Source organism: Symphalangus syndactylus, chromosome 15, assembly GCF_028878055.3.
Source record: "Symphalangus syndactylus isolate Jambi chromosome 15, NHGRI_mSymSyn1-v2.1_pri, whole genome shotgun sequence".
Taxonomy (NCBI): Eukaryota; Metazoa; Chordata; class Mammalia; order Primates; family Hylobatidae; genus Symphalangus; species Symphalangus syndactylus.
Window position 1 is genome coordinate 20,768,957 of NC_072437.2, and position 144,179 is coordinate 20,913,135.

At 42.2% G+C, this 144,179-nt stretch overlaps 1 protein-coding gene and 2 long non-coding RNA genes across 6 annotated transcripts in view; 1 reads left to right on the top strand and 2 right to left on the bottom strand.

The window, feature by feature from the left end:
• Positions 1–3,291: 3,291 nt before the first annotated feature.
• Positions 3,292–69,383, bottom strand: TM9SF2 (transmembrane 9 superfamily member 2). 4 transcript variants are annotated; one of them, XM_063618954.1, is made up of 19 exons: positions 69,250–69,383; positions 67,363–67,546; positions 66,379–67,051; positions 49,617–49,684; positions 46,837–46,930; positions 37,378–37,505; positions 30,282–30,411; positions 29,151–29,275; positions 27,442–27,553; positions 26,209–26,288; positions 25,329–25,437; positions 22,984–23,116; positions 19,866–19,985; positions 17,743–17,800; positions 14,629–14,788; positions 12,510–12,661; positions 11,310–11,421; positions 7,458–7,629; positions 3,292–3,992 (listed from the first exon to the last, which is right to left on the bottom strand). In XM_063618954.1, exons 3-19 carry the CDS (start codon positions 66,547–66,549, stop codon positions 3,925–3,927), a joined length of 1,992 nt encoding a protein of 663 aa, XP_063475024.1. In that variant the 5' UTR covers positions 66,550–67,051; positions 67,363–67,546; positions 69,250–69,383; the 3' UTR covers positions 3,292–3,924. The 4 variants fall into 4 exon arrangements, with proteins under 4 accessions (XP_063475024.1, XP_063475025.1, XP_055100166.1 ...); XM_063618955.1 differs by having other exon boundaries at positions 66,379–67,546; XM_055244191.2 differs by lacking the exon at positions 69,250–69,383 and having other exon boundaries at positions 66,379–68,207.
• A 48,938-nt stretch (positions 69,384–118,321) lies between these two features.
• On the bottom strand, positions 118,322–120,111 carry LOC134732638 (uncharacterized). The gene is made up of 3 exons (XR_010115981.1): positions 119,993–120,111; positions 118,514–118,692; positions 118,322–118,351 (listed from the first exon to the last, which is right to left on the bottom strand). It is a non-coding gene; the product is annotated as an uncharacterized lncRNA (long non-coding RNA).
• Positions 120,112–137,751: 17,640 nt separating this feature from the next.
• Positions 137,752–144,179, top strand: part of LOC134732634 (uncharacterized) — a 14,101-nt gene continuing 7,673 nt past the window's right edge. Inside the window, exon 1 of the long non-coding RNA XR_010115976.1 lies at positions 137,752–140,407. This is a non-coding gene — a long non-coding RNA (uncharacterized lncRNA). The remainder of the gene's footprint in view (positions 140,408–144,179) is intronic.

The following is a 144,179-nucleotide window of genomic DNA, read 5'->3' on the forward strand; positions in this document are numbered from 1 at the left end:
TGTGAGTGGAGATGGAGGCGCTGACTCTAAACACGAGAGTGAAACTGGACAGAGAACACCAAGTGAGAAGTAGGTCAAAGAGGGAAAGATGGAATAGGGCAGCAGCAACTGCCGCTGCAGGCAGAAGTGGAGCCCCCAGAGGAGACTGACAGAGGTGGAACTGCGGGGAAGAGAAGTGGGTAAGCAGCGTCTCCTGTTTTAACGCACTTCTCCAGAACACGTGCAGGGCAAGCCCATGTGTGTGACAGTCTCCTTGGGATTCCAGGCGGAAGGTTCAGACCCAGACTATGAGGAACACGGCTTTCAGGACAAGGTTTCCAAGAGAGACCGAGTGTCCCGTCAGTAAAGAGCTGGTAAAATTAGGGCTGGACCAGGTGATGGGGGCGCTGGAGAGCTCGGCAACAAGGTTCCCAGCAGAATCCTCGGAAAGCAAGAAGCCGATGGCAAAGCCAGGTGGGAGAGGCAAGGAGAAGAGGGAGAGATCGGTCAGATGTGTTTTCATTAAAAAAGAAGGAAAAAAAAAAAAACCAATTGGCAGAAAGTTGGACGTGTTTTAAAATGGAAAGCATGGAGAGGGAGGGTTTGAACACAGAAGGGAAAATAAAGAGGAAAGACTCTCGAACAGACAGGAAGAAGGCGGGGTGAGGCTGTAACTAGGTTCGAGGTGAAGGCACAGTTGCAGAAACTGTGGGAGACACCAAGGAGCTAGGGCGCTGCCTGAAAGCCTGGACGGCCTTCTTGATGTGCGGGGCAAGGAGGCAAATGCAGACAGAACGCCGCCCTTAGCCAGCGAGCAGGACAGCCCTGCAGCACGCCTGGCTCTCCAGAAATGACCTGGGCAGACAGAAGGCATGGGAATGGCAGAAGGCCATTTCTCCAGCAGGAAAACACTGCAGTTACCTAGTTTCCCGGTCTTGGCGACACGTCCCCCTCCTTCGCAGCTGCCTGCGGCTATCATGGCTCATGGAGAAGACTTCTCTCCGGGGTTCGTGGTCACTGGGGTCTCACAACATGCGCAACACAACTGTTTCTGTCCCAGGCTATACTCAAGCTTTAAGGAGATGGACCCCTGCTTCTAACCGCCTGCCATGCCAAGGGATGCTTTCCTGGAGAACTTTCTTGGAAAGCCGCAGCAGCGCACCCCTCAGGACGGCGGGATCCAAGCCCTGGAGAGGGGTCTTCTCTCCACCGCCCGCCTCACCTGGCTCGCCTTCCTTGTCACTGTCTCCTTCCTCGGCTTTCCGCCCTCTCTCCCTCCCAAGTCTTTTCCTTTATCACTCCAATTTCATTTTCCCAATTGCCTCTCCACTGTTTACGTGTGAAATACGGTTAAACATATGAAGAAAAAGGCCGGGCACGGTGGCTCACGCCTGTAATCCCAGCACTTTGGGAGGCCGAGGTTGGGGGGGTGGGGGGTGGAACACTTGAGGTCAGGAGTTCGAGACCAGCCTGGTCAACATGGTGAAACCCTGTCTCTACTAAAAATACAAAAAATTAGCTGGGCGCAGTGGCGGGTGTCTATACTCCCAGCTGCTCGGGAGGCTGAGGCAGGAGAATTGCTTGAACCCAGGAGGCAGAGGTTACAGTGAGCCGAGATAGTGCCACTGCACTCAAGCCTGGGCAACAAGAGTGAACCTCCGTCTCACAAACAAAACAAAACCAAATGAAGAAAAAGTTACACCAAATCTATCAGCTGACTTTTAAATCACTAAGCTAACTGTTCACTAAAGGAAAAATAAAATGGAAGAATCTTAACTTTGGCCAATAAAAACTAATCTGGTGTCTGAATCAGAATTTTTAAAAAGTAAAACCTTCTCTTTGTTGAGTCAACCAGCCTATCTCAACAGCTCCTTAAGAGAATTACAGTTGGCCTTCCTTATCTGGGGGTTCTGCATATGCAGATTTAAGCAACAACAGATCAAAAATGCTCGAAAATAAATTTTAAAAAACCAATACAATAAAAATACAAATGGAAAATAGAGTATAGCAAGTATTCACAGAGCACTTACATTGTATTAGGTATTGTGAGTGAACTGGAGATGTACATGGGAGGATGCACATAGATTATTTGCAAACACTTTGCCGTTTTTATATCAAGGACTTGAGCATCCATGGATTTTTGGTAACCACAAGGGTCCTGGAACCAATCTCCCATAAATACTAAGGGACAACCCTACCCATAAAAAATAAACACAAGAGATATATAAAACTGAAAGAAACTCTTCTATCTTAAATACTCCATGTGAAAAATGACCAGAGCTCCTCCTTTACTCTTCAAAACCAACAGGTCTGTTTTTTTAAAAAAGGACAGTGACATAAAATTATTCAGTAAGGCTGGGCGCAGTGGCTCACCTGTAATCCCAGCACTTTGGGAGGCTGAGGCGGGCAGATCACCTGAGGTCAGGAGTGTGAGACCAGTGTGACCAACATGGAGAAACGCCATCTCTACTAAAAATACAAAATTAGCCGGGCGTGGTGACGCATGCCTGTAATCCCAGCCACTCAGGAGGCTGAGGCAGGAGAATCGCTTGAACCCGGGAGGCAGAGGTTGTGGTGAGCCGAGATCTCGCCATTGCACTCCAGCCTGGGCAACAAGAACGAAACTCTGTCTCAAAAAAAAAAAAAAAAAAAAAAATTATTCAGTAAGAACCCAGCAATATCATATAAATGACAGCTAATAATTTTAGTTGTAAGTTTAACGACAGTATCTGATTTGCTCTCCTAAGCAGCAAGCAGAGAGACCCTAAAATACAAATGAATATGCTCACAGATACAAGCAGACTGATACTTCAGAATCACCCCCCATTCCTATATTCTACATAAATGGATTTCAATTAGTCAGACGAATGTGAAAGACAGTGCATTTCTTAACTTTTAGAAGTAAAACTGTTTGTGAAATCTAAACTAAAACAATGAAATCATAAAGATGAAGACGTGCTAGTCACTGCTAATGTACAGGTAATAAAACCTGACTTAAAATACTTTATTTTGAAAAATAAGTCAAAAATAGAAACTCCTTAACGACAATGTAGTAAGGCCCACCTTAAGTACTTGCAGGTAATTCGTCTGTCTAGATATGCATGACTCAACCTCCTCTACTGCCTCACAGTGAACATTTTAGACAATGCCTTACACAGTGAAATTCCATTCAGATCAAAACTCAGAAAGTGTTACATTAACAAAATCCAGTAAAATCTGATAAAATAGTATAAGTCATTTCAAAACACCTTGGTAAGTAGATCTGTATTTACAGAACCTCCTTGAATATATAATAGGTAATGATGCAATGAAGACATTTTTATAATATTTATTAAGATAACAAATTTATAAATTGAAAGACTCAGAGGCACATAGTTTAAAAGGCCAATACCATGGGAATAATGAAGTCAACACAGAAAAGTAAGAAGATATGAACAGTTACAACCAATACAAGATTTTCTTTAAAAGCCACATTCCCCTGGTGAACACATCATAGGAATCATCCTTCAAAATTACCATGATAAAAAGTTATTTCCTTCAAAGAAAAATAATTCTTTCCGCCTGCCGAGCCTAGAAAATCCTATTTACAATGCAGTGTCCTGCCTTTCATCAGTATTATTTAATATGGCCTCCTCTATTCTGCCATTAGAAGTATGGAAAATTTTATAGCTACTGTATTTACAAATGCACATAATATTTAAATTTGCTCTTCATTGAGAACAACCGAATATATACTTAATCAAATCACAATACAAATGCTTTATAGTGTTGAAGACACATCTTATGGGGGAAAGGTGTATGGGAAGAGGTTTATTTAGAATTATGGTGTTTCTGAAGGATTACTAGGCCAATAATTCTGATAAAACTCAAGGTAGTCACAAAAACAGGTCTTTGTTGATGAAGAGTTTAATTTATTTCTGTTTTAACTGGACACACTGGACTTCTTCAGTCAACCTTCACCACACTGTATATTTTGGTAACAAACCAAAAGCATGCAAAGAAGCCAATTGTTCCTATAAGAGAAAAAATAAAAATAAACCCCTTTTCAAAGGAAGTGTCATATTTTACACAAAAATACAGACTTACAATGATTGGTTCCTTAAAAAAGTTGCAAAACTATAAACTATTACCCACCAGGAATATACTACAGATCTATGAGCACGTCTGAAAAATATATGACCACCTCAAATCAAGTTTCTTACAAAAATTGGTAGAACTTTTTTCTACTATAAGATTACCTAAGCTTTCTATAATACACATTATTTTCCTTACTACATAGAAAAGACTGAAGGATGTCAACTGTCCTTTCCTATTTAAGAATATTTTATAACAAAATGGAAAACGCTACTAGAATTTTTTAAGGTATGAGATGAATACATTAACACAGGTTCAAATAATGATTAAATGGGGATATTTTCTAAGTACAGTTATTGGAAGTTATCAGTCTTCAAAGAATTATAATAACTCAGTAAGTTTTTACAAAATGTTAAAAGTGACATGATTAGGATAATAACAAAAATGCATCCTAGCTGAAAATGAGAGACAGCATGGTAGCAGAGAACAGAGCAGCTCTGTCACGAACTGTGTGTGTTATCCTTGGGCAAGTCCACTGACATCTCCAAGCCCATTTATCATATTAACTAGGGAGAAATTTATCTGCTCTCATTGCCTCCACAGACTGTTCTGTAGAGTAAATGAGGTAATTCATGAAAACAATGTATGGCTTGATTTTCAGGTATCAGTCTAGATCCCAAAGACTTTGAATGCTAGATGGGGACACTCTTTCAATGAGACAAAAATGAGGTTCGAAGGGGTTAAGTGACTGTCTCATGGTCACATGGATGGTACTTGTGGCCAGAATTCAAATGCGTTTTTTCTGACTTCAAGCATAGTACTCCTTGCACACGCACACATAAGGGGCTATAAATAATCCTTGTATAAATTTTACATTTAAAGTCCCAATGGTTTTCAGCATTGTTTTAAATGCAGTACTCTGAGAAAATATTAAAGGAGATTTTCTAAATCAAGAGACTATACATGGGACATTACTGTGGGAAATTACAAACATCATTATATCCATCCTTACACTGTACATGTATTGAGGCCCTACTATATGCAAAGCACTATGTGTGTTTTGGAGGACATACAAATACACTTTTTGCATAGTCAAAAGGATTATTATTCAGGCTGGGGCTGGGGTTAATTTCAGAAAAGCAATAATGAAAACTCAATATATTTATATAACTTTGTACTTACCTGCATAAATTTCAAGATGACAAACAATATTTTAAGATGAGAAGAACATTTAATCACTATCCAGGCAACTCTAAGAAACTTAAGTTTAGTTACTTAATTTTGTTCTTAATATGGAATATATGTACGTTCTAAAAGTGGCGTCTTTCCTTTTGTGACAGAATAATTGTTTTGTAAAATGGATTGACTTAAATACAATAAAATGGCATTGCTTTGGAGTACTGAAGCATCTACCATATTCTATTTTAGAGAAAGGTAAGGCATTTAAAGGACTCACTACTCCCTTATCCAGAACCGTTCCACCTGTTCACTAAAGGAAAAATAAAATTGCAGAAAGTGAAACACACTATAAGTCACTGGTTTAACTGGTTGGTTCAATTTGATATGGCTCCATAATTCAGATTACAAAATTCAACTCTGAATGAATGAAAATATAACACTTTAAAAACCAAAATCAGCTGGGCGCAGTGGCTCATGTCCAATCCGAGCACTTTGGGAGGCCGAGGCAGGCAGATCATCTGAGGTCAGGGGTTCGAGACCAGCCTGGCCAACATGGTGAAACCCCGTCTCTAATAAAAATACAAAAATTAGCCGGGCGCAGTGGCGGGCACCTGTAGTCCCATCTACTTGGGAGGCTGAGGCAGGAGAATCGCTCGAACCTGGGAGGCAGAGGTTGTAGTGAGCTAAGATTGTACCACTGCACTCCAGCCTGGGTGATAAGAGTGAGACTCCATTAAAAAAAAAAAAAAAAAATTGGCCGGGTGCGGTGGCTCACACCTATAATCCCAGCACTTTGGGAGGCCGAGGCAAGAGGATCATGAGGTCAGGAATCGAGACCATCCTGGCTAACACGGTGATACCCCATCTCTACTAAAAATACAAAAAATTAGCCGGGCGTGGTGGTGGGCGCCTGTAGTCCCAGCTACTCGGGAGGCTGAGGCAGGAGAATAGCATGAACCCGGGAGGCAGAGTTTGCAGTGAGCTGAGATTGTGCCACTGCACTCCAGCCTGGGCGATAGAGTGAGACTCTGTCTCAAAAAAAAATAAAATAAAGAAAAATAAAAATCAATAAAATTTAAGTGATGGTTAAGCTATCATTTTCTGTATCATATGTCTGGAAAAACAACAGATATTCACAATGATTGTTATTTTTTGTGTGTAGGCTAGGAATAAATTATTCTCTATATGCATTTACGGACACACAGTGCACAAAAACAGTCATTCCTTGTTTCACTGGCTACTGCTGTTTTATAGATGATTTATTAAAATTTACAGCTCTGCACCTAAATTTATCACGCAGCACTAAGACACGCACCCCACCATGTCTGATCAATGACCTGGAATACAGAATCGATGGAAGTGCCTTAAGCCTGAGAGAGCAGCAGAGGCCCTTCAAAACCCGATTCCAGGCTCTGAAATGCTAACAGATGAGTGAAAGGGAGAACAGTTTTAAGTGGGGGAAAAAAAAATTTTTTTTTTCTTTTTTCTTTTTGGCTCCTGCATTTTCTTCCATAACATGCATGATGAGCTAAAATTTTAGATGCACACTTCGTGCAGTATTACTTGTGACAAAGAAAGGTGCTATAATTCCTTTTTTAAGTTCAGTCACTCACGTGACAAATGTTTACCAAGCACCCTGGGCTGTGAGATACAGAAAACTTTTATCTAGTTGGATAGAGAAGATATATACATATATAAAATTAATACCAATAAAATACACACTATATCCTATTCAATGCTTGAATTTTAAAGTGGAGATAAAAGCTTCTAGATTAAGGAATGTCCCATTATCTTTCCTTGATATCCCCTACCTACTCTCAGTCTCATCTTGACTTCACCTCCTCAATCTCTACTTACTCGTAAACTTAAGTCACTATAGCTTCTACCCTATTTCTGAAGTGGCAAAAAAAAAAAAAAAAAAAAAAAAAAGACTGTGTGTACCTTTAAGAGGTTAACAGAGGAAAACCATGAGCTGTACTGGCCCACGCATCCCTGAACCTTTACCACAACTATGACCCTGTTTAGCCTTCTTCCCCTAGCTTCTGTTTCATCATCTTTATGCAACTCACAGGTGGGCAGACCCAACTATGCCTAGTTGTGCTGAGGACTAAATATGGGAGCACTAACAGAATAAGCCTTCATGGGTTTTTAAAAAGACAAACATTTATAAATTATTTGTCTAAAAACTTACAAAATAAAAATAATCACTTAAATTCTAATTTTACCTGTAAAAAGAAAGAAGATCAAAACCATTATCATGGTATAGCCAAAGTACAGAATTGTGCTTGCTGTTCCTGTGATCTGCAGTTTTGAAAAGAAGTAGTGTATTGCATATATTAAGAAATAAACTGCAGTAAAGCCGCTGGTAAGGAATGAACGCCATTGCCAATGATAATCCTAGGTAGTAAAGAAAAAAGAACAAGAATTACATTCCAATTAATAGATAAGATGTAGCTTACTAAGGTTCAAAGCAAGCATAATAAATGAGACAGTCCCCAATCTAATTTCTGCTATCAGTTCCAGGGTCTTTCTCCTATTGAACTTCACCCATTCCACTCTCCTCACTAAAGGTGCTAAGAAGCACCCACTGTCTTTGGTGGGGCTGCTTAAAAACTGGCTAAAAATGTGTGGAAGCAGCTTAAACTGTTTATGAATAATAAAGCATTAGGCTGTATTTCAAAATGTATTCTTCCCAAAGAAAAGCGATGCGCAAATAGCTTACAACTTACTCACAGGGCTTGACATTAATATTACTTGTATTAAAGTCTGGTCAACTCTGTGTTAGGAAGAAGATTATTCTATTAAGGCCTGGTTGGAATCCAATTTCAGTTATTACTAACATAATTTAAACAAGGCAGATGATTAAAATAGCTCTTCTGCTTTTAAGTGGCTTATAGCTTAACAGAAGATCTTTTAAAAGAGAACACTTCACTCTCTCTTGCCCTTTGGAATATGTGAAAAACAAATATATTCGAAAAGCAAACTAAGACTAGAAAATCCTAAATACACACACACACACACACACACACACACACACACACAAATGCAACAGCTAATCAACAAATGCAGCAAAATTGCAGGGTATAAGATCAACATACAAAAGTCGGTTTTGTTTTTACACACCAGCAATGAGCAATCTGAGAAGGAAATTTAAAAACCCAATTCCATTTAAAATAGCACCCAAAATAAAAAAATACCTAGGAATAAATTCAACCAAGGAAGTGGAAGACTTGCACAATGAAAACTCTAAAATTCTGCTGAAAGAAATGACAGAAGACCTAGGCAAATGAAAAGACGTCCTGTGTTTACGTACTGTTAGACTTAACACTGTGAAGACAGCAACACTCTTCAAAATGATCTACAGATCCAATGTAATCCCTATCATAATTCCAATAATCCAATGATTCCATTTTTGCAGACTGGAAAAGTTAATCCTCAAATTCAAATGGCATTGCAAGGGGCTCCAAATAGTCAAAACAATTATAAAAAAGAGCAAAGCTGGAGGACTCAGCCTTTTTGATTTCAAAACTTACTACAAAGCCACAGTAATCAAAATAGTGTGGTACAGGCCTAAGGGCAGCATATAGACCACTGGAATAGTATTGAGAGTCCAGAAATAAACCCATACATCTATGGTCAATTGATTTTTGACAAGATTGCCAAGACCATTAAATGAGGAAAGAACAGCCTCTTCAACAAATGGTGCTGGATAACTGGATATCCACATGTCAAATAATGTAGCTGGACACTACATCACATAAAATACAAAAGCTAACTCAAAGTAGATCAATGACTTAAATACACGAGGTAAAGCTATAAAACTTAGAAGAAAACGTGGGGGTAAATCTTCATAACCTTGATTTTGGCAATAATTCTTTTTTTGGTGGGGGGATGGGGTAGGGGAGAGGGTCTCACTGTGTTGCCCAGGTTCTGGAGTGCAGTGGTGCAATCATGGCTCACTGAAGTCTAGACCTCCTGGGCTCAAGTGATCCTTCCACCTCAGCTTCCCAAGTAAGCCACCATGCCCAGCTAATTTTGTTATTTTTTATAAAGACAAGATCTCACTATGCTGCCCAGACTGGTCTCAAAATCCTGGGCTCAAGCGATCCTCCTGCCTCAGCCTTCCAAAGTGTTGGGATTACAGATAGGTGTGAACTACCACACTCAGCCCTAATTTGACAATAATTCTTAGATATGACACCAAAAGCATAAGCAACAGAAGAAAAAAAACAGATAAATTTGACCTCATCAAAATTTAAAACTTTTGTGCAAAGACATTATCAAGAAAGTGAAAAGGATAACCTATAGAACCGGAACTGCAAATAACAATCTGATAAAGATCTACTATTCAGAATAAATAAATAAACTCTTACAACTCAACAGAAAGACAAATTTAAAAATAGGCAAAGGACTCGAATAGCTATTTCTCCAAAGAAGATATACAAATGGCTAACAAACACAAATACAAATGCTCATCATTAGTCATTGTGGAAATGCAAATCAAAACCAGAATGAGACACCGCTTCACACCCATGAGGACAGCTACAACTTTTTCAAAAATGGAAGGTAAATGTTGGCAAAGATGCGGAGAATTGGAACCTTTGTACACCACTGCCAGTGGGAACGTAAAACAGCACAACCACTGTGGAAAAGTCTGGCAGTTCCTCAAAAAATTGAACAGAACTACCATATGACCCAGTGATTCCACTCCTAGAGATATACCTCAAAACCAAAAACAGGTACTCAAACGAACACTTGTACATGAACGTTCACAGCAGCACTATTCACAACAGCCAAAAAGTAGAAACAATACAAATGCCCACCAATGGATAAATGGATAAACAAATTTATCGTTCTGCCATAAAAAGGAATGAAGTGGCCAGGTGCCGTGGGACCATCCTGGTTAAGACAGTGAAACCCCGTCTCTACTAAAAATACAAAAAGAAATTAGCTGGGCATGGTGGTGGGTGCCTGTAGTCCCAGCTACTCAGGAGGCTGACGCAGGAGAACAGCGTGAACCTGGGAGGCGGAGCTTGCAGTGAGCTGAGATCACGCCACTGCACTCCAGCCTGGGCAGCAGAGCGAGACTCCGTCTCAAAAAAAAAAAAAAAAAGGAAAAAAAAAAAAAGAAAAAAAAAAAAAAGGAATGAAGTACCACTATACATGCCACAATATGATGAACCCTGAAAACATGCTAAGTCAAAGAAGCCACACACAAAAGGTCACACATTATATGATTCAATTTGTAAGAAATGTCTGAACAGGCACAACAGACAGAAAGCAGACCGTTGGCTGCTAAGGCCTGGGGGAAGTGAGGAATGAGGAGCAACTGCTTACCAAGTATAGGGCTTTAATTAGGGGTGACAAAGATATTCTGGAACTGAACAGAGGTGGTGGTGGTGCAACATTGTAAATGCAGTTAAGTGCCATTAAACTGTCCACTTCAAAATGGTTCATTTTCTGTTATGTAAATTTAACCTCCATTTTTTGAATAACACACTAAGTTTAATAAAGTTAGATTTTCCTCCAATATAGACAATAAATATTAAATAATAGATTTAACACAACCTAAATCTTTAAAATTGAATTCTACCTATTACATAAGGATACTATCATTTTGGTGCTGCCATGAATAGAACTCATTACAATGTGATTATAGAAACTTTTTAATGAACTTTCTTACTAGTTTACTTTTATTAAATTTTCAGTCTAAAATTTTTTTGTATTTTTTAATGTATTATTTTATATTCTTTTATCTCAGGCATGATATAAATATTTGTATCACAAAAGTATTAATTTTTAAGTCAGTTAAAAAACAACAGTAAAAAGCACAACATACTATTCTCAGAAAATTAACAAGTTAAAGTCTCTAATAGTAATTTCTAACTAAATATACTGAACTGGGATATCTTAATCCTAAAGAAGGTTGCATTTGATTTAGGAATACAGGTCAACGTCTATCATAATAAACATACATCTACAGAAATTATTTTAATTAATAATATACAAATTGCAATATGCCAAAGTTATAAATACTGTCTACAAATTAACATTAAGTAAATACTGGTAATACATACCTCTGCACATAGGTGGAAATAGCAAAGAAGTATAGTTGCTTCAGAACAGGTAATAACCAAAATGATAAACACCAGAAATAGGAAGCCAAACATGTAATACATCTGGTGTGACCTATAATCAAACACGTCAAGAAGAAACTATAAATACTTTCAATCTGACGCAATACATAACACAATCTCTTCACTCTTCTTGAACTGAAAAGGTTTGCTTTTTCTCTCAACTAACCAAACAAGACGAATTATCATAGGTTGGGATGGTGATGGGGTGGGGAAGGGGAGGAGTAGGAAGGATAATGTCAGTATCACTGACTTTACCTTCCTGCTCAGGGAGGCCTGTAACTTCTACTTATTTACATATGGCTAGTCTACTCATCTCCTGGTGAGCCAGAGATATTTGATAAAAACTGACTGAAAAGGCAGAGCCAACTAAGAATAGGTAACCGTTTCTTATCACGTATAATAAAACCAGTTGAATTTGGAAAATTAGTATAACGATTGAGAAGCAAAGATATGTTCTAATCGCTAAAAAGCTCAAATTTAGTTCTAACTTTCTGTAACCTCCAACCTTGGTATTTTCTGTGACATACGTCAATGTGATCCAATAACAATCATGATATAACACTATATATAGATATACACACACACACAGAACGGCTCAAAATGACTATTATGAGTTTTTACATGTGAACAAGCAATCGGAGAATGAAGGCATCTGAGAATTGCAAAGGACTCTGCAGGTCATCTAGACCAATCCCTTCACCAATCCCCTCCAACAAGTGCTCAGAGGATCTTCTCTGAACAGTGCAGATTAGTTAGGGACATAGGTTTGGAGAAACTTCAGTGAATTTTCTGTCACAGGGTTGCTGTGTAACACAGGCAAATCACTCAACTTACAAAGCCTCATTTACAGCTCTGTAAAATAGGGATAACACTCACCTCACAGAGTTCTGAGAATGAAGTAATAAGAATTAAGGAAGAGTAAGAATTAACAAGCCTTGAATTCATATTATACTAGCTGTTATCAATATTGTTCTTCTTCCCACATAGAAAAGATAAAAATAAGCTTTTGGCTTTTAAGATCTCTGGTTACTGAAGAACTGCTTACATTTATAGGATACAAATAGTAACCCATATAAACAAACAAAAAGCAATATTACATATAATGGTAATGAGAATGAGAGGACTTTGTCCTTAGCTTACCAAATACTATTCAGAATGAAGAATAGCTGTATAAAGATGCAGCCAAAGGGCAAAATCCCTCCCATGATAATACCAGGCAAGGGCTTCGTGTAGAATGACTGTTCAGGAATCTGACGTGGAATCTGATTGGTTCGAACTGGGTGTTCAATGGCCTTCAGTAAAGAAAGGAAGGCAGAATTCATAATTATGTATCTGTCTTAAATATTCTTCTCCGCACAAGATTATTTACCTGCTTTTTTTCAGCTTCCATGCTGTCACTAATGGCAATAAAGTCTACTTAAGACATCAAACTGAAATTTGTCTTTAGAAGCCATCAACCAGGTACCATCAGGTACAATACTCAGTCTGTCTACTGGAACAAGTTAATACTGTCTCCAGCAGTGATCCACTGACTAATGGCTTTAGACACAGGAAAAAGTACACAGGAGATAAGAGAATACTTGGAAAATAATAGTTAATAAAAAGGTAGAGTAAGGCTTTTCATTTTCATTACATATGTAGTGTAAGAAATCAGCTGGTTCTGGAATTTTGGTCCATGTATTTTATTTGGAGGTGGGCAATGTCATCTTTATCAAAATTGCTCAATTTTACTAAGACTTAAGAACATGAAAACAAAAATGAATGGCTGTATGAAGCTTTACGACCATAAGGAGTTGGTGATGTTCTCGACTATTCTCCCTTTCATGACACACTACGTGGCGGTATAAAAATCAGTGGAACCTAAAGTACACAAGCAGCCACGAGGGGGGAAGACGGTACAGATGAAGAAAGTCATTTTCTTGTACGAAAGCTCAAAAATATCCTTCTATAGTTTTTGTGATGATAAACCAAAATTTAAAACTTGGTATTTTCATTAAGACCATACTTCCGCAGACTAGATTATTATTTTACATGTAGATACATGAGTATACAGGAAGAGAATCATGTATATCAACTTTTATTTATTTCCCAGGCTAATATTAAATAGAAATACTATAAACTTCAACCCAGCAAAGTTTTGGAATTTCAAGTAATTGTTTAATCAATGTAATTAAAAAATTCAAACCCTGTCAGTTCACTACTTCTGAGGTATAAAGTCATAAATTAAACAAAATGCCGAAGAAGTTTAAAAAAATCCTTCAGCAGCCAGGCATGAAAGTGCAGTGGAGGCTGTGGAACAGTGCCAGCTTCCGCCAGGGCCTTCCGGGTCCTGCTCACAAAGCGTACTAACCACACAGTCTTTCTTTTACCCTGCGGACTTGATATTTTCAGGAAAGGACAGGGATACTGAAGTGTGGTTAGAGAAGGATACCGATGAGACGGAAGAATAAGTTTTTTTTTTTCCTTTTAGCCTGAGGGCAGGAGTGGGCAGCAAAGTGAGAGAAGGCCGACTGGAGGGTGAGAGACAAACTGGAGGAAGGACTGAAACCTGATTATAATCTTCCTTAAAATCCAGTATTAGCAGGGAAGCAGATACAATTTATTTCCAGCAGTTACAATTTATTTCAAAGCTACATATCAACCACAAACATTTGCTACTCTTACTCTGCAGCTACTTTTCTTCTAGTGACTTCTTCTCTGCTTACTTAGTTAAGCTTTATGCACTTTGGGAGGCTGAGGCAGGTGGATCACCTGAGGTCAGGAGTTCAAGACCAGCCTGGACAACATGATGAAACCTTGTCTCCACTAAAAATACAAAAATTAGCTGGGTGTGGTGGCACATGCCTGTAATCCCAACTACTCGGGAGGCTGAGGCAGGAAAATCGCTTTAACCCCGAAGGCGGAGGTTGCAGTGAGCTGAGATGGCGCCACTGCACTCCAGCCTGGGTGACAGAATGAAACTCCATCTCTAAATGAATGAATGAATGAATGAATGAATGTTTTCATTAGTTTATATCAGCATTTCTTTCCCAATTAATCTACATTAGCTTCTCTTTACTTAAAAAACTTTGAAACCTAAGTTTAGATCTGTAACCTCCACCACGCCCCTAAATAATACTATTTTAAAAATATTCTATGAAATCCAGATCCTAAAGGACAAGTTGACATCTTTACACACTTTTATGATATCTTTTGAGATGGCATATGTTAATTTCTGCAGCTAAAATTCACCTGAATAAGTTAACAGCTATAAACTTACATTCTTCTTAAAACCAAAGTATGCACCAATAAACGTCAGAGGCACAGATATGCAGAACCAAAGGGCCAATATGGCAACCAATGTCCCAAAAGGAATAGCTGCTGAAGATCCTTCTCCCCAGAGGATCAGATTCATTATAAAGAAGTCAGCAAATACAATCCTGAAAGACACAACAGGCTTTTGGGTAAAACCAGAGATAACAAAATGCAACAGTAGTATGTAATTAATATTACAACTTCTATGTTTCTAATATATATATACAAAGAAAGTGGAATTGCTGCATCACAGGATGTGTGAATGTAAAACTTGACTAGAAACTACCCAATTGCTCTTCAGATTGGCTTTGCCTAACTTAAACTCCTCCCAGCAGCCTATGAAAGTCAGTTTTTTACATGTTTTCATTACACTTGGAATTGTCAATTCTGTTGTTTTAATTTGTATTTCCTATTGAAAACTGCAGCAGGCGTCTGGTGTTTGCCAGCTTTTTTGGTTTTACCTTCTGTGATGGGCTGCTGACATCCACTGCTCGGTTTTCATTTGACCTGCATGTCTTACCAAGTCATGTATATGAGTTATTTACATATTCTACTTACTAATTCCTTGCTAAATATCTTGTCACAGTCTGTGGCTTTTTTTGAACCCAGACATCTAAATGTGTGTAGTTAATTTCCATTCAGTCTTTCTTCTGAATACATTTTTAAAAATATGGTTGTAATCATACAATAATCACTGTACTTCCCCCACATAGTTTTTAAGTGCAACCACTTTCCCTTTTATCCTTTGTGCACTCTGCTTAAGAGAAGAAAGCCTTCTCTAACCTGGGATCATGAAGATGCTCTTCCATATTTTCACACAGTAGTTACGCCTGGTGCATTTAGGTTTGACTCCACCTAGGACTGACGACTTTCTCCCTTCATGAAGAGGATCAGCTGTCCCAGCATCACTTATCTAACAGTTCCTCTGGCTCATGGTGCCACATCTAGCACGCTGCCATGGATACAGGGCCTACTTCTGTATTCTCCATCCCAGCAGCCCCTGGACTCTCCAAACACTTTCACAATGCTTGATCTTTTCATTAAGAAACATGGCGAATTTCCATCTCTTTCGAGTTAATAATCTTGTAGGCTTGTCATATGGATTGTGCATACTTTGAGAGGTTACTTCAGGTACTGTATGGGTTTTCTGTGAATAGAGCCCTCTTCCAGCACAACTACCACTAGCATTAAAACATTTAACTGGTTAATGGTGCTGTTAAGGATCCTGGAATATTAGTTGATACCTAGCCATTCTGCCAAACTCTTTTTATTAATTCTACAAGTTTTACAGTTAAAATGTGTTGGTGTTCTTTGTATACAAATAATGTCATCTATAAATAATAAGATGAAATCCACCTTTTTGTTTCCTCCTTTAGTGTGAACAGAACTTAAATAACAAGCCATGAAAGAGATTTACTGAGAATGTCCCTAGTGTTTTATTATCAGTGATGTTGGTTCTGAATTAGAGATAAGATTCTTTTTAAAAGAAGGAAATATTTCTCTATAAATTTTTTTTAAAACCTGAAAACAATGCTCAATATTATCAAAGGCCACTCTACTGCATCTGTTGCAGTAATTATACGCAGGTGTTTATTTATGTAGAATTGTATGACTAGATTTCCTGTTATTAAATGATCCTTCTATTCCTAGGTGAACACCAAGTCCTCCTGCCCCTGAATACTTGAGTTCTTAGCACGCTCTATTCACCTGCTGGTTAACACCCACTGTTAAGAATAGGATGAAGAATATCAATCACAGAAGGGTTGATCAGAGACATAAAAGAAGAACCAGCACAGGATAATTTTTATGAAGCCAAAAAAGGAAGGAGTTTCAAGGAGAAGGTATTCCAATGTTAGACAATACAGAGAAGCAGAGAGAGGGAAAATGGTTTCTGGATTTGAAAATGGGAACATTATTGGTAAACTTAAAAGTTTCAGTAAAATGATGGAGAAAAATACGAATGACATGGCTTTACACTGTAAATGTTTACTGAGAAAATAAGAAAGGAGTATAGACTTTTTTTTAAGACACTTTGTTGGGAATAGAAAAGAAATGAGATGGAAATAAGAGGGGAAGATGCTTATGATCTCTTTTTAGGGGAGACATGAGCATATTTGGAGGAATAAAAGAACCACATAAGCAGAACATGTGAGAAGGGAGCAATGGAAGATGTGTGAGATTGGAGGGAGAGGTGCCTGAAAAGCAAGATTTGGAGATTCTGCAGGAAATCACAGTCTTGGTAAGAAAGGACACCTTCGTGAGTTGACAGAGGGAAAGAAAACAAAGGACATGGCTTGAGAAAAGCATTGAAATTTGAATAGAACCAATAACTGAAAAGAATGTGAATCTTCGGTGGAGGTGATAGAATATTTATCCCAAATGTGTATTAAAATGCTGCTGCCATCATGCTTGCATTTCTAGTCTGCAAATGGAACAGTTCTGGTTTCTAGACTTCATCATCTTTGGCTTTCTTTATTGCTGTAGCCTGTTCATGTGTCAGTTCTTGCCCACCAGAAATGTGCAGGTTTGGGAGGAAGTGGGTTCTGTTTCTAGGACCAGAACCACTTCAGATAATTGAGAGGAGAAGCAGTTCCAGAGAGTGAAGGATTTTTGTTTTGTTTTGGATTTGTGATGGCTGCTTATTTTTTATTTTTGGTGTATATTACTTTACTTAATGGAATAAACTCTAAAAAATGGCAATGCTTTAGATAAAAATGGGAAAACATATGCTTGCCTGAACTATCTTCAGGATTCCTTCCTGTGCCTGGGTCAAAAGCTTTAAATGCAGCCTACAGAACAACATGTCAGACTGACCACTAAAAACCAAGAAATAGAGAGACTTTGAAGAGAAAGAATTAAAACATTTCTCATGTCTAAAGGTATTTTCCCCAGATAAGACATGTGGTAATCATTTGGCAAATGTTTATAAAATACTTACTTTACCCCTTTTCAAAAATTAAATTTACTTAATTCTTAGGTACATGATTTAGAGACACAGAGGATTAAAGACTCAACAACTAAAAATTTGGGGACTAACATGTAACTATGTTAAAAAGCAATTCTTGAAAAATTCACTTACCCAGGACAAAGAAATGATGTTAATAAAACATTTGTTTTCCACTTCTCACCTCCAAAGGCTATAGAAGAAAACAAAAGTGGTATAAATACAGATTTTCTTTAAAGCAAACCAAATATCCACATTACAAGTCTGATACTTGCCAAACTGTCAGACAGCACTGAGTACTCATTCCTAGAAAATGGTACTAGCAAATATGATGTGATATTCCCTTATTAAATAATCCAAATCTGAGACATACAGCATGGGATTCCCTAGATAAGTCCTGCTCTAGAGAATCAGAGGCAAGTCATCAAGATCAGTTCTTCTTTTCCCCTCACAACCAAAAGAATCCTTAAATCCTGAGCCAGTATCAATCAATGGGCCTAGGCACAGGAAGGGCACACGGGATTCTCACTTATCTTGCAGTCAGTTTCAGAATTTGTTATACAACTAGGAACCGTCAAGCCTGATGTGCAACCCATTCACATTTCCACAGTAGGCCAACTCTTCCTCTAGCACTGTGGTTTCCAGGAGGAACTGTGGTTCCTAGGAGGTGCGTGTGTCAGATGAGGCAACTAAGAAGAGTAGAAGGGTTATGACCATTTGACAGAACATGTTTGCTAATATACGTTTTACTCTCCTTTGCCCCTCTCCAATTTGTTTTTTTTTTCCAGTTTAAAAAATTCAATCAAATACTGAAGTAGCTAGAGTAAAAAATGAAAGTATACCTCTGCTCCTAGTTTAAAAGTCAGAAATGAAACTGGCTGAGATCTCAGAACAGCTGTGATTTTTTAAAAAGTTCTAACATAGCGGATAGGCAAGTTTAAGTGCCACTTGCCCTAAAAGAAAATAATGAAATTATACATACACATAAAATCATATATATGTATCATGATTTGAATTCACAGTGTTTCTGATAAACAGACTGTTATGAAATGATTAATTCTGGGTTTATTACAATTCCAGTCAAAATTCAAGTAATACATGATCTGTAGCTGGGAGACCAGAAGGATGGGGAGGCATTAGTGAGAGGAGCGCAGATGGGAGCAGGGTGTGGGAAAGCGGGCAGCCTGGCCGAGGAACCGACAGAAAGCCAGTGTGGCTGAAATGGTGAGAAAGGGGGAGTGTGGCATGAAGTAAGGCTGGTGTGGCAGGCAAAGGGCTGACTGTATTTTGTATGCATTAAAATCCATATGATGACCCTAATCCTACCTCCTTTAGTAAAGGAGAACAAAGAACGTGACAAAATTCACAGAAATTAAAACACACTTAAAACACACATACATACAGGGCTTCACATACTCAACAGAGAACTGTGTCTGACAAGGTCTAAGTTAATCTTCTACCTGGGGCTGAGACTACCCAACCCCACGTTCAGGTCGTCCATGTAACTCTACTGTGTTTCACCTCAAAACTTTTTCATATTGCTAGACCATGGGGAATCACTGTATATCCCAGACAAGACTGTGGCATTCCCGAGGAGGCCAGCTCTGGTCCCTGCTGACCCTGCCAGCTGCTTTCTAAGCCATCCAGTCCCATCTCAGCCTTACTCTGTGGCCCTGACACTTTTTTTTCATTGAACGTTATTTTACTTCTAGAAAGCAAGAACACAAGAGATTGTGACTAATGATATTACAAAGGTAACTTTCCAGCTCTCCAAAATAGTGAGATCTTTGTTTACTTGAAACAGTTTATTTTTATAAATATTAAATTGATACAACGTAAGTATGACTTCTCATATGTAAGAAAAGGTACACCTAGATATACTACTTGTTTTAGTGAAAAAATCAGTGATACTCATTTGTACACTTTTCTCCTTTATTAGTCTATATGTGTGTCTATGAACACAGCAAATCTAAGTTGTTCAGCTCAACCTGTTCAGCCAAAGCTTAAAGAAAAAAGATGAGGGGATAGTGGGTAAATGGCACAATTTGCTTGTTTCACTAAACATTTTTGAACAAATAAATCTTGGGATAGTCACTCATGTCACAAAAGGAATCACCAAGCAGGCTCCTTTTAATTAAGAACAGACCCCTATGAGGCACACTATTTACAGAGCATCACTATCTGATACCCAGGTCAGACCCACAGCTGCGGCAGAGTCCCTTCCTGATCAGACACCAGTCACAGTGGCTTTGACTTACACTTATAGAATCTGGCAGCAACATAGCCTGCAGGAGTGCCCAGCAGCACCCACAGCACCACAGCACACGTCATCAGCGCTCCTCGGTTGGCAGGTGACAAAAATCCCAGGCAAGCGAAAACTAAAACACAAATCATGAAAGGTTGTACATGTTATTACTCTGTTTCCTTTGCTGTGAAATGATAGAGAAACCCTCTCATTTTTTAAACAAGAAAAAAGTACAACTTCATGAAAAATCATGTGCTCTCCTACCACGCAGCTCTACTCAATCTTAGTAATATTTAATGTACTGCACCAATCTGATCATACATGAGGCAAACTTGACTTTGGAAGTTTCTTGTCAGAGTCCAGAAGACCTCATCCTTCCTGTGATCAGGGGAGGCTGACTGGATGCTCAAGAGTGCATTTGGCTCTTCTGAGATTCAAGTACAGCCTTTAAAATTGACATAAATGAAAATGTTTCCACTATGAAATATTCCCACTTTTCTTTCATTAAAAAACATGGGGGACCTCTGGGGGTAAAAAAAAAAACCCAAAACCTTACAACATTCAAACATAAGAGACATACAGAATCTAATTAAAGAACAAAATGAAGGAGAAAGATTTCATAGGGCCATTAGCTTTTCGCAAATTACTGAAGGACCTGGTCAGCAATGCGGGGAAACCCTGGCCCTACCTCATTCATGTGGTTAGCTTTGTTTGTTCCTCCCTATATAAGCCTTCCTACTAATGAGAATTAAAACGCTATATTATATTCATAGAAATTCCCAGCTTTAAGCTGGGGCTCAGAAGTTATAAGGTGCTCAGAATCCCAAGGTGAGTAGGATACTGCCGAGAAGAGTTTCAGGAGGCTTTCTAAACCCAGCAGCAAGAAAATCCCCATTGTTTCCCCCAAAACGTGCATGACCAAGCACGTATGTGAGCAACCACGCACACACAGACCTCTCACAAGCACCAGAGTCATGATCAGCAGGAAACACATCAGGGCAGCTTTAGAAGATGTACCAGGATCTCAGCTAAAATGCAACCCCCTTCTCCTCCTCGACCTGAAAAATGGATTGCCCTTCAGCAGAAAGTTCCTATTTGAGGACTTCAGGAAAATGATTCCCATCGTATTCTATCCTAGACTCTCTGAAACTTTCCTTCCTTAAAAGTTCATTTTTCTAGCTGACCCCAATAAAGACCAGAGCGTCGCAGAAGACAGCTGCTAATAAGATTTGAAAGCAGGATTGGCTGGGTGCGGTGGCTCACATCTGTAACCCCGGCACTTTGGGAGGTTGAGGCGGGCAGATCACGAGGTTGAGATCGAGACCATCCTGGACAACACGGTGAAACCCTGTCTCTACTAAAAATAGAAAAATCAGCCGGGAATGGTGGCAGGCACCTGTAATCCCAGCTACTTAGGAGGCTGAGGCAGAAGAATCACTTGAACCCAGGAAATGGAGGTTGCAGTAAGCCAAGATCATGCCACTGCACTCCAGCCTGGTGACAGAGTGAGGCTCCGTCTCAAAAAAGAAAAAAGGAAAGAAAGCAGAAGTTTATCTTCAAGCATTCATTCTGCTCTAAGTCTTGTTTGGCTCTCTGTCATCCAGTGCCTTCACCCTACCTTCTGTCCAAACCTTTTTTATCACACCTTTTCCTGACCTATTCTCTTTAGTATGACTTACTTCTCTTTAGTATGACATAGTTACAAATTCTAGCTCTACCTATCAAAGTTGTATCTCCTTAAGTTGTTAGTAGATTAAAAAAAAAAGATATCCCAGTCAGTCTTCAAATCGAGCCTGAAGGTATGAGTCAGTGGTTCCCAAACTTATTCAGTGCCAGACATTTGGAAATGATACTGCTCTTTGCAAAGCATTTATATAATTAGTTTTATCATAAAAATTTGGAACAACTTTACTAACAAAAATAATTATAGTATTATGTATTTAATATGTAATCAAACATAAAAAATAAATGTTTACTAAAAAATTATTTAAGGTTAGTTTCTGAATTCTCCCAGTATATTCATTTGTTGCTATTTATCAGTAGGAGGCATCAATAAAGTAAAATACATTAAATAAAGGTAAAATTTAGAAAATTCTATTCATAAACATTTTTTATCTTCCAAATAAGGAAACTGGAAGACAGTGGAATTAACACATACCCAGAGGTAGTTTCAGAACAACCCCTGTGACTATCAATACCTCTAAGGAACATTTATTAAAAAAAAAAAAAAAAGATTGTCCTAGTTGGCAAAAATTTAAATACAATTTCTGAAGTTGCTGAGGTAGCTCAAAGAAGAGAATCTTTTTATGGAGGAAGGAAGGTCTTTCCTACACACTCACTTTCTCTAGAGGAGAGAGATCCTGCTTCCTAAATCCTCCTCAGATGAGAAGGGTCTACACAGTGCTTCCTGCCCCATCCCTTCTTTTCCCACCCTCCTCCCTCCGTGAAAGCCAAGAATATCCTGGAACCCTAACCAGACTGTGCCTGCCCACGATGGCTAGGTAAAAGAGACCCTAAATGGTCCCGGTTCTGGGCTGTTTAGACTCAGATGCTGATGGTCTTAAGGACCTGTTCATCTCCAGCCCGGTGCTTCCCTGACAAAGGCTTGGTCTAAGAAGAGCTGAAGGGAGAAACCAAGAGTCAGTCTTTGGGTGCAGCTAACCCTGCCTCAAGTCACTTAGATTTTGAGAACCTAAAGGACTCTCAGAAATAATCTGGCTTACCTACCCACTTAGAAAAACTGTGGGTTTTTTTTTTTTGGTTTTTTTTTTTTGAGATGGAGTCTTGCACTGTCACCCGGGCTGGAGTGCAGTGGCGCAATTTCAGTTCACTGCAACCTCCGCCTCCCAGGTTCAAGCGACTCTCCTGCCTCAGCCCCCCAAGTAGCTGGGATTACAGGCACCTGCTACCATGCCCAGCTAATGTTTTTGTATTTTCAGTAGAGAGACGGGGTTTCACTTTATTGGCCAGGCTGGTCTCGAACTCCTGATGTCATCATCCGCCTGCCTTGGCCTCCCAAAGTGCTGGGATTACAGGCATGAACCACCACGCCCAGCCAGAAAAACTGGTTTTTAAGCAATTACTGTACTTAGAAAGTATTTTCTACTTGAAAATTTTCAGTTAACACTTACATAGAGTCACAAAGGTCATAATTAAAATCTGTGTCCCAGATCCTAGAAAGACTGATAGCAGCATCCCTTTTCTTGGAGGACGGAATATATCACCATGAACAAGTTTCCAGCCAAATTCTTCCTGGGCATCTTCCTAAAAGGGGAACGAAATCAGTTCAATTGTCTTATGGTATCAACAAGACAACTATAGACAGTGTGTTCACTGTTGAATATGCTGTTACAGAAAAAAGTTTTTTTTAAACTTAAAAATGTTAGTATCTATTTCAATTTTGAAGAATAGAGCTTGACTCATCTCATGGAACTTAATATGGCTTTGTTGAGCTGTCTTATATGTCAGTTTCTTGAATTTATGACATTAAGGTCTGCAAATATACTTATTGAGAAACTTTACAAATACAATGTGATTGCTGCCTAGTTCTACTCTAAGTCAAGCTTTGTGATCTGACTTGATGACGATTTTTAGTCACATTCTATCCTATTCATCCTACTCTTAATTATCTCCACAATAAGCAAATGACATTAGCTCTCATATTCTAGCTACTTTGCTAATACAGTAAGCATGGATGTAAACATTCATGAGCACCAACTATAAGCTCGGCTCTGTTTAAAACACCAGATACCACAGTGAGTGTAACAGAAAAACTCCTACTCTCAGGAGTACATGATCTCATTGGGAAGGCAGACAATAAACAAAGTCAGTCAGGAAAGTATACTGTACATTAGATGGTAATAAGCGCTATACAGAAAAACAGGATGTATGGGTGTGTGCAGGACAGGATGTAACTTAAATGCGATGGCTGGGAGGGGCTCAATGGGAAGATCACATTTTGTAAAGATTGGAGGGAGGTAAGGGAACTAGCCATGTAAATGAGGGGCGGACCTTCTTAGCAGAACAGTGAGCTTTGTGAAGGCTCTGAGGTGGGAACCTGTGTCTGCCTGGTCCGAGGCACAGCAAGGTAGCCGGCACGGGTGCAGCTGAGTGCTGAGGTAACGTGGGGCCTTACAGGCCACTGTAAAGCCTCTGACTCTTGCTCTGAGTGAATAGAAGTCCCTGGAGGGCTGTACTCAGGAATGAAATGATCTGACTTCTGTTTGAGCAGTTTCACTCTGACTGCTGTGCTAAGAGATGGGAAGTAGGACAGGGGTGGAAGCAGGGTCGCCACTGCCCCGGTTCCACATGGCAACGCTGTGCAAATTAAGATAAAACTCCATTAACAGCAATTATGCGGAACAGCCAATTATGAGCAGAGTATTTTTAAATCACTTTAATATTTAATAAGACATAAAATCAATAAAAATCATAGGAAAGAGACTATAGAGTACAAATGTTAAAAGCTTATAAATATTCATATATATTTTTCCCAATCAGAACAGGTCAGAGAGGTTGGGGGAGAGGAGGCTGAAAAAGCTGGGGGAAGAGAATACAATAAAAACCTGAGTTTTGTGCATTCATTCCAAATTACTGTGATTCTTGTGAAAATTCTTTTATTATGCTGCTATGAAATGAAGAATAGAAAATGTGTAACATTGTGCATCTTAAAAAGTTTGAGACTAAAGAGGCTGGGACATGCAATTATTTTAAATATACCAAAAAGCTGAAATGATACAAATTTGTTAAAATTAATTTTAAAAAATTAAACAACCACACAAATAAAAATTGCTTAGGAGTTATTCCATTCAACTTTGTGGTTTCACAAACGGGTATGTGTCAGGGATGGAGAAATCTTACAGAGTTGTAACTGTGCACCTACACCCCATGCTGCACCAGTCCATTCCCACACAGAAGGCTGTGAACAGGTCAGCTCCCAAGGCTGTGCTGACTCCATTTCTAGAGAGTATCAATTCTTTTTTTTTTTTTTTTTTGAGACAGAGTCTTGCTCTGTTGCCTAGGCTGGAGTGCAGTGGCACGATCTTGGCTCACTGCAGCCTCCTCCTCCTGGGTTCAAGCAATTCTCCTGCCTCAGCCTCCTGAGGTAGCTGGGACTACAAGTACCCGCCACCACACCCAGCTAATTTTTGTGTTTTTAGGAGAAATGAGGTTTCGCCATGTTGGTCAGGCTGGTCTTGAACTCCTGACCTCAGGTGATCCGCCCACCCCGGCCTCCCAAAGTGCTGGGATTACAGGTATGAACCACCGTGCCCGGCCAAGAATATTAATTCTTAAGTATCACTTTCTTATTTGAAAATGTGAATTCAAGATAACTTTTGAGAAGAATTTCTTTCTTTTTTTGTTTTTTTAAGAAGAATGTTTTAAAAGCAGATTCTAAAGCTATTATTTTACCTTTTCACAAAATAACAATAAACAGTGTCCTTGGAAGACTAAAGACTAAAATGTTTCCACTTACTGTAGAGTCCATCTGATTATATCTGGCAATATCTTTGTGCAGTGTCCGTAACATAATCATAGCTACCATTCCAGATAAGAAAAGGACAATGACCAGGGAATTCATAATGCTGTAGAAATAAGCAAGCACATCATGAGTCATCTGCAGCTTAATCCTAAGAACAGTAAAACTCTTTTAAAAACTGTTTACTGAGTAACATTAAAACAGTCTAAATCAAAATCAAAATGAAAGCTACCTAAAATCCAACAAATTCAATGAACTGTGTTCTTTCATGTTTCCCTCCAGTAGATAAATAACATTACATACCTATGATAATACAGTTTCATAGTCTGTTTAGAACTAGAATTTTTTGGTACATGGTCAATATTATGAAATAACTACTGTGCCCAAATCACAGCCACAACAAAGGACTGGCTTGTGCCCTCAAGAAATTTACTGAAGAACAACTTTACTCAGTAAATTAGTGAGTGTCAGAAAGATCAGACAGCAATAGGAAAAGGAGGGTTATGGCAACATGAACAGCTTTCTAGATAAAAGTTTTGAATCATGTTTGAAGGGGATAATAATAAAGTCATAGCAACAACAGCGGCTTCTGTTTTTGAACACTCTTATGTGCCAGACAATGTCCTCAAATGCTCTGTCCCATTATGTCCTTTAATCCTCACAACAATCCCATGAGATGGGTATTTCTAGATAAAGAAACAGATGCTGAGAAATTAAGGGACCTGCTGTGACTCACAGACAGTGGCTGAAAGCCAGGATTTGAACCCAAGGCCAGATTTTTGAATAAAGTAGTGAGGATTTGAGAGTAAATGAGATGTTCAAAGGGACAGAGGGTAGAAAAGTAGAAAGCAAAAGCAGGCTAACTCTGTACTCTTACCTAAACCACTGAATGTGGGTATGAGGCATAGACTCCAGAATATAGTCCCATCTAGATGCCCATCTGATCTTTTTATCTTCCTAGAGGAGATTAAAAAATCTCTTTAAGTAAACATCTGCTGACAGCACATTAAGAACAAAAAAAATCCCACTCAAAGCTTGCCCTTCCATTGAGTCAACAATTGCAATTTCTAAATTATCTAACTTTGGTTAGTCCTGAGATTCAGAGAGTTTCAGATTTACTAAAGTCTAGGGGAAATCAGAGTAATATTATGCAGCCAAAAAAAAAAAAAATTCCTAGTAATACCTACTAAAAGTATTGCTTTAAATTATAACTAGATGTTTAGATGTCAACATTTAGAGCTATATGTAGGTTATTTATTTATTTATTTTTTTAAAGAAAATAATGGAATGGAATGGAATAATTATTCTTTTCTTTATGCCAGGGGCAGCTAAGCAGACCAGTCATCCCAGGCACATTGAGCTCTTAATATCTAGAAATACATACTGTTTACTGCACCAGGTTTGCAAAATGAAACATTATACAGGGATATTAAACATCACAACTATATTGGATTGCCAAAAGTTTTAAGAAATAGAGGTGGAACACTGCCTAAGATTCTTGCATTTTAACGATAAACTTGCATTTTAAGAAACTTCGTTAATAAAAATACTCTCTTCAATTTTCTAAGACAATCTCCCAAAAGGAAACTCTTCATTTAAAGTTCATACTTAAATATTGATTTTAAAAATGGTGACAAAATAGAGGTAGAATACTAAGATTCTCATAACAATGAATTTGCATTTTAAGAAACTTCATTAATGAAAACAGTCCTTTCGATTTTCTAAGACAATCTACCAATCGGAAGTTCTCCATTTAAAGTTCACACTTAAATCCTTTAAAGTATGGTGTTGATTTCCCAATGGTTTCTGAATATATCTCTGGCATTTCCATCCCGTCCCCATGCCTATTTTCTACTTTTGTTTTATATGTATCTCTTATGCTTAACACTAAATCAGGCTCAAGTCTCCAACTTCTTCTATACTCTCATTTAAACTAAGACTCAGTTACAAGAGTGATTATCTTGCTTGGTACACTGACAAACTATCCTAAAAATCAGCTCATTAATAGCTTCTTTATTTGACAAGCATAATCAGTAACATTTTAATTAGTTTAAGTAGTACAAATTTAAAATCAATTTCAGAGTTATACTAAAGATAACAACAGACTCACCTCGAAGCTAACAGAGTAAGTATAGGCAATTTTTATCTCCCCAGAAGCCTTGTTACTTATGTCCATGGGAGGCCCTGAGCAGTCTGGTTTATCTATATGGGTATGTTTGAAGCTGTGGGAAGAAACATTTTGGCAAGATGCTGATAAAGTACAATTTTTTTTAAATGAGGTAAAGTAAAGCTTACAGATTTTGTACGTATTTTAAAATGCTGTTGACAAAGGTGAAATTATTCACGTCATATTTAATAGCATAAATATTTACTTCATTTAAATATGTGTACAAAATTATAAACATACTTTTGAAAACACTATACTTGAAGAGCATTTAAATAATCTTTTTTTTTTTTTCTTTTTGGGACAGGGTCTTGCTCTCTTACCCAGGCCTGAGTGTGGTGGTGCCATCACAGTTCAATGCAGCTACAAACTCCTGGGCTCAAGTGATCCTCCCACCTCAGTCTCCCAAGTAGATGGGACTACAGGTGTGTGCCACTACACCCCACGCCCAGCTAATTTTTCATTTTTTGTAGAGACAAGGTCTTGCTATGTTGCCCAAGCTGGTCTTGAACTCCTGGGCTCAAGCAATCCTCCTGCCTCAGCCTCTCAAAGTGCTGGGATTACAGCATGAGCCACCATGCCTGGCCTTTTTTGTTTGTTTTGTTTTGTTTTTGAGACAAGGTCTTGCTCTGTCACCCAGGCTGGTGTGCAGTAGTGTGATCTCAGCTCATTGCAGCTTCAAACTCCTGGGTTCAAGTGATCCTCCCACTTCAGCCTCCTACAGGCACGGGCCACAGTGCCCAGCTAATTTTTAAATTTTCTGTAGAGACAGGGTCTCACTATGTTGCCCAGGCTGGTCTTGAACTCCTAGGTTCAAGTGATCCTCCCACTTCAGCCTCCTACAGGCACATGCCATCATGCCCAGCTAATTTATTTTCTGTAGAGACAGGGTCTCACTATGTTGCCTACGCTGGTCTTGAACTCCTGGCCTCAAGTGATCCTCCTGCCTTGGCCTCTCTAAAGTGTTCAGATTATAGGTGTGAGCCACTGTGCCTGGCTAAATAATCTTATTTAAAAAAAAAAAAATACTGATGGAGTTTAACCGCCATCTTATTATGTCATGTATTTCTTTACCACCAGTGCATGAGAAAAAGGCTAATACAATGGCAGAAAAAGTCATGAAAAAAATGAAATATTAAAAAAAAAAGATCTCATAAATAACCAATATGTACGTTCATGATAAAAAATAATAAACAAGTTGAAGAGATCTCTTTCAATGGCTAGTATTTCATACTGGCATCTAACACTGCATAGGGGCTTGAGAAATCACAGTACTTGTCCACTCATTTGGGCCTCTGACCAGAGGAAAGCCACAGATTATCTGAGGCAGTGTTCTTTCCACTACGAAGGAGACCACTGTCCCAACCACTCAACTTCTCCTTCCCCACTGACACGTGGAAAAGCTGTCAAAACCTCCTGACTGAAAAACAAAACACAGAGGCAGCTTGGCTTGACCGCTAATCATGACAGGAAAATAACTATTGGTATGGTTTTCTGGACAACCCATAACTCAATAACAAATCACGCCAAAGGGAGTTTTAGTAAAATCAATCCTGAAATGTCAGAATATTAAGGAGTAATTGAGCCCCAAATACTTATTCTTTGGGTCTAAATTTCACATATACTTGTTTACTTTTTATCATTAATATAATTACCTTTTTGGTTCAAGTTTAGCAGCCACTAATCTTGCTCCCATGGACCCAGTTTCAACAACATGATAGTATATTTTGATGTCAACATGGTTGAAGATGTAAAATGTATCTCTTTCATGGAATTCTGACTGCGGAACAGAACTTAAAAGTTAAAGGTAGAAAATTGACTACATAAGAGCCAAAACTTAAAACTTTAAAATGGGCTATAATAAGTAAGAAAATTTAAGTTTGAACGGAATTTTAAGCCTTTCACATTAACATGTTTCAATTTTATACTTAAAACTCTTTTTAAGCCAAAAATTAATTGGGGAAGGTATATGCTTCTTAAAGTTTTTTTTACATAAAACTTAATAAGTACCAATTCAAAAGAACACTAATCTAGTATTTTCCAGCCTTTCACTTAAAATGAAACAAAATAAAATTTAAAATATTATGATCACACTAACGCTTAAACATTTAAATACTTTTCCTGCCTGGAAGCTTGTAAGTTTGGACTAAACTCATAACCTAAATTATTCAAGTATCTCTGGTCAGCACTCACAAAAGCACTAACTGATATAATCAGTTTCATGATTAACTCATGCTAACTTCCACTGAATCAGATCCATTAACAGATTTAAATCAGGTTGATCTGATTACACAAAATTCATTTTAATATATATCCCCACCTAGTCCTAATTACCTTCTATAGTAATGTCTCTATTTGATTAATCTATTTTTAAATATAAAAGAATGGCCTCAAAGACAGATAGGTCTTAAAAAGGGTATAATATCTGACTTCTGCAATACAAATTTAGTTAACTTATAATGAAGCCTTTTTTGACACTCTACTATGTACATTTTGTAATATATAAGATTTATGAGAGTTAGGACAAAGTTCTAGACCTTACCATAGCATTTAACATACAACAGACAATCTCAGTGAATGTTGAACTGAATCTGAATTATTCCAATTCTAAAGCTCAATTTATACATTATTAATCTGCTGTAAGTTTAAGATTGAAGTAGTCGTACTTCAGAACATCTGAACTGTACACTCATTCAACGAATATAACAATTTTTTGTCCAGGTAAAGACTGAATTCTATCAAAAGCCATGTTTTAAAAAGCAGCAAAGAGTTTATCATGAACTTACATTAATAACACAGGCATCTTTTGCATGGCCTTTATCTGTAATGTAACAGCCAATAGGAAATCCAGGATTACAGAACCTCTGACCATCTTCAACATCATAACACCATGTTACAGGCATATTATCCACAATCCTACACACGGAAAGAAGAGTTAAGTTAGAAAAGAACCCACCAAACACGACAAAGAATTACTGCCTAAATCAGTGTCATCACTTTGTAAAATTTTAATATGTAAATGCTGTAAGATTCCAAAAACCACAAAGAATGTTAATGAAATGTGCTATTTCATAAGCAATAACAATATGCCAGTATCTGATACACTGCAGTGATGGAAAAAACTACAGGCTGGTCCGAGGGCAGTGGTGTTTACAACTAATTGATCACAACCAGGTACAGCACTGCTTCATTTGACTAGCCTTAAACAAAGAAAAAAAAACAAAACAAAAAACTTTCTACCTTTTTTGAAAGGATGAATGGTAGGTAGGAAAGAGTTTTATAAACTAATTTATTGTAATTGCTAACTTAACAATACTATTTAGACACTTCACTGTAATTTACCTTTAGCAGAACACTCACAGCTCTAAATAGGTACACAAAGCAATATATCTAGTTCCTCAGGAACAGTTTATTAAACAGTAGAGAAGGAAATGCCTCTTACTACTCAGGTTATTCAATAAAAAGGTAATACAACTGCAAGATATAGCAAAATATTAAACTAAAGGGCCAGGAGGAAAAGTGAAAGTTACACAAAAAAATTCTGTTAAAACTATAAATCCAAGTTATTTCTACAAGAAATACTGTTACAAAGCTAGCGAACCAAATCTTTCAAGTTCTATAGTGAAAAAGAACTTAAATAATAAAAGCAAAAAATAAAGTTCTGTAGCACCATATAACTACATTACAGTCCAAGCACGTGGCCCCCTGTGCCCAGAGTACACTGCGGGATACAAATAAAAAAACTACTCAAAATATAGCAGCTATATTAGAGTCATAAGATGACACTCCAGGGCATGTTTTATTTGTTAATTAATGTGTGCCTTAGGAAGTAAAATTATGATTCTATATTCACCCAAGGTGTACCTTAATGACTTAATAAAACATGTCTCGTCACCTTTAAATGCTATTTAATAGTACCCAGTGTACAAAATTTTAGAACCACCTATACTATTAAACTGCTTATTATTATAATCAGCAGGCTAGTGGTTCCAATGAAAAGACTATAAAATATTAGAGGCATAAACGCAGTTATATAAAATAAATAATTCAGATTTTCTGAAAGCTTAACGAATCCGTTAATTGCTTCAATTTTTTAGATAGAGATGAAGTTCAATTAATGAATATATACTAGCAATATATAGTATCTTCATGCTACCATACTGGAGGGAAAGTACTACATAAAAATTATAGTGCTAGTTACAAAATGAGAAATTAAGGGGCAATTTAGGTTTTATAAAAGCCAACATCCTAAACGTATCATTTATATAATACCTTGACATAATAGCTTTTTCTGGTAATAGGAAGCATTTAAAAAAAAAAAATCCCTTTGAAATAAATTTAAGAAAACTTAAAGGATATCTCTTTTTCCCTCGAGACAGGGTCTTGTGCTGTCACCCAGGCTGGACTGCAGTAGCGTGATCATGGCTTTCTGCAGCCTCAACCTCCCAGGCTCAAGTGATCCTCCCATCTGTGCCTCCCGAGTAGCTGGGACTACAGGTGCATGCCATCACACTTGGCTAATTTTTAAATTTTTTTTGTAGAGTTGGGGTCTCACTATGTTGCCGGGGCTGGTCTCAAACTCCTGGGCTCAAGTGGTCCTCCTACCCTGGCCTCCCAAAGTGCTGGGATTACAGGTGTGAGCCACCATGCCTGGCCAAAGAATATGATTTTCAATTACTGTCTTCCTAAATTAACAAGTAGTATTTATTTAAATTTCTAATATCAAAAAAATTAAAACTCTTATTTCCAATCTGACAGACTGAATAATGGGAAGACTTGCAAGGATAAAGGCTGAATGACTCCCAACTTTTTATCATGAAGAACTCCTTTCCTTTACTTCTGTCTGCTCTCCAAGGACTCCATTTGAAACAGTTCTACCAATCAAGCTTCATTTAGTAATAACTTGTTTTTCCAATAAATTAATTCCAAAAGTTTCTAATCAGAATAACCCATATTGTCACAATGCACTCAGAAAATTACAGCCCAAAGCAAAGAAACTTGGCATTAAACAAGTTGGCATTTTTTTCTTTTTTTTTTTTTGCAGTTGCAAGATTTAATAGAGAGAAAACAGAGCTCCCGTACAAAGGGAGGGGACCCAAAGAGGGTAGCCCACAGTTGGCATTTCTATGTAGTTTTAACAGGAGTACATTTGTACTATTCATTAGGATTTTGAATTTTTGAAAACAGCACATCATTCTCCTTTGCTAACTTAGTGGGATCTGGGATTGGAACTCACTAAAGTATCTTCAAGACCCCTTTATAATTCAATAAGCTATACTCCAGTGGTTCTATGATACTAAAAAATTGTAAGTACTCTGATAACTAATTATATTTTTATAAATAAAATGTCATCAAGATTTGGAAACTCAGGCAAGAAGTATAATCACAAACCACACAGAGCACAGCTGAAGAGAGTTGTAAGTGTCTGGTGCTGGTATCAAAGCAATAGTTTCAGGAATCACAAAATAGCTTAGCAGCTACTGACAGAGTAAGCCAAAAAGATCCTCAAATTATGTTCTAAAGCCCCAAATAAGAATAAAAAGTATGGCCGGGAGCAGTGGCTCACGCCTGTAATCCCAGCACTTTGGGAGGGCGAGGCAGGTGAATCACCTGAGGTCAGGGGTTCGAGAGCAGCCTGGCCAACATAGTGAAACCCTGTCTCTACTAGAAATACAAAAATTAGCCAGGCGTGGTGGCAAGCACCTGTAGTCCCAGCTACTCAGGAGGCGCAGGCAGGAGAATCACTTGAACCCGGGAGGCTGAGGTTGCAGTGAGTCGAGACTGTGCCACTGTACTCTGGCCTGGACGACAGAGCGAGACTCTGTCTCAACAACAACAAATAAAAAAAATAAAAAGTATTCGTCAATTTATATAAGAAACTATTATTAACTGTTCTTTATAGTGAGAATAATAAACTAGAGCACGGTTCCAATGTCATGGGGGAGAAATTATGATTGATTCATGCAGTGAATTATGAAATTATGAAAAAAACGGAGGAGATTATAGATTTACAAATGTCACCTAACCTGAAAAAAGTCCACAATATTTTCTTAAACAAAATGAGCAAGTTGCAGAATAATGTGTACAACATTTTAGTTGCATTATTTTAAAAAGGGACACACCCTTTTCTATACCTCCATATGCACAGTAAATATAGAAACATACATGAGAAATAATAGTGTTAGTTCTGTAGAATAGAAATGAGGCTGAGAGTGACAGAAGACTTGCTTTTACTTAATATTTTCTTGTACTGCTTGTGTTTTTTCATCAGCATGTATTGCTTTATGATTTAGAAAATGACTATGCTCTCCCCAGTGTGTCTTAGTGAAAAGCATAAAACAAAATGTGCTATATTCACAATCAAACTCCCTAACAGAATACTGTAAATTCCCATGGGTACATGGTATTTTACGTGTCAACTCTACTGTCTACGCTTAAAATCAAGTTATACAGTAAAATCTTTCTGAAATAGGTCATGGACAGAATATACTCAAATAATGGTTTCAATAAATTCATCAATGTGAATCAACATTTTCCAAATGTATACTGATTTAAGGGTTACACTTAAAATCATCAACTTTTCTGATTCAACTGCAAAATCATTATTTACCAGCACTTTCCCAGGTAATTTTTTTAAAGCAGAATACTTTAAGTTTGCAACTGACATACCGATTACAAATTATTCAGTAAACTTTACTGTCTGATGCTGTCTTAGTTTGTACACTATTTTATTTATTCTTTCTTGTTATTAAGCATCTTGGCATTATAATGAAATCTTTGTTAACTGCATCATAAATTAGTTAAAAACATCTCTAAGTACTTTCCTGTCAGGAGGCTACTGAAGAACTGCTTCTATTACCTTCGGGAGCAAGACTAAACAGTATTCTTTGGTTCAAGCAATTCTCCTGCCTCAGCCTCCCGAGTAGCTGGGATTACATGTGCCTGCCACCACACCCGGCTAATTTTTGTATTTTTAGTAGAGATGGGGTTTCGCCATGTTGGCCAGGCTGGTCTCGAAATCCTGGCTCAGGTGATCTGCCTGCCTTGGCCTCCCAAAATGCTGGGATTATAGGCATGAGCCACGGTGCCGGGCTGCCTAAACAGTATTCTAAGCACAGAGGGTAGAAGAACGAGCTAAAAAATCACCCACAGACCTTAAGAGTCATTCTTTCAGTCAGTCAACAAACTGACGGCTATTGCAGTAAACGCAGGTGGACAGGGCTAATATGAGAAGGTAAGAACTGAGGCTTAAATATTATTTTGAAGATTACAAAGAAAAACACCAAGGGAAATTTCAATTACTTAAGAACAAGTAAACATATCCCAAGTTGATATGCAATTGATATGCATTGATCTAGCAAATAAGCAGTATTCCTATGGTAGTTTAGGGGAAAAAAGCTCTTCATCTACCAGAAACCAAAGAAATGGGGAGACAAAGGAGTCTTTAAAGTTCCTATTTGCACTGAGGGTCAGATGAGAAAGAAGCTGACACAAGCATAACAGGCAGGTTTCTAACAGCACTATCTCCTTCCTTCCAACAGAGCCCCACTAGCCTACACGGAACCCATTCTTATGGGGTTCAGGTAGATGTTACCCAGGTCTGGCAGGTCAGAATGAATCCTTCCCATCAGAAACTAGTTCATGGCTGTGCACAGGACTCAGCAACCCAGGGTTCTATGCATATGGGGGTTGGGTGGGGTGGAGGAGGAGGAAAACTAAGGGGTAGGAGGGAATTCGAGGCCACAGGATCTGGTCAGGTCTCAGCTCAGATCCACGGTTCCTAACCTCACTGGTGTGAGCAAACAATGTGATCTAAAATACTGACAGGACAAATATCCAAAAGGAAGTGCATGAAGACAGTCCTCCTGTTTGCCACTGAAAGCATCTTACACTTTCTAGAAAAGGCAAAACATATGGAAACTATGATCCCCACAGAATACAGGCATTTCCAAGCAAAATTACTCAGAAGAATAGCAATGGTTATACTTCAAATGTTGGATTTTGAAAGTCTTTAAAAACATTCTGGCCGGGTGCGGTGGCTCACACTTGTAATCCCAGCACTTTGGGAGGCCGAGGCGGGCGGATCACGAGGTCACGAGATCGAGACCATGGTGAAACCCCGTCTCTACTAAAAATACAAAAAAATTAGTCGGGCGTGGTGGCGGGCGCCTGTAGTCCCAGCTACTCCGAGAGGCTGAGGCAGGAGAATGGCGTGAACCCGGGAGGCGGAGCTTGCAGTGAGCCGAGACTGTGCCACTGCACTCCGGCCTAGGCGACAGAGCGAGACTGTCTCAAAAAAAAAAAAAAAAAAAAAAAAAAAAAATTCTATGTTTGACAGGGCGCAGTGGCTCACATCTGTAATTCCAGCACTTTGGGAGGCTGAGGGGCGGATCCGGAGTTCGAGACAAGCCTGGCCAACATGGTAAAACCCCGTGTCTATTAAAAATACAAAAATTAGCCAGATGTGGTGGCGGGCACATGTAATCTCAGCTACTCAGGAGGCTAAAGTGCAAGAATCACTTGACCCCGGGAGACGGAGGTTGCAGTAAGCCGAGATCACGCCACAGCACTCCAGCCTAGGGAACAGTGCGAAACTCCGTCTCAGAAAAAAAAAAAAAAAAAAAAAATTCTATGTTTGAATATTGTATAATAAGTACATACTACTTTGGAAGGAAAAACAGGACAGTTTTAAATGCTTTTTGATTCTGATACAAATTGGTACAGAATTTGTTAAGGTTATGTCATGTTTACAAAATAAAAGGCTAAGCAAAATGTAAGCGTTTTATTTGAGGTTGATGCTATTATCAAACAAAAGTTAAGTTTTGTTTTCCTGTGATTTCTTTTCATAGCCCACAAGTATAAAACAATGTTTTCACTAGAAGACCGACCCAGGCCCTTTTCCCCAAAGCATAATATGCTACTGTTAACTATTCAGGCATACTTCATTTTATTGCACTTCACTTTATTTGCTTTGCAGATATGGTGTTTTTTAGAAATTGAAGGTTTGTGGCATCCATGCGTTAAGCAAACCTATCAGTGCCATTCTTTCTTTTTTTTTTTTATTTTTGAGACGGAGTCTCACTCTGTCGCCCAGGTGGGAGTGCAGTGGCACGATCTCGACTCACTGCAAGCTCCGCCTCCGGGGTTCACGCCATTCTCCTGCCTCAGCCTCCCAAGTAGTTGGGACTACAGGAGCCCACCACCATGCCTGGCTAATTTTTTGTATTTTTAGTAGAGATGGGGTTTCATCATGTTAGCCAGGATGGTCTCGATCTCCTGACCTCGTGATCCGTCCGCCTCAGCCTCCCAAGTGCTGGGATTACAGGCGTGAGCCACCATGCCTGTATCAGTGCCATTTTTTCAACAGCATGTGTTCACTTTATGTCTTTTTTTTTTTTTAAGCAATAATGTATTTTTTAATTAAGGTACTTACAGAGTTGTTTTAGACATAATGTTATTGCACACTTAATAGACTACATATAGTATAAACATAACTTTTATATGCACTGGGAAACCAAGAAAAATTTTATGTGACTCACTTTATTGTGATATTTGCTTTATTGCAGTGGCATGGAACTGAACCTCAGTATCCCCAAGGTATGCCTGTATGTGAATAAAAATAACTACTCTATGCACCAGATCTATGTATCAAAAGAAGTACCAGATATTACAGTAATCTAAACACAGTTAAAAGACGATACTTTAAATGATGTTGTCCTCTTTAACTAAGAGTCACTACTTCAAGCTACGACCACTAGTAACAAAAAAAGGAAATCAATTAATTTGCTCTATTTTACACAATCAAGTAATTTATATAGTCAATGCAACAGAGATTTCATATGGAAAGGATAAACCCCAAAATCAAAAATATTCATGCCTTACCAGTGATGTTGATAATTCAATAACATGCTTTTTTTCAAGAATTCTAACTTCTGTTTGTCTTCAGCTTTCTCTGTATGGTATGTTTTTGTACAAACAAGCTTACAGGTCTCCTCCTTATTAAACGTAAACTGTATTAAAAGGAAGTGGAAAGCAAATTCAGAAAAACTATCTAGGTTCTTCATAACAATATCACAAATAGAGTAAAAGTGTTAGTCCCATTAAATTACTTAAGTGCATTAATATTGGTAATAAATAAATTTTTAAATTCCTCATAGCTCAATCATTTAAATTTTAATCCTATTGTGTTTCTCTAAAGACTTGTCATCAAGTTTTCCTTTGATAACGTTCTTTTTGGTAATTTCAATTGACTTACCTTTTAAATGTAAGTAAGTTCTAGAAGAGAAAAAAAAAATCCCATGTAGAACAAAAATGGAACTTTAGCCTCTCCTAGTAATATCCCATGGTCATGCCTTAGGAATTCTGGAGTTGATGGCTTTCTAGTAACAAGCAGACAAATTTTTATGTTCAAATAATCAACAGATGTTAAGTGCCCTCCTTAAGTGTCAGGTGATAGACATTCAGCAGTGAACAAGAGAGCATGTGATAATATAAGAAAAAGTGACATTCAGATGTCTAAAATCAGGGCAAACATGACTCCAGAAGGCTGAAATTTACCAGCTATACAACCAGCCATAATCGTATCTTTTAATAAATTCAAACTTTATTACATAAGGTGGTAAAAAAAAAAATTGCATGGTTCACTTCTAAGCAGCCCACTCTTTTGTATGTATGTATTTATTAACATCCCTAAAGCAGGTGCAGTGAAGCAGCTAAGTGAATGTTTAAGGATAGTCCACTGCTGCCACCTGTCAGCCAATGCTTTCATTCTGTCTGCATTGCTATTTCCAATACGGCTGTATCTGTACCACTAGTTGATATTTTAAACCTTATATGAACCTTATTCATTCTTAAAAAGTGAAAAATGGAAAAACAGAAAAGTATACACACTAAGGAATCAGAAGCAGACACCAAACTTAAAGTAAGTTAAGCAGAGAGAGACAATATTACACCAAAATGGCAAATCTGACACCTCAATCCAGTGTTCACTTCAATAGGTGAGTCAACCTGTGTGTTCAATTGTGAAGGAAATAGCAAGACTAAGGTGACATTAATGTAGTAACAGGTAACATCTGTTTAGTGCTTCCTATGTTCCATATACTTTGTATATATCAAGCCTCAACGTAATCCTCCAAACAACCCTTGTCCATCTTTTACAGATGAGAAAACTGGAGCACCAAGTCACACAACTGAGCATCAGCATAGCCAGGATCTGAGCCAAGCGAGTTGAGCTCCGGAGAACATGCTCTTCAGCACAACACCCTACGGCCTCTCCCTGTCATGTGTTTAGTTGGGAATTTTATAATATTTTAAATCATGTTTGGTTATGGATGGAATTGTATTTTATTTATGTTTTGCTAAGGATTTTTAAATATTCTTAGCTCCCAAGGGAAACAAATCCTCCTTGTAACACGCAAGCACAGCACTGTTCTGTTTCTATTTGGGAAAACGTGGGATTATAATTTTTCCTGAATTATTTCAGTGAGGATTTAAACTTCTCCTTGGAATAATTCTGAAAATCAAAATATCAATCTAGAGTCAGACCTGGGTACAAGTCAACTCCATCTCGTTAGGAGACCAGGGAAAGCTGCATAACCCTGCCTCAGCTTCAGTTAACTTATGTGTAAAATGGGAGCAGTACCTGCCTTGCAGGGTTGTCGGATTAAATACAGAAATGTGTGTGCAAAACACCTAGCATGCTGACTGATGAAAATAGGTATTCGCTAAATAACAGTTATTGTTATGTATCTCACCACCAGCTTTTAGCAAATAACGGAAAAATTATATCAAAGTTCATATCTGAGGGAAATCATATAAAGGGGCACACTCCTGGCAAGACTTCTCCCCCATACAGCCTGAGACCATCAGGACTGATGTGGTTTGGCTTGGTGTCCCCACCCAAATCTCACCTCCAATTGTGATCTGAATTGTAACCCCCACGTGTTGCGGGAGGGACCTAGTGGGAGGTGATTAGATCATGGGGGCGGTACCCCATGCTGTTCTTGTGATAGTAAGCTCTCATAAGATCTGATGGTTTTATAAGGGGCTTTCCCCGCTTCACTCTGCACTTCTCTTTTCTGCCGCCATGTGAAGAAGGACATGGTTGCTTCTCCTTCTGCCATGATTGTTTTCCTGAGGCCTCCCCAGCCATATGGAACTGTGAGTCAATTAAATCGCTTTTCTTTATAAGTTACCCTGTCTCTGGTATTTCTTCATAGCAGCGTGAGAACAGACTACTACACATTAGGACTAATGGGCAGGACTAATCCCACTGTGCCCCCTACCCTCTGAATATTAGTCACCACCAGAAGTCCAGGATGTCCATGTCTTCCTTCCATTCCCACATTTGAATCCCAAAATGTATCCCCCTCAACTGCTTAATCCCTTCCGCTATGCCCTGAAACTCATGTGTCACCAGTAGAACACCCTCTAGTTCCTCAATCTCTTCTCAGAATGTTTTCTGGAGCCTGTTCTGATGGAAATCTGGCTGTCCCTGAGGGACGCTGCCTCACTGGAGTCTTGCTGGTGGTGCCTGTTTTCTCTCATAGGCCCCAGCACTGGGCCAGACCATTCTCCCTCCTCCAGAAACCTCTAGCTTTGACTCCCATGTGATCAGACCACACTGCCCCTACTCCTTCCTGTTCTTGTCATCTACCAACCCCAGGTCACTGGCCCTCAGCTCCTGGCTCACTGTCACTGCAACACTCCTCCTCGCTCCTGATTCTTGGTGATTATATTTATATAAATGATCCTTCCAAAACAATGATCTTTTGATCCTCTGCCCCCTTCTCCAGCAACTCTGGTCTTCATCCAACTTCAAAGCACTCCCTCCTCTGGTCACATTCCACCCTGCCTTTATCAATGACAGCAGTCCCAGCCGTTATCTTCATTTCAAGCTTCCCAGTGTCAAAGCACCTCCTCCCGTTGCTCCAACTCACTGGCTCAAATGTTCATCACCTCCAACAAGCCCTGGACTCCACTTGAATCGACAGATCCTACGGTCTTTTCATTGTCTCTTACTCCTTTTGTGGCCTCACATGCCCCCTGTGCAAGCTCAAACTCCAAGCTCAACAGTACCTCCATCTTTCATAACATCCAAGGATGTCCTCACATCCTGTGTTCTTCTCTCATTTTTTTGGTATTCACTTGTTAAAACCACAAACCTGGTTAAACCCAACTCAGCAGCACAGCTGGAAATAGCTGGAGATACACAATTAAGCACGCTGGCTGCTGTTACTTCAAACCATCAGCTAGCCAGAGGGTCCCTGATGCAGCCTAGAAGCCGCTCCACACTCCTGCTCTATTAGCTCTCCTGGATCCTACCTGGCTGCTGCCTCCCTCCTCACTCACAGGTGGGGTGGCCATGCTGCCTACTTCACTGAGGAATCAGGAGCAATTGCCACATTTACCTCCCAGCATCATGCCCCATGTCTCTGCCTTTCCTCCAGTTACCACGGATGAACGAGCCCATTGAGGCCAACCTCTCCAACAGTACACTGGGTCCCATCCCTTCTTGTCAGAGCAAGGACACCCACAGCAATCCTTCCCTCTCCTAAATCATCACTTTTCCCATATCTACTTATCACACTCATCCACATACACACCTTGCTTAAAGATCTATCACAAGTCCTCTTGGCCGGGCGCGGTGGCTCACGCCTGTAATCCCAGCACTTTGGGAGGCCGAGGCAGGCAGATCACAAGGTCAGGAGATTGAGACCATCTTGGCTAACACGGTGAAATCCCGTCTGTACTAAAAATACAAAAAATTAGCTGGGCATAGTGGCGGGCGCCTGTAGTCCCAGCTACACGGGAAGCTGAGGCAGGAGAATGGGGTGAACCCAGGAGGCAGAGCTTGCAGTGAGCCGAGATCACGCCACTGCACTCCAGCCTGGGCTACAGAGCAAGACTCTGTCTCAAAAAAAAAAAAGATCTATCACAAGTCCTCTTTGGGGTGGGTGCCTTGGCTTATTCCCAGCACTTTGGGAGGCCAAGGTGGGCAGATCACCTAAGGTCGGGAGTTTGAGACCAGCCTGGCCAACATGGCAAAGCCCTGTCCCTACTAAAAATACAGAAATTAACTAGGTGTAGTGGCAGGCACCTGTAATCCCAGCTGCTCGGGAGGCTAAGGCAAGAGAAGCACTGGAGCCTTGGAGGTGGAGGTTGCAGTGAGCTGAGATCACACCACTGCACTCGAGCCTGGACGACGGAGTAAGACTCTGTCTCTAAACAAACAAACAAACAAATAAACAGTCCTCTTTGAACCATGCCATCCTCCAGCTACCATTCTTTTTCTCACTGCCAGTAAAATAAAAGTCCTCAAGACAGTTGTAGATGTGTCCACCTGCAACTGGTCTTTCCAATCTCTCTCCACCTGGCTATTCTATCATGGCTGCTTTCTCATCAATGACCTCCACATTGAAGGCTAAACCCAAGGTCAATCCTCTGTCCTTATCTCACCTGACCCATCAGTGACAAATCAATCAATCCCTTCTAGAAACACTTTCTTGCCTTGGCCTCCAGGGACTACATTCTCCCTGTTACCCTTCTTTCTCATCAGTGGCTCCTTCTCAGTGTCCTTTGCTAGACTCTCCTCATCCTCCTGACCTATAAAACCAGGTGCCCCAAGGGTCTAAGCTTCACGCCTGTAATTCCAGCACTTTGGGAGGCTGAGAGGGGTGGATCTCTTAAGGTCAGGAGTTCAAGACCAGCCTGACCAACATGGTAAAACCCTGTTTCTACTAAAAATACAATACCAGGAGCACTTGAAGCACCTGGTATTATAGGTCAAGAGGATGGGGAGAGTCCTGTGCCTCTTTGAATCTTGTCTTCTTCACCTATACCCACTCCCTTGGGGATCTCTTCAATTCTGTGGCTGTAAATACCATCTATACACTGATGATTCTCAAATATATACTGTGTATATATCCAGGATGAAGCCCTCCTCCAAACTCCAGAAGCATATATTTGGCTGTTTATTCAGCATCTCTGCTTGGACACCTAATAAACACCTCTCACTTACCACATCCAAAACTAACTCTTCCCCATTCCCCAACCTGGCTCTTCCCACAGACTGTCCCATCTTAGAAAATAGAAACTCCACACTCCACATCCCATCCCTTGGCAAATTCTGTCAGCCACCTTCAAAACACAGCCAGATTCACAGATTCTGACCTCTTCACCACCCCCTCACCCCTCCCGAGACAGATCATACTTAGATGAGGGAGAAGGCCTCCTACTGGTCTCCTGGCTTCTTCCCTCGCACCCCCACGGTCCATTCTCAGTACAGCAGCCAGGGTGACCCTGGTAAAATCGAAGCCTACTCAAAACCCTCCAGTGTTAACTAACTATCTTGCTCAGATGTAAAGGCCAATCCTCACAATGGCCTCTGAATCATTCTATAATGTGGTCCTGTTACTTCTCTGTGCTCATTGCCTACTATGCTCTATCTTGCTCACCTGCTCAAGTTGCACACCTTGGGGCCTCTCTTCAGCTAGAACACCTCCCCCACATATTCACATGGCTCACTCCCTTACTTGCTTCAGGTCTTCTGCTCAAATGTCACCTTCTCGGTAAGGCTTTTTAAATTTAAGATTTTAAATTCACCTTTGCAGTAAGCCTATTTAAAATTAGAAATTCCCCACACACCTTCCCAGATTTATTTTCAATAGTTGTTTCATCAGTAATTGAAAGATATATTCTGGTAATTTATTTTGTCTCCTTCTCCCCATCAGCATAAAAGATCCATGAGGACAGAGATTTTTGTTTTGCTCACTGCTGTATCCCATCACAGTGCCTGGCACATGAAAGGTACTGAGCAAATGTGTTAACTGAGTGAATGAATATGAGTGCTTAGATCTGAGATGAGATTTTATGGTCCTATGAAATGTGGTTCCAGCTTCACGTAATACACACAATGTCTTGCACTGTTGTTTTCCTGACCTAAACAGAAGTCAAATATAAAAGACGGCAAAGCAGACTGGGATTTTATTTTGTGGCTGGTTGTTACCTCAGTTTTTACAGCAGATCTAAAATAAGATAAAGCTGGGTATAGTGGTTCACACCTACAATCCCAGAACTTTGGGTGGCTAAGGCAGGAGGATTGCTTGAGCCCAGGAGTTCAAGACCAGCCTGGGCAACATAGTGAGACCCTGTCTCTCCAAAAAATAAAAAAATTACCTGGGCATGGTGGGCATACCTGTAGTCCCAGAAAATCAGGAGGCTGAGGTGAGAGGATTTATTGAGCCTGGGAGTTCAAGGCTGCAGTGAGCCGTGGCCCAGCCCAGGCCACAGAGTGAGACTCAAAAAAAAAAAATAATAATAATAAATACATACATAAAGATAAAAATCCTTGAAAATAAAGAATAAATAGTGAAATGAAAAATATTGGTCAATACATTTACAGCTGGCTTACACCTTGGCCTTAAAATGTGCCTGCTCTGTCCCTTTAAGTTTGGGGCTTACAGAATTTGTTTTAGTAAAGATATGGATCCTGAAACATTCCACAAGACTCAGGGAAAATGTTGGGTACACAATTTCTCCATTCTAAAGCTCTCCTTTTATTATATTTAACCTCAACTTCTACAACAAAGGATTAAATCTGAAAAGCACTAGGCCCCAAAAAGGGTCCTGTGTATGAGCAACGAACAGTCCTCGCACAGAAACAGAAATGTGCCCAATGACGTCCTACTAAGGGGAGTAACCTGCCTTCAAAGTCTGCCCCAAGGGGCAACACCTCTCCATGGGTTTGAGTATTTTGCTGGGTTTCCCTCTGTTTCCTGCTAGGGACTCCTGCTGTCTTCCCAGTTCACTAAGGGCATTACTGATGTTCTTCTCACCCATCATTTCTCAAGGGCAAGACATAAATAGAGAGATGGGGCTGAGAGGCTCTGGAATATTTAAGATTGTAAAATTTAATAAGCATGCCTGAAAACAGTCATCTGCTATAAGAAGAATGCAATATCATTCAAAGTAATCTTCCAAATATCCCAAGAGGGAAGAGGTGTTTCACAAATTACATGCCTGCCCTGCTCAATGGCACCCATGTCCATACACTTTGTGTTCCTTCCTCCTCAATGACTTCATCCCATTAGGCCTTTGAATCTACTGTGTTTAGGAAACTTTAAAAGTTACTGGCAATTTTAGGGTAGACAATTTCAGATTAGAATATTTGAAAGGGGGCCGGGCGTGGTGGCTCATACCCGTAATCTCAGCACTTTGTGAGGTCAAGACAGGCAGATCACCTGAGGTCGAGAGTTTGAGACCAGCTTGGCCAACATGGCAAAACCCTGTCTCTATGAAAAATACAAAAATTAGCTGGGCATGGTGGCACATGCCTGTAATTCCAGCTACTTGGGAGGCTGAGGCAGGAGAATCACTTGAATCCAGGAGGCGGAGGTTACAGTGAGCTGAGATCTTGCCACTGCACTCCAGCCTGAGCAATAGAGTGAGACTCTGTCCCGAAAAAGAAAAAAAAAAGTATTTGAAAGGCGTCAGACGGTGGCTCACGTCTATGCCTATAATCCCAACCCTTTGGGAGGTTGAGGCAGAAGAACTGCTTGAAGCCAGAAGTTCAGGACAAGCCTGAACTTGGCTGGATGTGGTGGTATGCATCTGTAGTCCTAGCCACTCAGGGGAGTGAGACAGGAGGATCACTTGAGCCTAGGAGTCTGAGGCTGCAGTGACCTATGATTGTGCCATGTCACTCCAGCCTGGGTGACAGAGCAAGGCTCCATCTCTTAAAAAAGAAAAGAAAAAAAGAATATTTGAAGAGGATATATTTAAGGTCAGAAACGATCAACATGTAGTAGATTAAATTTGCACAGTGGTTTCTTTTCCCCCAGGGCTTCACAGTGTAGGTGCAGGTGCTGGAGGGAGTAAGATGGTTGGTGAGACGAATCTAGGCTTCGGGATTTGCTAGACAGATAATAAATGTTGTGCTCCACGTCATAAAATGTTGAGGGAGATGGGGGTGCCTCGCGAGAAAGCAGGGAAGGTGGGTATGTATAAGGTCTAAGACATAGCAGAGACGCGAAGCCAGGAGAGGAAGCTGTCGGGCTGGGGAATAACGCCTGGAGTCAAGTTAGAGCCATCAGAACACACATTCTCATGTGGACAGATGCCCACGGTAGAGAGTTATAGGAAAAATGCAAAGTGTGGCATATAGTATGTTAAAACAAATAAGTAAATCTAATCTATTTAATATAAGCTTATAGGTGTATGAAAATTTTCAGGAAATTTTAGTAAAACTGAAGTGGAACTGCACATTTATTATTATTTATTCTTCTGCATCATTTAATTTTTTTATATGGTGATACATTACTACAATGAACTACTTTAATGTTTCTAAAAGCAAAAGACCATTGTTCTTTGTATAGTAGGAGAACAGATACAAAACAAACAGGGACTATGCAATGTGGAAGGATAACAGGCTTAAAAGATAATAGATTTAAAGGCAAAAGAATTCTGAGAGATGATGAAGTACAAATGTTGAAAAGAATACCTTATATTGTTCTTAGTTTGGTTTAACTGGTTTTCGAAAAATGTACCAAAGATGTTCCAAATACATCAAAATAGAAAGGTTAGGCTAGGCATACTGGCTCAAATCTGTAATCTCAACACTTTGGGAGGTTGAGGCGGGCAAATCACTTGAGTTCAGGAGTTTGAGACCAGCCTGACCAATATGGTAGAACCCCATCTCTACTAAAGATACAAAAAGTTAGCCGGGCATGGTGCCATGCACCTATAGTCCCAGCTACTCAGGAAGCTGAGGCACAAGAATTGCTTGAACCCGGGAGGCAGAGGTTGCAGTGAGCTGAGATCTCACCACTACACTGCAGCCTGGGCCACAGAGCAAGACTCTGTCTCCGAAAAAAAAAAAAAAAAAAAAAAAAAAAAAGAAAGATTAGCTTCCAAAAATCCCAATGCGGGAGCCCAGGCAGCATTATACGTGCTAACGGAGAGTGTCTCTAGATACTGCTGGAAAACAGGGGGAAAGAGACACACAGCAGCTGAGACAACCTCTCATGACTGGAAGCTGGGTTCCAGGACCCGGGTTTCAGGACCCTCTGTGAAGGAGGCAGAGCATCTGAGCCCTGCCCCTTAAGCCACCGTCTTAACATTCCTAACATTAGTTGCGTGAATGTTCATTAAGACAGACTTATCAATGACACACTGTGAGAAGGAGAAGGATCCTTCTAACTTTGATTTTAAGAAACTATTCCTAGATGAAAAAGAGAAATGAACTCTTCCTTCGCAATGATAGCTGAGTTATCTCAGGCTTTTCTTAAATAACAAAAACAAAAGCTGTAAGTAAATAATTATTATGTAACACTAAATACAAACCTTATATGGTGAAGGTTCAATTCTTTCCCCGAATAGTACCTGACCAAGATTTTCAGATGGGCGCTTTCCTTCTGATGCTTGGCAAAAATCAAACCTGGGAGAAGAATATTTAAATTTTTACACATAAAAGGGAACGATGAAATATCAAACACCTAGCCAATCTTGAGAGCAGATTAGGTACTGATCATTCTAGCAGCTCTAGTAGATGAGTAAGAAATCTATCCATACTCCAACTCCTATGTACCACATCTCCCCCCATAAAAAAACAAAACACCTAAAATTATGCCTTCGAATATTTTTTTCTAAATAACATTCTCTTATTAGAATGCATATTACAAGGTCTTTTAAATGGACTCACTATAATTTATTTTTGTTCACTCCAATAAAATTATTTAGATCCTTATTATTCAAGCAAATTTTGCATAACTTATCTCCTTTCTATATCTAATTCAAATCTTTAATTAAAAATGACAGTTCAGTAATGTACGTCAAGTCTACCTGCAGTTCTGTCTCATCTCAGTACACTTGCCAACGCATCCCAATATGTGAAGCACAGCTAAACAGACCCTCTGTGAAGAGTGCTGTGGAGAAGATGTAGTCAGTCACCTATCAGATTCTCTGTGTTGTAATTCCCTTGTGTCACTAACCAACTTTAATAAAGTTCTGTTTAAACATTACAGCTTAATTTCAGCTTTGCCACAGAAAATTAAAAGGGCAGTTCTGTGCTCACCCTGGAATGATATGGGGAATATCCGAGATCAGTACAGTAATAGTAACAGATTAGTGAGATTCCTAAAGAGGAAGGAGGGTCTGGTGATTAAAAAAAAAAAAAAAAAAAAAAAAAAAAAAAACTGGGGCTGGGAAGTTCCCAAATGAAGATTCTCCACAGATCCACTGACTTTTCCTAAGAATATCCACAGAGATTTAAAGATGTTTAACAAAACAAAAACTAGAAAAAAATTTAAGTATCCAATAATTAGATGAATTATAGTCTACCCATTCATGTATTTTGTATTCTTTTCTTAGACATACTTAAGTATATGAATTCTTTAGGATAGTCTTAACTTTTTTGTGTATGCTTTTCTCTACAGCAAACTATTTTCTTTTAAAACTCTTAAATAGCAGAGAAATTAAACTAAATTTTAGCAACAGTTTTAGACCCAATATGGTATACAATGGTCAAACGAATAAAGGATATTCATGGAGCGTTTTTTACAATATCAAAAAACTGGGCCAGGCGCAATGGCTCATGCCTGTGATCTCAGCACTTTGGGAGGCCAAAGTGTAAGGATCACTTGAACCCAAGAGTTTGAGACCAGCCTGGACAACATAGTGGTACTCCATCACCACAAAAAATTAAAAAAAAAAAAAAATTAGCTGGGCATGGTTGCATATGCCTGTGGTCCCAGCTATTCAGGAGGCTGAGATGAGAGGATCACCTAAGCCCAGGATGTTGTGGCTGCAGTGAGCCATGATCGTGCCACTGCACCCAGCCTGGGCAACAGAGCAAGACCTTGCCTCAAAAACAAACAAACAAAAAACCTGGAAATAATCAAATGTTGGTAAATAGGAAACTAGTGAAACTAACTGTACATGGGATCTATAAAATTTCTAAAATGGGAATAATAACAGATACTAAAAAGAGTGAGGTAGCTATGTATTGACATGGAAAGATGCCCACAATATACTCAATGAGAAAAACAAGGTGCCAATCAAAAATAGTAGTATGGGCCAGGTGCAGTGAGTGGCTCACGCCTATAATCCCAGCACTTTGGGAGGCCGAGGTGGGTGAATCATTTGAGCCCAGGAGTTTGAGACCAGCCTGGCTAACATGGTGAAACCTGTCTCTACTAAAAATACAAAACTTAGCCGGATGTGGTGGCATGCGCCTATAATCCCAACTACTTGGGAGGCTGAGGCAGAAGAATCGCCTGAAAGTGGGAGGCAGAGGTTGCAGCAAGCCAAGATCACGCCACTGCACTCGAGTCTGGGCAATACAGTGAGACTCTGTCTCAAAAAATAAAAATAAATACTATGAATCCACTTCTGTTTAAAACAAAAAATGTATAAATGTGATTATATAGATTAGACTATTCAGAGAAAAAATGTGGAGGTAGACATCAAAGTAGTTATTTCTGGGAACTGATTATGAGGGGCATAAAAATTTTGTTTAAAAATATGTGGAGCTGGCTGGGCGCGGTGGCTCACGCTTGTAATCCCAGCACTTTGGGAGGCCAAGGTGGGCGGATCACGAGGTCGGGAGATTGAGACCATGGTGAAACCCCGTCTCTACTAAAAAATACAAAAAAAAAATTAGCCGGGCATGGTGGCGGGCGCCTGTAGTCCCAGCTACCCGGACAGGCTGAGGCAGGAGAATGGCGTGAACCCGGGAGGCGGAGCTTGCAGTGAGCCGAGATTGCGCCACTGCACTCCAGCCTGGGCAACAGAGCGAGACTCCGTCTCAAAAAAAAAAAAAATATGTGGAGCTATTTATAATTTTAAAACGTTAAGAAAACAAAATAGCTTTTTGTTTAGTCAGATAAAAAAGGAAATCCATTGTTTAGTCAGTGCTTCTGTTGTAATACAAAGAAACATTAAAAAAAAGATCACATTTTTAACCACACCTTGGAAGAGTACACCTTAAAAAATATTTTCAGGCCTCGTACATTTTTAAAATGCCTATCAATTTGTCCATAACTGTGAGAAAACAAAGTTCTCAATGTACAAAATTCTGATGAGTCACACAAAATTTTATATAAAAGCCAAGCTGAAAAACTTACGCTGTGTATTCATAAGGAAGAACTGATTCCACTGAATCAAGTCTGTTCACAAATAGTTCTATTTCGGCCTGAAAATAAGGAAACACAAAATTAGAATATAAACAACAGGACACAAAGCCTTAAGTCATGCTTAGAACTGAAAAACAATTTGACATGTCTGAAATGTAAAATGTTATAATTCCAGTCAACTTTAAAAAATTCTCTTACAAATCCATTCACTGAGTGGATTTATATACATTTAAAATATACCAAAATAGGGCCAGGAATGGTGGCTCACACCTGTAATCCCAGCCCCTTAGGAGGCTGAGGTGGGAGATCACTTGAGGCCAGCAGTTTGTGACTAGCCTGGGCAACACAGCAAGACCCCATTCCTACAAAAAATTTTTTTTAATTTTTTAAAATTAGCGGGGCACAATGGCATGAGCCTGTATTCCTAGCTACTTGTGAGGCTGAGGCAGGAAGATCACTTGAGCCCAGGAGTTTGAAGTTACAGTGAGCTATGATGGCGCCACTGCACTCCAGCTTGGGTGACAGAGCAAGACTCTGTCTTAAAATTTTTTTTAATATTTAATTTTAAAAATACACTAAAATAATTTTCAGAGTTGCAAATGTCTCCAATAGTTTTTAAATGCTTTCTAAATTTTCTAAAAAATTAATAAGATATTTTAACTAAAAGCATTTATCATATTAATATAGATGCTGTTTTTAAAAATCTGGTTTCCAAATTTGGTATTACACTCTACAGCACAAAAATTTTTATTTTTAAACAATTTTTTTAGCATTTTCACAGCAAGCAACCAAGAAATGCTGCCAAGTTGGTTAGAAATTTCTAGATTAACTATACTGGAAATACAATTCCATGCACATGTGTACTCTCAAACACACGGGGATAGACAATGACCACATGGTCTAACTTTGAAGGACCTCTTCCATCAATTTAAGAACACTGAACCACAAGGTAGTAGCAGTGAAGATGGTGGCAATGACCAGATCAAGCTCAACAACAGGGTAGAGGGAGATAAGCTGTATCAACTTCCTGGGAAATATAGGCTAATTTTAAGCTACACTTTCCTACTGGAGCTTCCAAAATTTCTCCCAGGTATAGCTGAAGTTCTACAGGACCCATAACACTGACCTACCCTCTCAAAAAAGGAGCTCAGGCTACTCAGACAGAATTTACTAGCTGAAGAAGCCAGCAAGTCATGTGTGCCCTGAAGTACTTTTGGTGCTAATCAAAAAATGATTAAGAGCTGTTTAGCTGGGACAAGTATTTATTTTATAGAGTTAGAGCTGTACACTGCCTTTGGACTAGTCATGAGGCTTCTGGGAGTGCCACAGAGCCACATTTGTCATTTTGATCTCATTTACTAGTGCTGTCAACAGTCCTCTACACTTGCTAACATCCCCCAAAGCAAGATGAGATGGCTGGTGTACAATTAAAACAAATCAATAGTCCATTGCCACCAGAAAGACAGCAACACACAGCAAGCAATATTACAGGTTCTGTGGCCAGACTGCCTGGGTTCAAATCCCGGTGCTATCACTTGTCTAACTGTGTGACTGTGGTCAAATTATTAAACATTTGACCACATGGGTCAAATGTGCTTCATGGGTGCTTCAGTTTCCTTATCTGCAAAATGAGGATAACAGTATTTCTCGGCTGGCGTGGTGGCTCATGCCTGTAACCCCAGCACTTTGGGAGGCCAAGACGGGTGGATCACCTGAGGTCAGGAGATTGTGACCAGCCTGGTCAACATGGCAAAACCCCGTTTCTACTAAAAATACAAAATTAGCCAGGCGTATTGGCACATACCTGTAATCCCAGCTACTGGGGAGGCTGGGGCAGGAGAATTGCTTGAACCCTGGAGGCAGAGGTTGCAGTGAGCCAAGATCACACCACTACACTCCAGCCTGGGCGACAGAGTGAGACTCCGTTTCAAAAAAAAAAACAAAAAACAAAAAACAGTATTTCTCTCATAGGGATAGGGAGATTAAATAAGTTAACGTTTATAAAGTACTCCAAATAGTGCCTGACACATGAAATGCTATGCATTTGTTAAAATAAAATCAAACAAATTTAGTAATATTCAGAAGAGGGAAGCGTTCATCCACTAAAATGCTCACCCAATATTCATGCTCTACAACAGAGGGCATTAGCCTTTGCATGTAATACCAAAAACAGTATCGTATGTGGCCCCTACACCTGTACTCAAGTGAAATTATAACTCAACAGCAACACAGCCTTCAACACAGCTAAAAAGGTAATAGGACATGATATTGTAGCACTACAGCATGCTTGAATTAACACAAATACATACAACCGTTGTGAAGGCAAAATTCCCATTTAATGGCTTTCTTTGCCAAAATAATTTCCACTAATTAGAAAGGGTCAACACTGCTATGAAGATATGTCAGAATTCAAATGATCCATTTAACATAAAGAAGACTGAGGCCGGGCATGATGGCTCACGCTTGTAATCCCAGCACTTTGGGAGGCCAAGGCGGGTGGATCACGAGGTCAGGAGATCGAGACCATGGTGAAACCCCGTCTCTACTAAAAATACAAAAAATCAGCCAGGCGTGGTGGCGGGTGCCTGTAGTCCCAGCTACTCGGAGAGGCTGAGGCAGGAGAATGGCATGAACCCGGGCAGCGGAGCTTGCCGTGAGCCGAGATCACGCCACTGCACTCCAGCCTGGGTGACAGAGCGAGACTCTGTCTCCAAAAAAAAAAAAAAAAAAAAAAGACTGAAAGGTCTCCAAAACACTAGTCCAGTTCCTATCGCTCGATTTCCTTCTAGGAAGGAATGTAGCTTTTATACTCTACACAACTTTCCTATGTTTTGTGTTTCAAAATCTGTACAGCACTGTCAATACATAGGTCATGTCCCTCTTGCTACAATTAAGCGTATTCCTCACTCTCAACCTTTCTCAGCATGAAATGATTAAGAAGCAAGACTTTGAAGTTAGGCTGCCTGGGTTTAAATCCTGCCCCTGACACTAGCTGTGTGATTCTAGGCAAGTTTCTTCACTTCCCTGTTCCTCAACGTTCTGATCTGTAAAACAGAAGTGATAATAATCCCTACTTCAAGAAGTTTCTGAGAAGATTCAAGAGCAGCACCTGGCACAAAGTACCATATTTACTATTATATAGCCATGTCCAGCAGAGTTTTAAGCAATGATGGAAATGTTCTTCAAACATGGTGGCCACCAGCCACATGTGGCTACTGGGCACTTAGAATGCAGTCAATGTAGCTGAAGAACTGAATTTTAAGTTGTATTTAATTAAATGTAAATAGTCTCAGGAGGCTAACGGCCTCTGTGTTAGACCAGAAACAGAAAGAACAGCACGGGAAAGAACAGCATGATGCTCAGCACCATTTACAGCCATGTGTCACTTAACGACAGGGGTGTGTTTGGAGAAACGTGTCATTAGGGGATTTTTGTCATAGGACCATCACAGAGCATACCTGCACAAATCTAGATGATGCAACCTACTGCACACCTGGGGTATATATATGGTGTGGTCCATCACATACTTAACATGTGATTGTACTAAATACCATGGGCAACTGTTAACACAATGTTATTTGTGTAGCTAAACACATCTAAAGATAGAATAGGTACAATCAAAATGCTGTCTAAAAGGAGAAAATGTTACACCTGCATAGGGCACTTACCATGAATAGAACTTGCAAGGCTGGAAGCTGCTCTGGGTGAGTGAGCGGTGAATGAATGTGAAGGCCTAGGATATTACTGTACATAACTGTAGACTTACACACTGTAAACTCGGGCTATGCTAAATTTTTAAAAAATAAGGTAATCACACTACGATGTTACAATGGCTATGATGTCACTAGGCAATAGGAATTTTTAGCTCCATTATCATCTTATAAGGCCACTGGTCTGTCGTTATATGAAACGTTATGCGGTTCATGACTGTATACGGTGTTTCTTCATCTATTTAACATTTTTCCTCTAGTCACTACAATCTTTTCTTTTCCTGGAAAAACGACGCTAGTTTTATTAGTCTATCCAAGAGGCTGGCAAACTTTTCCTGTAAAGGGCCAGAGAGTAATCTTAGGCTTTACAGGACATTGGGTCTCTGCCACTGCCGTAGTGCAAAAGGAGCCGTAGACACTACATCCACAAGTGAGCATGGCTGTAGCCCAATGAAACTTTCACTTACGGCACTGATATTTTATTCTCATGTAATTTTCACTCATCACTAAATATTATCCTTCTTTTGATTATTTTTCTCCAACCACTTAAAAATGTAAAAACAATTCTTAGCCTGAAGGCCCTATAAAAACAAGCAGTAAGCTGGATTAGAATTCTAGTACATCCTTCAGCACTGTTTTCCAGGTATTTTTCAATATTATTTGAATTCAAATCTCAGAGGGTCGAACACAAGGCATAAAGTTTGAAAGCCTTAGGCCATGTGAAAAATTTTAGGACACTGTCTCAGGGCATACAAATTTAGGGTAAATGTTTCTCCCATTTCTACCCAATTGATGAAGTAATACAAATTTTTGCTTAGCTTATGATGTCCTCTCTGAAGTTTCATGGGACAACTTTTGGCTCTAAGAGTCTAAGATTGAGGGAAAACATTATTCTTATTTTCTGCACTCTCTCCTATCTCCTTTGAGTCTCAATCTTCTGAATCACCTATCTCCTTGATCATGCCAGCTGCTCTTCTCAGGACCTTGCCCTATTCTCATATCGTTCTTAAAAGGCATGTCATGGAGAATTATAGCAGAGTTTAAGATTTACATGTTACAGATCACGACGTCAGGAGATCGAGACCATGGTGAAACCCCGTCTCTACTAAAAATACAAAAAAATTAGCCGGGCATGGTGGCGGGCGCCTGTAGTCCCGGCTACTCGGAGAGGCTGAGGCAGGAGAATGGCGTGAACCCGGAAGGCAGAGCTTGCAGTGAGCCAAGATCGCGCCACTGCACTCCAGCCTGGGCGACAGAGTGAGACTCCGTCTCAAAAAAAAAAGATTTACATGTTAAAGTTTCATGTAAGTATAGAATAATACTGTTACTTTCATTAGCCTTTCTACCCAGAAGCTTACATTCTTCAAGGACAGTTCTTTATTTCCTTCCTATGTTCTACACTGATAGCTTGGAGCTCATCATCTCAAAAACATGGTAACTGTTTCTCTTCAGATACACTTTCTCAATTTGTCCTTGACCAAATTAATTTACTTTTTGCTGTCTCATATAACTTGAAGAGAGCTTCTGAAAATATATTTTCATTAGCTTTACATTATGCTACATACAGAGATTTGTACCACTGGCAAATTAAAACATTTCATGTGCATTCTCTTTTCTAAATTTAAAAACCAAATTAGCCTCAAGCACCAGTCCTGGAAATCTCCACTGTCAGCACTCCCCATGGATTTCTCTCACTCCACCTCACTCAGCCCTTAAGCCAACCCACGCCACACTTCCTTTAAATTCCATTTTAACCTTTAAAAAACAATGGTGTCAAAACTTTAGAAATCAAATTCATTGGCTCCTTCTAAAACTACAGCAAATCTTCCAGTAACTTTAGAAATCAGGAAAACTTCTTTTCCAGAAACCATGTTAATCTTCTGTTTATATAACTTGGTGTCATTAAACCAATTACTATCACTCTTATTCCATTTCAGTGCATAGCCCAAGGGGGGTTTTCACACCCTTTCCTCCCTCATTTTCTTATCTACATGTTACTAGTTTTTATCCATCTACATTTGGCATTTCATCTAATATCTAATACCCATTAAATTTACCTTATTTGTCAACCCTTCCTGATCTGATGAAGCAGCTTCCAATTCTCCTCCTTAGAAAGAATGTATCATCAGAATGCTGGGTTCACTTCAAATACTAGGTCTACTCTTACTAAGTGCTCTTGGGCAAGTAATAATTTTGAAAGTGGGAACTGAATGATACCATAATAAAAAACAGTACACACAGAAGCTGGTCCATAATTGGCACGCAATAACTATAACAAATAATAAACACAGCAGCTGTACTCTATTATCTTAAAGAAACTGGCCATTCCTGAGTCTGAATAAAGGTTTATCAGTATAAGGGTTTCTGTGAAAGGCTCTTCCTTCCTCTCGTCTCCCATCCATCCAAGCAGTGCAACTAGGCTATTCCAGTGTTTTTAAAGGACACTAAGACAGTCAGCCTTCTGAACCTTGTTAACGCCTATCCATTATAATCGTCTTGGCCACTAGTCTAGGGAAAAGGAAGATAATAACTATCATGCACAATTCTGATAGTAGCCTCATGAACTAGGGATTCTTTGCTTCTTTAACATGAGGAAACAAGTTAAAAAGCTGGAATGCAGAAACAAAGTAGGTAAACTCAACTGTTGCTACCGTAACTTTTTATTTCTGATGCTTTTATTCCTCTACTTTTCTCCCTTCTTGTCTCTTCTGACACCTTTCCACACTACTTTTGTAAGAAAGTCTATCATAGATATCAACACTAAATTATGGACCTATTTTTGATGTTCAGCAAAGTAATCAAACACAGCTTGAATATTCAGTTAATCTTAGCTTTCATGGCATTTCCATTCTTCCTTTTCTAAATTGTGAGAATCTGAAATTTTAAGAATTACCATCTCACACATGCTGAGGAATGTGAAGTCAATTAAAATTAAAGTCAACCTTAACACAGAATATAGAATAGAGCCATTTACAATATATTTGTAAATACGCTACATTTGCAATAACTCTAAATATCAACTCTTGCAGCAAGACAAAGAAATTTCAAAAGTGTCATACGAATGAGATCCTCCTAATATGGCAGTGGAACAATTGTTAAAAATTGGAAGAAAGGAAATGAGACTGCAGGGGAGTTTATATGGTTTAATAAAGGGCTTCAAGCTGAACCATGTGAAAGTATGCCACAGATGTCATGACATTCACCCCTATAAAACATAAGGACACACAAATAAGACAAGTATGAAAAAAATGTAAACAATTGTTGATTCTAGGTGGTCTAGGTGAGTGAAAGGTGATCATTACACTACTCTTTCAATTTTTTTGAATTTTGAAAACTGTCACAAAAGCTAGAAAAAGGGCTTTAAAGTTGAGAGTAGATCTTAGTCTCACTGTAAAGCAATAGAAGGCAAATGAAAACAGTAAGAAAGATTTAAAAAGGAAAATTTAGGGTGGAAAACTGTTCCAGGAGCAGGAACGATGATCTCAGGAGAAGCCAATTTATTAAACAGGAAAAAATAGTAGAATTTGCAATATATTTGAAAACCAAAGAACATTCACAACAACAGATCCTGAAGACCACAAGAAACTCAATCAGCCAACACATGTATTTAATGCCCACAAAGCCCTATACTAGACATTTTGGATGATAACACAAATTCATGGACACTTGCCTTCAAAGAATTTATAATCCAGATGGAAACACAAGGCATGTGTTTGAATATATGTCCTTGTCTAAATCTCATATCAAATTGTATTCTCCAGTGTTGGAGGTGGAGCTTGCTGGGAGGAGACTGGATCATGAGGGTGGATTTCTAATGAATGGTTTAGCACCATCTCTCTTGGTGCTGTCCTCCTGATAATGAGTTCTTGTGAGATCTGGTTGTTTGTAAAGTGTGGCACCTGCCCCCACACTCTCTCTTGCTCCTGCTGTAACCATATGACACGCCTGCTCCTGCTTCATCTCCTGCCATGAGTAAAAGCTCCCTGAGGCCTCCCCAGAAGCAGAGTGATGTTGGTGCATGCTTGTACAGCCTGCAGAATCGTGAGCCAATTAAACCTCTTTTCTTTATAAATTACCCAGTCTCAGGTATTTCTTTATAGCAATGTAAGAATAGCCTAATAAAGGAAATTGGTGCCGAGGACGGGGTGTTGTTATAAAGATACCTGAAAATGTGGAACTGGTTTTGGAACTGGGAAACAGGCAGAGTTTGGGGGGCTCAGAAGAAGATGGGAAGATGAGGCAAAGTTTGGAACTTCTTAGAGACTGTTTAAATGGTTGTGACCAAAACGTTGATAGTGATATGGACAGTAAAGTCAGGCTGCTGAGGTCTGAGATAGAAATGAGAAGGTTACTGGGAACCTGAGCAAAGGTCACACGTGTTATGTCTCAGCAAAAAGCTTGACTGCATTCTATTCATGCCCTAGGGATCTGTGGAACTCTGCACTAAAGAGTGACAACCTAGTATATCTGGTAGAAGAAATTTTTAAGCAGCAAAGTATTCAAGAGGTAACCTGGCTGCTTCTAACAGCCTACCTTAGCTGAAGGGTCAAATAAATGATTTAAAGCTGGAATTTATATTTAAACAGGAAGCAGAGCATAAACATTCAGAAAATTTACAGCCTAACCATGTGGCAAAGAAAAAAAAAAGTTTTTTCTGGAGAGAAATTCAAGCAGGCTGTGGGGCAACTACATGCTAGAGATATCTGTATAACTAAAAGGCAGCCAAGTGCTAATATCCAAGACTATGAGGAAAAGGCTTCAAAGGCATTTCAGAGACCTTTGCAGCAGCCCCTCCCACCACAGGCCCAGAGGCCCAGGAGGACTGAATGGGTTTATAGGTCAGACCCAGGGCCCCACTGCCCTGTGCAGCCTTGGGATCCCAGCATCCAGGCCACTCCAGCTCCAGCCATAGCTCAAAGAGGCTGAGACCTCGGGCTGCCACTTACAGAATGCAAGTTGTAAGTCTTGGTGGCTTCCATGTGGTGTTAAGCCTGCAGGCACACAGAGTTCAAGAGCGAAGAATGCTTGGCTGCCTCTGCCTAGATTTCAGAGGATGAGAAAACCTGGGTGCCCAGGGAGAAGCCTGCTGCAGGAATGGAGCCCCCACAAAGCATTTTTAGTAGGGCAGTGTGGAGGGGAAATGTGGTGTTGGAGCCCCATTCAGAGTCCCCGCCAGGGGACTGCCTAGTGGAGCTGTGAGAAGGGGGACATTGTCCTCCAGACTCCAGAATAGTAGATTCGCTGGCAGCTTACACCCTGTGCCTGGAAAAGCTACAGGCGCTGAACAACCTGTAAGAGCAGCTGTGGGGGTTGAACCTTGTAAAGCTACAATGGTGGAGCTGCCCAAGGCCTGGGAATATTTACCCAATGCCTATAGCCCCTTTGTGTCTTGGAAGTAAGTAACTTGTTTTTGCTTTTTTAATTTTACAGGCTCATAGGTAGAAGGGACTTTCCTTGTCTCAAATGAGACTTGGGCTTGAGACTTTTGAATTAATGCTGAAGTGAGTTAAGATTTTGGGAGACTATTAGGAAGGCATGATTGTATTTTGCAACATAAGAAGGACATGAGATTTGAGTATTTTTCCCCACTCAAATCTTATGTCAAACTGTAATCCCTAATGCTGGAGGTAGGGCCTGGTGGGAGGTGACTAGATCATGGGGGTAGACGTCTAATGAATGGGTTAGCACCATTCCCTTGGTGCTGTCCTTATGATGGTGAGTGAGTTCTTGTCAGATCTGCTTGTTGTAAAGTGTGGCATCTCGCCCAACAGAAAACTCTTTCCCTCCTGCTTTTACCATGTGACATGCCTGCTCCTGCTTCACCTTCTGCCGTGAGTAAAAATTTCCTGAGGTTCCCCCTACAAGTCGAGCGACGTCCGTGCCATGCTTGTACAGCCTGCAGAACTGTGGGCCAATTAAACAACTTTTCTTTATAAATTACCCAGTCTCAGGTATTTCTTTATAGCAACACAAGAAGAGCCTAATACAGCATATATTAAAAAAAAAAAAAAAAAAGTGACAGCACTTATTTATATGTTCTTGGAGTAGCTACTGAATCTCTGTGGGGTGTGTGTGTGTGTGTGTTTGTGTTTTGTTTGTTTGCCTTTTTTTTCCACTCTAAACATCTTTATTCACTATCCAAAAGAGTTAAGTCCACCTCCTCCCAGAAATTTGCCTTAAATAGAGATGGACAACTCTAGATTATCACTGATGTGACTAGAAAGAGCTTCAAGGGTTACTTGCTTCACATTCCCACTTTCCAACTGTCCCCACCTAGGTTATTTCAAGCATGCAAAGTTTTGACAACATGAAACATTTTAAGGAAGTTGCAAAATCCTATGTCACTTAGAGAAAGCAGGACTGATTACAATCCTGCACTACGAAATGTTTTATGGAAGTGGTTTTATTTACAACTCTACAGCCTTCCTTTTAAATTTCTCTCCCAAATGTACAATTTTATTTCTAGTCCTGATCTGCCGATTCCATACCTGATCCCAGCTATGGTCACAACTAGTCTATTTTTTTGTTTTAACAAGGCACATGGGCCATGCCACAGGACTATACTTTTTCCCGTTTCCTGGTTCCTTTGTTTCTGCTTTTATTCCCAACTTATTCTGCTATCATCACATCTGTCCCACCCCACACTTACAACTGGATTTTCAAGGGAGAAAGAAATTTCAGTGAAGAGATGTGACTGTACAAGGGTCATGGCAAATAACAAGTCACAAAAGGTTTTGAGATATGGAGGCCATAAAAAAGGAAATCTATGGAAGCTTCAACTCCTTAATATTAGAGCAGTCCACAGTGGCGCCTTCCTGAAGAAGGGAAGTCTTAACTCAGGCACAATAAAAGTCTCAAGAGCAATGCTGGGCCTCACAAATGCTTATTTATGAGCTCTGAGTTATCCAATCAGCAATGCCCAGAAATTTATCTCCTAGATAATTACCAGGGTTCTTTCCCCAAAGCCCTGACAAACACAATTTCAATTTTAGACTGTAGCAACAAAAGACGTAAATATAAAACCTGACTACTTAAAAATTACACAGACATGTCAAGGCTGCAATGAGCTATGACTGCACCACTGCACTCTAGCCTGGGTGACAGAGCAAGACTGTTTCTAAAAAATAAAATAAAATGAAAATTACATATAATAGATACAGAGTATTTTCTGGAACTGTCAAAGTCCAGGGTGATAAACGGTCAGGGGTCCCCAGGGGAAAGGCAAAGAAGAAGAAGAGTGCTCAAAGTAGAAGGCAGTGGCGAAGAGCCTAGGCTTTGGACTCAGTCTTGGGCTTGTTTGCATTCTGGCTTTACTACTTACTAGCTTTGTACACTTGAGACAGCTACTAAATCTTATTAAGCTTCTGTTTCCTCATCTAAATATCATAGGGATGTTATGAAATTTAGCTAAGGCATATACAACACACAAATCGTAGTCTTTACCATTATTATTAGCAAAGGGCAATAAACACATTTGAAAAGTGAGAAGAGGAGCAAAAAAAGAAAAAATTCACAAATTTCCTCCAAAGCCTTTCATAGATAGTTAATTTGAATGAGAATAGAATGAAATTGTTGGACACATGTAAAGCAGCTACAATTAACTACAAAACTTACTGAGAGACCATGGTGACAGGAAGCTACAGGAGAGAATAGGGAAGTAAGGGTTTGGGCAGCTGGGCTCTAAGGCTGACAGTGCACAGACCAATCTCTGTAGTGCCGATGCGTGTTTGTGTGTTTGTGTTGGCGGTGTGAGGTGTGGAACATATGTCTGTGATGTGTTTCAGATGTTCCAGTTTACACCTTTGGAAGTTCAAGTTTACACCCACCTTGGTGAGGGGCCACAGGCAGAAAGACACAATTTTATTCACAGACTTTTGTTGCTTTCTTCATTCTAACTCTCAGATTCACTATAATGAACAATCACAGTCTTAAAAATAATTTTACTTAAAAATTTAATTTCTGAAAGGCAAACTATCTCAGTTTCACACACCTTTTCAGAAGAAGAAGAAACAATTGTTGGAATGTATATTTACCATAGTCAAAGTAAGTCCTTCCACTGCCAGATTTCAGATTTGAAACAGCAACACCCAAATACTAATGAGTTCCCAGAAGCTAAGAATCAATGCTCTTATTCCAGAGAAAAGTATGAGAATGTGAAACTACATATCAATAAATATTTATCACTATACCAATAAATACACATACAAATTATTTTATTTTTCTTTAAATACTTCAAAATCTTCAAACTACTTCTATGGTCAAATTAAAACAGGTACATATATATTCATTCTGTGTCTGTTCGGATCAACATTCAGGACTATTTTCTTAAAGTTGACTTATTCCAATATTTATACACAACTGCTCCCAGAATAACAAACACAACTTATAAAATGCTTCTAAAAATAACTACCAAGAAAGGAAAGTATGACTGAGTAATTTTCCTTTTTATTAAAAAGTTGTTAAACTAATTCATTTAAACATTGTTTTTAACCACTAGGGGGTATAATTGGTCATTTTTCCTTACAGCAAGGGAAAAAAAATCTTAATTTTTCATCTAAGAACGTGATCTATCCATCAAACATTAAAAAAGTGGCAGACATTTTGGAGAATTAATACTATTTTTAGTTCTTAGTTCTGAATTCTGGTTGACAACCCAATAATTACTTGAAAGTTAAAAGCAGCAAAGGTGAACTGCTCACTAATCTTCACCTCTTAGCCATCAGAATGCCACTCGGCACACTAAGATTTGATCTAAAGCTAAAAAGAACAAAGCTAACTGAAATAGTCAAAACTTTTACAAACTAAATTAGAACTGTGTATTTTATCCTGGAATATCTATTCACTTATAATCAGGGCTTTATTCTACTTATTTCAGTCACACAGTGTCCCTTGATTTTAAGAAAGTAAAGTGAATTCTACAGGAAAGGAATACCATAGCTCAATCTTTTATTACTTTGGTTCAAAACCTAACAAAATAAGGCAAATAAAAGAAAAATATTGCCGGGCGCGGTGGCTCACGCTTGTAATCCCAGCACTTTGGGAGGCCGAGGCGGGCGGATCACGAGGTCAGGAGATCGAGACCACAGTGAAACCCCGTCTCTACTAAAAATACAAAAAAAAATTAGCCGGGCGTGGTGGCGGGCGCCTGTAGTCCCAGCTACTCGGAGAGGCTGAGGCAGGAGAATGGCGTGAACCCGGGAGGTGGAGCTTGCAGTGAGCCGAGACTGCGCCACTGCACTCCAGCCTGGGCGACAGAGCGAGACTCCGTCTCAAAAAAAAAAAAAAAAAAAAAGAAAAATATTAAAAGACACAGAAATTTCAATAGCAATGAAAGTAAAACATTTAAAAAGTGTACAGTCTGGGTGTGGTGGCTCACGCCTACAATCCCAACACTTTGGGAGGCTGAGGTGGGTGAATCACCTGAGAGCTCAGGAGTTCGAGACGAGCTTGGCCAATGTGGTGAAACTCCGTCTCTACTAAAAATACAAAAATTAGCTGGGCATGGTGGCAGGCGCCTGTAATCCCAGCTACTCAGGGGGCTAAGGCGGGGGAATTGCTTAAACTCAGGAGGTGGAGGTTGCAGTGAGCCAAGATCGCGCCACTACACTCCGGCCTGGGTGATAAGAGCAAAACTCTGTCTCAAAAAAAAAAAAAAAAAGTCTTAGGGATCATCACATCACTATTAAATTGATAAATAAAAATTAAAATAATGTGGCAACACAAGGTATTATTTAGTTAAAGGAAATCAAACCTATCATTGTTAAAAGAAATCTGGCAATACTAAACAGAACTAAAAACTTCTTCTTGTCTTTACCTAGAATTTTATATTTGAGGATATGCAAATAATTACTGCTAAATACACTGTAGCAAAGCTCTTCATAATAGAGAAAAATTGGGCCCAATCTAAATGCTGTACAAGTAAGAATGGTTAGGCAAACCACAGATCGTACAGGAACAGAATGAAATAGTATAGGCTATAAAAAGCAGTAAGAATGTGCACCTCCTCAATATCCAAATGCACACACATGTAAAATAAGTTAAAAAAAGGAAGCCATGAAAACATACTCACGGTATCTACGAAGGTTAAGAAAATTAATCAGATGTTACAGCAATATAAATAGAATTTTATGTTCACTGGACTCCTGTTTCTCTGCCAGTAAATTCAATGTAAGATAATTTTTAAAGAGAGAAAATTACTAAATCCTCAGCGTTCTTCTGATTCTCTCTCAATTTACATCCTGAGCTAAATGCATGAGACAAAGCTTTACAGTATATAAAAACACTCTACTACCTAAATTGTACATAAGTTGAAGATATATTTGTTTCATCTCTACACTATCACAACAATGACAAATATTGCACTTTTCCTCTAAGAAATGCAAAATATCTTTCAAGGGGAATATGTCATAATCAAATATGATTATCCCTACTTCACAGATGGAAAAACTGTTAGTAACACTACCAATGACCTGCCCAATTTCTCCAACTTCAGATTCACTCATTTAACAGCATCTTTTGGAAAGAATTATTTCCATTTCACAACTCTCATTTCTAATTTTTAAAAGAAGTTCCTTCCACTTTTCTGAATAATGTGTACAAGACTGTCCTCCTTAACAAATACGAAATAGATGAGAATAAATTATTAACATCCTGATTGAAGTAATACAAATTTCAACTGTTTACTGTTATTTATAGCATCTTCTTTGAAAGGCAAAGAAAATAAATATTAAAGTGTATTTCAAATTCTCTACACCAGTTAGTCATATCGTAGGAAAAAAGCTGAAAGTACACCCTCCTGCTCTTCTAAGAGTTGTTTCCATTAACCAGATGTGAGTGTAGCTGGCAATAAAGATAAAAATCCAAACATTCCAGAAAAATGATCTACTCTGTTTTATCCCTATACCTATGAAAATTAAACATCCAAACTGACACCCAAGATTAACTAAAAAATAACTAGAATACAACCTAGCCACTTACCAAAGGACCTGCTGAGAAAACAATCATCTAACTGGCAGACCACCTGTAAGTTTCACTTATTCATTTTCTAAGTCCATCTCAAATCAAATGTCACTTCTTCTTCTTTTTTTTTTTTTTTTTTTTTTTTTGAGACAAAGTCTCGCTCTGTTGCCCAGGCTGGAGTGCAATGGCGCGATCTCAGCTCACTGCAACCTCCGCCTCCAGAGTTCAAGTGATTCTTCCTGCTTCAGCCTCCCGAGTAGCTGGGATTACAGATGCCCGCCACCACGCCCGGCTAATTTTTGTATTTTTAGTAGAGACAGTGTTTCCCCATATTGGCCAGGCTGGTCTTAAACTCCTGACTTCAGGTGATCCACCCGCCTCGGCCTCCCAACGTGCTGGGATTACAGGCGTGAGCCACCACGCCTGGCCGTGTCACTTCCTCTATAGAGCTTTCCCTAAAGACTCTAGTCCACTGATGTTTCCTCATTTGTGTTTTAGCACACTTTGGACATCATCCTGTGTAATAGATCAGATTTCAGTAATCTGTTCATAAGCTTATGACCCTTACTTTGAGGTTCCTAGAGGGCAGGAAATATATTTTTCCACTTTGAGGCACTAGGAATAGAATATACAACTCCTGTTAAAATTAAACTAAGACCAAACACTAGGCCTTAAGGTTGGTTACTAAAATATTTAATGGAAAAACCAGTGTACTTGCAAGTCTAGATCTCCCTTCCACTTGGAAGCACAAGTCTTTCAGTCAGAATCCTCAAAAAGGAGTGACGGCTTCTTGCACTGCAGAGTATGAACTTAAGTACTGAAACGCTAACTGCAGACTTGAGTAAACCTTAAATATCCTAAGATATTTTTTCAGATACAAGGTTTTGCACAGATGTATAAACATGTCATTCAGGATAGCTGACAACCTAAAAAGAAACTGCAAAATGTTGCGAAAAATTTAAGCTTAATGCCCTAAAATAACCACAAAATTCACAGCTATAGTAAAGCTAACTGTAATAAAATAAACACCAGCTTAAAAAAATAAACTTAATAAATAAGCCTATTTATAGATTGTAAAAGTTTGTTGAACGATTATTTGAATTGTTAAAATCATTAAAGGTTTCAAGGAGATCCTCATCCCCCAAATGTTAAGTTCTAAATAAACTTAACAAAATAACTGTGTATGTATACTGTAAAGCCCTACACCGTATAACCTAAAAGCAGATTACTTTATTTACGCCTCTTTTACTAGCAATTAAACTGAAAACCTTGAGTGTGAATGTTGTAAGATACCAAAGTTTTCAAGACTTGCCCTAGGAAAATACCAGTTTCTCCCATCATTTGCCCCTTTTTTTAAGTGTTTAAAACCATCTCAGAGAAAATAGTGAGACCTCGTATCTTTTTTTGTGTATTAAAATCTTTTACACTTAAAAGTCAGAAATCTAGTGTCTCAACCATTACAGCAACTTTTTATTAATGCACTTTGTGCGGTTCTGGGTGTTATATTCCACAAACAAGGAACCAACTTCTAATCGTGAAGCGAGATATCAAAGTCCTAGAAAGAACAAGCTCTCCTAACCAACTAGGAGGTTCCAGGAAAATGCAATTAAACAGGAAGCAATGAAGTTAAAAGCTAATGGAAACTGTAACTAGGCTGAGTGTTGCTCACATGCAGGGAGTCGGTCACCTGCTTCCTCAGCGTACATGATACAGGGCTGTGAGCGAACACTCACGCGTGGACCTGCATACATCCAACTCCAAAGCTCTGAGGCGTGAAGCCCAACTCCAAGGGCGCTCCACGCGCTCTCTATTCCAGGAAAACTGAATACAGCTGCTCGTGCTACTTGGCCCGCAAGACGGGAAGCGAGTCTGAGGCCCACTGAGTCCTCCAGAAACTACCCTTGCAAGGGCTGTTCCAGAGCCCCCCACCCACAGCCCAGCAGACCCCAAAAGCTTCTGGGGAAACTCAGGCCCACCCACTGCTACGCCCCCTTCCCTCGCTCCCACCCGAGAATCAGCTCCCCCGGATAGGGACGACTTCCCCTTCCGACAGTGCATAAGAGGGCTCGTCAGGCCTCACCCACCTTGCACTCGTCGCTCTTTTTTTCTTCGTCGCAGAAGTTGACGGGCGCCAGGCCGGGCAGGTAGAAAGCGCCGCTCCGGCGCGGGCCAGGAACCGCCCCCAGCAGGAGCAGCGACAGCAGCAACAGCCGCGGCCACCGAGGTGGAGACAACACCGGCAGCCTCGCGCTCATGATAGCTGTTTCGGGGAAAGGGCAATCAAACCTAGGGGGTGAAGAGGGAGGGAGGGGTGGGGAGGCTCGGAGACGACTACAAGGCCGCCGGAGATAAAGGAAGCCGGCCCCCGGACGGCTAGTTCCGGTTGCGCTAGGAGACACCCTGGGTCCCGCAACAGAAAGGGAACCGGGCCGCGACAGAGCATGCGCACCGCCGTCTGCACATGCTCAGTGAGAACGGTCGCAGGCACCAGGAGTTGTTTCCGGGAGGGAGCGGGGGCCAAATCCACTTTCCGGGTTTTCCGAGCGCCAGCTGAGGTGGTTACTGCAAGAGGTGGTTACTGGGAGAGCTGTTCCGGCGCTCAGGTTCCAATTCCAAATTACAAATTCCGATCTAGAGCTCCCACGCTTGGGGGCTGTGGAGCGCTCGCCAGCCGCTCCCCGTTTGCTGCTGGGTCTTACGAATTTCTCATATCCATCATACAGTTTCTTTATCACACTGTCCGCGGCACGCCAGTCCCTATGACAGAAAGCACCTGCTGATGGAGGCGGAGTTAGTGGCGGAGAGAAAAAGTTCGGGAGACACCTGGTTGGGAGCAGGCTAAGGAAACAAATGGGGAGGAACTAGCCACAAATCCTCAAATAGCTACTCAAAGGCATTTTCACGGACAATTTCCAAGCATTGGATGCAGTGATGCATTCTTGTGTTGGGCAGTGATTGTGTGCACACATCTCTTTAAGGGAGAGTGGAAATGGGGTGAGGAGGAAAACGGGAGTAGAATAGAGGGTAGCGTTGACATTTATATTCTTCGAAGAAAGACCCAAGCATACCTGAGAGCTCAGTGAAGAAAGTAGTTCTGGCGAATCGGATTAATAGGGTATGATCAGCCTTTAGCAAGATTCTATCACTTTTCCCACTGATGATGTGATACGGTTTCCGCGTGTGTAAGTGCACACACGTGTGTGTGTGTGTTGCATCTTCTGAGTATTTTTCAAGGAGAAGCTTTTTAGTGACCTGAAAAAGTCAATTCAGTTAGCCACTAGAGTTCAATCAAAAACTTCGGAAGAATGCATCATCTTAAAGTACATAAGAGAGAATCATGACCTCCAGCTCAGAATTCAAGAATAAGCAAGTTTGTGAAATAGTAAGCTCAGAAAAGTTGAGGGCCAGTGAACTCCTATTTAAAGTTCTTGCGGGTGTTTGTACTTTTTTCCCAGGTAAGGTTTATAACTTTCATCAGATTTTCAAAGGGACCTAGGACGCTGCAAATTGATCCATATAGTGGGGTAGCCAAGTTAATCAAGAGAGAACTGGGAAGTAGAAAAGAACGTTCATCTTAAGGTTGTTGTGAAGACTAAATCAAAAATGGAGGGAAAGTGCTGAGCACATAGCTTGGCCCAAGGAATGGCACTTTTTTTTTTTTTTAATAACAAAAACTAATCTGGTGGGGCCTGAGCAGAAAATTGTGCCTAGGTGGCTTCCCTTTTATGTCCTCTCCCTCAAGTAGATCAACATATTCGCTGAACTTCGGGATAGGGAAAAATTGTAAAATATTCTGTATTTGGAAGTCATGGAGATTTCCAATATAACAAAAGGAAGCAGACATTTTCTCCAAATATTAAGAGGAGGAAACAAAAATTAATATTTTTGCTCACTATCTTCTTTTTCTAGCACCACTAAAACTTGACCTTCCGCCGGTGCGGTGGCTCACGCCTGTAATCCCAGCACTTTGGGAGGCCGAGATGGGCAGATCACGAGGTCAGGAGATCGAGACCATCCTGGCTAACACGGTGAAACCCCGTCTCTACTAAAAATACAAAAAAATTAGCCAGGCGTGGTGGCGGGCGCCTGTAGTCCCAGCTACTTGGGAGGCTGAGGCAGGAGAATGGCGTGAACCCGGGAGGCGGAGCTTGCGGTGAGCCGAGATCGTGCCACTGCACTCCAGCCTGGGCGACTGAGCGAGACTCCGTCTCAAAAAAAAAACAAAAAACTTGACCTTCATTATATCTCACTGCCCTAATCCCAAACATTTCCTCTCCCAGTTTTCCAGGAAACGGCATCGCTGCCCGTCTCTTCTCAGGCCCCAACCCTGGAGGAGAACCTAAATTTCTCATTTCCTCACTCGCTACCTCCAGTCCTTCAGCAAGTCCCGTTGGTTGGGCTGCTAAACTGTGGACTAAATCCTTTCAGTACTTTCCATGCCCACAGCTACCACCCTGGTCCAAGCCAAATTCTTAGTTCCCCTGGACTTCCTACTGCAGTAGCCTCTCAGCTTCCACTCTTGGCAAAATCAATTTTATAAAACCTTGAAATCCCTTAATACCACTCGTCTGCTTAAACCTCGGCATCCCACATTTACCACTATCAGGAAGGATCACGTTTGTTTGTTTGCTGTCTCATTCCCCCATTTATATGTGAATTCCAAGGGTAAGGGCCTGCTCCTACATCCCACACCTCTACATCCACAGAGCCTAGAGACCGCAGGCGCGGGGAAAGCACTCCGCGACCATCACTGGCCAGGCCACACGAGTGCTGGATCTAAATTTGGAACTGGACTTTCAGAGCTGAAATAAACCTGAGGTTTTCCAGAGGCTTTTAACCTCCTTTTACAGCCAAGGATGCGCCTAAGAAGGGAGAGGCTTCCGTGACTTCCTGCAGTAACGCAGCCACTATAGAGATTGAGACCACAACGACTTGGGAGTCTAAAAGTCTGCAACCTTTTCCACTCCAAAGCTCGATGTTTCCTCAATCCCCCGGGCTCGGCACCAGCAAAAACCCGGAGAAGCGGAGCCTTTCTCAAAGAAAATGACCTCCAGACTCATGCTTCCAACTCGACCGGTGCACGTATCTCGCATGCGCAAAGCCAGCCGGCCGCACCTTGCCAACTCCTATTCGGACACGTCATCTAGGTCGGCCGGGGTCCGGTGGGAGGGGGCCGGGGGCGGGGCTCGGATGCAGGGCGGAGTGGTCCCTCCACTTCCGGATCCGGCCTCTCCTGGGCAATGCCTCACTTGGGGTTCCTTGGTTACCTGGCTGCGGTGTCTACCCGGTGCCGGGGCGTGGCGGAGAGAGATCGCCCCGCCCTCCACGCAGGCCACAAAATGGAGGCCCTGCCCTGTGGGTGTTTGTGGCCTGGGTGCTGTCGTGCCGAAAGACGAAAGTTAGAGTGACGATTCCAGTTGCAAACTGGAAAGAAATGGAGTTTTTCCTTCATTCTCCCTATGATCATGACGGTCCTTTTCTCAAAGTACTAATACTTTTAATGGGACTGTAAAACTTGAGGGATATGACTCTCTCCTTCAGACTGCATTTGCCAACTCTGATTTACCGCCAATAATATGGTGCTGTCATATTCATAGAGACAGAAAGTAGAGCAGTGGTTGTAGAGACAGTCTACGGAAGGAGGGATAGGGATTTACTGTTTAATGGCATAGTTTCAGTATGGGTTGGTGAAAAAGTTGGGATGAATGGTGATGACTGCACAACAATGCAAATATGCTAATGTCACAGAAGTGTACACTTAAAAATGGTTAGATGGTAAGTTTTCTATTACGCATATTTTACCACAATTTTTTTTTTTTTAATGCAACTGAATCTCGCTGTTGCCTAGGCTGGAGTGCAGTGGCGTGATCTCAGCTCACTGCAACCTCTGCCTCCCTGGTTCAAGTGATTCTCGTGCCTCAGCCTCCCAAGTAATTGGGATTACAGGTGCCAGCCACCACACTCAGCTAATTTTTGTATTTTTAGTAGAGACGATTTCACCATGTTGGCCAGGCTAGGCTGTTCTAGAACTCCTGAACTCAGGTGATCCGCCTGCCTTGGTGTCCCACAATGCTGGGATTACACGCGTGAGCCACCACGCCCGGCCCCACAGTTTTTTGTGTTTTTTTTTAAATTATTTGTATAATGGCATTTGTGTCTTTTTTCTTTTTCTTTTGTTTTTGAAACAGAATCTCGCTCTGTCGCCAAGCTGGAGTGCAGTGGCGCCATCTTGGCTCACTGCAACCTCTGACTCCCTGGTTCAAGCAATTCTCCTGCCTCAGCCTCTCCAGTAGCTGGGGTTACAGGCACGCACCACCCCGCCCAGCTAATTTTTGTATTTTTAGTAGAGACGGGGTTTCACCATATTGGCCAGGATGGTCTCCATCTCCTGACCTCGTGATCCACCTTGGCTTCCCAACGTGCTGGGATTACAGGTATGAGCCACTGCACCCAACCTAAATGGCATTTGTTTCTTCTACTCCTCTCTGCCAAAATAATTTGGACAGCCTTTTCCATGACGACTTCTGTATAAGATTGTCGGATATAGCAAATAAAAGTACAGTATGCCCAGGTAAATTTTAATTTCAGATGATCAATGAATAATTTTCTAGTTTAAGTACATTCCAACTATTCCATGGGACATAAGAGTATTTTATCTGATCACCCTACTTTGGTGTCAAGTTAAAATTATTAGCAAAAGTTCTTCCGTTTTCAGGAAGTGCACACTGTACTCTAGTAGTGAGGCAGGAGAACAGGGTCTGGAAGCAGGGAACCTAAGGCCGTTTCACACTGACTTCCTAGAGCCATTTGGAAAGGAAAACCCTAACTTTCCACTCCTAAGTAACAAAAGGCCCAGAGGCCACTCCTTTTGCAAATCCCCACCTTTTCTGTGCCGCAGCTGGAAAATTGAAAGTACCTCTGATTGGTTGCTTTCTGCAACTAATCAGATGTTTGCATAGAGTGTAACTTTGTAACTTCACTTCAGCCTCTGATTGGTTGCTGTCCCCAACCAATCAGACTGATTGTGGGCCAAGGCTTCTTTTGCATAGAAGTGCTACTTTGTAACTTCACTTTAGCCTCTGACTGGGGGCCACCACTTCATTTACATGGGGTGAGCACCAAGTAAGTGGCCAATGGGAAACCTCTAGAGGGTATTTGGACTTGAGAAGATTCTGTATCTGGGGCCCTTGAGTTGCTGCTCGGCCTTCTTCCACACTGTGAAGTGTACTTTCACTTTCAAAAAATCTCTGCTTTCCTTACTTCATTCTTTCTTAGCTTTACTGTGCGTTTTGTCCAATTATTTGTTCAAAACGCCAAGAACCTGGACAACTTGCTGTCCGCAACCAATCAGACTGATTGTGGGCTGAGTCTTCATTTGCATGGAAGTGCAACTTTGTAACTTCACTTTAGCCTCTGATTGCGGGCCACCACTTCATTTACATGAGGCGAACACCAAGTAGGTGGCCAATGGGAAACCTCTAGAGGGTATTTGGACCTGAGAAGATTCTGTATCTGGGGTTCTTGAGCTGCTGCTTGGGCTCACTCCCACACTGTGAAGTGTACTTTCACTTTCAATAAATCTCTGCTTTCATTGCCTTGCCGTGCGTTTTGTTCAATTCTTTGTTCAAAACCCCAAGAATCTGGACGACTTGCAGTCAAGACCCTCTACCGGTTTGGTGAGCCAGGTAGGAGGGAAGCCCAAAGTATGGGATTTATTTTTCTCCTTTCTTCTTTTCCTTTCTGCTACATACAGGGGAATCTTTCTCTCTTTCTTTTCCTTTCCAACTCGGGACTCTCGGTGGACAGCGCCTAAGCATGGCGACAACTGCAAGTTTCTGGCCAGAACCTCTCTCTGGTGACACTGAAAGGCTTCCATGAGGAAGCGCCTGAGTAACACTGCTGGGTTCGGGTGAGGGACCTGAGTCCTTTTCCTTGTTTTTGTTTTTCTGAGTCCTATTCCTTTTTTCCAAGTTATTTCCCTTTTTTTCTTTTCCAGTCTTTCAGTGGCTGTTTTCTAATAGCTCCTTGGCAATTGAGGGGAACTGGCCAGGGCCACTCTCTGGTGTTGTCTGAAGGCCAAGGAGTGAACAGGGATGGCTGCCCTGCCTTGAAGAGGGAAGGACTCTTTTCTATCCTTTCCAGCTATAGTCCCTGATCCCTACATGTGATGCAGTTGGCAGCGGAAGCTCATCCTGGGCGAACTCACACACATTTTAGGCGACTTAAACATTTTCTTGTGCTAAATTCTTCCCTTCCTCTACTCATCTGGCTAAAGGACAGACTATGCAAACAAGGTTATACAAGTCAGAGGGTCTGGGCATGTAGGAGGTGGTCTGTGTGGGGCATGGAGTGGGGGGGGAAATTCATGAAAGGCAATTTATTGCCTAAATTTAAAGGGTTAAAGGGTTGCTTTAAGTGGGATAGAAAAACCTTAAGGAAAGTTCATAGTAGGTCTTCAGTGGTGGAGTGTTGCGGGAAGTCAGGGACCCCGAATGAAGGGATTGGCTGAAGCCATGGCAGAAGAACATAAATTGTGAAGATTTCATGGACATTTATTAGTTCCCCAAATTAATACTTTAATAATTTCTTACGCCTGTCTTTACTGCAGTCTCTGAACATAAATTGTGAAGATTTTATGGACATTTATCACTTCCCCATTCAATACTCTTGTGATTTCCTATGCCTGTCTTTACTTTAATCTCTTAATCCCTTCATCTTCATAAGCTGGGGAGGATGTATGTCGCCTCAGGACCCTGTGATGATTGCGTTAACTGCACAAATTGTTCGTAGAGTATGTGTGTTTGAACAATATCAAATCTGGGCACCTTAAGAACAGGATAACAGCAATGTTCAAGGAACAAGGGAGATAACTTTAAAGTCTGGCTGCCTATGGGCCAGGCAGAACAGAGCCATATTTCTCTTCTTTCAAAAGCAAATAGGAGAAATATCGCTGAATTCTTTTTCTCAGCAAGAAACAGCCCTGAGAAAGAGAATGCGTGCCTAGGGGTAGTCCTCTAAAATGGCCGCTCTGGGGACAGCTGTCTTTGACGGTTGTAGATAAGGGCTGAAATAAGCCCCGGACTCCCGTAGCGCTCCCAGGCTTATTAGGACGAGGAAATTCCCACCTAATAAATTTTGGTCAGACTGGTTGTCTGCTCTCCCTGTCTCCTGATAAGATGTTATCAATGACAATGCGTGCCCAAAACTTCATTAGCAATTTTAATTTCGCCCGGTCGTGTGGTCCTGTGATCTCACCCTGCCTCCATTTGCCTTGTGATATTTTATTACCTTGTGAAGCATATGATCTCTGTGACCCACACCCTATGCATACACTCCCTCCCCTTTTGGAAATCACTAATAAAAACTTGCTGGTTTTACGGCTCAGGGGGCATCACAGAACCTGCTGACATGTGATGTCTCCCCTGGACACCCAGCTTTAAAATTTCTCTTTGTACTCTTTCCCTTTATTTCTCAGACCAGCCGACGCTTAGGGAAAATAGAAAAGGACCCACATGAAATATCAGGGGCTGAATTTCCCTCGATAGTGGAGGGAACCATCCCAAAGCAGTGCCAGCCCCATCTAAGGTCAGAGACATCTGACAGACTAAATCAGGGCCCTAAAGTAGGGACGCCCCTGGGGACCCTAGTCTGGGTTCAGAATTTTTTCAGGGGGATGCCCTGGGTAAAGTTTGGGTCACCTAATGGGCCCTCTACTTTTCAAAGTCCTCTTCTCTATTCCAGGCCACTATGGGCAACTCTCTATCTATTCGACCTGATTCCACTATGGGCAATTCTACGCCTCTTCCCCTGGATTCCTCACTTGGCTACATCATCCACCATTGGAATAAATTTCACCCTGACACTCTAAAGGGAAAATGTATAATTTTTTTTCTGCAATACTGTTTGGCCCCATTATGAGCTGCCCAGCCCCCAACAATGGGCAGTCAGTGGTAGCCTTAATTATTACACCATCCTGCAATTAGACCTACTTTGCAAGAGGCTGGGAAAATGGTCAGAAGTCCCATATGTACAGGCTTTTATCATAATATCAAAAACCAATATCAAAAACCTAACAATCTGTGAAACTCCCAGAACCCACCCCCCCAAAGGAAAGTACTAAGGCAGAACTAGATATTACAGATGACCCTCTTTTACAAAGGCTAGCTGTCTCTCAGGGTGAACAGCAACCACCCCCATAAAGCCCCTTGCCAAGTGCTCCTGAGGCTAAAACCCAGGAGCAAACACCAGGGACCCTACTAAATCCCCCTCACACTTGGAGAGGAACACCATGTTCAATTCTCTCTCCAGCCCTGCTACCTCTTAGGGAAGTAGCACAAACCAAGGGGCCAGTCCTAGTGCAGGCCCTCTTCTCTATAATTTATATATACAATATAAGGAAAAGCTAGGAAACTATTCTGAGAATCCTAAGAAATTTGCAGATGGGTTCCAACCTTTGACCTTAGCCTCTGATCTATCATGGAGAGATGTTCAATTCATTCTAGCAACCTGTTGCACACCCTCAGAAAAGGAATGAATCTTTGAGGCTGCCCACCTGCAAGCAATGAATTATTTGCCCAAACTCTCAGGGCAGTCATGCCGGCCCAGACACAGTTCCCACTATTGATCCTAATTGGGACTATAACACTACTGAGGGAATGAACAACTGGGCTAAATTTCTTAAGGCTCTCCTTGGAGGAATGAGAAAGGGAATAACTAAAGGCAGTAAATTATGATAAAGTAAGGGAGGTTACACAAGGCAAGGAGGAAAATCCAGCCATGTTTTATGGCAGGCTGGAGGGAGCCTTTAAAAAATATACTAATCTGGACCCTTCCTCTCCCCAAGGCAAAATATTAATAGCACAGCATTTCATTAGCCAATCTGCCCCAGACATTAGAGATAAGCTCCAAAAGCTACAGATGGGGCCACAAACTAATCAAAATCAGCTTATTTATATCACCTTTATGATGTATAACAATCGTGACCTGAAGGAAGGAAAAAGGGAACAGAATAAACAAAATGGCAAGCCAAAAGTATGGCAGCCATCATTGGTGATGCCCTGAATGTCCAAAGAGTGTCTAAGGGAAACTCGAAGGGCCATAAAGATGATGCCAGCAAAGGCTCTTGCTTCAAATGCAAGAAAAGAAGACATTGGGCAAAGGATTGTACTAAGTCCCTGCCAGGCCCCTGCCATCAATGCAAGGGCACCAGTCATGACCCCTGGTACTGGAGAATTGACTGCCCATGTTCCCACTGAGGGGCTCAGTCAGTCAAAACTCTAGCAGTGCGAAACGAGGAATTAGATGAAGACTGAAGGGGCCTGGGGTCTTCCTCACTGCCCCTGTCCAGGAACATTGTAATTACTACTGAGGAGCCCCAGGTAACTCTGGACGTCATGGGCACCCAAATTCGGTTTCTTTTTGATGCAGGGGCAAATTACTCTGTTCTTACTGCTTATGCAGGAAAGCGTTCCTCCCAGTCCACAAGTGTTATGGGAACAGAACAGAAGCCACAAACAAGTTTTTATTTTATTTTATTTTATTTTATTTTACTTTAAGTTCTGGGATACCTATGCAGAATGTGCAGGTTTGTTACATAGGTATACATGTGCCATGGTGGTTTGCTGTACCTATCGACCCATCATCTAGGTTTTAAGTCCCACATGCATTAGGTATTTGTCCTAATGCTCTTCCTCCCCTTCCCCCCAACCCCCCAACAGGCCTTGGTGTGTGATGTTCCCCTCCCTGTGTCCATGTGTTCTCATTGTTCAACTCCCACTTATTAGTAAGAACATGCAGTGTTTGGTTTTCTGTTCCTGTGTTAGTTTGCTGAGAATGATGGTTTCCAGCTTCATCCATGTCCCTACAAAGGACATGAACTCATTCTTTTTTATGGTTGCATAGTATTCCATGGTGTATATGTGCCATATTTTCTTTATCCCGTCTATCACTGATGGGCATTTGGGTTGGTTCCAAGTCTTTGCCATGGTAAATAGTGCTGCAATAAACATACGTGTGCATATATCTTTATAGTAGAATGATTTATAATCCTTTGGATATATATCCAGTAATGGGATTGCTGGGTCAAATGGTATTTCTGGTTCTAGATCCTTGAGGAATCACCACACTGTCTTCCACAATGGTTGAACTAATTTACACTCCCACCAACAGTGTAAAAGTGTTCCTACTTCTCCACAGCCTCACCAGCCTGTTTCCTGACTTTTTAATGATTGCCATTCTAACTGGTGTGAGATGGTATCTCATTGTGATTTTGATTTGCATTTCTCTAACAACCAGTGATGAGCATTTTTTCATATATTTGTTGGCTGCATAAACGTCTTCTTTTGAGAAGTGTCTGTTCATATCTTTTGCCCACTTTTTGATGGGGTTGACAAACAAGATTCTTTACTCCTCCTTTGTTAATTTGAGAAACAACTCTTCCAACAGGATTTCCTAGTAGTACCAAGCTGCCCAATCCCCCTATTGGGAAGAGATATTATGGTTAAAATGGGGGCACTAGTACAATTTAAGCATCACCCATTGAAATTGCTGATAGTCAAAAATACAGTGTTCCAGACCACATTAATAAACAGGTTAACCTGCTGGCATTGGTATACTGGAAAACCAGGGAAGGCTAAAACAGCAGTGCCAGTCAAAACACATTTTAAAGACCTCAGCTAGTTTCCCAATTGAAAATAATATCCAATTAAGCAGGAAGCAAGAAAAGGCCTAGCACCCATAGTTGAGGTATTACATATTACATGGGCTCTTAAAACCCTGTAATTCCCCCTGCAATACCCATTCTAAAGCCTTTGGGGGAATACCAGTTAGTATAGGACCTGAGAATAATTAATGAGGCTGTTATCCCTGTCCACCCACTGGTGGCAGATCCATATACCCTCATGGCTCAGGTACCAGGGGATGCAAAATGGTTCTCAGTCCTAGACCTAAAAGATGCCTTCTTCTCCATCCCTGTGGCCCCAGAGTCCCAAAACCTTTTTGCCTTTGAATGGGAAAATCCTAATATGAGAGAAAAACAGTACTATACTTGGACAGTGCTCCCTTAGGGCATTCAGGATAGCCCCTATTGGATTGCCCGAGCCTTAGAGAGGGATCTGAAGGATCTGAAAATGAAAAATGGGAATATACTCCAGTATATGTATGACTTTCTTGTGTGTAGCCCAAACCCAGGAGGTTTCTGACCAAACTACTATAAAAACTTTGAATTTCCTGGCAGACAGGGGATACAGTGTCCAACAAGAAGGCACAGATTATCCTCCAATGGGTGCAATATTCAGGGTATGTCTTAACACCCAGAGCCTGACAAATATCCCCAGAATGAGGGCAAGCCATAGGTGGTGTGCCCCCTGCCCCCTCCTCAGCCCCCGCACCTGCCACACCAAGTAGCAGCTTTGTTCCTTTTTGGGAATGGCCAGGTTTTGCAGAATATGGGTACCAAATTTCAGACTCATAGCAAAGCCCCCATATGAAGCAACAAAGGGGCCTGAAAATGAGCTAATGGAATGAACCCCAGAGTTGAGAAAAGCCTTTGCCAAGTTAAAACAGGCTCTCGCTCTTGGCATCCCAGACCTACCTAAGCCCTTCTCTTTGTATGTAGCAGAGAAGAAGGGCATAGCTGTGGGCGTAGTAGCCCAGACATTAGGATCAGAACCCAGACTAACCACTGACTTTCCAAAGAAGTTGGATGGAGTGGCCTCAAGGTGACCAAGTTGCCTGTGGCCAGTAGCAGCCACTGCTATGTTAGTGGAGGAATCCACTAAAATCGCTCTGAGCCAACCACTGGAAGTTCTCACCTCCTCATCAGGTTAAGTCTGTCTTAGCAATAAAGGGACACACCTGGATGACAGGGAAAAGATTAACCAAATACCAGGCCATGCTCCTAGACAATCCAGATGTAACCCTTAAAACCTGCAACACTTTGAATCCAGCTTCAGTGCTGCCCACAGGCCCAATAACTGATCATTCCTGTGAGCAGGTCATTGCACATACATAATGTTAGCCAGCCTGCTTTAAAAGACCAGCCTCTCCCAGATTCTGAGGATGAGTGGTTCACAGATGGCAGTAGTTTTGTGTCTAATGGGGTTTGACACAGCACGGAGCTGGATATGCAGTAGTAATTATCGAAGCCCAGCCACTGCTCCTTGGCACATCAGCACAAAAGGCTGAAATCATTGCTCTTACTTGAGCATTAATGTTAGGACAAGGAAAAAAGCTTAACATCTATATCGATTCTAAATATGCATTCCTTGTGGTTCATGCTCATGCTACAGTCTGGAAAGAAAAGGGATTTCTAACTAGAAAACAGTCCTCTATAAAGCCTGGGCCTGAAATTCTTCAGCTATTGGAAGCAATACACTTGCCAAAGGCCTTAACTGTAATTAATTGTTAGGGCATCAAAGGGACTTAACCCCTATAGCACAAGGGAACAGAAAGGCTGATAGAGAACCAAAGCCGCATCCCTCAGGGTGCAATCCCAACAGACCCTAGCCCTACTTCCTTTCTATGATTCCCCAACAGCACCTGAGTACACAGTACAGAAAGAACAGTTAATAGAGGAACAAAGGGAACACAAAAAAAGGATCCTGGTGGTATATGGGGTCAAAAACGTATCTCCCTCAGACTCTGAGGGGAAAGATGACATACATTTTCCTTTATAAAGGTGTTCCCTTCTCCTCTACCAGGAAGACCTGAGATGGCACCAAAATGAATCTGCCTAACAAACCTTACTGCACAATTCTTATCTACCATACATTTCATAGTCACCTTCCCATAATTGACTGCCCTTAGGAACCCAAGTCCCTTTCCTTTGACTAGTCACCTCTCCACAATTTATTGCCCTTTGTTAAAATGGTATATAAGCTCCTATATTTAACTACATATTTGGGTTTTCACTTCTTATCTTTGAAGCTACCATGTATGTAAAAATATTAATAAAATTTGTGTGCTTTTTCTCCTGTTAATTTTATGTCTTTTATCAACTTAAATTACAGGCCCCAAGTACATAATTAAGAGAGTAAAAGTTTTTCTCTCCTACACCTCCCTTCCCTGTTAGTCTAAATACTGCAGCGTGGAAGTAAAACTTATCCTGAACGACAGGCTTATAAATGCAACTAGTGCCCGGGTACAGTGGCTCACACCTGTAATCCTAGCACTTTGGGAGGCCGAGGCAGGTGGATCACCTGAGGTCAGGAGTTCAAGACCAGCCTGGCCAACATGGAGAAACCCTGTCTCTACTAAAAATACAAAAATTAGCTGGCATGGTGGTGCACATGTGTAATCCCAGCTACTTAGGAGGCTGAGATTGGAGAATTGCTTAAACCCAGGAGGCAAAAGTTGCAGTAAGCCAAGATCACTCCACTGCACTCCAGACTCACACACAAGACTCCATCTCAAAAAATAATAAAATAAATGCAACTCATGGTAGATTGGAGCCGAGGTATGAAAAACGTTAAGCTTTAGGATAAATAATTGTTCTCAGGACATAACTTAGCTAACATAGAAGCTATTTATAAGCTAACATAGAAGTTGCAACCAGAAGGGGGATTCTTTTGGCCAGCAGAACCTGGAAAAATGAAAGCCACAGAGGCAAATACTAAAGTATCATTCAGGAAAGATGAGAGTGTAGCTCTGTGATGTAGACGGATATATTCTAATCATAAAACTAATTCTACTTCTTCCAAATTTATGCCCACAAACCAACTTTCTGCTTCTTTCTTGTCTCGTATGCATTTTTTAACTTAATAATCTTTAAACACTTTCATAAGAGTTTTTATATTCTGCATAGAAACACTTTGTTAGCTATATGAATTGCAAACATTGCTTCATTAAAAGATTCCTAGAGTCATGAAAGAAGGCAAACAAAGTACTAATATTGTGGTTCACTGCTTCACTTAGAAAACAAAATGCATACCATTTATAAATCTATAAACAATGTCACAATTTGAGGTTGAATGTTAGAATTTACCCAGTAAGCTAGTATTTCTGTAGAAATGTCAAAAAAAGAGCAAAATTATATAGTACAGAGGAGTGAGTGGCTGGAGGTTGTCTAGACGATGTACCCACTGGATGTCATTATCTTAGTGAAAAAGAGAAAGAGAAAAGCAGTCACTGACATGAGGAGTTGGCCTGGTTCTTACAGATAGGACTTGGCATTCTCCTGTCAAATATAAGCAATTTCACAGAACATGAACATTAGGCAAGGCCGTGCTGTGATGTTGATCTAGCAAGACAAAAACACTGTAACCCTCTGTAATCCTATCTCAACAATCCACTACAACCCGAATGTGGTCCAAACCACAAAATGACCAAACATCCCCTGTCTTGCCTAAGGGTAGTGACTGCTGCCTCTTTAGCAATCACAACTTAAGCCTCAGACTAGTCTGCCCTCCTTCTAGATAAGTTATTAGATATCTAATTTTAAGAATTACCCCCTGCTTCCTGACAGCATTTGATCCAGAGCAAAGCTCCACCTCTTTAAAACACTCCCCAAACCACAAAACACAAGCTCAATTCTTATAAATTTCTTTCCAATCCCCTCTTACTGAGATGTCCCGTGGTTCCTCATACTGTGCATTCTCTCTTGCTGCAACAAGGAAGTAAACCCAACTACAGTCGTGTTCCTGATGGTCTTCAGCTGAAGAGCATTGACACTGCAGAATCCAGGAGAATCCAGGACAATTCAAGAGCTGGAGACAGCTTACTTGTCAGGACACTAAAAATAGACCTATCTCTCAAGGGTGAATTTGTATTAGCCACAGACACAGAAACTGATGGATAAGTAACATTACTAATTTGTTAATTAATAAAAATGAAATAAAGCTCTAGAAGAGTCAGAAAAGGCAAATGTATAGAGTGAGAAAGTAGATGAATGGTTTCCTGAAGGTGGGTGTGAAAAGGGGGATTAAATGTTAAAGGGCATGGGTGGTCTTATTGGGGTGATAGAAATGTTCTAAAAACTATTATTGTGATGATCACACAGCTTGGTAAATTTACTAAAAATCATTGAACACTAAAAATGAGTGAATTGCATGGTATGTAAATTATAGCTCAGTGAAGTTGTTAAAACAACAATGATAATCCAGAGGAGAACAGCTACTTGAATCCAGCCAGCAAATATTCTTCTATAGATAGCCAATGGTCAACAAAAATGAAAACATGTTCAATCTTATTACTCATCAAGAAACTACTAATTGAAGCCTCAATGAGATGCAGCAATACAAGCATTAAAATAGCTAAAATTTGAAAGACTGACAATTCCAAGTGTTGATAAGGATGTAGAACAACTAGAATGCTTATACACTGCTGATGAGAGTGTAAATTTGTGGAAAATTGTTTGGCACACATATTCTGTAACCCAGAAATTCCACTCCTAGCTCTAAATGCTTACATATATTCACTAAAATATATGTTCACCAAAACAGAACTGAAATGTCCATCTATAGTAGAATGGATAAAGAATTTGTAGTGTAGTTTCATAAAATTACTATTAAGCACAACAGCATATATCCATCTCACAAATATGATGTTAAGCACAAGAAGTTAAACACTCGTATGATTCCTTTTATATAAAATTCAAAAACAGGCAGAACAAATCTGGAATGTTAGAAGTCAAGACAGTAGTTTCCTTGTGGGAATTACAAGGATGTAGTGAGTAGGAGAGCCTGGGGCTTCTGCAGTGCTGGTAAAGTTTATGTCTTCATCTGGGTAGTGGTTATCTGGATGTGGTCACTTTGTGATAATTCATCAGACTATACACTTATGATCTGTATATTCTTCTGTATGTATGTTACACTGCAAAAGAATTTACTAAAATAGATAAAATTATTGTGAAAAAGTTGACAATCACTGAAATTGAGTGTTGGGTACATGGAAGTTGATTTTACCATTCCCTCTACTTTTGTGCATTTGAATTTTTTCATGATAAATACAAACTTCAAATATGTATATATGTTTGCACATATCTATATGCATATGTGTGTACATATATAGGAACGTGTATTTATGTATATGTATATGTATTTGTGAATGTTTGAGTTTCTCCTTGTCCTGCCAATCTATTCAAAAGTGAACAAGATTTCCCAGAGACCATAGCAGTATGAATAGAACCAGGTGGTTGTTTTATACCAGACATACTAGGTCAGTGTGCTTAGATAACATTAACCAACAAAAGCAATATATCTAACATGTAAGATGAACATGTAAATGCATGTATTAATATAAATATATTGACTATGTATGTAACTGTAGATATAGATAAAAATATATTGAATGAAATGTAGATAATCTGACAGTGTCTTTTTTACAGTCCAAATCCTATTAAAATGAACTTTGGTGGCCGGGCGTGGTGGCTCACACCTGTAATCCCAGCACTTTGGAAGGCCGAGGCAGGCAGATCACAAGGTCAGGAGTTCCAGACCAGCCTGCCCAGCATGGTGAAACCCCGTCTCTACTAAAAATACAAGAAATTAGCCGGGCATGGTGGCATGTGCCTGTAGTCCCAGCTACTTCAGAGGGTGAGGCACTGACTCGTAAGGCAAAAACCAAGATTCTGGCTTTTTTTTTTTTTAGATGGAGTCTCACTCTGTCACCCAGGCTGCAGTGCAGTGGTGCAATCTCGGCTCACTGCAAGCTCCATCTACCAGGTTCACGCTATTCTCCTGCCTCAGCCTCCTGAGTAGCTGGGACTACAGGCGCCCACCACCACGTCTGGCTAATTTTTTTGTATTTTTAATAGAGACGGGGTTTCACTGTGTTAGCCAGGATGGTCTCGATCTCCTGATCTCAGCTGATCTGCCCACCTCGGCCTCCCAAAGTGCTGGGATTATAGGCATGAGCCACTGTGCCTGGCCACTGTTCACCATTTTTTTTTTTTTTTTTTTTTGAGATGGAGTCTTGCTCTGTCCCCCAGGCTAGAGTGTAGTGGCACGATCTCAGCTCACTGTGAGCTCCACCTCCCAGGTTCACGCCACTCTCCTGCCTCAGCCTCCCGAGTAGCTGGGACTACAGGCGCCCGCCACCACGCTTGGCTAATTTTTTGTATTTTTAGTAGAGACAGGGTTTCACTGTGTTAGCCAGGATGGTCTCGATCTCCTGACCTCGTGATCCACCTGCCTCAGCCTCCCAAAGTACTGGGATTACAGGCGTGAGCCACCGTGCCCAGCCAAGTTCACCTTCTTTAAAAGGACAGATTTTTTTTTTTTTGGAAATGTTTTCCTATAAATATATTTTTATTGGAAAATACTCAAATAATGAAATATTTATCATTTAGTTTAATATAACTTTAGATTCCAAATTATGAGTTTATCTACAAGTATTTGTCCTATTACATTTAACTAATTATTTCATTTTAATTCTTTACCTAGATTATTTATGAAAACTGTGATAGTCATCATGCTATGGAACTGCCATTGCAAAATTGTAACTGAGACAGTGAAAAGATTTGACCTAACTGACTCCATTTTGCTTTTAACCTCCAAGTTGTCCTTGTTCATTCCTGGGCATAGGCCAAACTAACTTTGGGAGGAACTTAGTTTATAGTTTAGTTTGAATCAAAGATGATAACAAACCTTACTGCCTGTGGACTAGACCACCTAAAGCCGTAAGATTAGAAGTTATGGTAATCTTACTAAATTCGAGATGTAGCTATTTTTATTAAACCAATATCAATGTCTTATTTATAAAGACTACACAAGTAAAGATCATTCTGTTCTGGGCTGGGTTTATAGTTTTGTAACCCCTATGCCAAATTTTGATGCTTTATAGTATCTGGTAGGGATAAGTATGGGTCTCCAAAAAGGGAGAATTATTATGAGGCTAGACCATGTGATGCTCTTACAGTGCACTTAAAGAAAAAAACATTGTTTTAACAAACATATTTCTAGGTGTCTAAACCACACTCTTCCTTAAAAACCCAAGGGTAACCTCTGTTGCAATAACTATTTTAGTTGAAAAACACACCAGGTAACACAATACGAAAGTAAGCAGTTTAAGAGCTGAGATGAACTTGTCTGTTTACATTCTTGGGGTTCCATAAGGAAAAACAGGTTTCTCCCTCAAAGGGAGTCTGGCGCCTTCTCAGTTTTCTTTAAGGAACCCCAGGCTATTATAAACTATTTTAGGTCACCCATGCTACAGAGAGTGCAAGAGAAAGGAGACACAGCAGAAGTAAATGAAGAAAACAGAGTTCAGTCAACTGAGAAGAAATAAACTTTTGCTGAAAAAGAAGACAAGGTCCTAGGAGAAAAACAAAAGCAAAAATATGAAGGCCTTTTAAATACAAACACACACACACGCATACATACACACACACACATACACGCACACATACACCCACATGCACACCCATATGCACACATACACACACATGCACACATACACACATGCACACATACACACATGCATACACACACATGCACACATACACACATGCACACATACACACACACTTCTTGAATGTTAGTTTTTAATTAAGCTGACTTTTCACCATTGAGGTCCTTTAAAAAAAATCTTTTAAAATCTTATTACCATATTTCAGCTAGGACAAATTGCTGCTATTTCAGAAGTACAGCCATTGCTCTCTCGGTTGGGCCTGGCTAGCAAAAAGCTGGTCTTGTTATGTAAATAAAGCCCCTTAGTAGTAAAAATGAAAAATCTTTCCTTTTTTTTTTTGTTTCCTTTTGCCGGCCGTTTTTCTCCCCCACCATACCGTAACCTTTTGTGTGTGTGTCGGGGGCGGGAATTTAGCCACTTCAGAGGCCTTGTTCCCCATAGTTTGGAACTTTCCTTTGGATTTGATCAAGCCAGATAGAGTTGATCAAACCCAATGGGAAAAAGACTGAAACAACAACAAGAACAGAAACAAACAACAACAACAAAAAACCCAGTTAAGCAAAACAAATGATCGCACAACTTACATAACTACTGAGTGCTCTAGTGGTAAGGAGAAATTAAGACAAGCTGGTTGTTAATCTTAACTTTAGCCAAGACAAACCCCGATTCAGTTACTTACCTAGGGATGGATCTCAGGCTGAAGACTGCTCTCTACCACCCTAAAAGCAGGAAAAAACCCTCATCCTTCTTGTTGGAAGTGAGCTCAAACTCCATAAAGGAGTTACCTGCCTTCCATTGTCATGGAAGCAGGAAAAACTTGCCTTCCTTGTTGGAAGCAAGTAAAACTCAAAAAAAGAAAAGGGAGTTGTACAGCAAAATAAACTTTAGATCTTGACCAAATTTTGGGAGATCAGGGATTCTCTGGAGCGGGTGCTCCCAGACCTCAGCAAATTGTCCTATTGGCTTGAGCCATAAAATTAGCTTATGCTGGTACCAAGCACCAATAGATTTGTCAAAGGTCAGGGGCACCTCCACTCAGAATCCTTTCGTAGTTACCAAAATTTGAACCCAGAAAATTTGAGACAGGTCTCAGTTAAATTAGAAAGTTTATTTTGCCAACTTTGAGGTCACACACTCGTGACACAGCCTCAGGAGGTCCTGATGACATGTGGCCAAAATGGTCAGAGCACAGTATGCTTTTATACATTTTAGGGAGACATGAGACATCAATCAACAGATGTAAGGTGAACATTGGTTCAGTCCAGAAAGATGGGACAACTCAAAGTGGGGAGGGGGTGTCCAGGTCATAGGTAGATAAGAGACAAATGGTTGCATTCTTTTGAGTTTCTGGTTAGCCTCTCCAAAGAAAATAATCAGATATGCATTTATCTCAGTGAGCAGAGGGGTGACTGAATAGAACGGGAGACAGGTTTGCCCTAAGCAGTTCCCAGCTTGACTTTTCCTTTTAACTTAGTGATTTTGGGGCCCCAAGATATTTTCCTTTTACACACTTTTAAACAACCAGATCTCATGAGGACAGTACCAAGAGAATGATATTTAACCATTCATGAGAAATCTGCACCCATGATCCAATCACCTCCCACCAAGCCCCATCTCCAACATGGGATTACATTTCAACCTGAGATTTGGATAGGGACAACATCCAAACTATATCAGACTGGGTCTTGCTATGTTGCTCAGGTGGGAAGTTTGGCAGTTTCTTACAAAGTTAAACATACACTTACCATATGATCCATTAATCCCACTCCTAGGTATTTAAACCCTAGAGAAATGAAAGCTTATGCTCACACGAAAATTTGTGTGTAACTATTTATAGCAGCTTTATTCACAATCACCAAAATTGGAAACAAAACAAATGCCTTTCAACCAGTAAATGAATAAACAAACCATGGGAACAGTTATACAATGGAATAGTACTTAGCAATAAAAAGGAATGAACTATTGATACATACAACACCATGGATTAATGTCATACGTACTGAGTCTTAGGAGGTTACATTCTCTATGACTCTATTTATATGACGTTTCAAAAACCCAACACTGTAGTGACTGAGAACAGATCAGTAGATGCAGAGATTCAAGGGACGGAGGTGTGACTATCAAGGTATATAAGAGGATAAGAGGGGATTTTGAGGGGGTGATAGAGCTGTTGGATAGTCTGATTTTGGTGGGGGCCACACAAATCCATACATATCTTAAAATTCACAGGAAGATTTTTAAAAAAATATATATATATAAACAAAAAAGAATGGAAAGACACACATGAAAATACTAACAGTGGGTTATTTCTTTGCAGTTGAATAAAGGTGATAGTTGAATAAAGGTGATACCCCCCGTTTGACTATGTAATATTTCTATTTTTAGAAATAATGAACACATGTTTTCTCTGTAAAGAGATGTCATCGGTCATGCGCGGTGGCCCATGCCTGCAATCCCAGCACTTTGGGAGGCCAAGGCAGGCAGATCACCTGAGGTTAGGAGTTCAATACCAGCCTGACAAACATGGAGAAACCCCATCTCTACTAAAAATACAAAATTAGCTGGGCATGGTGGTGCATGCCTGTAATCCCAGCTACTTGGGAGGCTGAGGCAAGAGAATCGCTTGAACCCAGGAGGCAGAGGTTGGGATGAGCCAAGATCATGCCATTGCACTCCAGCCTAGGCAACAAGAGCGAAACTCCATCTCAAAAAAAAAAAAAAAAAAAAAAAAAAAAAAAAAAAAAAAAGAGAGAGAGATAGATGTCATCGTATAGAAAGGTAATATACATATTTATTTACATATGTAAATATATTTTGCTATTGGACTAACTTGAGTGATGCCTGGCCTTGTTTCGTACTGGTTCAGCCTTCTGTGGGTAAAGGAGCTTCACCCCATTACTGGAGAAACATCTTTTGAATAAGATGTTTCTTTTACTTATAAAAGAACTGGCAGTGCTCTCATCTCTCCATCAATCTTCCACTTTGCCAAGGGCCATAGTGCGAAAAGTGCTGGCCTCTACTGCCTCATTAGGTTTCCCATTAGCATCCATTAACCAACAACTTTCATTTCTTGGTGTGCAGCCAGCGTTCCTTAGGAAATGAAAAAAAACATCAACGTGATGATGCCATCATCGACTAAATATCGGTTTCCCGTCCTCATCAAGCCTGGCTTGTCTTGCAGGACTTTCAAGTATTAAGTATTAGGAAGCTGCCAGGAGTTCCAATGGCACTTGGCTTGTTTGATTTTCCTTTACAAAAATAAACAAAGTTACGCTGGGCAAAATTTTTAAATTGTTTTATCCAAAGATCTAGAGAGAAGAATGTAAACCAAGTGCATTTGGCCTCCTTAGTCAGTTTTTGCAGCACCCACGACAGAATTCTGAGATTCTGAGAAGCAGCATGGACCTGAGAAGCACACCCCTATGGGAAGATGGCAGTCAACACTCCCAGCCACGCTGGGGGATCCCAGCCTCCCGCATCCATTCCTGCCATGACTACCAGCAGCAAGTGAGGCCACAGCCATCACAGGGCAATGCTGTTTCTCAAAAATCCACAGTTGTTATCAGACACTATGCTTCAAGTTGGCAATTTGGTAGAGCAATTGTCTGCCTTTGAGAATGACAACACACAGCACAAGGATATCACTAAAGGCCATTAACATTAAAGATTTGGCCTTGACTCCCATTATTAGTTCTGGAACTTAAAATAAAATCAAATAATTCTTGTTTTTTTGTTTGTTTGTCTTGTTTTGTTTGAGATGGAATTTTGCTCTTGTCACCCAGGCTAGAGTGCAATGGCATGATCTTGGCTCACTGCAACCTCCACCTCCTGGGTTCAGGTGATTCTCCTGCTTCAGCCTCCCGAGTAGCTGGGCTTAACAGGCACGCGTCACCACGCCTGTCTAATTTTTGTATTTTTAGTAGAGATGGGGTTTCACCACGTTGGCCAGGCCAGTCTCAAACTCCTGATTTCAGGTGATCCACCCGCCTCGGCCTCCCAAAGTGCTGGGATTACAGGCGTGAGCCACCGCTGCTGGCCCACAATCAAATAATTCTATATGCTGCAACAGCTACCCAAACATATATGTTAATGCATAGAAAATACTCTGGAAGGATACACACCAGCTTAGTGAAAGCAGGTATTAAGATTGGAAGTGAGAAGTCTTTAAATTTATCTATAACTCTTGAAGTTATTTATATTATTTGTGGAATTTAAAATTAATTTAAAACAACCTAAGTTTTAGAATCTTTTTTTTTTTTTTTTTTGAGACAAGGTCTTGTTCTGCCCCCAAGGCTGGAGTGCAGTGGTGGGAACACAGCTCATTGTAGCCTTGACCTCCTGGGCTCAAGTGATCCTCCCAACTCAGTCTCCCAAGTAGCTGGGACTACAGGTATGTGCCACCATGCCCAGCTGTCTCTTAAATTTTTTGTAGCGACAGGATCTTGCTGTGTTGTTCAGGCTGGTCTGGAACTCCTGGGCTCAAGCGATCTTCCCACCTTGGACTCCCAAAGTGGTGGAATTGTAGGCATGAGCTATCATACCTGGCTAGAATCTTGTTTTTTTGTTTTAAAGATGGATAAATTCACCATTTTGTCATTGTATAAGAGCAGGTGTTCTGAGGAGTTAAAGACAGATGGATTTGAGAGGAGTAAGGGTCTTCTATTACTTCCTCAGCTGTGGAAGTCTTGAGGGGTACACAGCACCCAAAGAAGGAACTGGGGTTTTATTGGCACTGAATAGAGAAGGGAGCTTGGTAGTGGAAAGGACCGTGAAGTGGTGCAATGGGAGTCGATTTCTAGAGAGACTCAAACAGTCCTCACATGGGAGTCTGTCTGTTCTTCCTGCTGAGTGAATGTGAAAAGGAAGAATATCCAGAAATAAAGGGAAGAGAAAAAAGAGCACAAGGGAAAAGAGAAGAGAGGAGATTGGGCGGGCGCCTGTGGAGGGCAGTTTATGAAGACAGGAAATCAAGCAGCTGGCCACGGTAGGGGACAGTCTCAGAACCATCCCCACCATAGGAGGGTGGAGATTTCACATAAAGGAGCTTGAGGGGCCGTATGAGGCCTTAGAGAAAGAGCATCACTCAAGCTGTGCGCCTGCTCAAAGAAAGGTAGTGGCTTTTCCCTCCCTCCCTTCCTTCCTTCCTTCTCTCTCCTCCATCCCTTCCTTCCTTCTTTCCTTCCTTTCTTCTTTCCCCTTCCTTCCTTTCTTCCTTCCTTCCATCTCCTTCCTTCCTTCCATTCTCCTTCTTTCACTCCCTCCTTCTTCCTTCTTTTCTTCCTATCTTCTTTCCCTCCTTTCTTCCTTTCTCTTTCTTTCTCTTCCTTCCTCCCTCTTCCTTCCCTCTATCTTGTGTTTTTTCCTTTCTTCCTACCCTCCTTCCTTCCTTCTCTCCTTCTTTCTTTCCTTTTTCTGGAGAATCAAGAATGAGGACGTTTCAAAGAGGCCATGCCAGATAATGCAATGATGTTTTATTAGGAAATTACAGTCAGCGATTCAGTGCAGGAGAATGAGTCACTATATTAGGCTAAAAGCAACAGAAATTCACAAAAGTAACAGGGATGAATGTTCTACCAGGAAGGGAACAAGTTACTAAAATAAAATGCCATTGTTCTTAAATATAACCCACTTCTAACTGTGCAGGATTTCCAACAGAGAAATTTAAATTCCCTGATGATGCCCTTAAATTCTACTACTGTTTTTATGCTGAGTACAACGTGACATATTTTAATATAAAAAGTAATATAATATTTCATATGACCCTCTTTTGTATACATAATTGTATTTTTCCCCTTTATTAAAATTGAATATATTACTGTCCAAGACATTATTAAAATGACCTGCATACTCGGTGTCTCTCAGAAAATAAAGTTCCAAGAATGATGATGGGTCATTTGACATTTGAAGAAAAGCATCTGTTTTTGAGAAAATTTTCTTTCCTTAATACATTTATTCATTGAATTCACTCACTCTTTCAGGTGTTTTGCATAGTTCTCTCTGGTAATAAAGTGAAAGAAATTTACCTGAAGATCACGACTGTTTCTTGGCCAGGTGCGGTGGCTCATGCCTGTAACCCCAGCACTTGGGAGGCCAAGGCAGGCAGATCACTTAAGGTCAGGAGTTTGAGACCAGCCTGGCCAACATGGTGAAACCCTGTCTCTACTAAAAATACAAAAAATTAGCCAGGAGTGGTAGTGCATGCCTGTAATCCCAGCTACTTGGGAGGCTGAGGCAGGAGAATCGATTGAACTCAGGAGGCAGTGAGCTGAGAGCGCCCCAATGCACACTCCAGCCTGGGCGACAGAACGAGATGCTATCTAAAAAAAAAAAAAAAAAAATCTGTAAAGACTGTTTCTTATAAGTTGCATTGTCATCGTAAAGCTGAACAGGGACTCAGAGCCCCCGGTGGCATTGAGGACACAGAGCTTGAGAGAGAGACTTACATGGAGGGGGACATAAGAGGACAAGCCGAGTTCATAAAAATTACTTTCCTAGGATTCCCCATATTAACTCTTTCCAGCTCGCTGAAGAGAACTGTAAAGGTTTCCATTCTGTTGAATAGAAAACATGAACCGAGTGAGGTGCTCTGCTAGGGAGCTGTGGGAGACGCCAGGCCAGTAGTGTAGTTGTTATCCTCTGGGAGTTTGCAATAAAATAGGGGAGAAGAAGGTTTTGGTCTGGTTTTTTTGAGACAGGATCTTGCTCTATTATCTGGGCTGGGGTGAAGTGACACCATCATAGCTCACTGTAGCCTTGACCTCCTGGGCTCAAGCAATCCTCCCAGTTCAGCCTCCCAAGTAGCTGGGACTACAGGTGCATGCCACGGTGCCCAGTGGGCTCTCACTATGTTGCCTAGTCTGGTCTTGAACTCCTGGCTTCAAGGGATCCTCCCACTTTGCCACCCCAAAGCACTGGGATTACAGGCTTATACGAGCCACCACACTCAGCCAAGCAAAGACTTTTGATCGAGACTCTCATTAGAGACAAGCAATGGAAGTACAATAATTAGGGGCACAAACAAAGTACAACTGGTCAACTGCAAGATAAAGAAATATGGTCGTTTGACCAGGTAGGTTTAAGAAGTCAATGAGTAGGATGTTAGCAGGTCTCTGAAGGTGGTTAGAATGTTGACTGATGAGGTACTGAGAAAAAAAAGGGAAGAGATTCCCGTGCTGGATCAGGCACAGAAGATGAAGAATGCAGGGTGTAGAATGGCTTGTTTAATTGGCCTGGCCTCGGGTGCCAGATGGTGTGAAAGGGAGAGGCATGCAGTGAATGGTGATGCTGAGAAAACCAGCGGGAGGCAGATGCAGTGTCTTGAAGCCCTTTTGGATCTTAGTATTTATTGTAATGGAGCGCCACTGAAGGTTTTCAAGGAAAGAAATGACAGATTGATATGTGTTCTTTAGAAAGACAGCCCCTGACAGGAGTCTCTAGAATAGACATTGCAACAGAGCCATGACTTGCACAATGCCAAGGAGACCATTCACAACTCCATGCAATACAATACGAATGGCACCTTCTGGAATTATGTGGTGGGCAGGCCCGGGGAGTGGAGATGTCGGAGACAGTGATAGAGGTAGCAAGTAGGGATCTTTGATTGCAAGCAACAGAAACCGACTCTAATTAACTTAAGGAGGAAAAAATACATTGGAAGGATAGGGGTCATTCAAAGAGTCAAAAGACAAGAAAACACTTAGAGGAATCAGAGCTACTTCATAGCTCTAATGGAGAATCTCTTCAGGATATTGCCACGGGGACAAATCGCTTTCCATCACTTCCAGTCTTTTTGACCCTCTACTCAAGAGTCAAGTTCCAGGGAGAGAGGATGATTGATTTATTTAAGGTCATGTGCTCTGTCCTTGGCCAAGAGAATATAAGGGCATCTTGGCCGAGTGCTGTGGAGCCCCTGGGAACAGTTCTCAGGTGTGGTTTAGCCAATTTCTTTTTTTGTTTATGTTTGCTTTGGCCAATTTCTATGAGACAACACTGCAAAGATACCATCTCAACGCTTGGCACAAAGGAAGTCCTGAAAAAAGTGATATTTTCCCCTTTTTCCCTGCAGGGAATCTTTGCAAATGTACCCCTTTACTTGAGATAAAGCATTTTTATTTATTTATTTATTGGAGATGGAGTCTCTTTCTGTTGCCAGGCTGGAGTGCAGTGGCGCGATCTCGGCTCACCGCAACCTCTGCCTCCCGGGTTCAAGCAATTCTCCTTCCTCAGCCCCCTGAGTAGCTGGGACTACAGGCGTGTGCCACCACGCCCAGCTAATTTTTGTATTTTTAGTAGAGACGGGGTTTCACCATGTTGACCAGGATTGTCTCGATCTCTTGACCTCGTGATCTGCCCACCTCAGCCTCCAAACGTGCTGGGATTACAGACGTGAGCCACCGCACCCACCCTGAAATAAAGCATTTTAAAACACGCTCAAAGATTGAAAAAAGCTCTATGAGGAAAAACGTGTTTATCATACACACACACACACACACACACACACACACACATATGCGGTTGCTGTGGAGCTAGCTGAGTTCCTCCTTCATTTGCAGTGACTAACTTTATTAAGGCATTAGCAAACCTAGTTCCAGGAAAGCCTTGCCTTTCGAATGAAAATATCCAGGATTAGGTGAACATAGCTCGAGTCGCTCTATATGGGTAATGACTCAGATTAGATATCCAGCTGTCAGTAATGCTAGTGTTTTCTTGGATTTATGAAATATTTTATTGATCTAGGCATTTTGGTTTTTTTTTTTTTTTTCATTCTCCACCTGTTTGTGGGTAGATTTTTATGACTGGTATCAAATTCCTTATTTTACATGTGGACCTATATTTCATGCTTGATATTTGATAAAGGAAATTGAGCTGTTCTTTCTATTGCTTTAAGAGCAGTAGATCCTGGGGGTGAATGCTGTTGTGTGACACATCAAGACCAGCAAAAGCACAAAAGAAATGAGCTTTGAAAAGAGAGGTAATTCCTTCCTTCCTTCCCTCCCTCCCACACCCGCTCCTTCCTTCCCTTTCCTTTCCGGCCAGTCTCCCTCTGTTGCCCAGGCTGGAGTGCGGCGGCGGCATAATCTCGGCTCACTGCAACCTCCCTGCCTCGGCCTACCGAATACCTGGGATTGCAGGCGCACACCACTACGCCTGGCTGGTTTTTGTATTTTTGGTGGAGACGAGGTTTCGCCGTGTTGGCCAGGCTGGTCTCCAACTCCTGACCTCGAGTGATCTGCCCGCCTCGGCCTCCTGAAGTGCTGGGATTACAGACGGAGTCTCGCTCACTTAATGCTCAATGTTGCCCAGGCTGGAGTGCAGTGGCGTGATCTTGGCTCGCTACAACCTCCACCTCCCAGCCGCCTGCCTTGGCCTCCCAAAGTGCTAAGATTACAGCCTCTGCCCGGCCGCCCATCGTCTGGGAAGTGAGGAGCGCCTCTGCCTGGCCTTTGTGCAACCTTCCAAGTGTGAAGTGACAGCCTTCATTGTAGAATGAATGAAAACACTGGCACTAATTATATAACACCTTGGCAACTATCTCAAGTCGTTGATGGTGGAAGTATTGGAATTATAGAAGAAAGCAAACACACAAATTTGACTAAAGGTGATTTTGTGACTTCTTTCTATTGGCCCTGGCAAACCAAGGTTATTCTGGATGGAAATAGCCTTGAAAAGGTCATATATATATGAACGTATCTGATTTTTTTTCCCCGTATAATTCTTACTTTGTGCATTTGATATTCAGTTGTGTTTGTAATCATGGAAAAATAAAAGCATATAAAAAAATAAAAAAAATAAAAAAATACATAAAAAAGAATGCAATAAAAAAAAAAGAAAAGAGAGGTAATTACCTAAAATTAGATCAAGCCGAAACTGTTCTGTTAGGTAAATCCTGCTGCTACATTGCCTTTAGCAAGCTAAGCATGGGATAATATTATGTTCTACCAAAAAAAAAAAAAAAAAAAAAAAAATCTAAAACCTTAGCCACAGGAGAGTGTGCTGAATATCTAGTGTTTTCAAGCCTTCTCTTATTTTTCTTTATTACTTTCCCGACTTGAAAGAAGACATGGCAAAGTGTAGGGACAATTGATTTAGGGCATGGGAAAGGGTAACCCGATTTTTTAAAATGTTCTCATAAATCAACAAATTAGTCTTCTTGAGATCATTAAGTGATGTTTTTGAGAAATTAGTGGCCTCATTCTAGAACCTAGTGGACAGGCTGTGTTTTCAAAGCTAACAGCTTGTTCTAGTTGCCTTGCTTTAATTGAAGGCTTAGTACCTCTACCAAAAGCTTCAAAGTAACACGGGCATTGAGCTTCCCCAAGAAAAGGGCAGTAAAACAAACAATGTAGAAGCAAAGAACCAGGTATCTTGGCAACATTGTAATTATGGCTGCTTGTGACTTTCTACAGGGATTTCTTCTTCAGGACTATGAATTTGGCCCATCGGGAGAACTTTGGCTAGCTAATATCTGCTGGGGAAATGTATGGGATCAGATCTCTGATTTATGAGATCCCTTCCAAGTGGGATCTGATAAATTATTAAAATAATAATTTTGAAATCTGTAACAATTTGAGAAAATACTTCTGACGTAATGTTCCATGAAAGAAGCAAGATTTAAAAAATAAACTTTTCTGTGATTACAACTGTGAAATAATTATGGATATGTACAAACAAAGTCTCTAAAACAATAGCTAAAAATGAAAAAGGCCAGGTGTGGTGGCTCACGTTTGTAATCCCAGCACTTTGGGAGGCTGAGGAGGGAAGATAGCTACAGCCTGAGTTCAAGACTAGCCTGTGCCATCAGCAGTAGACTGGATAAAGAAAATGTGGTGCCTGTACACCATGGAATACTACACAGACATGAAAAAGAATGAGATCATGTCCTTTGCAGAAGCATGGATGGAGCTGGAGGCTGTCATCCTATGCGAACTAACATAGGAGCAGAAAACCAGATGCCATATGTTCTCACTTATAAGTGGGAGCTAAAGAGTGAGTAGATATGGACACAAAGAAGGGAAAGACAGACACTCGGACCTACTTGAGGGTGGAGGGTTGGGGGAGGGTGAGGATCAAAAAACTACCTATTGAGCTCACGCCTGTAATCGCAGCACTTTGGGAGGCAGAAGCAGCCAGATCACCTGAGGTCAGAAGTTCAAGACCAGCCTGGTCAACATGATGAAACCCTGTCTCTACTAAAAATACAAAAATTAGCTGGGCATGGTGGCACACGCCTGTAATCCCAGCTATTTGGGAGGTTGAGGTAGGAGAATCGCTTGAACCTGGGAGGTGGAGTTTGCAGTGAGCCGAGAATGCGCCACTGCACTCCAGCTTGGGCAACAGAGCAAGACTCCATCTCAAAAAAAAAAAAAAAAAAAAAAAAAAAAAACCACACATACAATCCCCAAAACCCTACCTATTGGATACTAGGCTTATTTATTACTTGAGTGACGAAATAATCTGTACACCAAACCCCCATGACATGGAATTTACCTATATAACAAACTTGCACATGGACCCTTGAACCTAAAAGTTTTTTTAAAAAAGACTAGCTTGAACAACATACAAAAAAATTAAAAAAATTTTTTAACAGAAAAACATTTAATTTCTGGTGAGATTTTAGAAAATGCTTAGTTGATTTTGCCTTAATTCTGTTGCAGTTGATGCAAAAAGCAAAAGAAAGGCAGGGTGACATTCAAAATATTTTGTATGCTGTATTCTACACTGTGGAGGCTGCTCCAATAAGCAGCTGTAGTAATTACAGAGGGCACCAGATGGTGGCACGTAAACACAGCTTAGAGAGCCAGGTGGACACTGGGCTTTTCCCACTAGGGTTCCAGAGTGGCCTCTCCCCTTCCAAGGTCTGGGCCCAGTCTGTCTGGGGGAGTGTCAAATGTGGATGGGAGCTGTTGGAGGCCCAGCAGGTTTCTGGAGAGGGGTAGACACCAGGGCAGCCCCTCAGAACGCCCTACCTCAGCCCAGAGCAATGGGTGTGTTGGAGGCACTCGATGTGTTCAGGCATCATCTCATTGCCATCTAGTACTGTAGTAGTTCCAGATTTTAACAAGTGGCACAGCTGTAACAATGCCAATGAGCTGACAGGAGCCCTGATTACCAACAGTCTTGAAAGAGAGGGCCTGAGAGAATGCTTGCAAAGATCTTACTTCCTATAATCCCAGCACATGGGAAAGACTCCATAAATGCTGGCAGTTGTAATAGGATAGCAGTCCTGCTTACACTTTTATTATTATCAATAAGCAAAAAGCACACACCCTAGAGATTTTTTGAGGTTCCTTGAGGAGAGGATGGATGTCGGGTGTGGCCATCAGCCCCAGCGCTGAGAAGGGCTTATACAGACAGAAGCATCAGGTGGTATGATGACTTAGCTTCCCTGGCCTTTCTCCCCACTTCTGCCCATCAGTAGTTACCTACCTCAGGACCCTCTAGTTATTAACGTGGAGAGGGGGGCAAAGAAGGGAAATGCAGGTAGTTGAACCTGAGAGATGGTGCCAAATTGTCTTTTAATAACAGTTTTTTCTTCCAAACAACACAGAAATGCATGTCTGTACACAACAGGGACAGGATTCAGGAATTAGGAAGCCCCAACAAGAGTGCCAGGGGCACCCCAGACAACCAGACACAAGGCTATGGCTGACCTTCTAACCTTCTCACTTCATAAAAACAGAACAAGTTCCTTCCTCAACTTGATACGTTAGCGTTTCTTGTAAATACATTTCCTGTGTCTAGTTCATCTTACTTCATAAACACAGACATCTGCTTTCAGTTTTGTTAAGAATGTGCTAAGAAACTTAGTTGAAAAACACAATAAAGGATCCACAGAGGTCTGTCCTGACAGAACGAATTAGTGTTCAAACTAGTTCTGGAGGGAAACATTCAACACCACAGGGCTACAAGCCAGCATTCCGGCTCGCTGAAGAAAGGCAACACTCGACACCCATGACCATCAATCCCATCCATCGGGGTGGAGCATGGGGGATGCCTTCCATTACAGACTCAGTGTGACCCATCTTCCCCGTCCTCCCACAAGGAGTCAGAGCCTTGGGAAGATGCCTGCAGAGTCATCACCACTGCATCCTCATCATGACCTGTATCTATAGATTTTTCTCCCTTCAAGTACTATAATTTCCCACAGAACTCTGCTCTATTGGCTGACATACAGTATGTGCTTACTATGTGCTAGACATTGTACTAAGCAGTTTACATGGATTATTTCACTCTATGCTATTAGGCAAATAGTCTTATTGTGCTCATTTTACAGAAGGAAAAACTGAGGCTATCGATGGATGGATGGATGGATGGATGGATGAATGGATGGATGGATAGATAGATAAATAGATGAATGGTGGGTAAAGCTGAGATACAAACCCAGTCTTAACCATTAAAACTGCCTTTATGAATAATAATGTAAGACAAAATAAATTTGAACTTCTTTAATTCAAGTCTACTGAATGATAGTGATAAGTATAAAATAATCATATCAAACACTTATAACAATCTTATAAGATAGGAGCCATAATCATATCTGTTTTACAGAAATGCCTAAAGTATTACTGGCCCTTTCAATGAAACCACATACAGAAGGAGAAACACACATAGACACATAGGCACATAGAACAGAAGCAATCACATGTGCATTTGGAGCTGGATGCAGAAGTATACTTACAGGCAGAAGCAGATTGCCTTAGGTTGAGCTGTTGTAACTTACAGGCAGAAGCAGATTGCCTTAGGCTGAGCTGTTGTAACTTACAGGCAGAAGCAGATTGCCTTAGGTTGAGCTGTTGTAACTTACAGGCAGAAGCAGATTGCCTTAGGTTGAGCTGTTGTAACTTACAGGCAGAAGCAGATTGCCTTAGGTTGAGCTATTGTAACAAAATACCATAGACTGGAAGGTGTTATCCAGGTGGATAGATCATCCCTCTATCCATAGATGCCTTAAGCAACAGACATTCACTTTTCATTGTTCTATAGCCTGGGAAGGTGCCAGCAGATCTGCTTCTTTGTGAGGGCTCTTTCCTGGCTTATAGACAGCAACCTTCCTGCTGTGTGCTCACATGGCCCTTCCTTGGTTTATGTAAATGGAAAGAGAGAAAGCTCTGGTGCCCCCACTTATTATAAGGGCACTAATTTCACCATGTGGCTCCCATCCTTGTGGCCTAATCTAGGCCTAATTACCTCTGAAAAGTTCCACCTCCAAATGCCATCATATTGTGGGGTAGGGCATCAACACATACATTTTGTGGGGGACACAAACAGCTCATAACATAGATCTTATGCAGAAATCACAGAGGGATAGCTACACAGAGAAAGTGGATCCTAGTCATCCATCCATCAATCCACCCTTCTATCCATTGATTCATATGGTCACTTACCCACAAACCCATCCATCCATCCATCCATCCATCCATCCATCCATCCATCCATCCATCCATCCATGCAATTAATATTTGTTCATTGTGCATCACCCTGAAGCCAGCGAGACCACGAACCCACTGGGAGGAACGAACAACTCCAGACATGCTGCCTTAAGAGCTGTAACACTCACCGCGAAGGTCTGCAGCTTCACTCCTGAAGCCAGCAAGACCATGAAGCCACCAGAAGGAAGAAACTCCGAACACATCTGAACATCAGAAGGAACAAACTCCGGACACGCTGCCTTTAAGAACTGTAACACTCACCACGAGGGTCCGTGGCTTTGTTCTTGAAGTCAGTGAGACCAAGAACCCATCAATTCTGGACACAGCATGATCTTAGCTCACTGCAACCTCTGCTTCCTGGGCTCAAGCAATTCCCCTGCCCCAGCCTCCTGAGTAGCTAGGATTACAAGTGTGTGCCACCACGCCGGCTAATTTTTGTATTTTTAGTAGAGACGGGGTTTCACCATGTTGGTCAGGCTAGTCTCGAACTCCTGACCTCATGATCTGCCCACCTCAGCCTCCCAAAGTGCTGGGATTACAGGTGTGAGCCACCGTTCCCGGTCACTACATATTCTGAATGCTTAAACACCTGAGAGAACTCAGAAAGAAAACACACATGGATTGAGAACGGCATTAAGTTCTTTCCCAATAAGTTATTTTCCAATTTATCTGCATTTGTCTGAGTAAAGAAATACATTTCTAGTTGCAAAGTGAAATTATAAGCAGGTTCTTTCCCTTCGAAATTATTTTTCATCCTTCCAAGACCCAGGGGGAAAATATGGGAAGAATTCATTTCCAAACAAGGCAGTTAAAGGTTACAACTTCTAACCATCAGGAGCCAAAGCCTGCTCATGCATGCCGATGGTGGACAGGGATGCCGGGGTCCTCAGGGAACTCATGTCCCCCCTCCTCTGGTCAGTGGAGGATCATTGCATTGACCAGTGAACCTCAGCAGTTTCTTTTTTTTTTTTTTTTTTGAGACGGAGTCTCGCTCTGTCGCCCAGGCTGCAGTGCAGTGGCGCAATCTCGGCTCACTGCAAGCTCCGCCTCCCAGGTTCACGCCATTCTCCTGCCTCAGCCTGTCCGAGTAGCTGGGACTACAGGCGCCCGCCACCACGCCCGGCTAATTTTTGTGTATTTTTAGTAGAGACGGGGTTTCACTGTGGTCTCGATCTCCTGACCTCGTGATCCGCCCACCTCGGCCTCCCAAAGTGCTGGGATTACAAGCGTGAGCCACCGCGCCCAGCCAAACCTCAGCAGTTTCAACGTAGCAATGCAGATGTCCAGGGGCTGTGCTGCTGAAATGGCCTTTATGTCTTCCCTCTTACGAGCGGGCTGAGTGTGGCCCTTATCCTTCTAAAGAGAGGTCTACAAAGCAGCTGGACTGTGGTTACAAATTCATAGAGAATAGGGCAGACAACTATGGGCTGGAGACGCCCAGGAAAAAAATATCAACTGGCCATTTAAAATACTAAGCCAGGAGCCAATCACATATTTATATTAAAAATAGCAAGCTGCCCAAATCCAAATGCTTTATTGTAATCAAGTTGCAACAGCAGACTTCCTACCTAGAGATATCAAATACTTAGTGGGTTATTTTAGTAACCAAAGCAAAAAAGTATTATTACAAACATGTACTTATTATGTGGACGAAGGGGTATTGTCCTTGTACTCTCCTATTAAAATACTCTTCAGTGAAATAGTTATCATCAATCCCATATCATAGATGAATAAAGTGAGGTTTAGTAAGAAGTTTACTCAGTTGTTTTAAACATTTGCCAAATCGGATGACTTCCTTCTCTGAAACAGGCCTATTTTTTTTCTCTCTCTCTCATGGAAAGATTTAAATTACACATAAATTGGGAGAATATACAAGAACTCTCCATGTACCCATCACCCAGGCATAACAAGCATCAAGTCATGGGTCTCTCTCTGTCACCCAGGCTGGAGTGCAGTGGCGTGATCACTGCTCATTGTAGCTTTGACCTCCTGGGCTCAAGCAAGACTCTTGCTTCAGTATCCCAAGTAGCTGAGACTACAGGCACATGCCACCATGCCCAGCTAAGTTTTGTATTTTTTTGTAGAGACAGGGTTTTGTCACGTTCCCAGACTGGTCTCAAACTTCTGGGCTCAAGCAATTCTCCCACTGTATTGGTCCATTTTCATACTGCTATAAAGAACTGCCCGAGACTGGGGAATGTATAAAGGAAAGAGCTTTAATTGACTCACAGTTCAGCATGGCTGGGGAGGCCTCAGGAAACTTACAATCATGAGAGAAGGTGAAGGGGAAGCAGGCACCTTCTTCACAAGGCGGCAGGAAGGAGAAGTGCCAAGTGAAGGGGAAAGAGCCCTTTAAAATGCCATCAGATCTTGTGAGAACTCACTCACTCTCACGAGAACAGCATGGGGGAACAGCCTCTTGCATGAGGCAGAGCAAGACCCCATCTCTTAAAAAAAGGAGGGCATGGGGAGGGACTGATTTCTCTTTGCCAACCTAGGCCCTTACGATTGGCCATGGGACTTCCAGTCATAATTCTAAGTGAGGGTTTCAAACACATTTAATGAGCACTTTCTTATTTATTCTTTAACAGAAACATTAAAACTGCAACGGAAGAATAATTTTCAGATGGAGAAGTTTCTCCCAAAATTTGCCAAATATTATGCAATGTCTTTTCTTACTGCAGTATGTATAACTTATCTTCTGAAAAAGAAGATGTATTACTGTGACTTAATACCAACACAACAGACACAGTTTGTTCATCCTATTTGTTCTTCACCAGAAAGGAAAGAACATTAACTGTATTTGACTTATAAGCTGGAGCAACATCTGACCAAGGGCCTTTCAGAACATAAACTTCTCTCAGCAAGCATAATTGGAAATTAAGGTCTACCGGTTTTTGTGTCAGTTTGCTGTAATAACAAATGGGCTCTGGTAGCAGAGGAAAACTTTTTCCTCTATTCTTTCATGTTCCACGCCTGAGGCCTGTGAATTAAACTGACAAAGACAGATCAAAAAGAGGAAAACGTGAGAGTTTATTTATGCATGTAATACACATACACACAGAAGTCAGTGTGTAACTCTGATTTCAGTGAGTGAGTAACTCAAAGGAGTGGATAGACAGGCTTATATACTGTCTTAGAAGGGAATGAGTAGGAAAAGAAAGGCACTTATGTGAAAACAACGACTTTCCAGAGAGGTAAATGGGGCTGGGTGTGGTGGCTCACTCCTGTAATCCCAGCACTTTGGAAGGCTGAGATGGGAGGATTGTTTGAGCCCAGGAGTTCAAGACCAGCCTGGGTAACACGGTGAAATCCCGTCTTTACAAAAAATACAAAAATTAGGCAGGCATGGCAGCACGTTTCTGTGGTCCCAGCTACTTGGGAGGCTGAGGTGGGAGAATTGCTTGAGCCTGGGAGGTTGAGGCTGCAGTGAGCTGTGATCATGCCACTGCACTCAGCCTGGGCAACAGAGCAAGACCCTGTCTCAAAAAAAAAAAAAAAAAGATAAATGGGTTTTGAGGAGAACAAACAGGAGATAAGGAAGTTTGTGATAATGTTTTTCTATGCAGTTATGAGTGATACGCCTCCTCTTTCACGTCTCCTGCAGGACAATTAAACTTCCCTGGAGAGAGGATTTGGGGTCGGTTTATTCACGGTCTCTTTTCTTGAAGTAAATCCACCCTGAAGAAGCATTTATGACAGACTTATTTTCCAGAAGTTGCTGCTTTTAGTCAGATAAGAGAAGCTCTAAGAAGGCTTTTTTTTTTTTTTTTTTTTTTCTCTAACGGTTGAACTGAAATGCCTTTTGCTTAAAATAATCTTTATACCATCTCTGGGGTTCCGAGTGGGTTTCTCCATCACCAAATCTCATTAGCTTCTAACTGTAAAAATCTGTTTCTCACTCAGACCACACATCGGCTATGTCTTGCTGACAATGCCGCTCCTGTGTCCTCTTCATTCCTGGACTCAGTGTGAAAGGGCAGCCATCAGACTTGTCATTTTGTTGTGGTGAAGGAAAAGAGAAATGACTGAGCCATGGCTGTTTCTGAGAGCTGCTGTTTGGATGTGCAGTTTATCACTTCTACTCACTACCATTGGCCAAAGCAAGTCAGTTGGCCAAGTCTGCTATTAGTGGCAGCAGAGAAGTCTATGCCTTCTATAGACAGGTCATGGCAATGCTCAGGGAATCTTGTTGGTAAAGGCAGTGAACAATTGGAAACAATACATTAATATAATTTATCAGTCTCCAAAGATTTACTCTTGCCTTTCCATTCTGCTTAGAAAAGTTTCAGAGAAGTAAGGCTTGAATTGGCCTTTCAAGGATGATTCTAGGCAGGGGTAAAATAGATGCTAATGCAGCAATATTTGGAAAATAAGAAAAAATCCCAAAAGGCCAGGTCACATGGAGTGAAGAGAAATGGTGACCATAAAGTTGTAGATTTGGTGGGGCCAAATAGTAAAATTGGGACAAATGAGACATTTTGGTTTTATGCTTTTCAAACATTTCCACCAAAGCCTTCCTGATGGCCAAGGGGAATTAGTACATTTCCTGAGGTTTTGAAAACCATCTTTGAAGGTTTGAGTGACATCTTAAAAAGTAACAAAAAGTTTGCATTCTGCTTCAGAAATATTCAATTTCGTTTTATTATGAAAACAATGTTTTACTCACCTGAAAATCTTCAAAGAAAATTGACGCTTTGAGAAGTAGCCCCATATTCAGCCAGGTCTGTGCTCTGATTTGATATGCTTTCTGGCAGCAGACTGAGTGCCCCACTGGAGAAGTCTGCTTCTTTCCCCTTTTCTCCAGATGTAAACATCTTCCAAATAAAAGGAGAAGAAAAATATATAACCTCTCTTTGTGACATACAAGTTCTGGTATAGATTATCTTAGTTATATTGTCTCGATCCCTTTTTCTTTGGCTATTTATTGTTACTCCATCTGTTTGCCCATTACAAATGGGGAATTAAACTCTGCCGTTGCGATTATACTTCCATCAGCCCATTTCTCCCTTCATTCACGCATGTTGTTACTGCTGTCTGGAATATATTTGCATGGTGCCTTCCACCTTGTCCCTTGTCTTCCAGAACAATCCCTATTTACCTTTTCAAACCACCTCAGGCTGAGAGCAGCGGCTCACACCTGTAATCCCAGCATTTTGGGAGGCCAAGGCGGGAAGATCACCTGAGGTCAGGAGTTCGAGACCAGCCTGGCCAGTGTGGCAAAACCCCGTCTCTACTAAAAAATAGAAAAATTAGCTGGGCATGGTGGCACACGCCTGTAATGCCAGCTACTTGGGAGGCTGAGGCAGGAGAATCACTTGAACCTGGGAGGTGGAGGTTGCAGTGAGCTGAGATCGTGCCACTGCACTCCAGTCTAGGCAACAGAGTGAGACTCCGTCTCAAAAACAAAACAAACCCACCTCACCACCTCTGTGAAGGCTTCCCTGATCCCGGCATGCTAGTCACTCTCATCCTGGGGAACTGCCACTGTGCTACTGTGTGAACAGAAATATGGCAGCATCTACAGAAACTAAAAATGCAAATACCCTTTGATCTGCCAATTCCACTTCTAGGAATCTTTCCTACAAAATATTTGTTCCTGTGTGCGAAAGTGTATGTACAAAGAATGCCCAGTGAACTGGAAAGCAAAGGGACTGTCCATCAATGTGAGAATTGTGAAATAAGCTGCAGCACCAGAATACTACGCAGCCATGAAAAAGAACGAAGTACGTATATGTACAGATCACCCAGATTTTGTTAAGGCGAAAGGTGAATCACAACATATTATATAAAAACATACAATGCCATGAAAATTTCATATGAGTGCAAAATGTTAGCAGAATGCATATTAAATTGTTACAGTTGTCACAACTATAGCACAAAGGAAGTTGAGGTTGGTGGTGACAGTGCTGTAGGACTTCACTTTTTACTGCAGGCACTTTAGGGTTGCTGAAATCTTTTATGACTAGAGCATATTTGGATATTGTTTGCCATAATTAAACAAACTAAAATGCCTAAAACTAAAGTAAAATAATACCAATTTATTTTTTATTTTATTTTATCTTTTTAAGACAGGATTTTGCTCTGTCACCCATATTGGAGTGCAGTGGCACCACCATGGCCTACTGCAGCCTCAACCTCCCAGGCTCAAGTGATCCTCCCACCTCAGCCTCCCAAGTACCTGGGACTATAAGCATGCACCACTATGCGTGGCTAACTTTTTTTGAATTTTTTTTTTTTTTTTTTTTTGAGACGGAGTCTTGCTCTGTCACCCAGGCTGGAGTGCAGTGGCGCAATCTCGGCTCACTGCAAGCTCCACCTCCCGGGTTCACGCCATTCTCCTGCCTCAGCCTCTCCGAGTAGCTGGGACTACAGGCGCCCGCCACCACGCCTGGCTAATTTTTTTTTTTTTTTTTGTATTTTTAGTAGAGACGGGGTTTCACTGTGGTCTCGATCTCCTGACCTCATGATCCGCCCACCTCGGCCTCCCAAAGTGCTGGGATTACAAGCGTGAGCCACTGCGCCTGGCGCTTTTTTTAAATTTTTGCAGAGATGAGGTCTCACTATTTTGCCCAGGCTGGTCTCTGACTCCTGAGATCAAGCAATTCTCCCACCTTGTCCTCCCAAAGTGCTGGAATTACAAGTGTGAGCCAACGCTCCCAGCCTCCAATTTATTTTAGCATATTTATAAAATTCAGAAAAAATGAAAATAAAAATCACCAGTAGAATTGTTACTTTCTATAAATAAAATCATTTAAAAGTTGTTCATGTGCAATATTCTTTTCTTTCGATAAGCTTCACTCTGAAATTAAGACACCCAGAAGAGAGTATTTTGTGAAACTCACCTCCAAATAGCTTTCATTAGTTGACTTAATTTTGTTCGCAGCTAATAAAGTACAATCTCAAAACACTGATGGTAAACACAACTGACTACAAAACTGTTGAGGGAAAACTATGATAGAAACCTGGGCTACTAAAAGTTCTAATGCAAGATAAATTTCTGGACTTGTGTTTAAAAGAGAGTTTGACTAAAACTAATGACTTTATATGACCTAATTCAACCAATCACATTTGGCATTCCTGTAGTTTATTACCTGCTTTCATCAAATCAGTAATCTTGGTTATATAAAGCATGCTTCAGTCGTTTCCATTTTCTTTTGTCATCAGGAGGACTGACTAAGAGCTGGAGTAACTAATGGAAATTCCTTTCATTCTTCATCAAGCTGAGTTAGAGGTTTCCTGAAGCTGAGTTGCTATAACCCTATAAATTGTTAAAAGCCTCACCCCCAGAAGGCTACGCACTGCAACGTTCTTCCCCAATGTACTTGGCTTTATGCATGCCCTGCGCTGCACTCTTCTTTATTAGCACTGTTATGTTATTCATTTTAGAAGTCACATTCATTTTATAAAGCGTCTTGGGACTAGGATGCTTTTCCAATCCACTTTTGTTTGGATGACTATGCCATTACTGTATTTATGCCTCAACGACATCAAGAAATCATCCCTAAGGGCACCATGTAACATGTATAATGTTATCAGATTTAGAGGTGCTGGGCACTCCTGTGATCTGTAAAGAACACCCACCGCTGTCCTTATGGAGAAAATGAGGCCCAAGGCAGTTAGGTCACTTGTCCAGCTCATAGCCATCAATGTCTCACGGATTTCCAACAGCAAAAGTTGTTTTGCAGCCAGCCAGGCACTTGGTAGTGTGTGCCTATAATCCCAGCTAGTGGGAGGAGTTCGATTACAGCCTGAGCAACATAATGAGACCCCATGTCTTTTTTTTGGAGGCGGAGTCTCACTCTGTTGCCCAGGCTAGAGTGCAGTGGTGCGATCTTGGCTCAGTGCAAGCTCTGCCTCCCGGGTTTATGCCATTCTCCTGCCTCAGCCTCCCCAGTAGCTGGGACTACAGGCGCCTGCCACCACGCCTGGCTAACTTTTTTGTACTTTTAGTAGAGACGGGGTTTCACCATGTTAGCCAGAATGGTCTCGATCTCCTGACCTCATGATCCGCCCGCCTCAGCCTCCCAGAGTGCTGGGATTACGGGCATGAGCCACCGCGCCCAGTTGACCTCATCTCTTACAAAAAAAAAAAAAAAAAAAATGTTGTTTTGCCCCAGCAGCAGAATGGATTCTCATTTTGAGGCAATAAGATGTCTGTTAATGGAGACAGATGAAGAGGCAGGCTGGTTCTGAATCCCTGTGCCTGTTTTAAGTCTTTCTGTGCCATTGCTTAAAAGCCTTATTGAAAAATAATTTACATGCCGTAAAATTCACTCATTTTAAGTGTACAATTCAATGATCTTTACTACATTTACAGAGCTGTGCAGCCATCACCACAATCCTATTTTAGAACATTCTCATCACCTTAAAAGATCCCTTATGACCATTTGCAGTTTATTTCCCCCAGAAGAAACTACTTGCATTGGAATCCTTTTCTTGGGGTCTGATTCTGAGGGAACCCAAAAGAAGACACTCCCCACCATGGTGTGCAACACATAGTGAGCCTAACGCGGACATCCATTCCACTCCAACCTAGATCTGCCACGCTCATCAGTTCATCCCCGACACATCAAAGCCAGGTGCTATCATCAAAAAAACAGACAATAACAAGTGTTGGTGAAGATGCAGGGAAATAGGAACCCTCATAGCCCATCAGTGGTATTGTAAAGTGGTGCAGCTGGTGTGGAAATCACCTGGCGGATTCTGAAAAGGTTAACAGAGTCATCATGTGGCTCCACCACTCTACTGCCTGGTAGATACCCAAGAGAACATATGTTCACACAAAAACTTCCAGACATCTGTTCCTAGCAGCATTATTCATAATGGCCCCAAAGTGAAAACAACCAAAAGTCCATTAACAGATAAACAGATAAAATAGAGAGGACTTCCTTATTTTGCTGACTCAGGTTGACTCCAATCTGATGTTTTCTGGAAGACTGCCTCATCTCAAAGTTTAGTTTGATTAGGTAGAACTTAGCAGAAGTGACTCTATCCTGGTTTGGCCTGGTCTACCGGGGGCTACCTAGTGTAGGAGGCAAGTCCAAAACAGTGGACTCCCATAAACTTTTTTTTTTTTTTGAGACAGAGTCTCACTTTGTTGATCAGGCTGGAGGGCAGTGGCATGATCTTGATTCACTGCAACTTTAACCTCTTGGGGCTCAAGCAATCCTCCCACCTCGGCCTCCAGAGTAGCTGGGACTACAAGCACATGCCACCATGCCCAGCTAATTCTTGTATTTTTTATAGAGATGGGGTTTTACCATTTTGCCCAGGCTGGTCTTGAACTCCTGGCCTCAAGCGATCCTCCTGCCTTGGCCTGCCGAAGTACAGGGATTATAGGCGTGAGCCACTGCACCCAGCCTTTATATACCATTTTAATAAAGGGAAATAGATTGTGGAGAGGCGACTCAACAAAGGAGAAAGGGAGGCAGGGATTGGGCTTCTAGGGTGGAAAATTGTGGAAAGGTGACTAGGAAACATATGGTGAATAAGGTTTGTTTTGCAGATAAAAGCCATTTGGAGTTAGTCTCCTCGTGGTATGAGAGACATTAGAAGAGGAGGATACTTTACAAATGGAATTTTATGTCACCTTTACAAAGGGAAATGTATGGCCTACTTGTAAACAGCAGAAGGAAAGAGAGTTCCTTTGGTGTCTGCTGTTTCTTAATTGCCCTTAATTCAAAATAATCTTATGCTACAGTGGCATATTTTGGAGGTGGCATATTCTGATCCCCTCCAAAAGACTGGAATGGAGCAACAAGAGGAGCTGAATCCACTTGCCAATCCACTTGCTAATCCATAGAAGCCAGGTAGTTCAATCAATTAAAATAAAAACACGATTCCAGATTACTTCCTTTGTGCACTTAATTACTAACCCTGCATGGTAAGCAAGGCACTGTCTGGCAAGGACAGTCACAGGCAAGATGCCCATCCACTGTCAACATGATGATGCCATGTTAGGACTAATATTTTCATGAGCTCAGAAATGGGTGAGGGTGAGGGGTCCCAAATTAGGGTGCATGGCCTTCTGGTGAGTCTCAAGAATTGGAGGTATGAAAAGAATTTGTTTTTTATTATTGAGCAGAGCGCTAGGGCTTGAAACTGGGAGCCAGTGGTGTGGCTCTGCTGGTTGGAGAGTTTTCCCTGAGCAGCCTGCTGGGAGTGAAATTGAGTAGGAGCTGCTGCACTGGTCAATTTACCTCCCAGCAGGTCCAGGGCTGCAGACCTAAAGCCAGCCTGAGCCAGGGAGACTGAACCTGGACTGGGGCAAGAGGAGGAGCGTGGGCTGCGCTGCACGGCTGGGGCTCGCTTTGTTACAAGATGCATTGATTCTTAGCAAACTGCTTCGCTTGTCTCTGGGGCCTGAAGTTTTTTTTTTTTTTTTCCAGAACCCAGAACCTTGATTTTTAGTGATCTCACAACAGGCCTGGGCCACAGCAGGATGTTTTCTGTATGATCTAAGTCTTCGAAGCAGGAAATAAAAACAGAGAAAAATATTGCTGCACACACCTTCAGTGGTAGAAAAAAAAATGTGTATTCCAATGAAAAACTATGCATCATCTCTAACCCACTCTTCTGCCCTGTCAGAGTAGGATATTTTTCCTTCTGATTCTGAGTCATATTCTGAGCTATTTTACAACTCTGCAAACTACAGATAACAGAAAACAGCCATGTGAATTCTGTCCTGTCTGACAGAGGTCTGGCTGACTCCCCTCTCCAACCTGTTAAAAAGAAACAGTTTTTAGGCTGGGCGCGGTGGCTCATACCTGTAATCCCAGCACTTTGGGAGGCGGAGGCGGGCGGATCATGAGGTCAGGAGATCGAGACCATCCTGGCTAACATGGTGAAACCCCGACTCTACTAAAAATACAAAAAATTAGCCGGGTGTGGTGGCAGGCGCCTATAGTCCCAGCTATTCGGGAGGCTGAGACAGGAGAATGGTGTGAACCCAGGAGGCGGAGCTTGCAGTGAGCCGAGATTGTGCCACTGCACTCCAACCTGGGTGACAGAGTGAGACTCCGTCTCAAAAAAACAAAACAAAACAAAACAACAACAACAAAAAAAAGTTTTGCCTTTTTCACAATTCATTTCAATAGTTCCTTTACACCCATATCAACTTGTGCTTCTTGACTTCTTTTCTGAGCCCACTGTAAAATCTGCCTGAATTCCTCATCAAAGGAGCTAATTTATAAAACACTTAACATGTGTGTGTTGTAATATATGAATGAAACTCTAGATTTTCTCTTTTCCTGAAAATTATCTTTAAACAGCCCCACTCTGCTTCTTTCTATGTCTTTCTAGGATCATGAGGTCACATGGTCTGGGTAGGTCTCCAAAGGGGAAAGTGTGTATTTTGGGGGAGCAGGAATGAATGGCGACTCACATTGACTAGATACTTAACTGTCTACTGATGACTTCATAAACACAATTTAATTATCTCTTTTCTTTTTTCTTTCTTTTTCTTCTTTTCTTTCCTTTCTTTCTGTATTAGTCCATTTTCATGCTGCTGATAAAGACATACTCGAGGCTGGGAAGAAAAAGAGGTTTAATTGGACTTACAGTTCCACATGGCTGGGGAGGCCTCACAATCATGGCAGGAGGCAAAAGGCACTTCTTACATGGTGGCAGCAAGAGAAAAATGAGAAAGATGCAAAAGTGGAAACCCCTGATAAACCCATCAGATCTCGTGAGACTTAGTCACTACCATGAGAACAGTGTGGGGGAAACCACCCCCATGATTCAATTATCTCCCACCGGGAGGTCCTTCCCACAATACGTGGGAATTAGGGAGTACAATTCAAGAGGAGATTTGGGTGGGTACATACAGCCAAGCCATATCACTTCCTCACTTCCTCCCTCCCTCTCTCCCTCCCTCCCTGCCTCCCTGCCTCTCTCTTTCTTTTCTTTTTAGAGATGAGGTCTTGCTTTGTCACCTAGGCTGAAGTACAATGGCACGATCATCGCTCACTGCAGCCTCGACTTCCTGGAATCAAGCAATCCTCCCACCTCAGTCTCTCAAATAGCTGGGACTACAGGTGCATGCCCAGCTTGAATTTAATTTTTAAAACGACCACATGCAACAGCAATTGCTACACCATTTTATGGAGTAGGAAACTGATGTTCGGAGTTAATTTCAGAGACGAGTATTTTGTGGGGATAAGTATTATTTCAGTGATAAGCATTACGTAGAGATAATGTTCAGAAAGAAGTAATTTGCCCAATGCAGAGGCAGAAAAGGTATGATACCTTTCCTCAGCTATCATAAGGGTCATGGTTGAAACTCCTATAATGAAAGAGGGAGTTAACAAGGGAAAAGCTTAACAGATTAATTTAATCAAAGTTTTATATGATAGAGGAGCTTTCAGAAACGAAGACCTAAAGACCCAAGGAAAACTGTTTTTATGCCTCTCTTCAATGAAGAATGGACAGCCATGTAAAAATGCGATTGGACAAAAGAGAGTGATCGAATTGTAATAGACTGACAGGAGAAACCCAGCAAGGCTTATCTATTCAGATGCTTCTTGGCCTCTGTGTAGCAGTCCTTCCTCCTGGGTATGGGGCAGCACCTCTGGCATGAGGGTCCTCCAGGGAGGAGGGAGGAGAGAGAAGGGAAAGTGTGGCCTCCTCGGCTTTATGGCTTGCTCTAGGAGAGAGGAGTTTGAATTTCTATGATCTGCCTTAGGGAAGAGGAATTCTGGTTTCTATGACTTGTTTCAGGGGAGAATGAGGGATAGGAGACAGGAAGATGGAAGAAGGTCTTAGAGCAACTTTGTTTCTGAGGCTTTTACAATCTCCTTTAGTTCAAGGTACTCAGCATGCCAAGGCAGCAGATTTAGGAGCATCATTTTCTGAGCCCCAGTATTCCCCTGTCTGAAACTTCTTGGGAAAAGTCCAGAAATAGGGTTGGTGGATTGTCTTACAGGCCACTGAACCAGTCTCTCAGTTCCACGAATAGCTCAGTTCAGTTAAACACTTAACAGCTGTGTCTCATTTTAGGTGGTGGTTTTGTAGATGGGCTTCCACCTCTATGTGGTTACAGCAATCAAGTATTTAAGAAGAGGCATTTCTATGAAAACAAAGAAAAACAAAGATTTGTGATTAGAACAAACTATAAACTCAGTTTTTGAGTCCAGAGTGCAGCCAGTCAAGGGGATTTTTAGATGCTAGGCTCAAAACATCTTCAGCTGGAGTAAGACCAGTCAGTGGGAATCTGACAGATTTTCCCGGTCTGCAGTTGGCATCAGGTGTCTTAATGAACTTTCCGAGTAGTTCATACAGTAACACCGTGAGGCTGTCCATAAATAAGCTATTGAGGTGCTTTCCCTGAAGTTTACGTCAAGTGGACCAACTTCAGCTCACAGGGATCCAGAAAGAGAGTGGTCTTAATTTCAATAATTCCAAGCCAGGGGATGGGTGGAAAATTGGAACATTTGTTTGGATAGTTGTAGTCAGATACTGGAGGAAACTAAAACATTTAGGATCCAGTCTAGATTTTAGGTAGATAATGAACCCTCAAAAACAATGAGGTAGAGTCTAATAATGAGTGCAGTATAGTCTCTTCTGCAACAATTTTTCTCTCTAGAGTCACTCCCATTTCTACCAAAGATAATTAAAGGAAGACTGATTTGTTTGCAAAATAGGTTTAGTCTCATGAATGTTGGCCTGATTATTTACATAGGTGCAGTGAGAATAGTGATGGGCCACGTAAAATTTGCTTTGCTGGAACTTTTGATAAGAAATCTCAAGCTGGACCTCCCAAGGTTAGGAAGCCAAAGTAAGGACTTACCATCAGACTATGTATAACACTTATAGATTTGGGTGAATTCTTCTCTTCTCGAGGGCCCCAAAATATCGTGAGGTTCCTGAGCCTTCCAAGAAGTGACAATCCTTACTCACCTGTAAGGCTGGGAACCCTCAGGCCATTTTTTCCAAGGGCATCTTTATTAGCTCCGTAAAGTCAACCTTAGTTCCTTAAAGCTACCTGGTCATATCTGAAAATATGACATTCTAGTCAAAGCCTTGGTAATATAACCAGGGTTTCTAATTATATCCTGTTACAATGAGAACACAGTCTAATTGAAGTTAGGCAAATAACTATATTACCATAAAAATAAGAATACTCACAAATAGCTACTACATTCTGGAGGGATGAGGTAGGGAGAAAAAGTAAATGCCTCCATTTTTGTTCATAAAAATATACTTTACCAAATTGATGTAAGCTATAGGTAGCTTAAAAAAAAAAGTTTTCTTGGCCGGGAGTGGTGGCTCACACCTGTAATCCCAGCACTTTGGGAGGCCAAGGCGGGTGGATCACTTGAGATCAGGAGTTCAAGATCAACCTGGACAACCTGGGGAAAACCCGTCTCTACTAAAAATATAAAAATTAGTTAGGCGTGGTGGCACTTGCCTGTAGTCCCAGCTACTCGGGAGGCTGAGGCAGGAGAATCGCTTGATTCAACCTCTGGGAGGCGGAGGTTGCAGCGAGCCAAGATCGCGCCACTGCACTCCAGCCTGGGTGACAGAGCGACTCCGTCTCAAAAAAAAAAAAAAAAAAAGAATCAGCAATGTTCCAAATAAAAAGTCATTAAAAAATTATCCTCATCTGTTCATTCAGTCTCACGTAGTTAATTCTTGTTCTGCTTGATGTCGGGAGAGCAGTTTCATAAAGCTATCAGTTTCTTCATTAGAGTTCTAGAAATTCTTATCCAATCTAATGGTGTGATCTTAAAGAGATTCGAAACTTGTGTTCAAGAGTACTCATTAGTCTTTTCTATGAATCTCCATGAAGAGAAGCAATTTGACACGGTAGCTGATTGTAAATGCTTTTAGAGAAGAATCAAAACAATAACTAGATGACAAAGACTTGAAATAGCCATGGTTAGAATTCTGATGAAAGTTCATTATAAACAGCAATTAGCAAGGAAATTTGGTTATTTTTGTGGCATATAGCATTTCACATAGTAACTAAAATTATGACCGATAACATTAGATTTCTAGGACTCTCATACAATTTTTGGAACACTCATATGAATAACATACCCATACATATAACTTGAAATTTTAGCAACACCTATTCTTTGACAATATTTCCCATATAATTTAACTCATCAAAAAAGCCTAGTCATTTAGTATTTCTCCTTTACAAAGTAAGAGACCCCTTTGAACTTTTCAAGGACCCAGTTGGAAAATCCCAATGTTAATTAGTGGTCATAAAGGCTTAGACTTTGATTTTGGGAAATCTGCCAAAAATACCAGAAAGTTGAAAACACTTGATTAAATGTGATCTTGGTTATCTATTTAATTAAAGTGACAATGAAAGATTTTAAAGACATAAAGTTCCATAGTTGTGAACAAAAATTTAGCTCACTGAGAAGACTAACTTAAAAATTTTTTTAAATTTTATTTTAATTAATTAATTTATTTTGAGACCAGGTTATGAGACTGACTAATTTTTGTATTTTTGGTAGAGATGGGATTTTGCCATATTGCCCAGGCTGGTCTTGAACTTCTGGCCTCAAGTGATCCACCCACCTTGGCCTCCCAAAGTGCTGGGATTACAGGCGTGAGCCACTATGCCTGGCCTCACTTTTTTAAGTAATCAAAGACCTAATAAAAGACAGCACAAGCACAAGAAATTATCTTTATAAAGCACAAAATCTGTTTCCTAGTCCAATTACTTTAAAAGGAAAAAAAAAAACCCTTCATACATTCTCAGATCAATACTTCAAAAAAACTTTATCATTTCAACAGAGAAGAGTAAATTCCACTTTCTTTTCTTTTTTTTTTTTTTGAGATGGAGTCTTGCACTGTTGCCCAGGCGGGAGTGCAGTGGTGCGATCTCCACTCACTGCAACCTCCGCCTCCCAGGTTCAAGCGATTCTCCTGCCTCAGCCTCCCAAGTAGCTGGGATTACAGGCACCTGCCACCAGGCCTGGCTAATGTTTTGTATTTTTAGTAGAGACGGGGTTTCACTATGTTTGCCAGGCTGGTCTTGAACTCCTGACCTTGTGATCTTCCCGCCTAGGCCTCCCAAAGTGCTGGGATTACAGGAATGAGCCACCGCGCCCGGCCTATATTCCACTTTTGCGGCAGTGTACTGTTAATACTAAAGCTAATTTTAAAAAAAACCTTAAACCCAGGCAATCTCAGTCAGCTTTGATCACACAACATTTTTGCAAACCTTATTATAACCTTTAAAAAATATCCGGCTGGGCTGAGGCGGGCAGATCACGAGGTCAGGAGATTGAGACCATCCTGGCCAACATAGTGAAACCCCCATCGCTACTAAAAATACAAAAAATTAGCCAGGTGCAGTGGCGGGAGCCTGTAGTCCCAGCTACTCAGGAGGCTGAGGCAGGACAATGGCGTGAACCCTGGGGGGCGGAGCCTGCAGTGAGCCGAGTTCGCGCCACTGCAGTCGGGCCTGGGGGACACAGCGAGACTCCGTCTCAAAAAAACAAAACAAAACAAAACAAAATATATCCATTGGCTTTTCTCTTTTTTGAACAAAAATGCATTCTTCAAACTTTCCTTATCAAACACATTCTTTATTTCCTTGCATACAGAGCTGTTTCCCTTATAAGTTTTAATTCTATTTATTAGTTATAATTTTTATTTCATAATAACCTTAATTTCTAGTGAAAACTATCAAGCATTGTGAATTGTCTTCTATCAGCATTCACCATTTCATAATACCTAGAAAGATGTTTCCTCGATTTTTCATATATCTTAACAGAAACAAATATATTTAGTTTTTCCCATATAAAAACAAGATGCCAAAGTATATAAACTTAAGCTTATGCTTATTCACTGATATTTCAGTATTTTAACTTAGAAATGACTCAGCCATTTAACACATACCTATTACTTAATTTCACTTGAAGGTTTCAAGTTACCAAAACTATTTTTGAAACTTCTTTTTTTTTTTTCTTTGAGACGGAGTCCCGCTCTGTTGCCCAGGCTGGAGTGCAGTGGCGCCATCTCGGCTCACTACAAGCTCTGCCTCCCAGGTTCACGCCATTCTCCTGCCTCAGCCTCCCGAGTAGCTGGGACTACAGGCGCCTGCCACCATGCCTGGCTATTTTTTTGTATTTTTAGTAGAGACAGGATTTCACCATGTTGGCCAGGATGGTCTCAATCTCTTGACTTCGTGATCCGCCCACCTCGGCCTCCCAAAGTGCTGGGATTACAGGCATGAGGCACTGCGCCCGGCCTTTTGAAACTATTTTTAAGTAGACATATATTATTATAAGACATATATTATAGGCTGGGCATGGTGGCTTATGCCTATAATCCCAGCACTCTGGGGAGCTGAGACAGGAAGATTGCTTGAGCCCAGGTTTGAGACTAGCTTGGGCAACATAGTGATACCCTGTCTCTACAAAAAACTTAAAAATTGGCCAGGCATGGTGGTGTATGCCTTTAGTCCCAGCCACTCAGGAGGCTGAGGCAGGAGGATTACTTGAGCCCAGGAGCTCAAAGCTTGCAGTGAGCTATAGCTATGATCAGGCTATTGCCCTCCAGCCTGGGTGACAGTGTGAGAACCCTGTCTCAAAAAAAAAAAAAAAGACGTATATTATAATTATTATTGAAAAATTCTTCTACAAACTTTTATCTCACATCTTACTCAGTTCACTTATTCTTAACAATTATTCTTGAACAGTTCATGAACACTTTATGAGATATTAAACAAAGCTAGTCACTATCTTATGTATTTTTCTTGTTGACATATCAGGCAAGCATCAAAAATATCACGAAAGCAAAAAAACCAAAAAGCTAAACATAGTTCTTCCCTCTCCTTTTTTTTTCCTAATGACAATCATCTCTCTGAAGTGTGTATTTTCAAAAGATAACTACCAAATTCTAGAGAAGACGGGTGGGAAATTTAAGTCTCAAGGGCACAGGGAAAGCCTCTTATCAGAGGTTAATCTCACGGAGGCTGTGGACTAGATTTTAGGCTGGTGACTGAGCAGACATCTAGGGGCTGTCTGAATGTTTCCAAAGACCCATGTGAACGAACAAGATATTCATTTCTGAGAAAACTGTTACATTTCCCTCTAATTTGGTCTTCAGGCTCCCTGGAGAGTGGCTATAAACTGGACTTCACTACAGAATTTTGCAAGGAAGTCCACAAAGAAGCCTGGGAGAAGGTCCTGAATCTTAACTAAAGTTTAGCCGTAGAGACCAGAATCCTTCTTACCTTTTTACCTCTGATGTTTCCTTTCAGCAATTTTCTAGCCACTGACCACCAGGTGGAGGTGGGGGCTCCAAGCGGAATGTATTTAAAGGTACAAGGGAGCTGTATAGAAGCTCAAAGTGGACAAAAGAGGGAGGAGAGCAGAAGCAAATGGAAAGAAGAGGTCTTCCAGGAGCCAATTTGGGGCGATCTCACATTTCCCGAAAAGACTAATGAAGTTCCATATTATCCTTAGCAAAAATCACGCCAACAAGAAAGGAAGCGGCTGAGGGCCCGAGATGTAATTATCAGGGGTTCGAGAAGAGATTTTCAGTCAACTGAGAAGTTCCCATGGGAGAAGCAGGATCCCAAAGACAGAACAAGAGCAGACAGGCCTGAAAAAAAGCACAGCGTCAATATCATCTTCCAATCAAGCTGACTTCTGACGATAGAGCTCTTAAAAAAAAAAAAACCCTAGCCGGGTGCAGTGGCTGACTCCTATAATCCCAGCACTTTGGGAGGCTGAGGTGGGTGGATCACTTGAGGTCAGGAGTTCGAGACCAGCCTGGCCAACATGGCGAAACCCTGTCTCTACTAAAAATAGCCAGGTGTGGTGGTGCACACCTGTAATCCATCTTACTAGGGAGGCTGAGGCAGGAGAATTGCTTGAACCCGGGAGGCAGAGGTTGCAGTGAGCTGCAATCTCACCATTGCACTCCAGCCTGGGCAAAAAGAGTGAAACTCCGTCTCAAAAAAAAAAAAAAAAAAAAAATTCCTTTGAAATATTGCACTATCAGATTTTAGCCAGGACAAACAGCAAATATTCCTGGCAGTATTGTACTTCTCCTCCTTTTTAAAAAAGAAAGAAAACCAAAGGTATCTACCAAGTGACTTGGGATTGAAACCAATAAGCCTTTTATGACTTAACCAAGGATGCGTGGAGACTCTAAAGAAGCGCAGAGTACACAGCCCTCTCAAGATCCAGCCCTCCCAAAGACAGCCAGAAGAAAGGGGATAGGTAACTCCCAGAGCCGGCAGCAGCTGGCACGCTAGCTGCATGCGGGGTCCCACTCACGTTTCTCTTAGGCTCTCTTCTTGGTGTTTCTGTAAAACAAAGACCATCTCTGAGAGGGAAGGATCATAAAACAAGAGTTCTCATGGCAAGAAAAAATCACCAGAGTCACGATCCCCAAGAACTAGTTCGTACAAATAATTTTCTCCTGCTAATCTGAATTTGCAAAGGAAGGAATAAAGAGAAAATCTTACCTTCCATTCTCACCCGGGCACTGCAAGCAGAGATCTGGGAGAGCTGGCCTTGGTTAAAAAAAAAATTTAAAGAGTCTTAGATTTTCCTTGCAGGCATTCTGTCAATTGTCCCAGGATGGCGTCTGCAGGCTCTGCCATGGAGTCAGGTGTTTCAGGCACCCCAGGGTTGGTAGCAGAAACTGTAGGGATGGAAAAGTGTGATCCCTTTTTCCCCATCATAAGGGTCACAGCCAACACGGCTCTAACAAGGCAGGTTACCCAGAGAAAAGCATAACAACTTCATTATGTATTTATTTATTTAATTTATTATTATTATTATTTTTTGAGACAGAGTCTTGCTCTGTCTCCCAGGCTGGAGTGCAGTGGCACGATCTCGGCTCACTGCAAGCTCCGCCTCCCAGGTTCACACTATTCTCCTGCTTCAGCCTCCCGAGTAGCTGGGACTACAGGCGCCCGCCACCACGCCCAGCTAGTTTTTTTGTATTTTTAGTAGAGACGGGGTTTCAGCGTGTTAGCCAGGATGGTCTCCCGACCTTGTGATCCTCCCGCCTCGGCCTCCCAAATTGCTGGGATTACAGGCATGAGCCACTGTGCCCGGCCTATATTTATTTTTTGAAAAAGTAGAGATGTTGCCCAGGCTGGTCTTGAACTCCTGGGCTCAAGTGATCCACCTGCCTTGGCCTCCCGAAGTGCTGGGATTACAGGTGTGAGCCACTGTGCCCGGCCACAAGTTTATGCAATCAAAGTTTTACGTGACACAGAGCCTTCAGCAAGAAAGTTCTAAGACCAGGGAACACCGTTTTGATGCTTAAATTCAATGAAGAGTGAACAGCCATGCAGAAATGGGAGTGGACGAAAGGGTGTGATCTAACAGCGAGAGACTGCGTGGGGAACCCAGCAGGGTCTGTCTTCCAGATACTTCTCGGCCTCTCTGTGCAACATTCCTTCCTCCTGGGTGTGGGCAGAACTTCTCTGGAATGAGGGTCTTCCAGAGAGAAGGAAGGGCGATCTTTCTAGCTTTCACAGCTTGCTTTTTATTTCTAGGAGAGGAGCTCTAGTTTCAATGGCTGCCTTGGGGAAGAGGAATTCTGGTTTCTATGGCTTGTCTGGGGGTGATGGGGGCGGGTGGCAGGTCAGGAAGGCAGGAGAAGGTCAGAGAGACGTTGCTTCTGAGGCTTCTTCTGAGGCCTTCCAATCTGCTTTAGCTCACGGTTCTCGGCCTGCCAAAGCGCCATACTTTGGCGCGTCGTTTTCTGAGCCCCAACACCAGTATCATTTAGGATTTACATTAGGATTTGAAGCCGTAGCCATTGAAACTAAAATTACGCCATCCAGTTGGGTGAGGAGGGAGCCCTGCTCTATGTAGAGTTTTGGGGTTTGGGGACGATTTCTCCCCTATATCCTGACCACAGGGATACCCGGGGGCTGAGACGCACTTCTGCGATCCTTAGGAAACTGCTGTCAATTCAGAGGCCTCACCCAGCAAGTTGAATGCCAGAATTAGGTGGGGCTCCCCCTAGGAGTGCCTGGTCCTCCTTCTCCAATCTTGTTCTTCCAGGCGGAAAGCTGCGAATTTGCTGTCTCTGGAGCGCCGTGGGTTCTGGGATAGATGATGGGAGAAAGAGGAGAAAAAAATGTCCTACCTTCGAACTGGCCTTGAGGTCAAAATCGCTGCATACCATAAGCAGGTGACTAGCTCAGCAAGTCAGTTCTTTGGGATAACTGAGCAAATATCAAAGCCATCAGACTCTCAGAAAACGCTATTTGAAAGGGCTTTTTTGTTTGTTTGTTTTTTCAAAGAAAAAAAGGGCTGCAGTACACTAGGGGCGTCTTTGGAGAATGTTCTATTTGGGCTGAACAGGAACGTAGAAGGTCGTTCTCTCCTGCAGGGCACCCACACTGCTATCATCACTATAGATGCACACCAGTGGGTATTTTGTGTACATCTGTAACATGTTCAGGCTATTCTTTTATTATTATTATATTATTATTATTATTATTTTTGAGACAGAGTTTCGCTCTTGTCGCCCATACTGGAGTGCAATGGCGCCATCTTGGCTCACTGCAACCTCCGCCTCCCAGGTTCAAGCGATTCTCCCGTCTCAGCCTCCCAAGTAAGTAGCTGGGATTACAGGCACCCGCCACCATGCCCGATTAATTTTTGTATTTTTAGTAGAGACGGGGTTTCACCATATTGGCCAGGCTGGTCTCCAACTCCTGACCTCAAATGATCCATCTGCCTCGCCTCCCAAAGTGCTGGGATTACAAGCGTGAGCCACTGCGACTGGTCTATTCTTTATTTTAATTTCCATTTTATGCTCGTTTCGTATTTTCACTAAGACGTGGGAATTACAAAGTAGTTCCAGCTATGGGCTACAGTTTAAAAATAACTTCAACACCAACTGTTCATGTCAGCATTTTTTAATGGTATGAAAAAAGATATAAATGTATTTATTACCACTGAATTGCACACTTAAAAATGGTAAAGATGGTAAATTATGTATGTATATTTTACCTTGATAAAAAAAAAAAAGGAAAAAATGGTATGGAAAATTTAAGTCAACAAACAAATAGGAAGGCAGGCCTGAAAGTATTTCCGTATTCTGATCACATAATATTCTAAAAACAATATGAATTTAAAGCACATTTCTGTATCTGCAATAGAGGGAAATACAGTAAAATGATCAGTGTTAATTTCTGGGAAACTTTGCCTAGGTGCTCTAGTGCCCTCTTCTGGATATGTTGGAGTACTGCAGCTCAGGCAGAACTTAATGGAACCGCTTTGGCATTCTGGTGAAGCCTGCAGACCTCCTCCCGGAATTATATTTTAAAATGCATAAGATAAAAAGAATAACAAGGAAAATCATCATATTGAAATAAAGTTATGAAAATATCAAAATATTTAAAAAACAAATTTATAAGTTATTTATTACCCAACTAAGTTAAAATATTTAGCTTTGGGTCTAATAACCACTATAATTTCAAAGTAGTGACGAGCTTAAACAACATTTGCAGATATCTGCAGCAGCCATAATCTTGCATGAAAATATCCGTGATTTCTATTGGTGACAAACTTATACACAGTGTGTCTATGGGTTCCCTAGGGCTGCCTAAAAAGTTCCACAAACTAGGTGGCTTAAAATAATAGAAGTGTATGGTCTGACCATTCTGGAGGCTGGAAGTCTAAGTGCAACGTGTCAGCAGGACCATGCTCCCTCTGCAGCCTGCAGAAGAGGAAGCTTTCTTGCCTCTCCCAGCTTGTGGCGGCTCCAGGCATTCCTTGGCTTGTGGCTGCACCCCTCCAATCTCTGCCTCTGTCTTTCTATGGCCGTCTTCTCTCTGCGTCTCTCTCTTCTTATGAGGACACCAGCAGTAATAGCATATAAATTAATATAACAAAAATGTAATATAATAATATAATTCAGGACACCCTGAATTGTATCCCTGGAGCATAGATTAAGATCCTCTAGAAGTCATTTTAAGTTAAGAGGTATTTCTCATGTTCATACCCTGTCCCCAGGAGAATCTCAAGGAATGTGAAGACATGAAAGATGCACCTCCTTCCTTTGAGGAAGTTTTCTGTCTAAGTGGGATGAGATTTATACATGCAAAACAACCAAGAACACTACCCAGCAGTGTGAGACTTTGTGGCATGAATTTCAGTGTTTCATCCCTCCAGAGGCCCAGAGAAGGGAGAGGCTGTGTGGATGGGAGCAGCGGGGCACGTTTTATGAAGGCCAAGGGACTTGGTTTGGGTTTAGGATGCTGGGAGGATGGGACCCATCAGGACATATGTCAGGTGGTGGAAACAGCATGAGCCAAAATATTAATAAAATCTCAGAGAACGCGAGTTAAGCACCACAAAAAGATTTAACTCACGCAAAAATGAAACTTGGAAGAGTGTACCACATTTAAAATCAATGGATTGATCTAATCTCCAGAAATAAATAAGAAAATGATCTTGCATAATCAATTATGCTATTACAATTAACTACACACAAAACGAGAGAAAAACATTCTGCTCAAACATTGTGTAATTTCTACTTCATTCTACAAATATTCCATGCAAAGGCTTAATTTCCCTAGTAGATAAGGAGCTCTAGATACAAACCAATAAGAAAAAAAGAACAACAACAAAATGGTCAAAGGAAATGACCTGCCTACTCACAAATACAAGGTACAAAAGGCTCTTAAACATATAAAAAGATGTGCAATCTTACTCATAAGAAAAGTACAAATTAAAATTATACTCATGTCATTTTTATCTATTAGATTGGCAAAGATTAAAACATTTGATAATATACTGTGTTGGCAAGTCTTATTTCTTGTAAGGGGAGGGTATAAATTAGTATAACCTCTTTAGCAGTCACTCTGGCAATATTTATCAAAATTGCAAATGCACATACCTTTTGAAACCTTTTGAAAATCCACTTCTTTTTGTTACAGATACCCTTGCCTGCATGAATATTACTTTTGAAAAGGTAATTAATTGCTCTTTGGCTTGCAAAAGACTGGAAACAAAATGTCCACATAGCACATCTATACAGTGAAACAATAGGCAACTGTAAAAGAAAAAAAGAATAAAGGAATTCCTTTAAAACACTACTGTAGGTGGGGAAAACTGTGTTCCTTCTACCCTTCTAGGTTCTCAACTGGGGCCCCTGTAACAAAAGACAGATGAACAAGAGAAAACAATACAAATTTATCTAAATGTTACCTGACATGGGCGCCTTCATAAGGAAATAGGGACCTGAAGAAATGCTTAAACCTGAGTGTTTCTAGCCTTGATTTGACAGCGTGCTGAGTCATAGAAAAATGCAGTAGGACAGAAAAGGTATGAGCTAAGAGTAGTAAACTGGGGGAAAGTTAGCAAGGTCGTGCATTCAGATTGTTCCTGGGGTCCCCCTGTCTCCAGAGATAAGGATGCTGTTTTCCTCCAGGAATAGGGAGGGCACCTCTCACATGAGGGTCTCCTGACCTGCTTCAGGGGAAAGTCAGGGAACCCTTTCTCTACTTACCATTTCTCAAATTCCTTCAGCTTAAAAAATTCACTATGCCAAGGTGCATATTTTGGGGTAGCATCCTGAACGTCCCTCCCTCCTACGGAATGATTTCTAAGCTATCATGAATGAAGCAAGCAGCAGTGCGTGCACGTTTTTGCTCATAGATGCGTAAGATATCCTGCGAGGATACATGTGATGCTGGTGACACTGGTTGCCACTACCAAGACCTGGGGGAGGGGCGTGCATCCTTCTGCACCTTCCGAATTTTGGACGACGTCAATGCATAACCATATGCAGTAAGCTGATCACAATTTGGTAGTACTTTTGAATTACGAATGCTTTTACTAGCTTGTCTTTGATACATTTATCCGTTCGGCCGGCAGTTACGAAGCCAGCACAGAACAGGGGTCAATCCAGCACCATGATGGAAGGGCTGCTCTGGTCCAAAGTCTTCAGAGCTTCCGGTGTCCCAGAGTGGAGAATCTCGCACCATAAAACTTCCTCTGTCTAATATTCATTAACTTTCAACAGCAGTGGGTTATGATGCTATGAAAGTCTGTCTTTCTGCCCCTCGTGCCTTCAAATCCCCACCTCCTATAAGCGGGAGACTAAGAAACTAAGGGGTTGCCAGTGTAAAGAAGCGCTACCCTGTAACACTGTAGAAGGACCGTGGGCACTGGAAGCCGCTGACGGCCCCGATACGATGGAGCATGGGCAGATTTTCCGTTTGGCGACAAGATTTGACAGGCAGGCAGGCAGCTGCTACGATTATTCCAGTAACGTCAAAGGTGAGTGAAAAGCAAACCCGTGTAGAACGAGCTGTAGCAGCTGTCAATCCCAGGTTATCTTAATTATGCGTCCCTGGACAGAACTGGTAAGTGGTAACTGGCTCTCTCCTGCAGAAATGAATCAAGCCAGTGTCACACTTGAGTAGGAACATTTGCGCAGTCCTTCACATTGCAGAGACTTGCTTGCACGGTTGTCATGCCCGTTCTGCTGTTTTGGCCAAAGGTGCACAGTTCTGTCCCACTTTGTCCTGTCAAAAGCCTCTTGTCCTCATGCTGTCAGCCTCACCTCTGATTCCAGCCCAGGGGAGGGTGAACAGCTCCAACAAGTCTCAGCTCAAGCGAGCGCAGCTGGTCTGTTGCGTCCCACCCGTGGTAGGCTGAAAAATGGCCCCCCAAAGGTATGTCCACGTCATAGTCCATGGAGCCTATAAATGTGGCCTTATTTCGGGAAAAGGTCTTTGCAGATGTGACTAAGGATCTTCGGATGAGGAGAGCGTCCCATCTTATAGCCAGATGGGCCCTGGATGTCATCACAAGTGTTCTTCTGAGAGAAAGGCAGAGGAAGATGTGAGGACACACAGAGGAGAAGGTGATGTGAAGATGAGGCAGAGGTCAGAGTGACAAGCCCACGTGGCCACAAGCTTAGCTGGAGGAGGTCAGGAAGGACCCTCCCCTAGAGCCCTTGGAAGGGGGCAACAAGTATCTACAATAAACATGGGAATGCAGGTATCTTCTCAAGATACTGATTTTGTTGTCCTTGGATATATACCTAGTAGTGAGATTGCCAGATCATATCCGTTCTGTTTTTCATTTTTTGGGAACCTCCATACTGCTTTCCATTATGGCTATACTAATTTACATTTCCACCAACAGCGTGCAAGCGTTCCCTTTTTCTCCACCTCCTCGCCGACACATCTTTCATCTTTTTGGTAATAGCCTTTCTAACAGATGTGAGGTGGTTCTCCCTGTGGTTTTAATTTGCATTGCTCTAATGATTAGTGATGTTGAACAGTTTTTCATGGACCTGTTGGCCATTTGTATGTTTTCTTTTGATAAATGTTTATTCAGGTCCTTGGCCCATTTTTCAAATCAGAGTATTTATTTTCTTACTATTGAGTTGTTTGAGTTCCGAATATATTTTGGATGTTAACCTGTTATCAGATGCATGGGTTTACAGTATTTTTTCCTATTCTGTAGGCTGTCTCTTCGCTCTGTTGTTTCCTTTCCTCCACAGAAGCCTTTTAATTGGATGCAATTTCGTTTATCTATTTCCACTGTTGTTTCCTGTGCTTTTGGGGTTATATCCAAGAAATCATTGCCCAGACTAACATCATAAAGATTTCCCCCTATATTTTCTTCTAGTACTTTTACAGCTTCCAGGTCTTATGTTTCAGTCTTTAATCCATTTTGAGTTGATTTTTGTACATGGTGTGAGATAAGTGGCATTTCATTCTTCTGCATGTGGATATTAAGGGAATTTTTATAAATGGAAGATTAAAAGACTAGCCAACTAGAAGTGTGATTATGATCACTATTAACTGGACAAAGTGACACCTATGACTTTATTCTTTTCCCATATTCTATACTAGGGTTTATTACACCAAGGCCCATTAAAAATGCTTGGCAGAGTGGAGGGAGGAAGGTGGTGCCTTGTCACCTATCCTTTGGGAATTAAATTTGGTGATGTTTTCATGTCCATGATAATCTTAAAAAACGAGTAGGTCTTTTTTTGGACCAACTGGATGGTGCGTTCTAGGGAAGCACGATGCTTGCAGGGTCAGGCCCGTGCTGTGCCGATGGTGGGATGTGCCTGCCGATCTCCTGCCCTGGCAGGGTTTTATTTTTAATGCAGTTGCTCAAACTGAAGTCTCCCTTTTATTTTTATTTTTATTTTTTTTAATTCACTAGAAAATATTTTCTTTCAAAGGGGCCTGCATGGATCTCGCGTTTAAGACAGGCCACTCCAACCACGCCTGGTGGGACTCGTGCAGAGGGTAAGTGGCTCAGAGAGTGGGCCTGGCCTGGGGTTAAGTCCTATACCCGTTTCCTCTGTGCTGCGTGACTCTGGACCGGCAACTCAACCTCTCTGAGCTGTGGCTCCCTGCTCTCTACATGGCAATGCTAACAATAGTTACCCAACAGCGTTGTCCATAAATATTTCATGAGATGGGGTTTGGAAAGGGCTTCCTTAGCACAGCGCCCGCTATATAGCTAATGTTGTATTATGCTCATGAATACCAGTCAGCCAGCAGAAAGCGTGGGGGTAACCACATCAGTGGGGGGGCTGACGTCACAGCAAGGAAACTGTCAGCGCCTGGGCCAGTCACCGCGTCATGCTCCCTTCCCACCACAAGGAGGCGCAGGCACGAGTTTGATTTATTTTATGAGCAAGAACCCGGAGCGTCCGCTGGGGGGCGCAGGTTTTGCGCCCGCAGCGGGCGGCTCTCCTGGGCGTCTCGGGGTCCACCTTCCTGGAGCCCCAGGAACAGGGTTCTAAAGTCCAGACTCTCATCGGAAGCATCAATAATAAAAATAGCTGTAATTTATTGCTTATCTGCTGGGCTCTGAGTGAAGCTCTGTGTGTGTGTGTGCGTGTGTCTGTGGGTCTGTGTGTGTGTGTGTGTACGTGTGACTGTGTGTCTGTGTGTGTGTTTGTGTGTGTCTGTGCGTGGGTCTGTGTGTGTTTGCGTGTGTCTGTGTGAGTGTGCATGTTTGTGTGTGTCTGTGTGTGTGTGAACACATGTGTGCATGCAAGCACCTGTGGGTACATACATACATATATACAGACACACATCATATGTACACATGCCCATATAATATATTCTAGGTATTTAGTATATTTCAGGGTGGCGTGCACAGCATAAATACGATGAAGAAAAATTGTACAGAGAAGCAGATATTCTCAGGACCAAAATACTTTCTTTACTTTACTCCAGCCCAGGCTGGAGTGCAGTGGCGTGATCACAGCTCACTGCAGCATCAACCTCCTGGGCCCAAGCAATCCTTCCACCGCAGCCTCCTGAGTAGCAGGGACTACAGTCGCGTGCCACTAAGCCTGGCTAATTTATTTATTTACTATTTATTTATTTAGTAGAGACAAGGTCTAGTTTTGTAGCCCAGACTGGTCTTGAACTCCTGGGCTCAAGTGATCCTCCTGCCTCAGCCTCCCAAAGTGTGGCATTACAGGTGTGAGCCAGCACACCCAGCCTTGAGAAATTCTTTTCTCTGAATTATCAGCCTGGGTTAAATAGGTACTCATTGCCAGCTGAGAGGCCTGAACTATCCAGGCAGCTTTCACAATAGTGTTTCTGGTGCAGGAGGAGATTTTTATTGTCCACAGGGCAGAAGTGTGAGACAGGACCCGGTATATACAGGTACTTCATCTGTTGTAAGATAAAAAGCTATTAAATGTAGCTCTGCTATAAGGAAATTCTTTTTCTTGGAGGCTTGAGAAGCCAAGCGGTTATGCTAAGATGCTCTCAGACCATTATCGTGGAGAGCTCAGGCAGCTGAGGAAAACAGACTCTGTGGTCTTGACTATATTTATTTTCTTCTTTGTGTTTGCAAACATGTCCCATGCTTTCTACAAGAGCATGAATTATTATAGTTTAAAGATTCACATTCATCAAATCCAGTCCCAGCTGAGGCAGATACAGGTGAGTGATACATGATGGGGTGCATGCTGAGGTCAGGGAATCCATTCATCAGCACGTTTGTATTCAGATCTCAGTGTGTGTATAGCACTGCGCTTGGTGAAGAGGGGAGACAGCAGGAGGAGCCACAGTCCTGCCATCAAGGGGGAGGAAAGGGATGGAAGGGAAGGGACCTTTAGCATTTATTGTACCCCAGACACAGTTTATACACATGTGACTCCCTTAATATTCACAAAGGACCTCTGAGGAGCTGTTATTATGATCCTCATCCTGCAGAGGAGTAAACTGAAGCCCAGAATGGGAAGCTACTCTGCCAGGTAAGAGCAAAACCTGCACCTCTGGAATCCCTGCCTGCCCTGCTGTGCCAGGCTCGGGCCCACGAAGGATTCATTAACAATGTCAGGCAGGCAGTGTGGACCATGGTAGGGGAAATGCCCCAATGGGAAGGATAAAGGAGTTTTGGCTGTCAGTCACTCATATTTAGGAAACCAAGAAATTGCCTGGACTTTCCCAAAGGCACAGGGAGGTTTGGATGTGTTAAACTGGAGCTCACGCGGTGGCTCACACCTGTTGTCCCAGTGACTGAGCTGGGCTTGAGCCTAGGAGGTCCAGGCTGCAGTGAACCATGGTCTGCCACTGCACTCCAGCCTGGGCAACAGAGTGAGACCCTGTCTCAAAATAAAAATAAAAATAAAAAAAGTGGAGCCCAGCTGGAGGCAGAGACAGGCCCAGCAATGAAGAAGCAGTGAGCTGAGAGGGGTGGAGAGAATGGGGTCCCTGCACACTTGCCAGAATCCCCCAAGGCATTTCCAGTTAATAAGTAAAATGTATTTAAAACGTGAAGACTGGCTGCCAATCCCTCACGCAACTCCCAAACTGGACTTACTTTCATCATCCTCCTGGTGCCGTCAAGCCAGGTGCGTTTGTAACAGCCCTGCTGAAAGACAGCCAATGGCATAAGACTTTTCTTTTTTCACATAAAAACCCACTAAGCTTCCCGCAGACATCAGGCCTTTCACCTGCCTCAGGGCCCGCAGTTCTCCGTGTGTAGACCTACGTTAGCAAACAGCGGCTTATCGGAACTCGGGCCCTCTGACATCAGCCAGGAAGGAGCAGGCTATGCTGCTGGGAACTGCAGGCCTGAAAGGCTGTTTTTCTTACTGAGTGAGCAGTAAGGTCACCCAGATAACCCACTCCTGAGTCACGAGGCCTTTCTGACCTATGACTCTGGAGGGCAGCTCTGTTTATTTCTTCTTTGTGGTGACAATGTGGGTGTTACCTTGGGGAGCCCATTGAAGAAGTTCATTGAGTGAGAAGTCTCGGCCGGGTCTCCGGGGCCGCCGTAACAGACTTGGGGCTGCAGTAACAGACGACTCGGGGCCTGTGACGACAGAAATGTATTTCCTCGCCGTCTGGAAGCTGGGAGGACCTGGTCAAGGTGTGGGCAGGGCTGCTTTCCCCTGAGCCTCTCCACAGCGTCTTCCACCAGGTGCTTCACGTGATCTTCCCTCCGTGTGCTTCTGTGTTCTAATCACCTCTTCTTGTAGGCACACCAGTCATGGGAACTTTTTTAATCACAATCACCTCCTTAAAGATCCTATCTCCAAATACAGTCCCATTCTGAGGTACTGGAGGTTAGGACTTCAACCTACAAATGTGTGGGGGTGCGATTCACCCCTGACTTCGCTGGAAGTGAAGGAGGTGATATTGCTCAATGGTTTCCAATGCTCTGCTCTCCCTACACTGATCGGGGACCGGCCTATGTCAGGCCTTGTGAGGTGCCTGTGCCCACCCACTGTGAGCCAAAGAAGGAGGCTCCCAGAGAAGATGGTCCCAGCCCTCCCCCACTAGCCTGGAACCCAACCTTCGAGCTCAGATCACACTCTGAGGAAAGAGATCCCTAATCCAGGCAGCTCAGACACCTGCTAGGACCCTCCAGACCCCCTCGAGAGTGCACCCCGCGGTCCCGGGAGAGGGCAGCGTCAGCCACACCTCAACAGCGCTCCACCTGCTCAATGGCATGAAACAGTTCCGCATCTGCTGGACCCGGAGGAGGCGTCTTTCTAGGTCACCTACATGCAGGGCACCATGGTGATTTGGAGATACAAGTGCCGCACACAGAGACAGAGCCACGGCCTGCCTTATCCAGCTGCCCCCAGCATTTAAAAAAAAAAAATAGAGTCTCACTCTATTGCCCAGGCTGGAGTGCAGTGGCGCAATCACTGCACACTACAGGCTTGCCCTCCTGGGCTCAGGTGATCCTCCTACTTCAGCCTGCAGAGTAGCCGGGACTACAGACGTGCATCACCACGCCCAGCCAATTAAAAACAATTTCTTCGTCAAGACAGGGTCTCAATACAATGTCCAGGCTGGTTTCAAACTCCTGGCCTCAAGCAGTCCTCCTGCCTCGGCCTCCCAAAGTCCTGGGATTACAGGTGTGAGCCACTGTGCTGGGCCCCTGTCAATTTTGGAAGGATCCAGTTGTGTTTCCTCATTCATTTAACACATATTTGTAGAAAGCAAATCCGTGCCAGGCATAGATGCTTGGGATTCATTAGCCAACGAAACAGACAACAACCTGTGACCTCATGGAGCCTCCATCCCTATCGGGAGGGGTACAGCAGGGGCTTCACCCAGACAGACTTCCTGTGAAAACGCCCACTGGGTCCCGGGGAACTGGGAATCCCCGGCCGCTTCTGCACAGGGCTCCTGGGTGGTTTCCTGTTTCGGCTCCACAGCCGAGGGAAGTTTCTGCTGTTTGCGCCTCTGCACTCTAAGTGGAGACGTGCACACTCGCCAGCAGGGATTTTTCTGGTTAAGGAAAGTCCTGCGTCCTTGGGCGCACTTTCGCAAGTGTGAAAAAGCCAGTTCAAATGTGACTTCCCGTGAGAAACCCTGCCTGGCCTCCCGCCCTCCCCGGCACTCTCAGCATGAATCATGTCGCGTCGTCACTATTGTCTTGCTCGTCTGTGCCTGTCGCATTCCCTGAGTTCCTCCCGGAGGTCTTGGCCTTGTGCATCTTTGGACCTGGTGGCCACCGCAGAGAATGTGCTTAATGATTATTTGCTGGATTGAATGAAACACCCTCAGGTCTAAGTGGGCCATGCCCCTCTGCCTGCAGCCTGGTGGCCGTTAGGGTCAGGGCTCCCATGCTTTCTGATACCCGGGAGGATGGGTCTCTGACCATGGGATTTTGAAATAGCAATGAGCCTGAATAACATTTTGAGATATTGGCAACAACGAAAGTGTGGAATGAAACTTCCCGTTATTTCTGCTGGCTAACACTAAGTGGTTGCCATCTGTGTTCATAACACAAGGAACTGCTCAGTTTCAACGAGAGGTGAATGAAAACAGATGTCATTGTTTTCCCATGTCAGTTCATGGGCCCTCTGGCTTGTATTCTCAGGTCGCTCGAGGGTCCACTTGTGCTCCATTTAGAACCTCCGGACTCTACCGCTCATCCCCCAAGTTAGCCTGTCACCTTTCAACCCCCGGGGGCTCAGGTGTCAGAGCCTTCGCGTTGCACATTAGCCTTGGTGTAAGTCAGGTGCCCTCAGCTCCTGCCCCTCTCCCTGAGTGACGTCCTCTCTACAGACAGAACTGGGCACTTTCTCCTGCTCCCCAGTGGACCAAAGGCACGAAAGCCCTCAGCAAGCAGGGAGTGACAGGCACAGACCACAGCAACCACCTGCAGCCGAAGCAGACTTTGCGCTCTCCCAGGGGCCCTCCTTGGTGACTTTGGGGGGGCCTCAATGCCAGGGTTTGCATCTTTTCTTTTTTTTTTTTTTGAGAGGGAGTCTCGCTCTGTCCCCCAGGCTGGAGTGGCGTGATCTGGGCTCACTGCAAGCTCCGCCTCCCGGGTTCACGCCATTCTCCTGCCTCAGCCTCCCGAGTAGCTGGGACTACAGGCACCCACGACCACGCCCTGCTAATTTTTTTTGTATTTTTAGTAGAGACGGGGTTTCACCGTGTTAGCCAGGATGGTCTCGATCTCCTGACCTCATGATCCACCCGTCTCAGCCTCCCAAAGTGCTGGGATTACAGGCGTGAGCCACCGCGCCCGGCTGCATCTTTCCTTTTTCTCCTTTTTCCCAACCACTGCTGTGCTTTCTGGCTTTCCGCCTTCCTTCTTTGCTTCCTCTCCCATCACTCCACAGGCGAGGAGGCTCTGTCCAAGCTCCTGTCCTGGCCCGCTCAGCCCAGCCTTCAGGTTCTCAGCCCAACACGAGGGTCTCCTTGGGTAGTCAGCTCCATCATTTCAAGTTATTAATCAACGGATTTCTCCTGAATGCACCCAGAACTCTCCTCAGGGTTAGTTTTGATGAATACAATTTTCTCCATCTTTTTACAATAGGGTCAATGGTTCTTTGAAGAATCTTGCTTCTTTGGGACTTTTTTCCCACGGATGTGCCCTCTTTGGGGGCAAAGACACGATCCATATCTATCACTATCTCCTCCTTTTCTGCAATCACTGGACACCTGTTCATTTGGGGCAACCTAGGGCAGCCCAGAGTCCCTGTGGGGTCCTTATCTCATCGGGACGCTGGGTGGGACACAAGTAGTTTATGACAAATGGGTTTTTCTGACAAATGCAAGCAGGAGTAATCATTAGGGAATTGATCAATGTAATTCGCTGCACTGAGTCATACAGGCATCTCAATAGACACCCAAAAAAGCATTTGGCGAATTTGAATATTGTTGATGAAACTCCTAGCAATCCAGGCTCAGAATGCCGCATTCCTAACTTGGTAAGGGTGGCTACAGAAACTCGCAGAGATTAAGACATATAACAGCGAAATCTAAGAGAACAGGGGTGCCTGCCATTACTGCTTCTCTCCAACCTTGTAATGTGGATCCTTGTCAATGTAGTAAAGTCAGAAAAATGGGCATGAATACTAAAGTGAACAAAACCAAAATTGTCACCATTCCAGATGATGTGACAATATGCCTAGAAAATCCAAGACATCAAATGAAAACCTAATCTGAGAGCTTGGTGACGTGATTGGATACAAGATTGCCATACAAGAATCAATGGCTCTCACATCCGTTAGGATGGCTATTATCAAACAAAAAAAATTAACAAGTGTTGGTGAGGAGGGGCAGAAATCAGAACGCTGTGTGCTGTTTGTGTGAATGTAAAACAGTGTGGCCTCTATGGAAAACACTGTGGTGGCTCCTCAGAAAATTAAGTCTAGAATCACCCTAGGACCCGGCAATTCCACTTCTGGGTATGTATCTAAAAGAATTGAAAGCAGGGACTTGAAGAGAGATTTATACAATCGTGTTCATGGCAGCATTATTCACCTTAGCTGAAAGGTGGATGCAACTCAAGTGTTCATCAACAGATGGATGGATAAAGAAAACGTGATATATGCTTACATCAGAATATGATTCAGCCTCCAAAAAGAGGGAAATCCTGACATATTCTACAACAGGATGAGCCTTGAGGATGTTATGTGAAGTGAAATAAGCCAATCGTGAAAGGACAAACATTATATGAATCCACTTGTATGAGGCCCCTAGAGTCATCAAATTCTTAGAAAGTAGAATGGGGGGGGTGCCAGGGGCTGGGGGAGGGGAAATGAGGAGTCAGTGTTTTGTGGGTACAGAGTTTCTGTTTGGGAGGAAAATAAAGTTCTGGAGATGGATGGTGGTGATGGTTACACAACAATGTGAATGTATTTAATGCTATGTAATCATTTTTAAATGGTAAATTTGACATTATATGTATTTTACCACAATACAAAAATCAATGATTTTGCAAAAACCATTTTTGTTTTGAGACAGGCTCTTGCTCTGTCGCCCAGACTGAAGTGCAGTGGAGCGATCACCATCACGGTTCGCTGCAGCTTCAAACTCCTGAGCTCAAGTGATCCTCCCTGCTCAGCCTCCCAGGTAGCTGGGACTACTGGCACATGCCACCACCCCTGGCTAAAAATCACTCATTTTTAATGAGAAAATGAAGCGGGAAAGGAAGCTACTCACAACAGCAACAAGATCCATACTATAACCAAGAATGAAACCAGAATACAGAGTTTTCGTGATTAGAACAGGCAAATAAAAGAACAAAGCCGAGTGGAGAGTCCAGAATTCTCAGCCACTCCACTTCTAAGAATCCACCCTGTTTTTAAAAAGTGGACATGTGCACAAAGGTATACGTACAAAGAGGCTCAGAAAAAACATTTGCAAGGGCAAAAACATTGAGACCAATGTGAGTTTTTATCAACAGGAGAATGGTTAAATGAATAATGTTACATCACATTTGCAGTGTTTTATTTAGAAAGGAAGCATTGCTGTGAGTTCTGACATGGAATGATCTCGGTGGTATATTGAAAAGCAAGTTCTAATAGAATTCCTCAAGCATAAACAAAAACTATATGTTGATATATTTATGGATAGAGGTAATTGCATAGAAAAATGCCTGGAAAGATACGTGTCAAACCATTATTGTGGTTAGTTCTGGGGGCCATTTCCTTTAGAAATTTTCTATGAGAATGGCCGGGTGCGTTGGCTCACGCCTGTAATCCAGCACTTTGGGAGGCTGAGGCGGGTGGATCACAAGGTCAGGAGATCGAGCCCATCCTGGCTAACACGGTGAAACCCCATCTCTACTAAAAATACAAAAAATTAGCCGGGTGTGGTGGCGGGTGCCTGTGGTCCCAGCTACTCAGGAGGCTGAGGCAGGAGAATGGCGTGAACCCGGGAGGTGGAGCTTACAGTGAGCCGAGATCGTGCCACTGCACTCCAGCCTGGGCGACAGAGCCAGACTCCATCTAAAAAAAAAAAAAAAAAAGAAATTTTCTATGAGAATGTATTCATGTAGTACTTGTCAATTATTTTCTTTTTAAATAAAATAGTAAGACACAGGCTTCTTAGTGCTGTGACAAGCTGGCCTTGTCTCTGTCTCCAGCAGGGGAGGTATGGTTGGTGGCTCAGGGTTTCAGATGGCGCCACACCATGGTGTTTGCTCCAGCCCATCTCCTTGGGATCAGTGTTAGTGTGGAGGATGTGAGGGGCCATAGCTGTGACCTCCCGGGTGGGCTTCCAGAAGAGGAGGTCCGGCGGGACCGCTTGGGGCAGGACCAGAGATTCCACTGCCTGGAAAGGAAGGCACGGGATTCTGCCAAACCAGTCAGTTACTTTGGGTGCCTAATAACCATTTAGCACAGTCGTCCTTGACTTTGATGTTGGCTGCACATTGGAATCACCTGGGAGGGATAAACACTACTGATGTCTGGCCTGCACATGGAGATTCTCATTTATTTGCTCCAAGAGTGGCCCTGGCATTGGAATTCTTAAAAGTCCCCTGGGCGATGCTCTAAGGACCACTCTCCTGAACCCCAGGGTGCTATCCAGTATGTCGATTGCAACTTTTGCAATTGATATTTGAAACCAAATAAGAGAATTGTAAAGAATATTTGACCTAACTGGTTTCTGCTCATCATTCTGTCCCACTGAGATCTTTCCGTTCTGATCCGTTTTGCCATCCAGTGCATTTGGGCTAGGACAGCCGTGCTTTCTGTAGGGACGTCTTTCCCAGGTCTATATATCCATAAGGAGACGCGTCTCTGGGTTTCCTAGAAACCCAGAGTTTCTAGACTGGAAGCCTCACCCGACTGGAACCCAGACTGGAAGCCTCACCCGAGCCAACCTTCCTTTTAGTTGTGTCCTTGAAGGAAGAAATGGCTTCTGTGTGACTAAACATATCTTCCCCCCATTGATAAAAAACCAAGGCCTGGGAATACCATCCAGCAAAATAAAAAGAAACAAACTACTAATAGGAGCATGCTCCAACATGAACCGTGAAAACATCGTGCTCAGCAAAAGAAGCCAGACACCAGAGACCATGTATTGTATGAGTCCATAATAGGAAGTGTCCAGAAAAGGCAAATCCATAGAGAGAGAAAGTGGATCAGAGGTTGACTGGGGCTAGGGTGGAACAGAGAATAACTGCAAAAGGACACAGGGCTCTTTTTCAGTGACTGGAAAGTTCTAGAACTGGATTGTGGTAATGCTGCACAACTCGGAATTAACTAGAAATTATTGAATCACACTGGAAATAGTGAAAAGAGTGAGTCCTGTGGTATATAGGACTCACTCTTTTCACCTTCACTTGAAAAGGATGAGTCCTATGGGCTCCTGGCCTCCCCAGGGCTGTGCAATGCCCAGGAATGGCAGATGCGAAACCTGTGATGCTTGTTCTCCGGAGGGAGGCTGAGGCGCCCCACTTGCTGGCTCCGGCTGCTTCCTGGCTGTTTCCAAGAAGAAAGAGTATGCCCTGAGAGGAAGCGGGGCTCCACGCTAAAACAGCCATATGATTGGCTAGAACAGGGGAAAACTCTCAAACTATTTTTCATGGAGTGACCAGAAGGGAGAGAGCTGTTCAATTCCTGCTGAAAACTGACTCCCTGCCCTCCCTCCTCCCTTTCATCCTCCCTTCCATCCTCCCTTCCATCGTCTTCTCCCTGCTCTTCTCTATCCTCCCCTCCCTCCTTCCTTTCACCCTCCCCTCCGTCCTCCCTTCCATCCTGTTCTCCCTCCTCTTCTCCATCCTCTCCTCCCTCCTCCCTTTCACCCTCCCCTCCATCCTCCTTTCCATCCTCTTCTCTCTTCTCTTCTCCATCCTCCCCTCCCTCCTACCTTCCACCCTCCCCTTCCTCCTCCCTCCAACCCTGCCCTCTCTCTTTCCTTCCATCCTGCCCTCTCTCCTCCCTCCCACCCTACCCTCTGTGCTCTCTTCCACCCTCCTCCCTTCCACCCTACTCTCCCCCTTCCTCTCTTCCACCCTCTCCTCCCTCCTCCCCTCCACCCTCCCCTCTCCTCCCTTCCATCCTCCCCTCCCTCCTCCCTCCTCCCCTTCATTCTCCCCTCCTTCGTCCCTTCCACCCTCTCCTCCCTCCTCTCTTCCATCCTCTCCCCCGCCATCTCCCTTCTCCCCTGCATCCTCTCTTCTGTCCTCCCCTCCCTCTTCCCCTCCCACCTTTCCCCCATCTCTCCTGCGTCCTCCCTTCCCTCCCCCTCCCTGCTGGCTGGAGGAATGTGCTGGGCATGACTCCTGCTGGACCTTGTGCTGGAAGGTGGTAGAAGCGGGGAGCAAAACCAACTTGGCCCCGCCTTCAGAGCTCGCAGCTCGCTGGGGGAGAGACAGATTAACCTCATGATGACCCACATCCAAGCCTGAGTTGAACACATATGGTGTCTGAAGGATGAGCCTGCCATGTAACCCGGGGTGTAATTTACAGCGAGGTCCTTGAAACGCTCTTGGCCAAGGGGATACTGAGGTGGAGACTTGCAAGGCAAGAGGCGCCCCCAGGTGAGGAGAGAAGAGGAGAGTGGGCAGCATGGCAGCAGAAAAGCCCTAGGCCACTCAGTGGCAGGAGAGGGGTGCAGGGCTGGGTGCGGAGAGGGCAGGGGAGAAGGGAGTGGAGGAATGAGGGGGGAGTCTGGCCCCTCCCCAAGCAATCTGCTGGCCTTTTCCTCTTCCACCAAAGGCAGCCCCCAGAGAAACACACTCCAAGTAAAAACAGTGGCTGCTGCAGGGACAGCCTCAAGACAGCCCATTCCCCATCCCGCCTGCGGGTCAGAGACGACCAATCTGCCGTTGGTGGGTCTTGTCCTCAGACACGGGAAGTCGTTGCTGAGGTGTGGCCTGGGGTCAGCCCTGACCTCATTTAGGTCAACTATGGGCTAGGAGCAGCTCGTGCCTCTGAGCTGAGTGACCGGGGACCTTAGATCCAGGGGGGCAATGTCGCCCCTCCCAGGGCTCTGGGGTGGACTTGGGGTCGTGGCTGCATTTAGGGTGTAGGGATCCAGGCCAGAGAGCTTGGGCTAAGCACTGGTTCCGATGAGCTGGAGAAGAGCCTGGGAAAGTTTCTGGCCGGGGGACTGGATAGGGGCCTGCTTGGGAACTGCCCCCTGAAAAACCCCGCTGGCCCTTGATTTCGAGACAAGCAGGTGTTCTGAGAACTTCCTCCTCCCGCGGCCGCCCCTCCTCCAGGCCCTCTATTTATAGCGCTTCCTCTCTTGAGCTCCGCGAGAAAAGTACCCTTGAAACACACAGAAGAGAAAAATTCTGAAAAATGTCAAACCACGGGTCCTTTCCCCTCTCTTCTGTTAAGATCTAGGTTTGTACTATTCCTGGTTGACCCCAAAGGAGACAAGGTCAAATGGGGCATCCTTGGGTTATCACAGTGGCGTTCAGAAGGTGCTGGCTGAGTCCTGGCTCCTCTCTGCAGCCTGTCTGGGACTAACTCAAGGGGCAGGGAACAGGAGACCCTTTTCCACCAAGAAAAGATGGGGCCACGAAGGTCTAGCCTGATCTAGCACGTGAGTTTGGAGAGATCAACAGCAAAGATGGTGAGACGGGAGTTGGAAAATATCAGACTCTGAGTTGGAAGCCTGATGCCATGTTCTAGTTCAAGCTTTGTTTGGGATATCACTTCTGTCTCTGAGTATATTTCCCTCTCTGTAAACCAAAAGAGTTGGACTAAACCCGTGTTTTACAAACTTTTAAAACACAGAGCACACACAACGGAAACAGAAGTCTTACGAAACAGTATTTGTCCTTATTCCGATGCATTTTCTTTTCTGTTCTGTTTCCTTTTCTCTTCTATCTCATTTTTCAAAAATTCTGATCATGGCCCACTAAAATGATCTTGAAACCCACTATAAATTGTTAAAGTAGTAAATTTTATGTATATTTGATCACAATTAAAACAATTTTTTTTTCTTGAGACAGGGTCCTGCTCTGCCACCCAGGCTGGAGGGCAGTGGCAGTCATGGCTCACTGCAGCCTCTGTCTCCCAGGCTCAAGCAATCTCCCAGCCTCAGCCTCCCGAGTAGCTAGGATTACAGGCATGCACCACCACACCCAGCCAATTTTTAAATTATTTGTAGAGATGGGGTCTCACTATGTTGCCCAGCTGGTCTCAAACTCCTGAGCTCAAGGGATCCTCCTGCTTTGGCCTCCCAAAGTGCTGGGATTACAGGCAGGAGCCACCTTGCCTGGCACAAAACAGTGTTGTTTTTTTTTTTTTTTTTAAACCAACTAATTGTGGATTTTAAGCCAATGGTTGAAAAATACTGGACTACACATATTTAAGTTCTCCTCCAATTATTTTTAAAAATCTAATTGTTCAATCACAGAGGAAAAGTGCCTCTTTGACAAAACATTGATAATTTTAAATTATATTTTCAGTTTTTTAAAAAATCAAGTTTTAAAATGTTTTCTTTTAAAAAAATCAACCGAGGACAGTTTCAACTGAAGCTAAACCGAAATACCCCGTGGCCCAGCATCCCCCAGTCTGGGTACATCCTATAGAAAATGAGTATGCAAGTTCACCAAATGACGTGTACAGAAATGTTCACAGCAGCACCGTTGTAATAGCCCTGCATGAAACACAACTCAGATGTTTATCAAAAGGAGAATAACTGGAATCCCAACACTTCAGGAGGCTGAAGCCGGTGGATTGCCTGAGCTCAGAAGTTTGAGACCTGCCTGGCCAACATGGCGTAACCCTGTCTCTACCAAAAATTACAAAATTAGCCAGGCATAGTGGCATGCACCTGTGGTCCCAGCTACTTGAGGGGCTGAGGCGAGAGAATCACTTGAGCCTTCGAGGTCAAGGCTGCAGTGAGCCATGTTTATGCCACTGTGCTCCAGCCTGGGTGATGGAGCGAGAGCCTGTCCCAAAAAAAAAAAGAGCATGAATGTATAAGTGTTGGTACAGCCAAACAAATGAATAGTATATAACAACGAGAGTGAATGAACTACAACTGTTAGCAATGTAGATGAGTTCCACCTGTTGGGCTCAGCGCCTGATACCCCAAAACATAGCACCTTGGCAACTGATAAAACAAAGAAACAAGATGATCACAAGACCCTTCCCGCACCCTTCTATGTGACAGCTGGCGATAAAGGAATCCTCTGACCTACTTCACCAGAAAACAGATCATAAGATCCTCCTTCCAGGACCAGGCATGGTGGCTCACGCCTCTGATCCTGTAAGCACTTTGGGAGGCCAAGGCAGGAGGACTTGAGGTCAGGAGTTAGAAACCAGCTTGGCCAACATGGTGAAAACCCATCTCTACTAAAAATACAAAAATTAGCCGGGCATGGTGGTGCACACCTGTCATCCCAGCTACTCAGGAGGCTGAGGCAGGAGAATCGCTTGAGCCCAGAGGTTGCAGTGAGCTGAGATTGTGCCACTGCACTCCAGCCTGGGCAACAGAGTGAGACTCCATCTCAAAAAGAAAAAAAAAGGAAATTGAAGAAACCTAAAGAAACAGAGAGACCTGTGATTTTTCTGTGCTTAGGTTAGATGAAGAGTGGATGGTTTTGGAGAAATAAGATTGGAGGACGAAAAGGGTCTGATTGAATGGGGAAACCCTGGGGGACTTAGCAAGTCCTGTTTGCTCAGGCTCCTCGCTGTGACCCTGGTGCCTTCAGAGGTAAGGATGTTCCTTTCTTCTGGGTGTGTGGAGGGGACCTTTCAAACGAGGTCTACAAGCTGCTTCCGGGGCAGGGAGGGGCATGGTGGGGGTAGGAGTGCCCTTCTTCTCCTCGTGTTTTCTTAAATGCCAAGATGCCATGTTTTGGGATAGCGTGGCCTGAACCCCATCATACTAAATGGGAGCTGACCCCTGCAATGGGAACTGTAGAAAGAAGGGTGTCTGCATTCACCCAGTGCACACTCTGGGTGCTGGCAACTGAGTCAGGCACTGGGGAAGGACGGCACCTCCGTCCTGCTGGAAGAGCTTGGCCCTAACGAAGTCTGACCGGGTGAAGAGACTCTCATCTAATGTTACCGACTTTGCACCTTTCGGGCTCTGAAGCCATCTGCACAGTAGGATCACAGGTCGGGGATGGTCAGGAAGGGGGATTGTGCTGAACCCAGGGATCTCCCCAGAAGTTGCTTTTCTGACTAAACAGCTCTTTGGGGCATTTTCTTGTGAAATTTCTGCAACTGCTTGAACCACTCCTTTGGCATTTCCCTCCCGATCTTGGTTCGCTGACGTAAGGGACAAGTGTCTTGTCCCCACGCCCTGAAGTGAGGGTGGTTTTATTTCTCTTGAATTATCATCTAGTGGTCAGCAGGGTGGCTTAAACATAAAAGGTGCTTAAATCACAATTTTTGACTAAAGGAGAGAAAGAAGAAATAATTCAATTAAATTGCAACTTCCTCTTGAAGGAAGAGTGCAGGGGAAAAAACACCGTTGGTTTGAGATATTTGAGGGTTGTCTTACGTCACAGCATGTTGCATAGAAGTGGAAGGTGCCCACGTCTGCTTTTTCCTAAAGAGCGTTTGCTGCGGAGGTCTGAGGCTGATCACTGGGTTGCAGTGACCTTGGTGGCTACCTGAGTGACCGCAGTGACTCAGCCCACCTCTCTGGGTCTCGGCATCCTCACCTGCAACCTGGCCGGATTAGACGGGAGCCTCGATCGGGTTCCTCTATGTGGTGACTCTGTGAGGCCAGGGGAAGACATAAGGGTGGTTTCTCATCCCCAGCTGTCGTCCTCACGTTGAGTGCCATGTGGTTCCCAGTGACTTTGGGGTTTCTCAACTTTCCCCTCAACTTGTAAGCTCCTTGCAGGCCATGGGTGTGCCTTCACACCCCCTCCCCAGTGGCCAGCACAGGGAGCTAAGCAGATGCTTGATGTGTCCTGTGGGAAGAAGTCTCTGGGAAGACAGGCTGTGGAGGGCAGGTTTGGAACAGTAACTACCACTGGCCTTGCATTCAGCAATCGTTCAGCATGCACCCGCCAGGCTGACCCCTGTGGAGGCCTTAGGAGTTGAAGATGATTGAGACTTTGCCACTTCCCTAAACAGCTCCCAGTCTGACAGACACTAGTCATTTATAGTGTACACTAATATAGAGACATCTGGGGACTAGAAAGGGAGCACCAAAATGAGATGCAGGGTGTGGGGCAGCCAAGGAAGACTGCCTGGAGGAGGGCTGAGTCTTGGGTGAGAAGCAGTTAAGCAGAGTTGATGAGGACTCACAGGGAGGGGAAAATGCATTCAGGACAGAGAGAACAGCATATCCCAGGTCATGGAATTCGGATCCTGTCCTAAAGACCCTCAAAGGATTTTAGGTAGCGAATAACACAATCAGCTGTGCCTTTAGCAAACTCATTCTGCAATCCTCAGCGGGATGTAGAATATAAACTGGATTGGAGAATTAAGATTGGAGACGAGGAAGCGAGAAGCTCTGGCTGTCCTGGAGAGAGACGGTGAGGCCTGGGCTGAGGCCACAGCCACGAGAATGCAGCAGAGGTGATGAATGAGGATCCAAAATTGGGGTGATGGCGGGCGGGGGGGCAGGCATGGCACGTGAGGAAGAGCAAGGTGGGGCAGGCAGGATGACCTTGGGTAGGTGCTGTGTGGGGATCCACACGAGTTTGGAGCTGGAGAGGACACATTCGTAGTGTGGTCCACACTGCTTGGTTTTCCAGTGCTGCTCCCAGCACATGGCAGGATTCCACCTTTTTTTTGAGAAGGAGTCTTGCTTTGTCACCCAGGCTGGAGTGCAGTGGCACCATCTCGGCTCACTGCAACCTCCACCTCCCAGGTTCAAGCGATTCTCCTGCCTCAGCCTCCTGAGTAGCTGGGAGTACAGGCATGCACCACCAAGCCTGGCTAATTTTTGTATTTTTAGTAGAGACGGGGTTTCACCATGTTGGCCAGGCTGGTCTCGAACTCCTGGCCTCAGGTGATCCACTCGCCTCAGCCTCCCAAAGCGCTAGGATTATAGGCGTGAGCCACTGCGCCCCTCCAGGATTCCACCTCTTGAAGTTAGGTGTGGCCACGTGACTTGTGTTGTTCAAGGAAATATGAGAGAAAGTGACAAGGAACCTCTGGGTGGGAGAGTAACGGTCTGGCACGCCATTCCCTGTGCTCTCCCTCCCTCTGTGTCAGCAGCTGGAGGGGTTGGGCAGATCGTCTCATCCTCAAGCTGGACCTCTGGGAAACCTCCCTGGCTACCTGGGACCCGGGAGAGCCTCCTCCTGTGTGTTCTTTGGCACCCTGTAATCCTAACACTTTGGGAGGCTGAGGCAGAAGGATTGCTTGAATCCAGGAGCTCGAGACTAGCCTGGGCAACATAGCGAGAGTTTATCTCAGCCACAGTTGCACCGTCCGCAGCCCCTGCTCTACCCGTCCGCAGGAACAGTGGCCCAAAGTCTCTGTGTCCTTCAGATCTGGGAGAGCCTATACCTTGGCCACCTCCCCACTCCAGCCCCAGCTTCGACCGCCTTGTAACTGAACCCACCTGGAGACCTGTATCTCCACGCAGTTGGCCTTGGACAAATCACTTAACTTCTCTAAGCCTCATTTTACTCATCTGTGAAAGGGGGATAATGATGCCTCTTTGCGGATAAAGTGAGGTGTAAATAAGTAAAGCTAGGAGTGTCTGACACAGAGGAGGTCCCCAATCATGGGTGCCATTGTTGTCACTTTTCTTGCCATTGGTTTCCTGACCTGAGTGAACAGGAAGCCACTGTGCTCTATTGACCCTTGTCTAGGGCCAGGTGGAAGAGGACAGATGGACTAAGATGAAGGGGGCTGATGAAGCACCTGGAGGAGGAACCAGGGTAGTCAGTGGGTCAGGAAGTCACAAGTCAGGCTCAGGGTGAGGAGTGCGGGGATGGAAGGCCACTGCATCTGAAGCCGAGGGGGTTTCAGGCAGCTGAGGCTCCAATCAAGTCTGATGGATAAGCTGGGAGGCTTTGGAAACATCCCATGCCTCAGTGTCCCCAGTTAGAAGGCAAAATGGTTAGACTAGATCGAGGGTCCTTCACCTTTTCTTGAGCCACAACCCTCTTGGCTGAAGCCTGTGGACCTCTTCCCAGAGTCCTGGTTTTTAAATGCATAAAGCGAAACACCTAAGATGACAAGAAACCTTTCATATTAAAATACAGCGATCAAAATGTTTAAAAGTACTTTTTTTTTGAGATGGGGGGTCTCTCCCTGTCACCCAGGCTGGAATGCAGTGGTACAGTCACAGCTCACTGTAGCCTTGACCTCCCAAGCTCAAGTGATCCTCCCACCTCAGCCTCCAGAGTAGCTGGGACTACAGGCATGCATCACCATACCTGACTAATTTTTTAATTTTTGTAGAGACAAACTCTTGCTATGTTGCCCAGGCTAGTCTCGAACTCCTGGATTCAAGCAATCCTTCTGCCTCAGCCTCCCAAAGTGTTGGGATTACAGGCGCGAGCTAC

What these genes read in the sequence shown, in the direction of transcription:
- TM9SF2 (XM_063618954.1), bottom strand. Translation starts at nt 66,549, where the DNA reads ATGAGCGCGAGGCTGCCGGTGTTGTCTCCACCTCGGTGGCCGCGGCTG. An exon ending in CTTCCTTATGAATACACAGC is followed by an intron (nt 46,931 to 49,616) that starts GTAAGTTTTTCA and finishes TTCTTCTCCCAG; the next exon opens with GTTTGATTTTTGCCAAGCAT. An exon ending in ATAATCAGATGGACTCTACA is followed by an intron (nt 23,117 to 25,328) that starts GTAAGTGGAAAC and finishes TTCCCCTTTTAG; the next exon opens with GAAGATGCCCAGGAAGAATT.